This window comes from Dromiciops gliroides, chromosome 5 (genome assembly GCF_019393635.1).
Source record: "Dromiciops gliroides isolate mDroGli1 chromosome 5, mDroGli1.pri, whole genome shotgun sequence".
NCBI lineage: Eukaryota > Metazoa > Chordata > Mammalia > Microbiotheria > Microbiotheriidae > Dromiciops > Dromiciops gliroides.
The window spans coordinates 282,282,037-282,426,215 of NC_057865.1; positions in this window are offsets into that span (position 1 = coordinate 282,282,037).

The following is a 144,179-nucleotide window of genomic DNA, read 5'->3' on the forward strand; positions in this document are numbered from 1 at the left end:
AGCACCGGCCCTGGAGTCAGGAGTACCTGAGTTCAAATCCGGCCTCAGACACTTGACACTTAATAGCTGTGTGACCCTGGGCAAGTCACTTAACCCCAATTGCCTCACTAAAAAAAAAAAAAAAAAAAAAAAAAAAAAAAAAGACTCTACCTCTATCACTTGCTAGGTGACCTTGGGTGAGTTACTTTATTTCCTAAAGTTTCAGATTCTTAGACTCTGTAAAATGAGGGGGTTGGACTCAGGATCATAGGTAGCTAGCATTTATCTTGTGCTACATCACCTTATTTGATTTTCTTCCCTTGTTCAGTTGGTCATTTTCAGTTATGTCTGACTCTTCACGAGTCTTGACATCTTCTTGGCAAGGAGACGGGAATGGTTTGTCATTTCCTTCTCTGGCTCATTTTCCAGATGTGGAAACTGAGGCAAACAGGGTTTGGTGCTTTGCCCAGGGTCATACAACTAGTAAGTGTTGGAAGCAGGATTTGAACTCACAAAGATGAGTCTTCCTGATTCGAGACTCAACATTCTATCCATTCAACACCTAGAATTTGATTTTTCTAACAACCTTACTGGTAAGTACTATTGGTATGTAGGGGCTATAATTATCCCCATTTTACTGATAAAGAAACTAAAATTGAGAGAGGGTACAAGTCACAGTTAATTAAACATCCGAAGCAGGATTTGAACTTGGATGTTTCTGACTCCAAGTTCAAAGTTGGAAGGGATCTCAGAAGATATCTTGTCCATCTCATCTATTTTATGGATGAGGAAATTGAGACCCAAGGAGCTTAAGTGACAGCACAGTACAAGGCGCATGGTAAGTGCTTCACAAAAGCTTGTTGATTGACTGACTTGCCCCAGGTTACATTGGCAGGATTTGACCCTAGGACCTTGAGGACTGCCATCTTTTCTTCTAACTCCAGGTATGATGAGTATGATGCTGCTGCTGCTGCTGGTGATGAAGGTGGTGGTGGTGGTGGTGATGATGACAGGGAAGGCAAATGCCACTAACTTATTGGCTTTGAGCTGACCCAATGCTGGTGACTTGAGCTGGAAGAGTTGTTCAATGAAGACCATGTAACTATCTGTCTAGTGAACGGCAGCTCTTTGGAGGGGAATGAGGAAGAAAGAACAGGATGAATATTGGTCCAGGTTGAATAAAATGGAAGACCATTCAGCTCACTCTTAATTCAAAACAGCTGTCAATTGGCCTCGGCTTCTGATATAGCAGGCAGAATTCTTGGACACTGAGTTATTCTTAGAAGTATGTGCACAGACACTGGCAAGGTTTGCGGTAGACTGGCTCTTGCCAATCCCCTGTCAGGCCCCTGGGTCAGTGGATCCAAGAGCTATTGTTCTAACGTATGAAAAATAACTCAGTTTTTATTTTTAAATTACTAGCAAGGCAGGGGAAGGGGGCAGCTGGTGGGGGAAGGACATGGAAACTCTGCTTGTTTGCCTCCTTTTCCAGCTAACATAGGTTCAGAGCAGGAAGGGATCTTAGCGAACATTGAGTTTACTTGATATAGTTTGTGTGTAGCCATTTGCTTGGTATTTCCCTAGTCTGACTGAGTGCCTTGATAGTAGGAACTGTCTTTTATCTCTCTTTTTTTTTTTAACCCCCAGAACTTAGGGCATTTTCTGGCACTTAATAAATGTTTATTTACCAACTGCCTCATTTTACAGAGAAGGAAACGAAGAGGGGACATGATAGAATGTAAACTCCTCAAAGACAGGGACTGTTTTGTTTTTGACTGTCTCCCTATCACCTCTCACTGCCAGGTACATAGTAAATCTTTAATAAATGCTTATTAGAATAGAAGCTCCATGAGGGCAGTCACCATTTCATTTTTGTCTTTGTCTACCCAGAGCACATGGCAGCTGCTTAATAAATGCTTGTTGGAGGAAAGAAAGAGGGAAGGAAGGAAAGAGGGAAGGATGGAAGGAAGGAAAGAAGAAAGGAAGGGAGGGAGGGAGGAAGGAAGGAAAACTTCAATAGAATGTAAGGTTCTTGAGGGTAGGCAATATTTTATTTTTGTCTTTGTCCATTCAGTTCCTATCACAGTGCCTGGCACGTAATAAGTACTTAATAAATGCTTATGGGGGGGGAGGGGCAGCTAGGTGTCAAAGTGGATAAACCACCAGCCCTGGATCCATGAAGACCTGAGTTCAAATCCGGCCTCAGACACTTCACACTTACTAGCTGTGTGATCCTGGGCAAGTCACTTAACCCTCATTGCCCCGCAAAAAAAAAAAAAAAATGCTTATTGGGTAAATGAAAGAAGGAAAAAAGGAAGGAATGAAAGAATGATAACCACAATAGAATGTAAGCTTCTTGAGGCCAGGTGCTATTTCATTTTTATCTTTGTCTTTGTTGTCTTTGTTCAGTTGTTTTTCAGTTGTGTTCCACGCTTTGTGATACCATCTGGGGTGTTCTTGGCAAAGATGTTTGGAGTGGTTTGCCATTTCCTCCTCTAGCTCATTTTTCAAATGAGGAAACCGAGGCAAATAGTCTTTGCTAATCAATGCCTATCACAGTGTCTGGCACATAGTAGGCACTTAAATGCTCATTGGTTGGTTGATGCTCAAAGTCAGGTAGGCATTGAGTAATAGAGACTTGATTCAAACTCAGGTTCTTTCTTCAAATCCTTTGTTCTTTCATGAGAACATGGTGCCTTGTGAGAGAGGTTGATGGAGAAGAATCTCTCCTAGTTACTGAATGAGAAAATTAGAAAATCTCAGAGTTGGAAGAAACCATGGTAGCAAGTGGCCACCAAGTCTGACTCATCAGGAGTCTTCAGTGCCCATTCAAGCCAAAGCTTGAATTCATTGACTGACTGGGAAACAGAGGTAGCCCATTATGCTTGGCCTCATTCACAGAATCATGGATATCATAGCAGAAAGGGGCCTTAGAGATCCTCTTGCTCAGCCCCCTCATTTTACTAAAGGGGAAAATGAGGCCTAGGGAGGTAAAAGGTCACAAAGCTAATACATGATGGAATCAGGTTTTCTAGTTGTTAGTCCAGGCCCCTCCTCTATCCTCCCATACCACCCAAAGCCTCAGTTGCAAGTAAAATTATATATTCAACTGAGGGTGGATAAAGCACTGGCCCTGAAGTTGAGAGAACCTGAGTTCAAATCTCCTTTAGACACTTACTAGAGGTGTAACCCTGGGCGTGTCACTTAATCCCAATTACCCTTAAAAAAAAAAACATCCGGGACCATCTCCAGTAATGCTGATCTACATCTTGCCATTGGACCCAGATGACTCTGGAGGAGAGAGTGAGGCTGGTGACCTCGCACAGTCCTTCCTCACTTAAATCCAATTCACTGCAAGTCATGACATTATCTCCCGACGTCATGGTCTTCTTTGAGAATGAAGGACAAACAATATTCAACCGGAAAGGTCTTCTCTCTCTTCTTCCCTTTCATAGATAAACATAAAAGTGGAAGTTGCATTTTGAGTAGGATTTGATAGAAAGATCAAGCATCACAAAAACTTCAGTGGCTGCCCATTGGCGAAAATGCAAACTCCTTCATTCACCATTCAAGGTCCTCCAAAATTTGATTCCAACTTGTCTTTCTAGATTTATCTCCTCATGTATTCTACACTCCAACTCCTTGCCCCTCAAATATGCTTCACCTTGGTATCCTTACTCGAGCTATTGCTTCAGCCTGCTTTTTCTTCCCATCTACTTTTGACTTTTAGCATCCTACCCTTTCTGCAAGTCTAGTTCACATGCTACCTCCTCATTCATTTCAGTTCAATTTAACTCAATTCAATCAAATACCATTCAGCTCAACTAAATCCAAGAAACTTTTACTGAGTCCCTTTGCATACAAGGCACTGGGGATACAAAGACATCACCTTCTATCCCCTCTGTCCCTTAAGCTAGAAATGGTCTTAGGATCATAACTTTAGAGCTAGAGGGGACTCATTCATTTGATAGTTGAACAAATTAGACTCAGGGGCATTTACAAGCTGATAGATATTGGGGTAAAAGGGACCTAATTGACTGTTTGGTCACAGAAGCATACATTTAAAGGTAGAACAGATCTTAGAGGCCTTCTCATCCAAATCCCTCATTTACAAAGGAAGAAACTTAGGCACACAGAGATTCATAAAGTCAGTCAATTAACAAGCATTTATTAAGCTCCAACTATGTACAAGGTGCTGTGCTGGCATCTCAGAGTTAGAGCTGACAGGCGTTTTGAAGGTCATCTAGGCCAACCCCTTCATTATTTTACTCTCACTCTGGACTGCCAACAAGCCCTTGCCTGTGGTGTCTGGGGCAGCATGTGCTGATGTACTGACGTCATGAGACGTGCTGAGGCCCAGGCTTCATGCTGACGGGCTGACACCACTGGGCTCAAGCAACCACACATTCTTAGACAGTTTATGTCATGGAAACAAAAGGGGGAGTGGACCAGTCGATTTTTCCTGAACACACCGCAAAGAAAGCAGCAAAGGAAATGAATGTACAGTGAAGAAGGAATTGGGAGGTTGGGAAGTAGGCTTATTTATTTATCCATCCATCCATCCATCCATCCATCCATCCATATCTGTTCATTCTTGAATTTATTTTTCTATCTGTCCATTTTTTTATTCATTCATTCACTCATTTATTTGGTCATTCATTTATCTACTCATTTATTCATTCATTTATTTGTTTGTTTAGTTTGAAGACCCTTCAAATTCCAAGTTCGATAATGATTCTAGAGTTGAACAATTTTGCAAATCCCTACCATTCTCAAACATCTGTTAAATGACACTGTGCAAAGCTTTCCCATGTGGACAAGTACACGGGATAATGATAACCAATTCTCTCTCTCTCTCCTCCCTTTTCTTCCCTTTGTCCTGCTCTCCTTCCTTTTTAAAATTTTTCCCTTCCATTCTTCCTTCCTTTGATTCTTTCATCTTCACCTCTTCCACTTCCCCTTTTCTTCTTTTGGTCAGTGGTGATGATGATGGGGAGACTGTGGGGTGGGGAGGAGTTGAAGAGTTGGGACCAGTGCTAAGCCATACAGCAACTGGTTGCAGAGAAGCTGGTACAGTTCTTTGTCCCTCTTAGTTCTTCTTTCCATTTTCTTTGGCTATAGACACACATACACCAACATCTCTCTCCCACATTCTTTAACACTGGACAATTTCCAACTAAAAATGCTGGGAGAAATTCCCATCATGCCAAGGCACTAGGTAGTCTGCATTGGGTAGAATAAGCTGTGATATTGGGCTGGCAGAGTTCAAGAAATCAACTCAGAAAGTTAACATTCAATTTAAATACCGTTTTTGGTCAGATAAGATTCAAATCAACTAAGCATCTGATGTGTTCCAGTCACTGTATTAGTTGCTTGATAGAAAATAACAAAAATGACAGTCTCTGCCCTCAAGGAATGTGTGTCCTACCATGGGAAAGCCAAGAATAGATAGAAAAGTCAATGGAAAATATATTCAAATGGATCCAAGATTTCATAGATTTCCATGTTCCTTCCAATGATGAAGATAAGATAGCACCCTATCTAGGTCAGTCCACTCTTTCTGTTTGACTCAAACATATGTTGATAAGTTTATCATAAGAGTGTGCTAAATATGGACTTTCTGTCTCTCTGTCTGTCTCTGTCCCTCCTCTGTTTTTCTCTGTGTCTCTGTCTGTCTCTCCCTGTCTCTGTCCCTATATCTCTGCCTCTGTCTCTCTCACCAAAATTTGGGCACAGGGACTGTATTCATGATTTCATTTGTATAGGCGACTCACAGTTGAGAGACCTCTCTCTAGCAATGCAGATGGATACATTCTCTGAAACTCATAGTCTTGGAAAGTTGTGTAAAGCACTAAGAGTTCAAATGACTTGTCCAGAGTCAAACAGCCCACCTGTATCTGAGGTAGTATTTGAACCCAAGTTTTTCTGACTCCCTGGCTGGCTCCCTGTCCATTTTACTCCCCTGCATCTGCATCATCACACCTTGTGGCTCTTGGCTAAGTCAGAATTTCCCTGGGCTTCAGTTTCTCGTGTGTTGGATAGAGACAAGATGGTTTCTGAGGCATTTTCAAGGAAGGATACTGGGCACTTGAATTTAGTCTCAAAGGCACCTAGAAGGGCTCTAAGAGGCAGAGCTGAGGAGGGAGAGTATCCCAGGTATGGGAGACAAAGGCTAGAGCAAAGATGGGAGATGGAATGTCATTTGAGGGAAACATCAAGCAAGCTAGTTTGCCTCGCTTAGACAGTGGTGTGCTGGTAAATGTTTAACAAATGGCTGTCCAGGAAAAAAAAAAGTGCATGTGTGTGTATAAAATACTTTTAAGTTTAATTTACATTGTTAGCATTTTCTCCATCACTTTCTTAAGTCTAGAAATGATCAAGAAAACAATAAATCAAACCTTGATTTGTAGCATTTGCCAATTTCCAAGGTGTAAATGTTCACACTGAAATTTCACAATTGGCTTAGAAGCCAGTTTGAGCTGGCTCCAGCACACCCCCGACTTCCAGTTGGAGTCACTCTCTATGAGCCTGGAAAGCTTGGCTGGGCCCCAGTTGTGAAGGGCTTTAATAATCCAACAGAGGACCATGTATTTTATCTTAGAGGCATTAGGGGGCCACTTGACCTTCCAAGCAAGGGAGTGACCATCAGACCTGTGCTTTGTGAATATTAAGTTGGTAATTGTGTGGGAGATTGATCAGAGACTGGAGGCAGGAAGATCCATTAGAACAGATTGGACTAGGCGGTCTCTGAGGTTCCCTGTCTATCCTCTGTGATTATCCAACAAGTTCCAACTTGCACAGGTTGCTTCTTTAATCAAAAAAAGCTTAGGGAAAGAGAAACATCCTGATTCCTTTGGTTAGCTGTACCACTGGGTACCACGCTACTCACCAGGTAGCCCAGTAGTAGCCCTAGTGACAGGAGATGCATGTGTGGGGGGGAGGGGTCTATTCTTCTCTCGTCAGTCATACATGACATTCTTTTGGTGATGCTTACATCACTGGGGTCCTCACCCCACCACACACACCACTCTACCCCACCCTCAGGAGACCATCTCATGACATCGTCTCCCAGCCACTCCCCCACTCCAGCAAATGACACACCCTCCATTTTGCCCTTTTGATTAATGCCTTGGAAACCTCTTCTGTTTTGTAAAGGAAGAACTATTGCAACAATGTTTATGGCATTTCATGAACCATTTTATAGGGAGGGAAAGACCCCACAGACATCTGTACCACTGATACTTATTTTCCTAACACAACTTTCCCTAAAATAAAAGGGCAGGGCTAGGGGACGGCGATTCCCCTATAACTCTCCTGCAGCTGTGAGAAGGGTGGACCTGCCGAGATCCTGGGGTTTAGAACTGGGAGGAACCTCAGAAGTTATCTAGGTCAACCTCAGTATCCAGAAGATGAAACTGAGGCGAGAGAAGCTAAATGACCCACTCATGGTCACACAGCCATTAAATGTTTAAGTTCTTCCTGAGCCCAAATCCTGTCTTCTACCCACTACACTATAAAGTCCTCTGATTCTCACAATAACTGGCACTTATATAAGGCTTCAAGGCTTATAGAACATGATCTATATGTACATGATCTAACAACTCTGAGTTAGAGGGGTGTGTGTGTGTGTGTGTGTGTGTGTGTGTGTGTGTGCGCGCGCGTGAAACCAGATCTATGATTTCACTGGTCTTCAGTTAAAGTAAAATACAAGGATCTCCTTGGGCTGCAGATATACTCTGTTTTAAAACGTACTATTATTTCATTTAATTGTATTTTTCCTCATCTTGTTAATATTTCTCAGTTACATTATTATCATTATCATTATCATCATCATTATTTTGATGAGGCAATTGGGGTTAAGTGACTTGCCCAGGGTCACACAGCTAGCAATTGTTAAGTGCCTGAGGCCAGATTTGAACTCAGGTCCTCCTAAATCCAGGGCTAGTGCTCTATACATTGTGCCACCTAGCTGCCCCGCCCAGTTACATTTTAATGTGTCTCAAGCAGCACTTAAGAATGTGAGTGATGTGGGGGATGGGGACTGCAGACTTCCTGTTCAATACCTCTGGTGTGGGGCAGTCCCTAAACCTACGAAGACCAGAATCTTCTTGGCTGCTTAGAGTCTAGGAGAGTTGAAATCTCCTTCATGGGGATCCCAGAATCATGAGGTTTTACAGCTAGAGAAGATTTTGGAGATGAGGTTGACTGCTTTCTGTGTATTCAGCTGGACCCCTTTGCAAGGGAAGTGCTGGGGTGGAGCAAGGAGGATCAGCCAACACCTGCTTCGTAGATGAACCTTGTGCCTTTGAGCGGGTCCTGGAATGGAGTTGTGATGTTCTGGGGAATCTGATTTCCGCCGCCAGAATCTCTCTGTATGTGTGGTTCACACCAAGCTGGGTTAGAACAGGATTTTATTGTGCCTGACTTCTCACCTGTGATTTCCCCTGTCAGAGTTCGTGCTGACTCACTTGAAAACTTCTAGATGCTTGGTGAAAATGGCTGTAGAATGGTTTGTGGGTCCGAGCTGTAGAATAGTTCTGGAGTGAGGTCATCAGCCCCCAACCACAGCTGTGACCTTCTCACTGATGGACCACGTCTGATCCTTGTGTTCCCAGGGGAAAGGCACAAAGCTGAAGACTCAGTGACTTATCAATCGACTCATACTCCAACGTTCCTGCAAGCATGCTGCTGGCCTGGAAAAATTAAAGGAGATATTCTTGGACAAAGCAATCAAGGAACATGTTCATAGCCCCTAGGAACAGGGCAGGACTTTCTGCCAGCAGTGGGGTGATTGCTTCTCCCTTCTCGTGGAAAGACATCAATTACTCTCGAAGCCACTAAGAAAAGAGTCAGTTTCCTCTGCAGTTCTATAATTCAACAAACATTTCTTTTTATTTTTAAATAACTTTTTTGTTTTTAATCACCTATATTTTCCACTGTATTCTTCCCCATTTGTTGTTGTTCAATCATGCCCAGCTCTGTGTGACTCCAGTTGGAGTTTTCTTGGCAAAGATAGTAGAGTGGTTTGCATTTCCTTCTCCAGCTCATTTTACAGATGAGGAAACTGAAGCAAATGGGGCTAAGTGACTTGCCCAGGGTCACACAGCTAATAAGTGTCTGAGGTCAGATTTGAACTCAAGAAGATGAGTCTTCCTAACTCCAGACCTGGCACCCCATCCATCCTAGCTGCCCTTATCCTTCTTCCTGCTACCTCCTGATGAGCCTTCTCTTATGATAAAGAATTTTTTTAAAGGGAAGAATAAAAGCAACATATTGAAAAAGTTTAATGTTGCATATAGAGTTCTACACCCATATCCCCTACCTTTGCAAAGAAGTAGAGGGAGGAGCCTGCTTGCATCTCTTTCCTGGACAAGCTTGGTCCTTATAATGTCACAGCATTTAGTTTCAGTTGTTTGATGATGGCTGTTTCCAGTTCCTCAGTTGTAGTCCAGGTGTATATTGTCTTTTTGGTTCTGCCTGAGTCATTCTGCATCAGTTCATCCAAGTCTTCCTGTACTTCTCTGAATCATCATCCTTTCTTACAGCCCAGTAATGTTCCATTGTATTCATATTCCTCAACTTTTATAGCCTTCCCTATGCTCATCAATGACCATTTATTGAGCACCTATTGTATATCAGGCCCTGCTCTAAGTACTACAAAGACAAGAATGACAACAGCCCCTACATCTTAGAGGTGTGAGGGTGAGGTGGAGATAACATACACACAGAGAAATAAATACACAGTACAAGGCTAGGATCTGGTCCTGTGATTTCATCAGTGTAGGGAACTCCCAGGTGAAGGAACTCCTTCTGCCAATGCAAGTTGGAATCGTCTTTGTAATTTAGAATCTTAGAGAACTGCTTAGGGCATTTAGAGTTGAGGTGACTTGCCCAGGGACAGCCAGACAGCATGTGTCAGAGGCAATTCTTGAACCCCAGTCTTCTTGGTCCTGTGACCAGTTCTTGATTCAATACTTGATTCAATATATAAACAGTGGGTACAAAGTAAATGTAGAATTATTTGGGAGATGTGGAAGCTCTAATGCCTGGAGGGATGGGAAAATTATACCTGTTGAATCCTAAGGAGGTGACCTTGAAAAATGGATAGAATGTCAATGGGCTGAAGTACTGGGGTTGTGCATTCTGAGTACCTGAAATAATATCATGCAACGTGTTCAGTGCATGGCAAAGTAGACCAGTTTTAGGCAAACAATGTTTTTTGCTTGCTTCCAGTGACATGGATGGCTATTTCTCTTTGCGAGTATAGACCCAGCCTTGAAGGAGCAGGGCTCAGAAAGGATGCTGACTAAGGCCAAAAGCAAATTTGACCATGACCAACCGGGAGTTTTGAAGCCTAGTTATCTTGGAAAACTATCTTTTAAAATAAATTTTTATCGACATTTTTAAAATGCTATGGCTGTTGCCTACTTCCCATGGCCTGGTGGGTCTTCCCACTCTATCCTAGTTGACTATGTTCCAGAGGATCTTCCTGTGTAATTTTGAAAGTTACTTAATGAATGAGTGCTCTTAAGTGAAACTATCCCAGAGCTATGCAGACTCGGGGGCCCTGAAATTAAACTCCAAGCACAGCTGGAGCTCGGATGTCTGCACGGATATGAAAGTCCAAGGCGCAAATTCTTAGAAGCCCAGAGTAGCCAGCTTTCTGGATCACCGACCTGGCTTACTTGCAAATGGGACAGATATTGCAGACCAGTGACAGACCGGGTTTCATGTGGCTCTGTCCACCTTTCACAAGGCCCTTCCAATAAAGGGGATAGAGAAACCGGGATCAGAAGCACTCCTCTGAGAACAAGCCCCCTGCCCCTGATCTCTGGGAGAATTACCTTGACCCAGAGGTGACCTGATGAAATGGAATGATGAATCACTGCCCAGCCTCTGTTCTGCTCCTTGTCATTATTCTCCAGGCTCCATCCCTGGATCTCGCTCTCTTCCCCAGACCACCAGAGCAGCTGAGGGTTGTCTGAGCTCGGCAAAGGTGGGTCGGCCCCCTAAAGCACACACACGAAAACCACATGAAGGGATTCCTGGGCTGTGACAGGGGATGGATAAGGATCTGGGGCCCAGCAGGGAAGAACTTAAAAGACATAGGAATCCTGAAAGCTGTTAACTGGGGTTCTGGAAAAAAAAAAGAGATGGGGGGAGTGAGATTCCTATTTCTGTGGTTACTGTCAGGAAGCTGGGACTCTCTGGCAGAGATCAGGGGAGCTCCATTCCCTCAGACCCAGGGACTGGGAGGTGAAATTTCCACCCCAAGGAGGTCAGCTGCCAAAAGAAGGGGCCCAGAGACATAAGAATATTTATGGCAGCTCTTTTAGCAGGAGCAAAGATCCGGAAGCAAAGCAGATGACCATTGACTGGGGAATGGTTAAGCAAACTGTGGTAGCTGAATGCAATGCAATATTGCTGTGCTTTAAGAGAGAAAGGTAGGGGCAGCTAGGTGGCGCAGGGGATAGAGCACCAGCCCTGGATTCAGGAGGACCTGAGTTCAAATCCGGCCTCAGATACTTGACACTTACTAGCTGTGTGACCCTGGGCAAGTCACTTAACCCTCATTGCCCCGCCCCCCCAAAAAGAAAAAGATTTAGAGCCGGAAGGAATCTCAGAAGCCAGTCTCAGACTCTTATTAACTATATGACCCTGGACAAGTCACTTAACTTCTGATTGCCTCTGTTCCCTCAAATGTAAAATGGAGATAATAATAACATGTACCACCCAGAGTTGTGAAGATCAAATGAGATATTTGTAAAGAGCTTGGCAAAATACTTAGTATATAGGAGGTGCTTAATAAATGCTTGTTACCTTCTCAGAGTGGCCTACACTAAGGCCTACACAGGTGTAGGCAAAACTAAAAACCAACCAGTTGCTCTTCAGTTGGGCTTCTTCTCTCTCTCTGTATCTGGCCAAAACATGTTCAGAAATTCCTCTCACCTCTGCACACTTCAAATCTTACCAGATGGATATGTAATCTCATCAAAGGGAGGATTCCATTCCCTCCAACAGCGTGGATTGCGACCCTTCCTGCCCTCCATTCCTATGTGATTACTGGCCAGGTTTAGATCCAACCATCATACTGGGAATTGATGCATGTGGGCTCTCTACTGGTCAGCTCTTGTTCTCATTCCATAGGGAGACCATCCCTATTGCTGGTCCTACATCTTTCAGATGAAATCCTATACCCTGTTTTCCCCAGGAAGTTATTCTTCTAAAATCTATTGCAGCCTATTTGCAACCTTGCAGATACCCCTCAGCAATTTTTTTAAAGAAAAAAAAATGAGAGAAATGTTTCTGACACCTGGTTTTCTTCTTACCTGTAGGTAGAAGCTGTGCTATGAATGGAAGACCTTTTGGATATGGGGTCAGAGAGTCTTGGTTGAAATCTCAGCTTTTCTGCTTATGAGCTATGTAACCTTGGGCAAGTCAACTTACTTCTCTGAGAATGTTGGTAAAGGGGGACAACACTACATGTCACACCTACCCTGTGGGGACAAAATGAGATAATACGTGGAAAATGCTTGGCAAACTAAAAATCCTTATACAAATGTCATTATTATTATCACCTTATAACTTATTCTTTAAGCATCTGTGTGACTGCAGTTCCTTTGATCATCATTTTCCTCCCCTCAGAAGACTTTTCTCTTTCCCTCCTGCTGGTTTTCATTTTATCTTCATCAGCCCTGTTGTCTCTGAGACCCTTCATTAATTCTTCCTTCCCTGGACTCTTTCTGTGACTTGTGATCTCTCAGGTTCTTCTTCAGGCAGAGTAGTTAGTAAGATCTGGGCTGGAATCTTGCCTCCATCACTTACTAGCTATCTGACCCTGGGCAAGTCACTTAAAGCCCCTGGGCCTCAGTTTTCCTCATCTGTAAAATGTCGGATTTGCTAATTCTCAGGTCCCTTTCAGCCCTAAGTCTTATGATCCCCTTGGCCAATTATTTCTACTTCATCTAGTTTAGCTGTGTTTTTTTTTTCCTCCTTGAAACTTTCCCTTCAAAGATGTTACATTTTGGGGCAGCTAGGTGGCACAGTGGATAAAGCACCAGTCCTGGATTCAGGAGGACCTGAGTTCAAATATAACCTCAGACACTTAACACTCACTAGCTGTGTGACCCTGGGCAAGTTATTTAACCCCAATTGCCTCACCAAAAAAAAAAAAAAAAAGAGGTTACATTTCCTTCCTCCTCATTTAGCCAGCTGTTTCCTAGTATCAGAAGAGCATCTAGGATCCACTGGTTTCAAATCCCGCTTCTGACACATATTGGCTGTGTTAACTTGGAGAAGTAACTTGATCTCTCTAAGTTAATTCTCTAAGACAATACGTGGCAGAGATAGTAAAGACCTGAATTGGTCAAAATAGTGATGATGATTGAGAGATAGCATTTATATAGTGCTTTAAGTTTGCAAAACTCTTTGTTGGATGTTCATAATAATCTTGTGAGGTAGATGCTATTATTAGTCCCATTTTACTGATGAAGAAAATGGGGCTTAAAAGCCAACATGGGGGGGGCAATTAGGTGGCACAGTGGATAAAGTGCTGGCCCTGGATTCAGGAGAACCTGAGTTCAAATGCAGCCTCAGACACTTGACACTTACTAGCTGTGTGACCCTGGTCAAGTCTCTTAACCCTTATTGCCCCACAAAAAAAAGGCAACATGACTCGTCCAGGGTCCCACAGCTAGTAAATGTCTACATCAGGATTTGAACTCAGGTTTTCCTGACTCCAAGTTCAGCACTGTATTCACTTTATCCCCTAGCTGTCTCTAGTTGAAGGGATTCCTCATCTGAAAGTTCCCTATTTCTATAAAAACACAAGGTTCAGTCCCTGTCTCCAATCCCTCAGTGTATCATAGTAGGATGTATAATATCACAGTGTATACTGAATTGCCATATTTTCCATTCGATCCCACAAACATTTAAGAGGCACTTACTATGCCAGGTCTGTTCTGAGTGTTAGGGATTAAAAACAAATACTCCTCTCCTCTCAATAGTCTTCATCTTCACGAAACTTATATTCTATTAGATAGCAGGCTACCAAACAAGGAAAGACAAAATAATCCCAGTAGGGAGGGAATGCTAATACCCGGGAAAATAAGGAAAGGCTTCGTGTAAAAAGCGGTGACTGGGCAAGCCTTGGATTCCATATGATGGAGGTGAGAAGAGACTAAGGATTCTTTGAGGTGGAGGTGATTTCAGACATGGGACCCACCCGTACAAAGGAATACAGATGGGACATGAGATGTCATGTACGGAGAAGAGAAAGGAGAACAGTTGGCTTGGAACATAGAGCGTGTGCCTGGCACAAAGTGGTGCATATCGAATGCTTCTTGAGTGAATGAATGATTTAACGACTGATTGAACTGAGATACAAACTCGGATCTTTGTAGTCCAAAGATTATAAGCCCTGGAAATCATTGTCCCATTCCTTAAGGAGAGAGTCTCTGTGTGTCTCTCTATGTCTCTCTCTCTCTGCCTCTCTGCCCCCCTCTCCCCTTCCCCCTTCCCTCTCTCTTTCTCCCTCCCTCCTCTCTTTGTCTCTCTCAGTTTCCTTCTCCCTCCCTCTCTTCCCCTTTCTCCTCCCTCTTCTCTGTAGTACCAACAGTAGCATGAGACATCAAGTTTAGCTGCTGGTGAACATCATCTGTTCTATTTGTCATTCTCTAAAATGGACCCTGTTGGGTTACCTTGATAAGGAATACAAAAATGGATGAGGGAGGATGAAAGTCATTTGTCCCAAATCTGACCCAATGTCTTTGGCAAGACTAGGAATTCGAGTCACCTGACTCCTTCCTAATAGAAAAGCCATGTGGGAGAAAGAAAGACCATGTGGGTTGGAGCAAATCACTGGGACCTATGCTTTTTGGGGCGTCATCTTCATTGGACACATTGCACTCATGCTCAGCTGTCCACAGAGGTTACACAGTTGCTTCCAAAGACATTTCACAGCCATACAGAGATCTGCATTCTAGCTATGTGGGTATAGTTATCCTTGAGATGGTTTCCCTCTCAGTTCAGTTAGTGGACTTTGAGATGGGACACAGAGTAATTCTGTGCCCTTGTCTTACAGGTTTCTGTGAGTATGTTTCACAGTGCATATGCTTTCCACATGTTTTCCCCAGTCATGCATGTTCTCTACATATCTGCCCTTCCTGGCTTGTGTTGTGGGCAGGGTATGCCCCCTTTGTGAGTCTTTTCGGTCACTCAGTTTGCTAGGTGATTGGATTAGCTGTCTCTCTCATTGAACTCATGTGTCTTTTGGACTGAGACTGAACACATTGGTGATGGTGGGGCTTGACTTTTAAGAGGATACTGAACAAAGAAACTTGAACCTGGGTACCTTCCTGGGGATGCAATTATGAGGGTGGCCTCAGGTGCTATGTTATGACTTGAACAATATGCATTTCTCATCCACTTGGTTATCAATATGTGCATTACTAAGCCAGTCTCTTTTGAATAATTATGGAGCTCACTGAGGAAGCCCGGGAGGAGATAAGAACTCAGTGGAATAAGTAAAACCATAACTAGGAGCTTCTGGAGACCCTCACTATGTGTAGACAGTCCTTCTTCCACATAGATTTTCTGTAAAACCTTCATGACTGGTGAGTATACCCTAGTGTAGTAGATAAAAATGCTGGACTTGGAATTAGGAAGACCTGGGTTCAAATCCTGCCTCAGACATTTACTCATCACTTAAGTCATTTAACTTATTTGTTTTTTCATCTGTAAAATGAGGGGATTGGGCTCAATGAATTCCAAAGTCTCTTCTGGTTCTAAATCTATTATAGGATCCCTTGGCTTATCTCTCATCTTTAAGATCCTAGAGGGGCAGCTAGGTGGAGAAGTGGATAAAGCACCAGCACTGGATTCAGCAGGACCTGAGTTCAAATCCAGCCTCAGACACTTGACATTTGCTAGCTGTGTAATCCTAGGCACATCACTTAATCCTCATTGCCCCACCAAAAAAAACCCCCAAAAAACCCACCCTAGAGAGATAGAGAGACAGACAGAGACAGTGAAAGACAGAGAGAGCTGGAAAGGAGCTTAGAGGCTACCTAACCCAACCCTTTCATGTAAAGTCAGATCAGGTGACTGAGACCCAGAAAGGTTAGGTGATTCGCCCAAGGTCACGCAGGTGATTTGAGACACCTTGCCAAGTCTTTAACCCTGACTTTTGCTGGACCTCGCCGAACACTTTCTTGTGACCAGTCAAGGAAACAGGGTAGTCCTCAGATTCTTGGAGCCTCTCTCTCCATCCACTGTGTGACCAAAGATGCATTCTGCTATCAAGGATTGTTCTCCAAAGCTTGCCCTTTCCTTCTCATCTCTTCATCTGGAACCCCTTTGATGCATCCATAGTTGCTTCCAGGAAAGATTTCATGGAGATGAGAGAGATGGCCTATGATGTCTTTCCAGTCACCCTCCTTGGGGCAGCTGCCTCATTAGCCTCTCGGTTCTCTTGGAGTTTCTCTTTTTGGGGTTCCCTTGCTAATCAGTCCCCTGATGCCTTTAACATTGTGCCCCTTCTATTCTGGGCAAACCAGCCCTTTTGTCACCAGCCAAAATTAGCTCATTGTTTGAAAACTGGATCCTGTCCACCGGCTATATTATTGTAAAACCATGAGCTCATCGCTGGCCAGCCTGCCCATGACAATGGAAACACAGGCTGTGAATGTTCATTGTGCTTTGCCGATAGACCCTTGAATGGTACATTCACTAACTCAGCAGAGCTGAGGCGGGCTGGCTGGCTGGTGGCGCGTTCTTTGCTCCCAACCAAAGAGGCTGCTTTTCTTTCCTTCCTGCTGAGAATGCTGTATGTGGCTGACACTCCGGTAGCCCAGATGAGTCACAGCTGTAAAATCTGCCAAGCTCCAGCAGACAGGAAGGTGTTACAGAAATATACATTATTGTGATCGTCTCTCAGCCAGCCTCGCTCCTGCTAATTAGGCCACTTTTGCCGGCTCATTTGTGCCTTCATCAACACTTAGCCAGAGGGATCATCCATGGTCACAGACAACCTGCGACCACACTCTCGCCTCGGTTCCACAGAGAGGAGGCTTGGGAAGTATAAAGTCTGGGGGCTCTTTAACCTGGATGACACAACACCCTCAGTTTCCCTATTCGTTTGCACTCACAGTTGTCATTCTGTTGACACATTGAGCTTAAAGGGAACAAAAACACACCGGCCATAAATGCTTGATAATGGAAATAAAATCAATTGAAAAATAAATGTAAAAATATGGCATCTTCTTCTGTGACCTCTCATCCTATTTGTATATATATATTTGTATATATATTTATATATATTTTTATATATATATATTTTGTATATATATTTATATATCCTATTTATAGCCTGTTTGTTTGCTTTAACGGTCTGTCTGCTTCTGTTGGCTAAATTTTCTCTTGCTCACTTTGGTTCAGTATTTGTCTCTGGTGAGATCTTTTTGGATGCTGGCTCTGTCATGTGATGCATTAGCTACTCTTGATGACTGTGTCAATAAGAATTAGATTTGGGGCAACTAGGTGGCACAGACCTGAGTTCAAATTCGGCCTCAGACACTTGATACTTACTAGCTGTGTGACCCTGGGCAAGTCACTTAACCCCAATTGCCTCACACACACACACAAAAAGAAGTATATTTGCATACCATCTCTGACTTCATCAAAGTCATTTATGAAAATAATGGATGGAGACCCTGAGAGGGACCTTAGATATCATCTAATTCAACTGTCCCATTTTATAGATGAGGAAATTGAGGCTCAGAAAGATAACTTGGCTCAGGTCAAACGAGATATTAAGACAGTCTGAGGACTTACTCTTGTTCAGTCACTTCAGTCCCGTTTGTGACCCTATTTGGGGTTTTCTTGGCAAATACAGTTGGATTGGTTCCCCATTTCCTTCTCTAGCTCTCTTTCCAGATGTTGAAACTGAGGCAAATAGTGATTAAGTGACTTGCCCAGGGTCACACAACTAGTAATTGCCTGAGGTTAGATTTGAATTTAGGTCTTCCTAATCTCAGGCCCAATGCTCTATCCTCTGATCTACCACCCAGGCCCACAAGGGCTTATAGGATCATAGATTCAGAACAAGAAAGCACTGTAAGAGTCAGTTTCTTCATTTTATAGATGAGGAATTTAAAACCTAGGGAAGTGATTTTTCCAAGGTCACACAATTAGTCAGTGGAAGAGCTCAGAATTAATCCCAGGTCCTACAGCTCCAGTGTTCATTCTACCACATCTTGTCTTGAGGGATAATGTTTCAGAGCCACAGTGATCCAGATAATGACCTGGGTTCTCCATTTCATTGAAGGGAGTGGACCCCAACCAGAACTCCAGTCTTATTTCCTCCCTTACTTATTATTGTTTTTTGTAAACAACACATTACAAGCCAGATTCCGAGAAAGGACAGAGAAGTGCCCTGCTCCCCTGCATGTTCATTCCATTTCCACCTTGCCTTGCTGGGAAAAAAAAAATAGAAAGAGCTCAGGGTTGGTGGTCATCTAGCCTTTATGAGCTGTATGGTCCTGACCAGGTCATATAGATTCTCTGTGCCTCAGTTTCCTCATTTATAAAATGGGATCACTCATCCTTTAACTGCTTTTCTCACAGGAAAGTTCTCCATAAATCTATAACCCCAAAGTTATAGATTAATTGGGAGCTGTGACTGTTCTACCCTTATACAGTGCTTGGCACATAGTAGACTTCACTTTCCTCATCTACAAGATGGGTGGGCTGGACTAGAATATCTTCAAGGATTCTATAACCTCAAAAAGTTATTCATTCCCTTGTCTTCTGCCTTCCACCATGAGTTTAGAGCTGGAACTTAGAGCTTAGAGACCATTGGATCAGACCCCTTCATTTTACAGATGAAGAATGTAGGCACAAGGAGTTTAAGTGACTTGTCCAGGGCCACATAACTTGTAAATATCCGAGACAGGATTTGAATCCAGGTCTTCTCACATGGCTCTGTTTTCTCAGAATAGCCACAGCTCCCAAGAGTGGTTCTTTAAAGACTTTTGTCTGCTTCTCCCTTCCTCCCCTGCTGCCCGCTCCATTTCCTGACTTTGCTGGACACAGGAGCTCTGTAGGGTCACATGGGTGAGGGTAGGCCTAGCCCAGTGGAAGTTGAACACCCCTTGGAAGGCTCTGGAAGAAGCCTGACCTTGGGAGATTTCCAGGCCAATTTCTGCAGACTCCAGAGGATCAGATAACCCTGGGGTAAGCAATTAGAGGCTTACCCAGATGGAAACTCTGAACTGTGCAAGGTTTCTTGTTCATTCATCTGTATTTCCCTTTCCTCGGCATTATGTTCTCAGTTGGGTGGATTAACTGAATTCATTAAAAAAAACCCAAAACCTGTAACTATAATAATGGTGTGAATAATATCCTTCATACTAATCCCCATACTGCAAATACAGACTCAAAATATTTCTGAGAATTCCACAAATTAACTGTGTTGGAGCTGGAACAACAGAATGGCATTTTCACTAGATGGTGCTATGCCAGAGACTCATAAATTCCAAACGGCATGGAATGAGAAACATTCAAAACATAGAGACCCAGCTGAAGAAATCAAATACATATGGGCAAAAGGTATCTCAGTCCAAGACATCTCCACCGTCCTGTCAGCTACTGGACTTATCCTGAAGGACCCTCCAGTGAGTCTACGGGAGAGGGGCTGATGTCCCGATGCTCTTATTCAGACATTTTATCAATCTATGCAATAGTCTGTAGGATGTCAAATACAAAAGCACAACACACTCATAATAACTGGTGTTTATATAGGGCTTTAAGGTTTACAGAGGGTTTTGCCATTATTATCTCATTTGATCCTCACAACAACCCTGGGAGGCAGGTGCTATAATTATTCCCATTTTACAGATGAGAAAACTGAAAGAAAGAAGAATTGATTTGCCCAAAGTCATAATGCAAAGGACAAAGAGAAGAATGAATTGGGTAAGTCCTTAGATAAGTCACTTAATTTCTTTGTGCCTCAGTTTCCTTATCTGTAAGAATGAGGGACTGAGATTAGTTGGCTCTTGAGATTCCTTTCAGCCTTAGTTCTATGATCTTTTGAACCATCTGTGACTTCTCCCTTTTCTAGGGTGTGTTTGGGGAACATGGTAAAGGGAAATTAGGGAGGCCCCTTCTCCCTGCTATGCCACTCTTCCATTTGTGGCTACCATGATAGGATTCTGCCCACCACTGGGCCATTCTCGGTTGTACTATCTTCTCAATTTCTCCATGTCTTGGACTAGTGAAGGAATGAGTGCAAACTAACCTAACCCTCTATATCTCAACACCTCCAGATTTGGGTACATCCATCTGTCCCAACCATCTTGCCATATGCCCTGTTGCCCACATACTCCTCTTTTCACCCCTTGCTCTGGGAACAATAATTGAATCAGTACTACAAAAAAGGCATAGAAATCAGATGCCCAGACAAAAACTCTCCTCCCAGTCTATCTTGACTCTATTATGTGTTGTCTCCCTCTGTTAGAATGTAAGCTTCTTGAGGGCAGAGGCTCTCTCACTTGTGCCTTTGTGCATCTAGTTGCCAGGTATATAATAGCCACTGTATAAATGCCTTTAATTCAATCACTCATTTATCCATGGTTCACCCATCCATCCATCTATCCATCCACCCATCCATCCATCCATCCATCCATCCATCCATCCATCCATCCATCCATCCATCCATCCATCCATCCATCCATCCATCTATCCATCCATGGTCCAGCCTAGTAGAGATGAAAAGGCCATATAGGAAGCAGTTGGTTGTTTATTTACCTCTTCTAATAGAATCACTGCTTTGTTTCAGATTTTGGTATGGAAGGCCTGGCATCTAATAATGCCAAGATACATTTCTCCCCCTCCCAGCCATCCCCCAAAACACTGTCCAGTTGGTGAATCATCTTAGTGCTTAGCTCAGAGAGGTAACAGAGAACTGTCTTAGGGTGCGGAAGACCTGGATCAAAGTCCTAAATTCTGAACCATACTAGTTGTGTGACTTTGGATGAGTCACTTAACCGCTCAGCACCCCCAGACAATTCTCCAAGAGCACGAACCAATCTGCATGGTGTGGGGACCAATTTTTAATTGGGGAGTGCTAGCTAAGCAGCTCACCGCAATATTGGGGCAAGGAAGGAGACTGGCAGCCTCCCTCAAAACAGAACAAGATTTATTTTAACAAGAACGAACTTAAAAACACACACACACACACACACACACACACACACACACACTCAAACAGGGTCAGTAGGATTAAGGGAAAGGAAATAAAATGGGGAAAGGGAAATTATAATACCTGAAAAATACCACCACCCAGGAATCAGCTGAAAATACGCAGCAGAACACCTGTCCCCTAGAATGCCCAATTCTCCTCCCCCAAACCTAGAAACACCCCACACAGCCCCAGCCAATGGGATAGCTGCTCTGACAGTCACATGACTGCCCTCACTAGGCTTCCAATCATCATAATTTTGCCAGGTCCATGTAGGCTTTGGCGAGTGGTGATGACATGAGGTGCCAGAGCCCTGGCAATGGCTACAACCAGTGGGTGGAGCACCGTGCAGTTTGCGGAGCCCCAGGCCAGTGTGCACCAAATAACAATTAATTCTTTACAATGGGCAGAGGGAGTTTCCTTCCCTGGTCCAGACCAAAAACCCCAAAACTCAGTCCTAATCTATTCTAGTCAACAATTGTTAACTGCCTACTGTGTGCAATGTATCCCAGCCTGTGGGCCCAACCCAACCTGCCCCCTGCTTTTGTATGACTCTTTATTTAAAAATGTATGAACTATTCTTTCTTTGTTGTCAGGCTGGACAGAATGAGTGGATTGGAGTTTGCTGACCCCTGGATGAGATGCTCTTGAAGGAGACTTACAGGGCTGAATTCCTCTGTGTCTATTCTGAACAGGGCCTAATGCTTAGTGGGATCATAGCTCTGGAGTTGGAAGGAACCTTAAAGGTCAATTGCTCCAACCTCCTCATTTCATATATGGGGAAACTGAAGCTCAGAGAGGTCATAGAATCTTAGATTCAGAGGTCATTTGGGCCCATCCCTGCACACATCAGAGTGCCCCTTACCAAGGCCTTATTATATCTGCAAAGATCACTCACTCAATCAATCAATAAACATTTATTAAGCACCCACTATGTGCTGGGCACTAAAGCCTTAGATGGTGCCGGTGGTGTTTATGCTGGGTCTACACTGCTCTACTTGGAGCAGCAGTTTGAAGCAATTATCTGGATACATCCCCTCCCCTGCTCTATGTTTTGTTTTGGTTTGGTTTGAGGAATAGATTGTTCCAGTTCCTGAAAATATACTTTTCTCTCTGTGTCTATAGAAAGGTATGAAGATATAAGCCAAGACTCTGTGGAGTTATATTAATATGGGTCACTCAGAGAGGGGGATGGTGGTAATAGACATGAAAAGTTATAATATTATAATTTTAATCGTCGAAATTAATTGGTTAAATTGTAAATAGAAACTGATAATAATAATGATAATGGGTAATAATTACGTAGCACTTACTATGTGTCAGACACTGTACTTTATAATTATTATCTCATTTGATCCTCAAAATAACTCTGGGAGGCAGTGTACTTTTATGGTCTCCATTTTACAGATGAGGAAACTGAGGCAGACGGCGGGTTAAATGAGTTGCCCAGGGTCACACAGCTAGGAAATGTATAAGGCCACATTTGAACTCAGGTCTTCCTGACTCTAGGCCCAGTGCTTTGTCCACTGCCCTACCTAACTAAACAAATTGAGGAAGTTGTACTGTTGTACGATATTATTTTCTTTTTTTATTTGTTTGTTTTTCTGGGGCAATGAGGGTTAAGTGACTTGCCCGAGGTCACACGGCTAGTAAGTGTCAAGTGTCTGAGGTTGGATTTGAACTCAGGTCCTCCTGAATCAAGTCAGTGCTTTATCCACTGTTTCGCCTAGCTGCTCCTGTACAATATTATTTTCAATAAAACGTTTTATTTTGTTTTTTAAAATGGGGCGGGTGGACAATAGGATTATAAAACAACTGTCCCAGTTATGCTAGTCTACAGCACTTCTGGATCTGACATTCCCTGTTCTAAAGACCCTTCCTGCCAGGGTGGTATTGGGAAATGTTTAACAACCAGCTCTCTGAAAAGCAGTGGTAGGGAAGACAGGCTGTTCCCTTTAATCTGCATTATTATCACAACATTTTGCCCATCACTTAAATCTAGATCTTCAACAAAACAAAAAATCAAGTGGATTTATTTTATTTATTGCAGATTTCCGAGGTCATGATGAAAACTTAACTTCCTCCAGTTTGCCTAGACAGTCCCTGTTTGTTCTGAGATCTCTCCTCTGGGTCTGATAGCCCATGTTCTAAGGACCCTTCCAGATTCCACACAAGAAAACCATTTGGAAAAGCGGGATGGCTGCATTGTTCTAAGTCTGAGGAGCTGGGTTCGAGCCTCAGCTTGTGTTTGTGTGGCCTTGGGCAAGTCTCCTTCCCTCTCTAGGGCTGTTTCCTCACATGTGAAATGAGGTGACTGGACCCTTTCCCACTCTAAATCCAAGAACCCACCAACGGACTCTGAAATCCTTTTCCTGAGCCTCTACTTCCCAGCATGCTTTGTGGACTTGACCTAAAAGGGAACCCCCCAGGAGGGACGTGGGCTTTGAACCTCTTCCCCCAGGGGCCAGCCACCTAGCCAATACTCTGGCCCAGCCTGCTGGCGCCACCAGGTCCTTCCATAAAAACAGACAGGGAAGAATTAACGTGACAAACAGACAGGGCAGGGAAAGGCAGTTCGAGTCTTATCTCCCTCTTGGCTCCCTCTCTCCCAGGGAGGCTGTCCCTAGGCCCCTGCCCCCACGCCTGCTCCTGCTCCCCCAGACTGGCTCTCTCTCTCTCATTGCTCAGGGGCTTGTTACCAATAGTCCCTTTTGTTCCCCCTCCACCCAGGCCTTTTTAATGGCCCAGAGAGCCCTGTCATCCAGCGGGAGTGGGGAGGCCGGCCCCTGGACTGCAGGCTCTCTCATTAAAAAGTCCTGGTGGTAAGAGGCCCGCAGGCTGCGGCATTGGGTTCAGTTCATTAGACTGAGGGGGAGACGGCCAAGTTCATGGGCTGGGCCAGGCTTTAAGACCGACTGGGCTCTGGGACCTCTCCCTGGCCATAGGAGTATCTGGTGGCCAAGGGCTTCATTAGACTCAAGGGGGATCTTGATAATGATAGAGTCTCTTGGGTTTGGTAAGCTCATGAACTGGATGACAACCTTGTGAAGTAGACACTTTTATTTTAATTATTTTGGGGCGGATGGGATCTCCTATTTGAGAAATTCCCTCCACTCAAGCAGATCATCAATTCATCTGTAACTCATCTGTTCATGGGATCATAAATCTGGACTTGGAAGAGACTTCAGAGGCCATTGGGATCAACCCCCTCATTTTACAGGTGAGGAAACTGAGGCATAGAGAGAGCATGTGACAGAATCCTCATTCCAGAGCTGGAAGGAACCTCAGAGGTCACTGAGCCCAAACTCCCCTGATTTTACAGCTGAAGAAACTGAGGCCCAGACAGGGAAAGAGACTTCTCTAGGATTCTGGTCTTAGATAGCTGGTGGGTAGAAGGTGTAAAGAATCAATTGTTATTTGAGGTTTGTATGCCTCAGCGCGCACTGGCCTGGGGCTCCGCAAACCGCACGGTGCTCCACCCACTGGTTGTAGCCATTGCCAGGGCTCTGGCACCTCACGTCATCACTACTCGCCAAAGCCTACATGGGTCTGGCAAAATTATAATGATTGGAAGCCTAGTGAGGGCAGTCATGTGACCGTCAGAGCGGCCATCCCATTGGCTGGGGCTGTGTGGGGTGTTTCTAGGTTTGGGGGAAGAGAATTGGGCATTCTAGGGGACAGGTGTTCTGCTGCGTATTTTCAGCTGATTCCTGGGCGGTGGTATTTTTTCAGGTATTATAATTTCCCTTTCCCCATTTTATTTCCTTTCCCTTAATCCTACTGATCCTGTTTGTGTGTGTGTGTGTGTGTGTTTTTTAAGTTTGTTCTTGTTAAAATAAATCTTGTTCTGTTTTGAGGGAGGCTGCTGGTCTCCTTCCTTGCCCCAATATTGCGGCGAGCTGCTTAGCTAGGACTCCCCAATTAAAAATTGGTCCCCACAAAGGAGAAGCAACTCTGAGAAATTAGACGAGTCACCCATGAATACACAGCTAGTATTTTTAGAGGCAGGGATTGAGCTCTGGTGTTCCTAGGTATGAGACCAGCCCTTTATGCCATGCTATCTTCCCAAAACAGTTACTCTAGGGATTATCATCCCCATTTGACAGGTAAGAAGACTGAGGGTTAAAGCCACTGCTTGCTCATGCTCACTCACAATTGCGTATCTTTCCCTTCTATGTGATCAGATAGAAACTCCCCTGTTTGGCATTTAAAGTTCTTCACAGCCCGCTCTGCTAATCCCTCCCACGCTTCCTCTGATCTGGCCATGCTAGCCTTAATTACTGTTCCTAGAACACAACATCTCCCTGTCACTCTTAGTTCTGCCCCTCAGAGTCTTCCCCTTTCAAACCCTTCGTGCAAAGGCAGGCAGCATCATACTTCCCCTGCATCTTCCCCGAGCTAAACATCTTCAGCTTCTTCAATCAGTAAGACTCCTCGAGGACAGAAGCTATGTCACCGGCATTTGTATCTTCAGTGCCCGGGCATGATGCCCAGCCCGGTGCAGGTGCGTCCCACCTGCTAGTTGATTGACATGCTCATTGAATCAATTAAATCATTGCATCTCTTCTTGGACTGCTTAGGAGTAGAGCCCTGAGGGGCCTGTGAGAAGGTGTGAATGGGGGAGGGAGCATTTATGAATATATGGGAATGCCCATATAGTAAAGGGAGAGGGTTGAATGAAATGATCTCCAAGGTTTCTTACAGCTCTTAACTCTAGGATTCTGAATAAATAGGACTGCAATTTCAAGTCAATTCAATTCAACAAACACTTAGGAAATGCTGTTGTTCGGTCATTTTTTTTTTTCAGTCCTGTCTGACTCTTCATGACCCCATTTGGGGTTTTCTTGGCAGAGATACTGGAGTGGTTGGCCATTTCCTTCTCCAGCTCATTTGACAGATGAGGAAACTGAGGCAAACAGGGGTAAGTGGCTCACTCATCTAGGAAGTGTCTGAGGCTGGATTTGATCTCACAAAAAGGAATTTTCCTTATTTCAAGCCCAGTGCTCTATCCACTGTCCCACCTGGCTGGACTTATGAAATGCCAGGCAAAGATAAAAACAAAACAATCCCTGCTCTCAAGGAGCTTACATTTGATTTGGTGTCTTATTGTTTGTCTTTCTTCCCGAAGAGGACCATGACATGGGGTGATGTCATGACTTACAGTGAATTGGATTTAAGTGAGGGAGGGCTGTGCAAGGTCACCAACTTCACTCTCTTCTCCAGAACCATCTGGGTCCAGTGGCAAGACATAGATCAGGACAACTGGAGATGGTCTGGGATGTTTTTAAGGAAACTGGGGTTAAGTGACTTGCCCAGGGTCACACAGCTAGTAAGTGTCTAGGATGAAATTTGAATTTAGCTCCTCCCAACTTCAGTACCCGTGCTCTATCCACTGCATCACCTGGATACCCTTAGCTCTCACATAAATAACAGTGGGAAGAATTCCCTGGCCTTGCTGTGAAAGGGCTCTAGGTGGGATGGGTTCTCTCTTGCCTTGTAAGATTTTTCTCTTTAGAGGGCAGCTAGGTGGCACAGTGGATAAAGAACTGGCCCTGGATTCAGAAGGACCTGAGTTCAAATTCAGCCTCAAACACTTGACACTTACTAGCTGTGTGACCCTGGGCAAGTCACTTAACCCTCATTGCCCCACAAAACAAAACAAAAAAACCAAGATTTTTCTCTTCAGGGGTTCTTAACTTGGGCCCATGAAGTTGTTTTTTCTAACATTTCAATACTTGGTTTCCTTTGTGATTCTCTATATTTTATTTTACGCACTAAAAAGATGGTGATTTTGAGAAGGGGTCCCTAGGCTTCAGTTGATTGCCAAATCAAAGTTAAAATGCCAAAGTTGAAACTAAAAGTGGTCAATTTCTGGATTCTTGGAGCTGAGTTGGGTGACTCTCCAGATTCTACTCCCAGAAGGTGGGGCCTCCCGAACCCTCCAAAGTAGCTGTGGCCGCCGTACCTTCGTGCCTTGGCTCGTGCCCAGTCCCAGCCTCCTCCAGCCCTGTACCACACTCTAGACCACCAGGGTGTTTTCCCTGGAGTGTTTATTTGCAGGGGGAAAGAGGACTTCCAGAAATGCCAATGTTAAAAGCCTCAGGCAGAGAAAAGTATGTCTAAGAGACTTGTACCCAGCTGAGGCTGGAGAGCGGCCAAGCTTCTGAAACCATCCTAGCCAAGCCATAACTCTCCAGGGCTCTGGAACTCAACAGATGAGTCCGCCATGATCCTCTGGGGAAACGCTTCTTTTCATGCCTGAGATGAATAATAGATTCTAAGGTTGGAAAGGATTTTAGAAACAATCCCATCCAGGTGTTTTATTTTACAGAGAAGGAAACTGAGGCAAAGAAAATAGTGATGTGCCCAAGCTGGCATGTAAATGGGAGACTCCTAACAGACAGGCAGTTTGGGACAGTGCTGGATTGCTGAATTTGGAATGAAGGGACCTGGGGTTCGAATCCTGACTTTGCCATTTAATACCTATGTGACTTTTGACAAATATTTAACCTTTGGGGGATTCAGTGTCTTTATTTGTAAAATGAGGAGGTTGGACCAAATCACATCTAAGACTCATTCCAGTGCTACCCTGCCCCTCCCCTACTATTTTGTGGCTTTATCCAAAGGGCAGCTAGGTGGCATGCTGGGTATTGGGTCTGGAGTCAGGAAAACCCAATATAGCCCCAGACATTTGTGGCCTGGGAAAGTCATGTCACAGTGACCTGCCTCAACTGTAAAATGTGTGTAATAATAGCATCTACCTCTCAGGATTGTTATGAGAGTCAAATGAGATATAGCTATAAAGTGCTTAGCACAGTGCATGGAACATAGTAGGGCCTTAATTTTTGCTTGTTTCCTTCCTTCCTTCCTGTGTTATGCTCTCTTCAAATGGGAAAGTGCATGTATAGGGGTGGGGAGAGGGGGTCCTTGCTTCCCTTCCCTTTTTCTTAATCTTTAAGAGGGGAGGGTTGGATTCAGCCTCTAAGGCCCCTTCCAGTTATAACATCATAGGATCCTTGGTCCAAAGTTGTAGAGCAGTGTTCTTTCTCTGACCCCTCTCTTTCCCCCCTGCCTTTTCTCTTCTGGCTGCAGTTCCACACATGATAAGACTGAGACACATTTGCCTTGTCTCCCCTCTGCTACCAGCAGAGCCGACTGAATGTTATCACCATCAATCAGCCTCAGCTCACAGCCAAGAGCTAAGAGTACAGGAAGAAACCATTGTTTAACAACGGTCTGAATGCTTCTTACATTCCCATCCCTGTGGGAGCTGCTGTTGAGAAAGGGGAGGGGGGAAGCTTGTCATTGGGTTTTGGAAAGTGGGCTGGGTCTCTCTGCCTTTGGGACTGTATGCTGTCTGCTCCTGTGATGCTCTGTCCTGGGATGAGGTGGTGGGAAGTGCTGACCCTGGAGAGAAATCAGGAAATCAGAACTTTACATTTTGGGGGGGCAGGTATAAGTTTGAGCCTCAGTTTCTATATCTGTCAAATGATGGGTTTAGATTTAATGCCCTATAATAAGGTCTCTTCCAGCTCAGAGCGGTCTGATTCTATGATAGTTGTCCAATCTCTCTGAGCCTGTTTTCTCATCTGTAAAATTGGGCTGATAATAGTTTCACTGACTTCCTAATGAGATATTTTTATAGGATCATAGGATTTAAAAGTGGGAAGGATCTTAGAGACCATCCAATCCAAGGATCTGATGTTATTGTCCAGTCATTTTTCAATTGTGCCCCTATTCAGGGTTTTCTTGGCAGAGATACTGGAGTGGTTTGCCATTGCTTTCTCCACCTCATTTTCCAGATCAGGAAACTGAGGCAAACAGGGTGAAGTGACTTGCCCAGGGTCACACAGCTAGTGAGTGTCAGAGGCCAGATTTGAACTCAGGTCCTCCTGATTTCAGACCCGGTGGTCTAGGCACTGCATCACCCAGCTGCCCCCGATACATAGTAAGTCTGTAATCAACGCTTTGTGAGTGATTGGGATCGATGTTTATGAGTCCTCCCTTTCTAAGGGATGAGTGCATGTGTGCTTGGCACACCGAAAGACCAAGAAGCTTTCTTATTTATTGGCTGCAAGGGGGGCTGGGGTTGTATTCTGGTATCTGCCCCCCTGTTCCTTGCTAGATTGTAACCTCTCTAAGAATAGAGTCTACACAGGCAAACCCAGTGTCGTGTAAAGCGCATTGCTTTGCAGTAGGAAGACTTGGGTCTGAGTAGGTCTTTAAGGATGTTTATTAACTTCCTGAGTCATAGATGAGTTGCAGGCCTGTGGTCCCCACCCCGACTTCACTTACAGGGATACTTAGCAATACGATGTCATGGCAGATTATAAGTGGACAGGCTCAGAGGGATTGTTTCATTTACTTCTCCACTCCCGGTTTTACAGATGAGAAAACCAAGGCCACAGAGGTGGAGTGACTTGTCTACTGACACATACCTGGCATGGTTCAAACCTGGGTCTTCCTGAGTTTTCTGCCATATCACTCTTCTTCTCCTGGGAATGGATGAGATTATGAGCAAAACGTGTCAACCAGTGAAAGCTTTGGCAGACTTTCCAAAAGCTGACCCAAGCAAGCCTTGGCTCAAGACAGTTGAACAATGAGGAGTCATGAGTGATTTATGATGGGTTCTGCAAATCCTGTAAATGACCATAAAGATGAGTTCCCCCAAAAAAGAAGCTGAGGGTTAGGCTCAGTGTGGGGGAGTGGGTCATGGGGGGAAGACAAGGGTTGGAAGACTGCAGACAGACAGGAAGGCATTCGAGCTCCTTGTGGTCTGAAGATCCTGCTCTGACTGAGCAATTAGGAATGGGAATTCTATGCTTCTTCCATATTTGTAAATTTGCCTTAGACACATCAAGGCATGGAAAATCAGCATCTCTCATCCTATTTGCAACAGGGGCATAAGGCAAAACATTTGAAAATGCGATTCTTTTTGAGAGACCATTGTCCACCAATTTAAGATTAGGAGGCCATGATAGTGCTCTGGTACGGGTCAGGAGACCACAGTTCTAGTACTAGATTGATTGCCCACTGGCAAGCTGTGTGACTGAAGCAAGTGACTTCCTTTTCCTGGCCCCTCTAGGTGCCACATCTCTAAAGGGAAGGGAGAGGGGCAGAAGAAGAAGGGGAAGGGAAAGGAAAGGGGAAGGGACTAGATCACCTCTGACTTCTCTTCAGTCCTTTAATAGTTGGGGTGGTAATAAAAACGAAGGCACACTAAACTAAACTTTGTGATGCATGGTGGGACACCTTGTATAGGCTCATTTACCTTGCCAGTGGAAATGTGAGTCTTCATTCTCTAATGTGTCTTAATTAAAGAAAAATTATTTGTTTTTTTTAAGATGATGAGAAGATATGACTGAAGGGTTTAAAGATGAGACAATGGTGATGATGGTGATGTGGCTCAGTCAGAAATACTCCCTAAGACTTATCTACTAAGTCATCAATTGCTCTATGTCATACATCGTCATCGTCTTTGTCATCAATAACCTTCATTGCCACCATTGTTATCACCGCCAACACCATCATCAGCTCTATCACCACCATGATCACGACCATCAACATCCCCATCATCTCTCCTCCTCCTCTTCCTTCTCCTTTTGCTTTTGGTTAATCACGATGAAATTTCTTCCCTTCAACTTTCTTTTAGTGTATATGAAGTCATTAAATACATTTTGTTTTTTGCAAATTGTATTATGCCTTTTGTTTTTCTATCACCTGTTTCCCAATCCATCCTTTTCCTCAGAGATTCAGACTGTATTACAAAGAATAACAAAGAGGAAAAAAACTTTAGTAGAACTAAGCAATGTACCAGCTGAGTCTAATGTGATATCTAATGTTCTGCACCAAAGTCTGCCACCTGTCTTGGATCATTGTACTGCTGAGAAGAGCTAAGTCATTCAGAATTGATCACCGTACAGTGTTGCTGTTGCTGTGTACAGTGTTGTCCTGGTTCTGCCCACTTCACTTTGCATCAATTTGAATAAGTCTGGGCCTAGGTTTCTTTGAAGCCATCGTGCTTGTCATTTCTTGTAACACAATAGTATTCCATTGCAATCATGTACCACAGCTTATTAAGCCATTCCCCGATTGATGGCCATCCCGAAGTGATTAAGTCAAATTGAGGAAGTCCTGTATTATTCCAGGGCTTGATGCAATTATATTATTAGATATTATAGTTATATATCATAGACAATGCATGTATCATATGATAGATAAGTCATATATAGACTATAACAATGCATCATACAATGTATTATTATGTAATATATTACATTATTATGTAAGCATTATTATGTAATATATTGTTATGTAATTATGTTACATTATTATGTAACATTACATTATCTTATATATTATGTAATGTGTATAATGTATTATTGTGTAATATATTACGCAATATCATTATGTAATGTATACTAACATAACACCTGATGAATTCATTCAATACACTCAAAATGCTATTGAAAGGTGGCAAGGATAATGCTGGCTGGGGGAATAAAGGAAGACTTTCTGGAAAAAAAACCAAACACCAAAAAACCAGCCTGCCACCTCTACAGAGAAGGGAGGGAAATGCCTTCTTCTTTGGGACAAAGTTTGGTCATTTTAATTTTAAAACGATTGTCTCGGTTGTTTCAATTGCAGTATTTGTTCTTTCCAGTTACAGCGGTGTAATCACAGTATGTGGTGTTTTCCTGGCTCTGCTTGCAAGACTTCACATACTTTTTGCTTTAATTCATTTTCATCATCATCATTCCCTTTGTCTTGGTCACTTTCATTCTATTTGATTTTTCATCATTTTTCTATCATCTTAACCACCATCATCTATGGAAAGCATGAACGTAAACTTTACTGTAAATTTATACTAGGTGATTATTGAGGGGGAAGGAGAGAAAAGGGAAATGTAGCCTATATCGGACCAATATGATAATGCTATTCACCGGAATCATAAGTAAGAGCCTAGTTGAAGTGGGCGTGTGAAGGGGGTACCCAAAGACAATTTGTTCCGGCCAGTTATAGGTGCACTGGGACCCCTACAGAGTCTAGCCTAACCTCTGGGAGGGCTCAGAGGGGAAAACTAATGGCAAAGAGATCTGTGGGTACCATGATGGGCACCAGGGAGAGAGATTCTGGTGATGGAGTTTGTGAGGTTGCAGCCTGGTGTGGGGAGGAGGAAAGGGAATAGCCATGAGGTTGGCTATGGGAAAACCTTAGAACTCAGAGAGGAAGCACTCCATTAGATGTTAGCACCCTGGAGCAAAGCCCAGTTTGCTCAACCTTAGTTATGGCTCTGATTTGTCTATATCTCTTAAGTTTAAAGACTACTCACCAGTATTATCTCTTTTTGGCCTTATGGCAAGAAGATGTAGTGGAGAGGGATAAAGATACACCTGGGTTTAGGTTTTCTTTCTGACCCTTATTGGCTCTGTGACCCTGAGGAAGTGTTAACCATCTCTAGGCCCTGAACATTCTCTAAGACTAGAAGTTGCTGCATTGATCTGCCTTGGCAGAAGGAATTTTCACTTTAGGATCCAAAGATATCATAGGTCTGGGTGTGAAAGGAAGATCTAAACATCTTCAACACAATCTTTGGGAGGCCCAGAGAGTGACTTTCCTGAGGTCAGAGAGTTAGCAGCAGAGAGATTAGAATCCAGGTCCTGTTGAAATGCAAACACGCTGCCCATTCCTGGGCTCCTTTCCATTTGGGTGTGGGAAGCAACCACCCACTCCTGAGGCCAATGAGGCTGTCCTGTGACCCTCTTGGGGACCCCTGAGAAAAATAACCAAGAAGGAAAAAAACCCCACCTCGCCAGGAACTGCCCAGTGACACCTTTGATTGGGACTATGCAGCCCAGTCTTTGTCTCACTCATTAGCTGCCCCACCCTCTCCTCTGGCCTTTTCCGGGGGGGGCTTCCTGCCCAAGGCCATTGTCCCAAGCTTTCTGCTCCCCATGGATTAGACAAGAAGATAAACTATTGGCACCTTTTAAAAAAATACCCTTTTAGGAAAGCGCTAATGCGATTTTGCTTTCCTACTGTTTGCAGGGGACCTATTTTCTTCAAGACTGAGTATTGTACTAGAAACCTTAGGGTTCCTTTCCCTTCTCAAATCATCCTGTAGTGATTAGCTGTGTGGCTTGTCATAGCAGCTACTGGGTCAGCCTTAGAGCAAGAGGGAGCTGGCTCTTGTCTCTGACACTCAATGGCTGAATGACCCTGCACATGTCACTTGACTGACTCCTTAGCCCCCCACCCCCACCCCCGCCCCCCCAGGCACCTTAAGGCTATAAACTATAGAATACTGGGGATCTGAATTGGTAGAGTCCCCTTAATGGGAGTTCTATCCTACTGAATTCACAAATGCTGGATCAATTCATATTTACCCATTTATATGATGTATACCTTCTACAGAATGTAAACCTTTTGAAGGCAGGGACTATTTATTCTTTCTCATCTCTGTATCGTCTGCTCCTAGTACTATGCCTTACATCTAGTGGGATAATAGGATCATAGATTTAGAACTGGAAGAGACCTTAGAGATCATCTAATCCAAACTCCTCATTTTACATTTGAGGAAACTGAGAATGAGAAAGGTAGAGTAACAGAAAGTAATTAGAAGAGCTGGGATTTGAACCCAGGTCACATCTCATGCTCTATCAGCTATCTACTACATCGTTGGACCATTCTACTCCTTAATCACTTCTCTCGTTAACTCTGGGGACTCCCAGTCCTTAAAATTGGCATGAGGTAGATGCTTCAGGGATAAGAAAAGGGAGGTAGTGTTTATCCTGTATCTATAGCTTCCTTTATGGGTGCTGGCAACAGTCTTCCTCCTTTAGATTTTTTTTGTTTGTTTGGGGTTGTTTTTGCAGGGCAATGGGGGTTAAGTGACTTGCCCAGGGTCACACAGCTAGTAAGTGTCAAGTGTCTGAGACCGGATTTGAACTCAGGTCCTCCTGACTCCAGGGCCAGTGCTTTATCCACTGTGCCACCTAGCTGCCCCATCCTCCTTTAGATTGTAAACTCCTTGAGGGCAGGGACTCTTTTTGCCTCTTTTGTATCTCTAGCACTTAGCATGGTGTCTGGTACATAGTCAGTGATCAGTAAATGTTTGTTGAATTGAAAATTATTGAATTGGTATCATGCATAAAGTATCAGACAGAGTAAGAGAGACCTCAGTTCAAATCCTGCCCAAGTAGAAAATTTTCTAGCTATATGACCCTGGGCAAGTCACTTAACATCTATCAGCTTCAGTTTCTTCATCTGAAAAATGGGGACAATAAGATCACCTGTCTCGTAGCATTATTGAAAGGATCAAATAAAATAACATGTAAAGATGAACATACAAAAAAGAGAATACATGTAAAGTGATTCGCATGCCTTAAAACACAATCTGAATGGTAATCTCTCTGGTCTTCAGTTTCCTTATCTGTAAAACAAAGGAGTTGCATTAAATAACCTTCATGTTCCTTTTCAACTCCTGGAAGAGATTTAAAATTTACCAGTTAAAAGCAGCTCTGTGTACAATTAGCAATTTAGAGGTTGACCTGCCTGAAGTCTCTCAGTAAAGTTCTTGGTATTCTTTTTGTGGATTCCTGCCCCCCCCCCAAAAAACCCAACACCAAGCCCTTCTCCCTCCCTCCCCCAACCAATGCACCAAAAATAAAAGATTACCTGGGCAAAAATGCCAACAGAGCAATTAATCATAATGCTCACAATAACAAATCGGGGTCTTGGCACAGTGGGAGGAAGTTTGATAAAGAAAACATTACCTATGATGACTTTTAATTGGCAGCCAAAGCAACAGCATGAGGGTGCCAGTTCCCTGCACACTTCTCCATAATTCAAGGCCTCCTCCCCATCCGGAGTGGAAAGAGGACCCCTCCCCTCCAAGAATGCCATGCATCTTGCTTCCTTCAGGATCTCATTCAAATGTCACCTCCTTGAGCTTATCAGAGGATCACAGTATCTCACAGTTGGGAGGGATCTGAAAGGTCAACCAGTCTAATCTTCACTGGAAAAAAGAATTCCCGGGAGAGTATTCCTCCCCCTTCCCCTTTCCTCCCCCTCCCCAAGATCATCTAGCCAACCCTGAAAGACCTCCCCAGGTGCCTCAGGCAGCTCATTCTGCTTTGGGCTGGCTCTCATTGTAGGAATGCTTTTCTTTACTATAAATCTGTCTTTCTGCACTTAATAACCCTGTGTTATTGGGTGAGTCACTTAATAAAAAACTACATTTAATTTCTCTGGATCTCAGTTTCCTTATTTGTCTACAATAGGTGTTTCTACTTTCCTCTTGCTCTTTAATTATTAAAATTTTTTTTTATTTAAAGTTTTGAGTTCTAAATTCTATCCCCCCTTTTTCCCTCCCTTCTCCCCTCCCTGAGATAGCAAGCAAACTCACTCTCTTCTTTACCCCTTAAAATCTGGTTCCATCATTCCATGGAAACTACTCTCTCCAAAATTACTAATGACCAAATTCAATTCCCTTTGCATAGTCCTCCTTCTCCTTCACCTCTCTGCTGCCTTTGACACTATTGACCAGTCTCTTCTCTCCAAGTTTTTGGAATACTTCTTTCTCCTGGTTCTCTTTGTCTTGACCTATGTCTTACTGCTGGACTCTGTTAACCCTGGAGGAGAGTGAGCCAGATGACTTTGCACAGCCCTGCCTCACTTAAGTTCAATTTACTGGTAAGTCAAGAACATCATCCTCCTGATGTCCTTGGTCCTCTTTGAGAATAAAGGAGGCAGGCAGCTAGGTGGCATGGTGGATAGAGCACCGGCCCTGGATTCAGAAGGACCTGAGTTCAAATCTAGCCTCTGACACTTGACACTTACTAGCTGTGTGACCCTGGGCAAGTCACTTAACCCCAATTGCCTTACTAAAAAAAAAAAAAAGAGAGAGAGAGAATGAAGGAGGAACAACCACAACAACCACCAATACCACCTATTTGAAGGTTTCTTCTCTGTCTTCTTTGCTGGATCCTTTTCTAGATCACACCCTTTAGCCAAAAGTATCCCTCCAGGGTTCTGCCTTCCAATTTTACTTGGTGATCTCATCAGCTCCCAAGGATTTAATCTCAATGCTAATGATCCTCCAATCTATCCCCAATCTCTTCTGACCCCAAACTTGCATCTCCAACTGACTTTCAAAGATCTTGAACTAGATGCCCAGTTGACATCTTAAACTCAATATTTCTAAAACAGAACTTATTATGTTTCCCCCTAAACCTTCTCCCCTTCTACTTCCCTATTACTGTAAAGAACTTTATTGTTCAATCATTTCTTTTTTTTTTTTTTTTTTTTTTAGTGAGGCAATTGGGGTTAAGTGACTTGCCCAGGGTCACACAGCTAGTGTTAAGTGTCTGAGGCCGGATTTGAACTCAGGTACTCCTGACTCCAGGGCCGGTGCTCCATCCACTGCGCCACCTAGCTGCCCCTTCAATCATTTCAATCATGTTTGATGCTCCATTTAGCGTTTTCGTGGCAAAAGATACTGAAGCCATTTTCCATGTCCTTCGAGCAAATGACACAAAGTGACTTGTCCAGGGTCATACAGCTAGCAAGCATCTGAGGCTGAATTTGAACTCTGGTCTTTCTGACTCCAGGTCCCGAACTCTATCCACTGCACCACCTAGCTTTCCCCCTGTAGAGGGCACCATCCTCCCAGTCCTTCAGGCTCATGACCTAAGCATCATCCTGGACTCCTTGCTCTCTTTCACCATGCATATCCAAGCTATTGCCAAGGCTTGCACTTTTACCTTTGCAACATCTCTTGAATGCGGCCCCTTCTCTCCACTGACACTGTCCCTACCTTGGTGCAGACCTTCATCACCACCCACCTGGACTATTGCAGCTGCTGTTGCCGGGTCTGCCTGCCTGGAGTCTCCCCCTACTCCAATCCGTCCTGACAAGTACTCCTCCATACACTGGTCCGTACTGTGGACACCCTGTCTCTCAGCTCCAGGCATTTTCTCTGGCTGCCCTTTGTTCCTTGAAAACTCTCCCTGTCCCATTCCAACTGCTGACCTCCCTGGCTTCCTTAAGTCCCGTCTAAAATCCTACCTCCTACAAAAAACCTTCCCTACCCCCTCTTAATTCTAGTGCCCTTCCTGTTAATTATTTCCTATTTATCTGGTATATAGCCTATTTTAAATACATTTGCATGTTGTCTCCCCCATTAGATTGTAAGCGCCTTGAGGGCAGGGGCTGTCTTTTGTATCACTAGCACTTAGTATGGTACCTGTCACATAGTAGGTGCTTAATAAATGTTGACAAATTGCAAAATAAAAGGGTTGCACTGGATCAGGGATTCCTAACCTGGAGCCCATGAATTTTTTTTTTAAATAGTTGATGATTCTATTTTAATGTAATTGATTTCTTTTGTAATTCAACGAAGTTTATTTTACTGAAAAAACGTGGGTGTTCATAGATTTCACTAGACTGTGGAAGATGTCCTTAATACAAAAACCCCTGGATTAGGTGAAGGATACTGCTGTTAACAAGATGGATTTTTGCTTCAGGGAGAACTTTGAGGTCATTTAAAGTCAGTCAGTCGATCAATAAGCATTTATTGAACACCTACTGTGTGGCAGGCATATCATTAAGCACTGGGAATATAGAGAAAGGTAAAAACAATCCCTACCTACAAAGAGTTCACACTCTAATGGCAGAGACAGCTTGGTATGTTGTTGTTGAGTCATTTTTCAGTCGTGTCCGACTCTTCATGATCCCATTTGGGGTTTTCTTGGCAAAGACACTGGAGTGATTTGCTATAATACAGAGCAAATGGAAAGTAATCTTAGAGGGGAGGCACTAGCAGTGTGGGGAAGGGGGTTCTGGGAAAGTCCTCCTGCAGAAGGCGGGTTTTGAGTTGAATCGTGAAGGAAACAAGGGAAGGGGGAAGGCAGAGGTGAAGAGGGAGAACACAGTAGGCCTGGGGGTGGGACGAGGCAATGGGAACAGCCACTAAAAAGGAAAGGAGATGGAGGATGAACCAGTTTCTCAAATGTCATCCTTCCTAATTGTCGTCTTCCCTTTTAGTCCTCAGCCATTATAATGTTTAAATTAGACTTACATGTGAATGATTGCTTTCCCAGGCACTCGGGTAGGCAGACATTAGATGAGGGTGACTTATACCTGCCTGATCCTTAGTACTCTCATCTTTAAAATGGATACAGTCAACCCTGTTCTCCTTCCCTCCTGGGGCTGTCACAAGGATCAAATACAATGAATGATCTTTGTGAAAATGCTTTTGTAACCTCTTTTTAAATTTTTTTTTTTTTGCAGGGCAATTGGGGTTAAGTGACTTGCCCAGGGTCACACAGCTAGTAAGTGTCAAGTGTCTAAGGCCGAATTTGAACTCAGGTCCTCCTGAATCCAGGGCCGGTGCTTTATCCACTGCACCACCTAGCTGCCCCTTTTGTAACCTCTTAATGATGCATCGGTGTCAGCCATTCCATGGGACGCCTCTTGCAGAGACCCAATCTTCATGTGGCTTGCCAGGCAAACTCAGCGGAAGCCCTGTTGTGGGTGAGAGCCAGGACCTCCTCATCCTCCACAGCCCAGATGTAAGGAGTTGGGAGATGATCCCTCCTGGAAGGGATCAAGGCTTCTGGGGTGAAGAAGGAGCCAATTGCATTGTCTTGGATGGAGATGTTTCTCCTCCCTCCCAGCCCGTAGTCTATGACTGACAAGTAACAGCAGTCCACCAGACACAGAGTATGTTTCCCATTTGCCTGTCACTGCCTCTCCTGTTCACCTCGGCCACAGGAAGAACACCAGATGCCTGAGGAGAGGCTGGGGGAGTCCCCCCTCCAACCTCAGTCCTGCTGATGAATCCATGGGATTTGGAATAGCTGATGAAGGCAACAGATGCAAGCAGAGAACAAAGCAAGGAGGAAGAGGGCACGACAGGGTCAGAAATCGTGACTCAAATGAAGGGCTCCCCCCAAGAATGGCTGCTTGGGCCAGCCCCTTTTAGAGAAGCTGGAGCTGCAAGAGACGGTGAAGATCTCTGAGGGGCAATATCTTTGCAAGAACACCCCGCAAACGGGAAGTCCGAGGGCACCTCACTTTATAGGACAGGGAGGTTCCTGGGAAATCGCATTAGTCGAATTTTTATAAATCCCATCATAGCATTCTTTAGAACAATGGTTCATGTTTATAAGAGCTCTTTACGGTTTATAAAGCACATTCCTCATGGAAATCCTGCAGGCATCTTACAGATAATAATGTCATGTTTACATAGCACGTGGTGATTTTCATATAACAATTCTGTAAGGTAGGAAGTGCAAGAATTTTTTTTTTTGAATGTCCGGGTCTGTAATTGCACAGGTGCAGACCCCCTCCCCCCTCAATGCTGATTGGTGATCCATCCGTAACTTACAGTCTCAGAGCAGAGGTTCTTAACCTGGGATCTGTGAATTTTATAAAGAAAAATATTTGGATAGCCATACTTCAACAGAATTCATTTGTAATCCTATGTATTTTGGTTTATGCATTAAAGAAATGTGATTCTGAGGAGGGGTCCCTAGGCTTCACCAGACTGACCAAAGGCTTGAGATTAAGAACCTCTTTCATACAGAGTAATCGTGGGGCAGAGAGGGTGCTAAGTGGTTTGTCCATGCTCATATAGCTAGTTTTGTGTCAGAGGAAGTACTTGAACTCAGGGTTTTCTGATTGAAAGTTCAGCCTTCTCTCCACTATGTCACAGTGATCCTAGGATCATGTATTTGGAGCTAGAAGGGACCTCCTTAGAGATCATCAAGTCCCTTTCCTGGGTGCTACTTTCAAGACTGACAACTGCCAAATAGTGTGACCATTATTTTCTTTTTTCTTTTTTTTTTTTTTAAATGTATGAGGTATTTTATTTTTTCCATTACATGTAAAGATAGTTCTCAACTTTTGTTTATACATGCTTTACAATTTCAGATTTTTCTCCCTCCCACCCCTCCCTCCCCCCTCCCCTAGACAGCAGGTAATCTGATATAGGTTATATCTATATATCTCTATACATATACATATATATATATATATACACACACACATATATATATACACATAATAACATTAATCCTATTTCTGCATTAATCCTGTTACAAGAGAAAGAATCAGAGCAGTGATGCAAAACCTCAAAATATAAAGAAAAACATTATTTTCTTTTAAACATTTTTTTGTAAAATATCTGCCAATTACATGCAAATTTTTTAAACATTCATTTGTAAAAAAATTTTCATTCCAAATTCTCTTCCTCTTTCCCCTCCTTCCTGATTCATTGAAAAGGTAAGCAATATATTGACTATACATGTGGAAATCATGCAAAACACATATTAGCCATGTTGCAAAAGAAAATGCACAAAAAAGGCAACAAAAAAATTTAAAAGTATTCCTCAATCTGCATTCCGAATTCATCGGTTCTCTCTCTGAAGGTGGATAGCATTTTTCATCATGGGTCCTTTGGAATTGTCTTGGAGCATCATCTTCATCAGAGTAGCTAAGTCTTTCACAGCTGATTATCCTCCTTACAGTATTGCTGTTACTATAGACAATGTTCTCCTAGTTCTGCTCACTTCACTTCGAATCAGTTCATATAAGTCTTCCCAGGTTTTTCTGAAACCATCCTGCTTGTCATTTCTTATAGCACAAGCGTGACCACTATTTCACAAAAAGCTCTAGTCATGCTTCCTTTTACTTCCATCTCTCTGGTCATCTCTATAGTTTCTCTTTGTCTTCTTCCCCACCACTTTCCCAGCTCCCCTGCCCCAATTTTGGAACCATGAACCATGATTAAATCAATTCTGTCATTGTTCCTGGATGGGGAGTGTTAATCTGCTCACCATCCCTGTAACTCTCCTTTTTGTGTTGTTTGCTCCATTAGAATGTACACCTCTTTCCCACCCCCTTTTTTGTGTGAGGCAATTGGGGTTAAGTGACTTGCCCAGGGTCATACAGCTAGTAAGTGTTAAGTGTCTGAGGCTGGATTTGAACTCAGGTCTTCCTGACTCCAGTGCCAGTACTCTATCCACTATGCCACCTAGCTGCCCCAGAATGTAAGCCTCTTAAAGGGAGAAGCTGTTTTTGTTTTCTGTACAGTATACTCAGTGCTTAGTATAGTGTTTGACTCATTATAAATGCTTGATAGACACTTTTTCATCCATCCCTCCCTCCATCCATCCATCCCTCCCTCCATCCCTCTATCCATCCCTCCATCCATTTCTCCATCTCTCCATCCATCCCTCCCTCCCTTCCTCCCTCCAATCCATCCATCTGTCCATCCATCCATCCATTCATTGTTGGCTGACTGACATTAGGGGACATCCAGTGTGGCCTTCTACCCAATACTCAAAAGGAACAACGAATAGAAGGGGTAGATACTCAGATGTAGACTTGATATAAAGGGGAAACTTCCTAGTATTTCAAGCTGTGGCAAAGGGCTGTTTATGTCTCTTTTATTCTCTCTGGAATCTTTGAGAGAGGGCTAAATGGCTTCTTCTCGAGGATCTTGGGTTCATAGGGTCACAGAATCACAGTTTGTAAACTAGAATAAACCTTGACTTTGGGGGCTACCTAGTCTAATCCCCTTATTTTACAGATTAGTGAGCACAAGTGACACAAGGTGTAGTGATTTCTCCAAGGTCACACAGGTAATAAGTGTAAGAGTTGGGTTGTAGATGTAATTCTCTTACTCCACATGGACTAGAAGCCCTCTGAAATTCTATCTATATCCCATGGTTGTGGATGAAACTTCAAAGCAGCCTGACACAAAGAAGAGTACATTAGACTAAAAAGTCAAAAGGCATGAGTTCAAGTCCTGACTCGAACACTGAGTAACTGGATGACCTCAGGCTGCTTCTAAACCTCTCTGAGTCTGTTTCCTTACTTGTAGGATGGGGATACTGGGGCAGTGGTGGAAACCAGGTACAGTGGAAAGAATCTTGAACTTTGAGTCAGAAAAACCTCAGTTCTACTCCTGTTTCTGTTACTTGTCAGCCATGTGCTTTGGGGCAAGTCATTTACCATCCCTAGACCACAGTTTTGTCATCTGTAAAGTAAGGGGTGTTAACGGCTAAAATTCTAGCTAAACTGTCTAAACTATTTAATGAGTGGTCGCCAATAAATTATAAGCTTTAGCAAGAGTTAGGCTTTTAAGCATTTATTAAGGAGAATAAGAATTTGGTAAAGAGAAAGAGAAAGGCATAGATTCCTATCTATTAAAGGGAGAGCACATTTCTCGCTCCGCTCTCCGCCAGAGTCCAAAAGGAAGAGCGCGAGACTGAGCGCCAGTCTCTTCCTTCCTCCTCCCACTAGCCCGCGTCACTTCCTCCCAAAGAAAAGACTCCTGGTCTTGCCCTCAAAGACCTTCGCTTCATGGGCAGAACTCTTCTACAGTAAGTATCCAGCAGGTGCCGTCATTCCAATCGTTACAGGGGGGTGGACTAGATGATGGAGTCCCATGTCTAGAGATATAATCTCATGCTTTTATGTCCATTTATGAATTATGATTTATGATTAATTTGAATGAATTAACTTAATTTAATTAATTATGCTCTTATGAAAGGCTCTTACCTTTCAGCTCTGAGAAGCTCTGAATCCAACTCAGAAGCTCCTTTCCTCCCACTGGCTACCCTTCTCTCCATGGCCTGCTATCCCTGGTCTGCCATTTTTCCCTAGAAGGTGGGCCGCTCCCCAGCTCCAGCCTGTCTAGGGCGGTCGGGAGTGTTCACAGTGTTTCTCTTCCATCAACGGTTTCATGCTATCAGCTCCAGATGTCGATGGAGAATCCATCAAGTTAAGCCCAAAGAAGTCCCACCTGTCAAGGCAGGAGCTGCTTATCACCATCATTCTTCCTCGCGGAGCACAAACCAGGGGTTATCCATTTTCCTTGCTGACACCCCGAGGTTGTGAGCTCGGCCAGCCATGTACATGAAGCCTTCCTAATTGCATAGCGGTGCCCCATAAAAAGATTAGGCCTCATTATCCAGGAACCCATTTTGCATTTTTCTCCTTTGCTTAAAACGCACGACACTATCTCTCCCCCTGTCTATACATCGATTTCTCTGCTGTCAAAATGCCCTGGCCACATCCTGCCTTTTCTCAGGGCTGAAAATGTTCAAATTGGGTCAACTAAGAGGGGGGAAAAGTGATCGTTTCACCGGTTTCCCTCTCTTAGGAAAGATCTCTCGGCTTTTCTGTCTCTTTGCATCTCTCATTTTGAGTTCTAGCAAAACCTCTGCTAGCTAGATGCTATGGTTCTGGGTAATTTAATTTTCTGTCTTCTGTCTACCTCAAGGCCAAGAGGGAAAATAATTTTAGCCCTACTTGAAAATCTTTCTAAAATATGTTTGGGGGCAGCTAGATGGAGCAGTGGATAGAGCACCGGCCCTGGAGTCAGGAGTACCTGAGTTCAAATCCGGCCTCAGACACTTAACACTTACTAGCTGTGTGACCCTGGGCAAGTCACTTAAGCCCAATTGCCTCACTAAAAAAAAAAACACAAAAAAACCCCTAAAATATGTTTGGCTATTTTCCTGCCTCAATAATAATAGATAAAGTATTATACATATATATATGAATGTGATGTGTGTATGTGTATGTATCTATATATGTATATGCATACATAGTATGTTTGTGTATCCCACGTATTTGTAGTCATACCATACATATATGTGAATATAGAAATATATTCACACATATTAACACCTAAATATACGGATATGCATATACATCTATACAATATGTATATATACAATGTACATATAAAGATAGGACACACATAAATATACACATGATTATTTTAATGTGTATTAACACCCATAGTGTGCTTAATTAGCAATTGTGCATTTTATACATGAGTTTGTATATGCATACACATGCATACATGCGTGCACACACACACACACACACACACACACAGAGTCTAGAGTCAGGAAGACCTGAATTAAAATCTAGCTTCAGACATTTCCTAGCTGTGTGACCCTGGACAAGTCACTTACTCCTTTTTTGCCTCAGTTTCCTCATCTGTAAAATGAGCCAGAGAAGGACATGGAAAACCACTCCAGTATTTTTGCCAAGGAAGCCCCAAATGGGGTCACAAAGAGTCAGATGAGACTGATAAACAACAACAAGGAAAGCACTAGGACCACAAAGAAAGACAAAAGATGATCCCTGCCCTCCATGGTCTCATGGCCTAATGAGGGAGACAGCACGCAAACAACCACACACCAACAAAATATGGACAGGAGAAATTGGTGAAAATCAGCAGGAGGGAGGTGCCAACACTAAGAGGTATCAGGAAAGGCTTCCCCTGGGAGGTGGGACCTTAGCTGAGTCTTGAACGAAGCAGGAGGTAGGGAAACGGGGGAGAGATTTCCAGGCGTTTGGGACATAGAATCAGGTAACAGCCAGGAGGTAGGTGTCCCTGACTTGTAAAGTACATGGAGGAGAAAAGACAGGTGGGGGCAGCTAGGTGGCGCAGTGGATAAAGCTCTGGCCCTGGATTCAGGAGTACCTGAGTTCAAATACTGCCTCAGACACTTGATACTTACTAGCTGTGTGATCCTGGGCAAGTCACTTAACTCTCATTGCCCCACAAAAAACCAAAAAAAAGGGAGGGGCCAGGTTGTGGAAGGCTTGACAAACCAAACAGAGGATTTTTCTGTTTGATCCTGGAGGTGATAGGGAACCACTGGAGTAGAGGACTTGTGATTTAGGAAGATCACTGGAGGATGGAGTGGGGATCAATAGTCCAGGTGGGAGGAGATGAGGGCTTTACTTCAGGATGGTGGGAACGTCAGAAGAGAAAAGAGGGAGAAATGATAGATTTGGCAGAAGATTAAATGGAGCAACTATAGGTAGTGTGGTGGATAGAGCACTGGACCTGGACTCAGAAAGAACCCAAATGCAGCCTCAGTTACTTCCTGTGTGACCCTGGAAAAGTCACTTAACCTCTATTTGCCTCAGTTTCCCTATCTGTAACATGGAGATAAGAATAGCACCTACTTCCCAGGGTTGTCGTGAGGATGAAATGAGATAATTTTTGTAAAGTACATAGCATAATGCCTAGCACATAGTAGGCTCTAAATAAATGTTAGTTTGGGGCAGCTAGGTGGCACAGTGGATAGAGCACTGGCCCTGGAGTCAGGAGTACCTGAGTTCAAATCCGACCTCAGACACTTAACACTTACTAGCTGTGTGACCTTGGGCAAGTCACTTAATCCCAATTGCCTCACTAAAAAAAAATAAAATAAAATAAAAATAAATGTTAGTTTGTCTTCTTAAATAGTGAGATGAAGAAGCTGAGGCCAACAGGGTTAAGTGACTTGCCCAGGGTCACAGAGCTGGTTTCTGAGGCCAGATTTGAACTCAGGGAGATGAGTCTTACTGACTCTAAGCCCAGCACTCTATGCACCATGGCGCCAACTAGAGGAAACAGGGATGTTGAGCTGGAAGGTGACTTAATCATTCCTGTGCCTTATGAAGATAATTTTGGCAGCCAATTGGGGGATGCATCAGAGAAAGGGTAGACTGTGTGGGAGAGGAAGCAGTTTGTATAATAACAAAAAATGCCCAGGAGAGAGGTGATAATGAGACACTGAACTAGGCTGTGGTTGCAGGAGTGGAGAGAAGGGGACATGGACCAGCTATATTGCAGAGAGGTCTGTTTATTTCAAGACTAAGGTGAAAAATCCTTAACACAGAGGCTTGAGAGCTGGTTGGAAACAATGGAAGTCTTGGGTTCAGGTCCTGCCTGTCCCATGGCAAATACTGCAGAGTGGGGTGGGAGGGAGCCACACCCTCAGCAGGTGCCTATTTGCATTAATAGAGAGAGTTTACTGACTCAGGAATTCCCAATGACACCACTACACTAGTTCTTATCTCTGTCCTATAAGTGCTTAATAAATGTTTCTTGATTATTAGAGTAGAACTGATAAGAAATATGGTTATTCTGTAGTGTTTGGCCTTTTATTTCTTGGGATAAATAATCTAAATTCCTTTAACCTTTCCCCAGTAAACCTAAGAAATATAGTTGCTTGAATTTATCTCCATCATTAGAATATGAGTTATTTGAGGACAGGCAGGCCTATTTTTGCTTTTCATTGTATCCCCAGGTTTAATACAATGCCTAACATACAAGAGGCACTTAATAAATGCTTATTGATTGATTGACTCAAGAAGCCTGCTGGTGTGATTTGGAGATGACCTTATAGCTGACCCTCTCCTGAGTAATAGAGACTGTGGTCTCTGTTGTGGTGGGCCAAGAATATCCCTTGGATTAGGTAAACCCATTACATAGCCCTTTCCCAAAATTGGCTCTGACGAATTTTACGGAAGTCCTTGAAATGAAACCATGTGAGTCTGGGGCTTTTGAAAGGTCAAGGACTGTGTATATCACTCATTCTGGTACATTCTTTTGGCTGTGTCTGGGCTGCTGAGATGGTGGGAAGCAGCCAGGAGGAAAGATAGGGGCTACATCTGCTGGACACGCGTGTTATCTCGAGCTTGGCTTGCCATCTATCTGTACTTCAAAGATCTATGACGTTCATCTGTGTGGGTGCTCCCTCCACTTTGGAAGGTTTTGACTCTCCCCCTTGTCAGTCTTAGTTTCTGCAGCTGAAAAATTCATCCACCTGGGACTATTAGACTGATCCTTGGATAACACACAGGTGGTCTATTCCTCTTGGGCTTGGAAGCCTCTATTGTAGGTAGGTGAAATCTCCCAGAATGCAGAATCATGTGCATGAGACTGGGACCTGAGTGGACAGAAATTAGGAAGAGCTTAGCACATTGACCTAGAAAGACCAATGAGCATGGAGCATATTTCGAATAAAATCAACCTTTGTGTTAATAATGACCATCACTGATTGTTAAATGAGCAGGCGCTCTCTCTCTCTCTCTCTCTCTCTCTCTCTCTCTCTCTCTCTCTCTCTCTCTCTCTCTCTCTCTCTCTCTCTCTCTCTCTTTGTTGATAGACAATTCCTAAGCCAATAATTTGTTTACTGAACTGATGGCAGCTGTCTTCATTAGAAGTATTATCAGAACCAATACATGGGGTAATGGGAAAGATTGTGTTTTTGTCTGCTCTTAAGTCCCCAAGGCTATTTGTTTTTTAAATTATGTTTTCTGCATATGCTACCATCTTCTAAAGAAAAAAATTACACAACTAAGCCATCAGACTGAAAATGTACAATTGAATAACCAGTTGATTATTGATGGATATTAGAGTTCAGGGCTGCTGTCTCCAAAGTTGCCAATGGCCTCTTTAAATTTTATTTATTTATTTATTTATTTATTTATTTTTTAGTGGGGCAATTGGGGTTAAGTGACTTGCCCAGGGTCACACAGCTAGTAAGTGTTAAGTGTCTGAGTCCAGATTTGAACTCAGGTACTCCTGACTCCAAGGGCCCGTGCTCTATCCACTGGCCATCTAGCTGCCCTGCCAATGGCCTCTTAATGGACTTTTCTCCATTTCATCCCGCATAACTTCCCTGCAGCCTTTGACATAGTCAACCACCCTCTTCTGTTTAATACTCTTTTCTCTAGGGTTTTGCGACTTTACTGTCTCCTGATTCTACTCTGACTTGTCTGACCATCCTTCAGTTCAGCCTCCTTTGCTGGACATTCATACAGGTCTTACCTGCTAACCATACCTGTCCTCTAAGGCTTTCTGCCCTCTTTTCTCATCTTCTGGACTATTTCATTTATGATCTCACCAGCCTCCATGCATGCAATTATCATCTGTGCAGATGATGCTCAGATTTATTGACCAGCCCTAACTTCTCACTTGTCCTGCAGTCTCAAATCTCCAACTGTCTATTGGACATCTCAAGCTATATATCTCATTGACATCTTAAACTCAGTACGTCAAAAACCAAGTTCATTTTCCTCCCTCCAACCTACCCCGCCATTTCCAAACTTTCCTATTACTTTCTAGGCCACCACCATCTTTCCAGTCCCCCAAAGATCATAACTTAAGTGACATGCTTGACTCCTTACTCTCTGACCCCCCCATATTCAATCAATCACCTGTCATTTCTCCCTTTGCAACATCTCTTGAATATGACCTCTTCAATCAGCCAATCAGCATTTATTAAGCACCAACTATGTGCAGGCACTTCGCTTCTCTCCTCTGACACTGCTATCACCCTGGTGCAGACCCTCATCACCTCACACCTAGACTATTGCAATAGCCTGAGGATGTCAGTTGGTTGCAAGTTTGATTGTAAGTCCCCACTCCCCAATCCATCCTCCACTCACCTGTCAAATGAATCTTTTTTTTTCTAGTAATGTAATAAACATTTTTATTTATAGTTTGGGGTCCCAATTTTTGTCCCTCCTTTCCTCCCTCCCCTCTTCCCTCCCTGAGGCAGCAAGCAATCAGGTTATACATGTATGCTTATGTAAAACATGACCATATTTGTCATTTTGTACAAGAAAACTTGATTAAAAGAAAAAAAAGTGAAAGAAAGTGAAAGATAGCACGCTTCAGTCTGTGTTCCATCAATATCAGTTCTTTCTTTGGAGGTGGATAGGATGTTTCATCTATAGTCCTTTGGGACTGTCTTGGATCATTGTATTGTTGAGAAAAGTCAAGTCATTCACAGTTCTTCATCAAACAGTATTGCTGTCTCTGTGCATCATGATCTCTTGGTTCTGCTCTAAATAAATCTTATTAAAACTCATGTCTAACCATGTTATCCCTGCCAACATTCAATAACAAAATCTTTTCTTTGTTAAAGCTCTTCCTAGCTTTGGGGTGGGGGAGAGGAATGAGGACCAGCTGCTAGTGATAGTTCCATGGTAACAGATGATGGCATCAGTACAACCTATCTCCAGGTAAATCTGGCTACTTGGGTGAATGTTGATGGTGGCTTAGATCCCTAGCCTCTGAACTACAAGGGGATGTTTGGGGAATCAGAATCAGGGATAATGAAATGCACATAGTTCTTGGTCAGGGGGCCGAGATGCAAGGGGTGGGGGTGGGTAGTCAGTAATTATTCATGAAAACCCCCAAGCTGAAGGCAAGTTATTTATTTGGCTTTTAAACTTGAAAAGCCCCCTCCAGGTTAGTTCCCTGGGAGCCCAGAGCTAAAGCTGGTTCTTGTAGAAGCTGATTGGGAAGACATAGCTGACCTCTGTCTCCCCTCTCTCCTCCTGGTCCAGCCAGAAGGGGGCTTTAGCAGAAAGGTGCTCCTTTCCAAAAGACATTTATCATCATCTGAGGTTTCCTCCTGGTATCCTGAAACAAGCTCTGGCTTCAGGCAGCCTAAGCCTGTGGCATTCGTTCCAAAAGGGAAAAAGAAATCGAGAAATCTCTTCCTGATGGCCAAGGATGTATCATCATGATCGATTCGCTCTAGGCAGACCCAAGTGGGTGATAAGAAATGAAAGCCTTCTCGCCTACTGGTTTTAGTTAGCATGGGGAGGCCAAGTTGTACCCGGCCAGAACTCCATGCACCTGGAGCAAATTCGGTTCAGGGAAGGAGGCCAGAAGCGGAGTGGACAGTCCTACAGGGAGAGTGGGGTTTGGTGGCCAGAGAGAATCCATGATGCTCCAGGGTTCTTTATTTTGTACACAGTGCTATCTCTTCTAGTCCTGGCAACCAGCTGATGCTACCTTGGACACGTTATAAACTTCCCAGTGCCTCAGTTTCTCCATCTTTCAAATGATAGAAATAGACTAGACCTCTGAGCTTCTCTTTTGGCTCTAACATTCCATGATTTAAGTTCTCTCCCAGCTCTGACATTCTCTGATCTAAATTCTTTCCCAACTCCAACATTCTCTGTTCTAAGGTTCCTTCTAGCTGACATCCCATGTTTTAACGGCCCTCCCAGCTCTGACACTGCAGAGCATGAGGTGGGCTTTCTGGCTTGGATGATGGGAAACAGGAATGTTAGACGACCTTGCACAGGCTGATGGGTTTTCCCTTTTCAATAACACCTCATGATTTCTACACCTGTCCTGGAGGGAAGAAAACACCCTGCCCTCTTCTGCATTAACAGTGTGCCTGTGGTACCTTTGGCCTTCAAAGGACTCTGGGTATTTTCATTGCAATAACAGGAGAAGGGCACTTTAAGAAGTGCAGGGGGCGGGGCAGCTAAGTGGTGCAGTGGATAGAGCACTGGCCCTGCAGTCAGGAGTACCTGAGTTCAAATCCAGCCTCGGACACTTAACACTTACTAGCTGTGTGACCCTGGGCAAGTCACTTAACCCTAATTGCCTCACTAAAACCAAACAAACAAACAAACAAAAACAAGAAGTGCAGCAGGGCCTCTGGGTGTGAGGTCCCCACTTGCTACCATCCCTGAGGGAGGGCTACTGATGTCACAGGCAAATCTTGGCTTGTCCAAGATTCTGAACTAGGCATTGGCTCTTCCAATGGCACTTCACACTCCCTGGGATGCCAGGAAACCAAGCTGCCCCACTTAGGATCTCTGAGAGCACAGGCTGGCCTCTGTTTCCTCCTGAAGAAAACAGACTGTGCAGGCCCATTGAGACATGCTGGGGCAGGGGCAGGGGAGAGGGGGCAGGGGGACTACAGATGAGAATCCTTACCAGCTGTGCCCAGGGTTCAAGGAGCCAGGACTCCGGGGGAATGTTTCAGTCCCTGCTGGGTTTGCCCTTGGCCTCTGACCCCTGGCACAACCTTCCATCTCTTTCTTCAGACTACCTGGGAGAGCTGGGTGTCTGGCAGCCCAGGCGATGAGAAGCAGGGGGTCAAGCCACACTTCTCTGGTGATTCCAAAGGCTTAAAGCAAAAGTAGAAAGTGGAATTCTTCTCCCTCTCCTGAAAACAGTGTTCTAAGGGCTTTCTTCTGAATTATCTGAACACAGAAACAACTCACCTTTATCTTGCTGGCGCCTAATGAGTGCTTACTAAAAGATTATTGATTGATCTCAGCTACCTAGAACATAATTTTTAAAACTCGAAAGGAAGCAAAGGCCTCTGAATCAATTATTTTTATTGTTGTTGTTAATAATAATAATAACTAATATAAGTGTTTTACATGTATCATCTCACTTGATCATAAAACCCTGTGAAATTGATGCTAGAGTTATACCCATTTTATAGAAAGGGAAAGTTTATTTACCCAAGAGAGGCTAAGTGACTCACCTAGTATCACATAGCCAGCAAATATTTGAGGTAGAATTGGAATTCAAGACTTTCTGACTCCAAGGGCAGCACTAATAGCACTAAAGTCCTGCATTTTCTTTTTATAAGACTCCCAAGGTCCCTACACAGACCTCAAGTAACGCTCATTTTGCACAGAGGGCCAATAAGTTACTCTGTTTCCTAATAATACAAACAGGTTTGAAGGCATATGCTGTTGTAGTGTGTGTGTGGGGGGGGGGGCAGGGGGGTTGTTTTGTTTGTAACTTAGCCTGGAACTTATTAGACACTGAATAAGTCATTATTAGAGGAAGGAAGGAAGGAAGGAAGGAAGGAAGGAAGGAAGGAAGGAAGGAAGGAAGGAAGGAAGGAAGGAAGGAAGGAAGGAAGGAAGGAAGGAAGGAAGGAAGGAAGGAAGGAAGGAAAGAAGGAGACGATTAGGCACTGAATAAATGATTATTTTGGCAAATGAATGAAAGAAGGGAGAAGGAAGAAAAGAGGGATAGAAGAGAGGAGGAAAAGAATGAAGAAGAGGATGAAAGAAAAGGAGGGAAGGAGAAAGGAAGGTAAGGAGAAGAAACAAGAACAAGGAAGGAAGGACTAAAAGAGGAACAAGAAACAAGAACAAGGAAAGAAAGGAAGGAAGGAAAGGGGTAAGGGAAGAAAAAAGGAAGAAAGAAAAGAATCTATTAGGCACTGAGTAAATGACTATTTGGCAAAAAAAAAGGCAGGCAGGAAGGGAAGGGAAGGGAAGGGAAGGGAAGGGAAGGGAAGGAAGGAAGGAAGGAAAGAAGGAAGGAAGGAAGGAAGGAAGGAAGGAAGGAAGGAAGGAAGGAAGGAAGGAAGGAAGGAAGGAAGGAAGGAAGGAAGGAAGGAAGGAAGGAAGGAAGGAAGGAAGGAAGGAAGGAAGGAAGGAAGGAAGGAAGGAAGGAAGGAAGGAAAAACAAAGGAGGCTGCTTGTGGCTATTTTATATAAGGGTAAACAACTTAGCACAGAGATCACACCAAAGAGCCTCTGAGGGTGTCACTGTGTGACACCATGCATTCGGATTTTTCTAGGTGTTTAAGGGTTACAAAGGATTTTCCTGATAACAACCCTGGGAGGAATACTCCTAATGATGAGGAGTGAGGAAAGGTGAGGGCTGGCATTCAGACTTGCCATTTGATTGCTACAGATGAGGAAAGTCTTTACCAGTGCAGCTCTTCTCCTTCTCTACAACTTGTTGTCTGGGAGCCCTGAGAGATGAAGTCACTGGCTCAGGGTCACTCTCCCTATCCCTACCTACATGACAGGGGTTAGGACTTGAACCCAGGACTTCTTGGCTCTGAAGCCAGCTCTCTGTGCCTCTCCAATGTTGTTTCCCCCATTTTACAAGTGAGGCAACCAAGGCTGCAAGAGAATAGTGCAGTCAATTAATTGTGTGTGTCAAGGACTCATGACTTTTTTGACAGACATTGTTTCTTTCTCTTGAGTAGGTAGGTGACCATGGATAGGGCACTGGACTTTGAATCAGGAAGACTCAGCTTAATGAGTTCAAATGCAGTCTCTGACACTTATTAGCAGTGACCCTGGGCAAGCCATTTAACCCTGTTTGCCTCAGTTTCCTCACCTGTAAAATAAGCTGGAGTAGGAAATAGCAAACCACTCCAGCATCTCTGCAAATGGGGTCATAGAGAGTTGTACACTACTGAAAAATGACTTAGCAACATTTCTTTCTCTTGATCCTGACAATCATCCTGTCCCCTATTATACAGATTAGGAAAACAGAGGTTTAAGTAGGTTAAGCAATATGTCCAGGCTTGCACAATGAGTCAAGACTTGAACCCAGGGTCATAGATTTAGAGAGGAAAGAGACCTTTGGGACCATCTTGTTTTACACTTAGGAACTTGGGATCCCATGAACACTTGATGGAGGCAGCATGTGGTCTTCCTGGTGTGTGTCAATGTCACTACCAAGAATGGCACCATAACCTTTACTCCATACCATCTATGTTTGGTCTGGAGCCACAGCTGCCTCTTGCCTTTGATTTGGAGTGTCTGAGGATGGGGGAAAATATGACTAATGAAGATGCGGGTCACTTCCCTGAGGGAGCAGTTGAAGTAGGCCAGTTAACCCAGCTTTGGCTCAGATGGTTGTATAGAATGGTGTAATGGTCAAGAACTCTAACCTGGGAGCAGAATCCTGCTACTGAATCTTAGCATCCTCAGAAAACTTGAGATAGATGACTGTTGGCTGGTCATCTCTTACCAACAAGCAGAATGGCATAGTAATCTATTGGTCTATAAACTAATGCCAAAGAATGGTCGAGATCTTGCAAAGACCATGCATCCTGACCACCTCCTGCACATAGGAGATGCAGGTGGACTCCCCAGTGTACATGTTGGGGAATCAGGGCAGCTAGGTGGCACAGTGGTACTGGCCCTAGATTCAGGAGGACCGGAGTTCAAATCCGGATTCAGACACTTGACACTTACTAGCTGTGTGACCCTGGGAAAATCACTTAACCCTTATTGCCCCCTCCCCCCAAAAAAAGACAAGTTGGAGAATCAAGCCCTAAGCAGGAGCTGTCCAATACTTTCAGATAGACAGTGGGCTTAACCTTTTTGTGTCCTGGACCCCTTTATCAGTCAGGGTAGTAAAGCCTATGGAGTTCTTCTCAGAATAATGTTTTTAAATGTGTAAAATAAAACATATAGGATTACAAAGAAAACGAATTCTACTGAGATAGAATTTCCAATTTTTTAAAGTCTATGGATGCTAAGAACGCCTTCTCCAGAGGATGGTCCGTATGGGGAAGACCTTTATCAATAATAGGCTAAATTTGATTATCGCTTTTTGTGGGATGGGCAAATCCTTCCAAGACTGTCTCAGAGACTGACTAGACAAGAAGATGACGCTGAATGCAGAGTACATCTCTTTCCTCACCAACTTGCAAGCTGTGGAGGTCTCAAGAGGACAGAGACCTTTGACCCCTGAGGGACCCAGAGGAAATACCTCTGAGCCTGGGCCATTGAAGGGTCCAGAACTGGAACAACAGGACAGTGGGCCTGAGGTGCCATGAATGAATAAATGAATGAATGAAAAGGATTTATTAAGCACCTGATAGGTGCCAGGTACTCTGCTAAGCCCTGGGAATACCAAGAAAAAAAAAGAGAGAGAGAGAGAGAGTCCTTGCCCTCCTTGAGCTTACAATCTGATGGGGTCCTATAGTATTTCAGGGATTACAAAGGACTTACTCTCAGTTGATCCTCACAACAAGCTCAAAGGTAAATCTGATGATTATCTCCATTGTACAGATATCAAAGCTGAGACTGAGAGGACTTAAGTGACTTGTTGAAGTCACAAAATATTCAAACTCAAGATTTCCTGATTTCAAATTTAGTCATTCCTATGAATCCTGGCACTTTAAAATGAAATACTTTGTTGTTGTTGTTGTTGCTTAGTTGTGTCTGACTCTTTGTAGCCCAGCATGCCAGACCCTTCTATCCCCACTATCTCCCAAAGTCTGTCCAAGCTCACGGGCCAGGACACTGTTTATCCATCTCATCTTCCTCCATACCCTTCTCCTTTTACCATGCCTTCTTGAGAAGCTACAAACGAAAAACAAAAGGAAAGACAGCCCCCCAATCATCTCTTCCTCTACATCCCTGACCCCTGAGATACTTATTTCTGGTCTTGGTCTCCTTGAGAGAGAAGGTCATTTTTTCCCTTCAAGGTCCTGCAAAGCTGATTAAATGATTACATTCAGCTTCTCTCTCTGTTTGGTGCCTCCAGCCCCTGAGTTTGGGTTCTATTAGCCAGTTACAGATCTCAATCTGATAAGAGGAAAGGAATTAAAACAGAGAAAGAGCAGTCCTGGCTAACTGGCATTTCCAACTGGTTTTCCTTTGTAACCGGCCCAAGGAAATTTCATATGGGAGAGCCAGTGTTTGTATTCCCCATTCTGTCCTCTGAGTTTGTGTATGTGAGAGAGACCAGCAGGTACAGGCCTCTCCAAACATCATTCTCCCGGGCTAATTCTGTTGGCTTTCAGTTCTAAATGCATCTACATATTTAATGAAACCTGGGTGTCTGGTCCTGGAATAGGCCATAGTTTTCATTATATTTCACTTGGAGGTAAGCCGATGCGGGCTGAGCTCCAGTATTCATGGATGAAAGGTCATTTCCAGAAGGGGAAAATATTTGGTGATTGAATTTAATAAAGTTGAGTGTGAAAGTGGATTTTTCATAAAACACTTTTGACGAATTCTCCTCAAGGGCCAGACACCACAGCACTGGGGTGCAGGTGCATTGGTCTCAGGACGCAGTTTGTCTTTTTGTCTCCAGTCCTTCCTAGTGAATTATTGGGGAATTCACCAGGATTTTCTAATGAAGAAATAACTTGGCAGCTGGGTAGGGCTGTCAATATTGCTGAAGCCTTGAGTTTAAATCTGGTCTTGGGCACTCACTAGCTGTATGACCCTGGGCAAGTCACTTACCCTCTCTTTGTCTCAGTTTCCTCCATTGTAAAAATGCTATTAATAATAGTCCCTACCTCCCAAGGTTGTTAGGAGGATCAAATGAGATAATATTTGTAGGTGACTGGCACTTAATATATGTATGTTCCCTTTCCCTATAGCTTAATGGGAATGGGGAAAAGGAACACCAAAATTGATGTTTATTTTTAGTAATGCTTCCTATCAGGTTCTGTGATAGGAAATAATAAGGCAGGATTTGATGGTAGGCAAGGCCCTTGAATCTAAAACTCAACACAATGATGTTATTCCCATTTCTGAGCTTAGTCCTAATCCTTGTATAGAACAAGTTCTTATGTTGAATAAATGAAAGGCATTCTTTTGTATTCACATAACTGGGGAAGGAGAGGAGAGGAAAATGAGGAAAAGGACATGAACTCTGTATCAATCATTCAATCAACAAACCTTTATTAAGGGCCATAAATACAGAGGATGACAGTGGAATGAATGCTGCATTTGGAGCCAGGTGACCTGATTTCAAATCCCTTCTCTGCTCCTTACTCCTTGTGTGGCCTTGGGGAAGTCCCTGTATTTTTCTGGGCCTCAGTTTCTTCATGTGTAAAATGAGAGATTTGGACTAGCATACTTCTGAAGTTCTGTCCAGTTCTAGACCTATGACTCTATAATCTTTGTGGATGCCGGTGAAATAATGAGGTGTCAGAAAGAGGGTAGTAAGGTAGGTAGGTGACCACTTTCAAGTCACCACACCTAGATGTGCTACTATCCAGGGTCCTGAAAGAATGGGCCAGCGGGATTGTTAAACTACTATTAGTGTTGGCTAAAAAGTTGTAGCGAATGGAGATGATGTCATAGGATTGGAAGTGAAAAATGGTACAGTGGAAAGACCTCTGGCTTTGAAGTCAGAAGAGCTGAATTCACTACTGAAACTACCTATGTGACCTTGGGCGAGTCATTTGCCCTTGGGGACTCAGTTACTTCATCTGTAAATGGAAGGGGTTGTATCAGGTGACCTATAAGGACCCCTCTAGTTTTAGATCTATGATCCTTCAGGAGATGGCATTTGAGTATAGCTTTAAAAGATGCTAAGGGTTCTCTGAGACAGAGTTGAGAAGGAATAATTTTCAAAGCATGGGAACCTGTAGATGGGCCATGGGATCCTGTGTATGGAGAATCATGAGGCCAGTTTGCTTAGAACATAGAGTGTGTGCCTGGCACAAAGTGGTGCATAGTAAATGCTTCTTGAATGAATGAGCTGGAACATAGTCTCATGTCTTTGGACTTATAATCTAAAGACTACAGATCCTGGAAACCATCAGCTCATTCCTTAAGGAGCTGACAGTCTAGATGGAGAAGGCTTGTAGACCACATATCAAGCACCATTAGTTCGTGGGAATTAAATGAGAAAAAGCAGTAGTCCTAGGGATGGATTATTTCTGATTCAAAAGATAGACAAGGAGAAAGAGAAGGAAGGATAAGAGGAATATGAAGGATAAGAGGAATGTAGAAAAGAGGAAGGCGGTGAGACTTGCATTTCTTATAATTGAGCTATGTGAGAAGAATATCTAAATGCAAAGAAATGGATGAGAGCCAGGCCATTAGAAGAGTCTCATTCTTATCTGATATAGATAAAGGAGGATCAAAAACACTCATGAACACCCATGAATGTCAGACTCAACAGGGAGCAGAGTGATAAGAGAAAGGATAATGCCTAAGAGGAGATAGTCATCCACAAAACAAACTTCCTAATTTGTAGGGAAGTGGGTTTTAAAATGAGGGGAAAGAGAAAAGCAACTGGCTTCCTTTGGTTACCTCCTTGAAAACTGGTGAAATCACTGAGCAAATTGTGGCCACTGAATGTAATAGAATGTTATTGTTCTATAAGAAATGAGACCATTTCAGAGACTCCTGGGTAGTTTGAACTGAGGCAGAGTGAAGTAAGTTGAACCAGGAGAACAGTTCATGCAAGGACAGTGTAAGAAAGAAAACACATTAAGAAAAGCAACTTCGAAAGACTTAAGAATGCTAATCAGTGCAATGTCCAGTCATGTTCTTGGAGGGCCTGTGATGCTTCTCCCCTCTAGAGAGAGAAATAATGGACACTAGGCACAGGAAGAGACAAACATTTGTGACCATGGACACTGGGTGGGTTTATTTTGCTTCTCTGTTCATTTGCTGCAAGAGTTTTTTCCCCCTTTCTTCCCTGAATCTTTAATTAGGGGAAGATGGAAGGCGATTAGCAATAGTGATACCAAAAACAAAAGTGTCATTAAAACATTTTTTTTAAAATGCACAGGAAAGGACAGAAGGGGGTTCAGAAGGATAAGCAAGACAGTTTTGAAAGTAACATGTGGAAAGCCTTCATTCTTCTCTGGCTTCCACTCCTTCCTCTCTGGGCTTTTCCAACCCTACTACAGCAGCCTTTTTATCCTCGACATTTCACTCTGCCCCTGTGGACTCCTCTTCACCCTAGAAGTTCACTTCACTACTGGAAATTCACTTTGCCCCTTTATCCCCTCCATCCCCCATCCCACCCTTTCCTTTTTTATGTTCTGTCTTCCTCAGTCATTTTCAGTCATATCTGACTCTGTGACCCCCATTTGGGGTTTTCTTGGCAGAGATACTGGAGTGGTTTGCCACTTCCTTCTCCAGCTCATATAACAGATAAGGAAACTGAGGCAAACAAGTTGAAGTGACTTACCCAGGGTCACACAGCTAGTAAGTATCTGAGGTCACATTTGAACTCAGATCTTCTGGACTCCAGGCCTGGAACTCTATCCACTGTGCCATCTAATGGCTCTGCTACCTTCCTACATTAGAATATAAATACTTTGAGGGCAGGATTTGTCTTTCTTTCTGCTTATATTCCCAAGCTTAGCACATTGCCTGGCATATTAAACACTTAATAAGTGCTTGCGGACTCTATCTATCTATCTATCTATCTATCTATCTATCTATCTATCTATCTATCTATCTATCTATCTATCTATCTATCCATCTATCTATCTATCTATCTATCTTTCTATCTACACACACATATATATCAATATTGATATCAGTATAAAAATAGCAATACAAAAGGTAAATTCAGAGTTTCCTCTTGTGTTCTGCTACATTATGGAAATGCTCTTTTTTATGTTTAAGTTCAGAATGAAAAATATTCAAAAAAGAGTGGTTGAAAAGAAGTAAAATTATTCCAAGTTTTGCATTTCCTTCAATGTGAGGGAGAGCTGGGGCCATCTAACAAAAGGGCTAGGGGGGACAATCTGTTCGGAATAACCACACCTCAAGGGACTGCACATTCCTATTGAAATTAAATTGATACCCGTGGGGAAAGCAGTCTTATTTTAGTTTGGAAGATAAAAATCAGCTCCCTCTGAGGCAAGGCTGACCTGGACTGATTCACCTGGAAGAATAACCTCCAAGAGATCTCCATTCTAAACAGATGTTCTCGTTGATGCAACTGACTTTTTCTGTTTTAATGTGAACCTTCCCTGCTGCTGAATAACAATTAATAATAATAATAATAACTTAGCTACAGTGCACAAATCTCTTTTGAGCCTCACAATAATCCTGTGAGATGGATACTAGTGTTATTCCCACTTTTACAATGAAGAAAAATTGAGGCTGAAAGAGGTTATTAAGTGACTTGTCCAGGGTCACACAGCTAGCGTTGGGGGCAGGATCTGATCACAAATCTTCCCTGCTTTATACCTCTCTCTTTGTCTATTATGCCATCCTGGAATATAGGAAACATTGCAGTGTTCAGTTCTTCACTCATTCATTCAATAAATGGATGCTAAATGCTTACTATGTGCAAGGTACTGGACTATATACCAAGGTCACAGAGATGGAAAACAACCTTAGCTTCTGCCCTTGAGGAGACAGCATGGTGCAATGGGGAAAGCACCAACTCTGTAGTCAGAAGCCCTGGATTCAAATCTTACCTGTGTGACCTTAGGCAGGATGTTACCTTTGGGGACCTCAGTTTTCTCATCTATAATTTGACAGAGCTGGACTAGATGGAGTGAGATCCCTTCCCATTCTAAATCTATGATTCTCTGATCCTAAGTCACTTAACGTAGGGCTTCAGTCACCAATTTCTGGGTCTCAGTTTCCTCATCCGTCAAATGAGGTGGTTGTACAAGATGGCCACCAGGGTGCCTTCCAGCCCTAGATCTGTGATTCTACCTGTGTGACCCTGGGCAAGTCACTTAACCCCAACTGCCTCACCAAAGAGAGAGAGAAAGAGAGAGAGAGAGAGAGAGAGAGAGAGAGAGAGAGAGAGAGAGAGAGAGAGAGAGAGATCAATGTACATCCAAACAGATAAGGTATAAATAATGTCTGAGGGACAAAAGGGAGAAGAGAGATCCAGACTAAGAAAGTATTCTCAAAAAAATTGTGATCATTTGGAGGATGGAGGTGGTGGTAAGTGGGATCAGGGCAGGCTTCCCAGAGGAGTTGGACCCTTAGCTGGATCTTGATAGAAGAGAGAGATTTCATAGAGTGCCATATAACTGTTTGTCTTACCCAGCAGACCATGAAGTCCTTAGGGACAGTGACAATGTCTTATGTTTTTTTGAATGTTCCCCATAACGTCTAGTGTTGTTGTTGCTGTGTTCTGGACCGTGACAATGGAGAGGTGATGTCATGGCTTGAAGTGAATTAGATTTAAGTGAGGAAGGGCTGTGAAAGATCACCAGTCTCACTCTCTCCTCCAGAGTTATCTGGGTCCAGTGGCAAGATATACATCAGGATGACTGGAGATTGCCCCAGTGCCTAGTGTATCCTGCTTCTGACACCAGGTAGATGACCACAAGCAAGATATTTCCATTTTTTGAGCCTAGAATTTCTTTTCCATAAAAGGGGAGAGTAATAGCAATAATACCAACCTTACAGGGTTGTGATCCTCAGGAAATAATTCTTTTTGGATTGGATTGGATTTAAATAGTTTTGCTTTGAAAAAAAAATGAATGTCAAAAATTGTTTTTACGTGCAATTGAGAAAAAATAAAATATGATTTTAAAAAAACCTGGGAAGACCTATATGAACTGATTCAAAGCCTTTAAAGTGCTATGTTGGCTCAGACTTGCCATATCATTGGCATGGGAATTCCAGGTATGTAAACTCCCTTCACAAATGTAGATTGGCAGCTAGTCTGTAACTTATACTCAGGTTCCTAGGGGACTGAGAGACAGTTACTCGCCTAAGGTCATTTTTCATATGTGTGGAATACAAGGAATTTGAGGGTAGTGACTTTTGTATTTAAATCCCTAGGCCCCAGCAGAGCGCCTGCCTATGTACACCCCACCCACATCTTTTTAAAAATCTAGACCCAAGATTTCAGCATTGCTTTTCTTTTTTTCAATAACACATGTGAAATCAATGTGAAGTCATGCAAAGAGTATTTTTCTATTAACCATGTTGCAAGAAAAATCAAGAAAAATAAAGTTTTAAAAAGTATGCTTTGGAGGCAGCTAGGTGGCACAGTGGATAAAGCACTGGCCCTGGATTCAGGAGGACCTGAGTTCAAATCTGGCCTCAGACACTTGACACTTACTAGCTGTGTGACCCTGGGCAAATCACTTAACCTTCATTGCCCAGCCCCGGCCCCCCCCCCCCCCAAGTATGCTTCAATCTATACTCAGAGTTCATCAGTTCCCTCTCTGAAGGTAGATAGCATTTTTCTTCAGAAATCCTTCTGAATTGTCATGAATCATTGTCTTGACCAGAGTATCTAAGTCTTTCACAGATGATGATCATTATAATTTTGCTGTTATTGTGTACAATGTTCTCCTGGTTCTGCTCATTTCACTTTGCATCAGTTCATATAAGTATTCCCAGGCTTTAAAAAATACATTTTTCCAAATTGCATGTAAAAACAAGTTTATTATTCATTTTAAATGTTGAGTTTCAGATTTTCTCTCTCCTTCCCCTTCTATCTCCGTGAGATGGTAAGCAATTTCATATGTTATGCATGTACAATCATGTAAAACATATATCTATCTCAGTCATGTTGTGAGAAAAAAAACACAGACCAAAAAATCCCCACAAAACTCATGAAAAAATAAGGTGAAAAAAAGTATTCTTCAATCTGAATTCAGACTCCATCAGCTCTTTCTCTGGAAGTGGATGGCTTTTTTCATCATGAGTCTTTGGAATTAGCTTGGATCATTATATAGCTGAGAAAAGCTAAGTCATTCACAGTTGATCATTGTACAATATTGCTGTTACTGTGTACAAAGTTCTACTGGCTCTGATCACTTTACTCTGCATCAGTTCATGTAAGTTTTCCAGGTTTTTCTGAGAGCATCCTGCTCATCATTTCTTATAGCACAATATTATTCAATCATAATCATATACTACAACTTGTTTGGTCATTTCCCAGTTGATGAACCTCCCCTTAATGTCTAATTCTTTGCTGTCACAAAAAAAAGTACTATACATATTTTTGTGCAAATATGTCTCCCCCACTCCTTTTTTAATTTCTATGGTATACAGACTTAGTAGTAATATTGCTGGGTCAAAGGGCTTCCCAAGCATTCTGGAAACCATCTCCCTCATCATTTTTATAGCACAATAGTGTTCCATCACAATTATATACCACAACTTGTTCAGTCATTCCTTAATGATGGGCATCCCTTCCATTTCTAGTTCTTTGCCACCAATCAAAAAAAATAATCAGCATTGCCTTTCAATTTGCTCTATAAATACTGATCCTCTTCTTCATGTTTCTCTGCATTTTTCATATTCATCCACATCAGAAACATGGGAAGACCTTCTTCTTCCTCCTCTTCCTCTTATTATTCCTTTTTTTCTCCTCTTCCTTCTCCTCTCCCTTTACTTTCTCTTCTCCTTTTCTTCCTCTTTCTGCTCCTCCTTTTTCTCTCCATCTCATCATTATCCTTGTTTTCTTCATCCTCCTTGTCCTCTTCCTCCTTCTTCCTTGGTGATTGATCTGGGAAGATGGAGTCAGGTTGACCCATAAAATCCCTGATTAAAAATAAAGGGACTGGGGCAGCTAGGTGGCACAGTGGATAAAGCACCAGCCCTGGAGTCAGGAGTACCTGAGTTCAAATCCGACCTCAGACACTTAACACTTACTAGCTGTGTGACCCTGGGAAAGTCAATTAACCCCAATTGCCTCACTCAAAATAATAATAATAATAATAATAATAATAATAAATAAAGGGACTGGGGGTGTGTGGCTAGGTGGCGCAGTGGATAAAGAACCAGCCCTGGATTCAGGAGTACCTGAGTTCAAATCTGGCCTCAGACATTTGACACTTACTAGCTGTGTGACCCTGGACAAGTCACTTAAACCCCATTGCCCTGCCAAAAAAAAGGGCGGGGGGGTATTAAAAATAAATAAATAAATGAATGAATGAATGAATGAATGAATAAATGAATAAATGAATAAATAAATAAATAAAGGCACTGAATGAAGAATTTAAAAGCAATGCACAGGACAGACCAGAAGGTCCAGACAAGCAAGACAGCTTTGGAACTTAAGTATTAAATTGAAATCTAGGGGGCATCTGGGTGATGCGGTGGATAAAGCACTGGCCCTGTATTCAGGAGGACCTGAGTTCAAATATGACCTCAGATACTTGACATGTACTAGCTCTGTGACCCTGGGCAAGTCACTTAACCCTCATTGCCCTGCAAGAAAAAGAAAGAAAGAAAGAATTAAGAAAGAAGGAAAAGAAAAGAAATTGAAATCTACTTTAGAAATTATACAAAATATAAATTTACAATTTTAGATACAATTGTTTTTTTCTCTTTGTATATGGAAATGTTATGGTTTGTTGGTGCTTGTCTAGTTCAGAATGTATATATATATATATATATATATATATACACACACACACACACATATATATATGTATATGTGTATGCATGCACATGAGCACACACACACACACACACACACACACACACACACACAGATCAAACAAAACCAGACCAGATTCTAAAAAAAGAAAATTATGTTTCTTGTGATCCCTTTTAACCCCTGTTTCCTTCTTTCTCAATACATGTATATATCTCCTTAATTTTTGTGTGAAAGCTGAGGCAAACCTGGAATTGCTACAGGGGGAATAAAAAGCAGTGAGAGAGAAGAGGAGGAGGAGGAGGAAGAGGAGGAGGAATATACAAATTGCTCTTAAAGGACAATAGACCAGGCCATGAGACCCCAGCTCCAAAATCAAAGTTCTGCAAACATAATAGAGTTTATTGGTTTGGGCAGGATTTCAAAAATCCCTCAATTTCCCTGTAGATATTTTTAAGTCTCCTACCTCAGAGCCTGGGAGTCTGGGGGTTTTAAGTGGAAAGGCTGTCATTGTTTGGGGAACCAAATTTAGTCTTACAGGATGGAGATAATGGTTAAGATGTTATTTTTATGCTGGGCATGTCCCAGGAATGTCATTACCTCAAAATGTCACCCCCACCCCCAACTTCTCTGACTCCACTGATCCTGGAGGAAAATGTGTATGTATTTATGTATGTATATTTTTACACATTTACGAGTGTGCATACATATATACCTACTCAAATCTATAAATACATAAACACATCATATATACACATTGCATAATACATACACATCTCTATACACATCTAACTTGTACACATTTCTATTGATACACACATGTCTATAGGCATATATATGTGTTTGTACATATAGGAATGTCTATTCATACATGTGCACTTCAGTATATACACACACCTATACATGTGTGTCTATTAACATTAACATGTGTCCACCTGGATATACATGCATGCGCAATCTATGTGTGCATATGTACATTTGTGGACACAGGTTTACATATATTTATATGACTGGTATTTTGGATAAACCTGCAAGGCACTGGCACCTACTAGTTGTTCGATGGGGGTGTCAAACATGCTTTGTTACAAAAGAAGGGCCAACCATCCGAAGCTCAGAACCTGCCGTGAAAGGATTGAGACAGTCAGGCTTGATCAGAGATGACAGCACATTCTGTTTCCATTAGGCAGGAGGCTGCTCTCTCCCTAACAGACTGGTTCTGTGCCCTACCACCCCTCCACTCTGCAGGCCGGGATATATTCTTTCATTCGAGGCCCTGGGGCTGGCTTGGGAAGCAAGGTTCTGATTACTAGGGGGCAGCCCACCTTGTGTTTTGGTTCCCCTGCTCATTCTCAGTCTGGTGCCAGGCCTTGGGATGAAGGCCAAAGCCGAAGGGAGTCAGACTGATTGTTTCCTAGAACCCAGAGCAAATCTGACTCCCTTCTTTTGCCTGGGCGGAAGGACCAACCATCTGGTTCAGATGGTGCGGGGAGGCTGGCTGTACTTGTAGGAATGGGGAGTGGGGGTGGGGGGGAGGGGCTGGCTTTGTGAAATTGGCGGGAGAGGAATGGGAGAAGGGAAACAAAGAGAAAGAATGCTGGGGACAGAAAAACAACAAGCTATGACAACAGACTATGTGGAGTGAGTTGACACTGGGATGGATCCATCCTCATTACTTTGTGAAAGTACCTTGTAGAGACTATGACAGCTTGACCCTACTGACCATCTCATTCCTGACTCAATTTCTATAATACTACTTCTTCCTAGTTATTATCCTACAGTATTTTCCAAATTCCTCTTCCTTAATCATCTTTTGCCGTATACCCCTTAAATGTGGGTGTCCTTCAAAACTCTCCCTTCCCTTCCCTTCCCTTCCCTTCCCTTCCCTTCCCTTCCCTTCCCTTCCCTTCCCTTCCCTTCCCTTCCCTTCCCTTCCCTTCCCTTCCCTTCCCTTCCCTTCCCTTCCCTTCCCTTCCCTTCCCTTCCCTTCCCTTCCCTTCCCTTCCCTTCCCTTCCCTGCCCTTCCCTGCCCTGCCCTGCCCTGCCCTGCCCTGCCCTGCCCTGCCCTGCCCTGCCCTGCCCTGCCCTGCCCTGCCCTGCCCTGCCCTGCTCTTCACCTGCCCTGCCCTGCCCTGCCCTGCCCTGCTCTTCACCTGCCCTTCCCTGCCCTTCACCTGCCCTTCCCTCTTTCCTTCCTGAGCCTCTGTGACAGTGGCAAGGAGCTTGGTTCTAGAAAGATACACAAAGTTTTTCCCCATCCCCTCCTCCCACCACTTCCCCAGTTCAAAGTAACAAGGACTTATCTCTGCTGGCTTTTTCAATATACTCTACTTTCCATGTTCCAAGGAGCAGAGAATAGGCTTGTAGTCTTTCCAAGTGACTGACCAAACTATGGATATATGGAAGTTTCACATCTAAATTTTGCCTTAATACCTAGTCTATTAAGGACATGGTTCTTTGTTAAGTTATATGAACCGGTGCTTAGGTGTAGCATTAACAGAAGTAATTGCGGAAATCAACAAGGGAAGGAAATTTAAACTATTCATTAAAAAAAAAAATCAGTATCTTCTGGCTGGGGGCTCATATCTAAGAGAGAGATTGAATTTATTTGTGTTATTGCAACCCTAGGGGTTGCTATGTTATGCTCACCATCTGATAAGGCGATTTTAAAAGGTTCCAAATTGGTAGTAGTTTTGCTCTTAGAGGTATAATTTTTTGTTTGTTTTGTTTTGTTTTTGCAGGGCAATGAGGGTTAAGTGACTTGCCCAGGGTCACATGGCTAGTAAGTGTCAAGTGTCTGAGGTCATATTTGAACTCAAGTCCTTCTGAATCCGGGGCAGGTCCTTTATCCACTGCCCCACCTAGCTGCCCCAGAGGTATAATTATAAAATACATGAATGGCTCATGATTATACTTCCAGTTACAGAGAGAAAACCCTCTAACAATTTTAGAATTCCAATTCTGAACATCCCGCTTTGAGGATCCCAAAGCCATCCCATAATGTCATGCCATGAACAAAGGGAAACAAGGAAATATGACATAAGGGTCAGTAGCAAATGTTAATGAGAAATAAGATTAGGTCAGACGTGGTCTTTTCAAAAATTCCTTTTCTAATTTATTATTTATTTTTAAATTAAGTTCCAAATTCTCTCTCTCCCTCCCAGTTCTCCCCTACCCACTGAGAAGGAAAGCAAAATGTTATCAATTATACATGTGAAATCTTGCAAAAATATATTTCCATATTAGCTGTATCATTAAAAAAAAGAAAAGAAAAAAGAAAGCCAAGAAAATTATACTTTACTTTGTTTGCTTCATCAGTTCTCTCTCTAGAGGTAGATAATATTTTTTTCATTATGAGTCCTTTGAAATTGTCTTGGATCACCTCTCCCTCACCCTTTCCCTTCTTCAGGCACGGTTCTCATTCCATCCTGGCCATGTGGCAAAGAGATAATAATGTCACCTACTTCACTCACCCAGCTATGGCAGTGACTCCTGACTTGCTATAATCCCAGGCATTCCCCCCGGGGAATAAAGTCCCTTGTTCTGGGAAGTTCTTATGTAACTTTTTCTGTCAGGCATTGGACTGAATGTTTTGTGAGGGACCCTCAGTCACCCAAGCCCCCAGGAGCCATATTTCATGCCATTGTGAGAAAAGAGGAAGCTAAATGAAAATCAGGACCAGAGGGTAGACTTCCTGCTCCCCTATACCTGCAAGCACTAGTAGTCCTCTTGACCTTTGGCCCAGAACTGCAGATGGGCAATAGAGCTGCTGATCTGTGCCAGCTATTTCCAGTGCCAGCAAAGGGTCCCCTGCAATCTCTTTCTGACTAGTTGTCTGATCCCCTTACCATCTCTGGGCTGAGAGCTCCCAAGGCTGCTGCTGTCACAGCACCTTTAAGGTCCACCACTGGTACTCCCACCAGGCTCCAGTCCTGTGCCCACTCGGGTGTCATAGATCTCTCCTGTTAACCTCCTAAATTGTCTCAGGCTAGAAGAATGTCTTCCTCTGACCTTGAGTTGGCTCTGCCACTCCATGATTTGATTTGAGGCATTATATTCAATTTGTTTAGAGGGAAACCCAGATGTGGTCTTTAAAAAAATAAAAAGACAATGTTGGAAAGGATACCATTTATACTCAAGTGAAGCAAAGGAAAGGGGAGGTGGTCAGGACTGCTTGCTCCCCGAAGTCTGGCTTTTTGAAAAGTACTCCAGCAGGGGCAGCTAGGTGGTGCAGTGGATAAAGCACTAGCCTTGGATTCAGGAGGACCTGAGTTCAAATCTGGCCTCAGACACTTGACACTTACCAGCTATGTGATCCTGGGCAAGCCACTTAACCCTTGTTGCTCTGCAAAAAAAAAAAAAAAAAGTACTCCAGCCATCTGAGTAAACACCCATGAGTTACAACACAGTCTTGTACTTCTCTGCTTACCCCTTTTGCCTTTACCTCTTTGAGTCACCATTGGAGCCCTGAGTCTGAGCAGGGAGAACTAGATTGCTGCCCCCATCCAACTATTGCATTGCTACTCCATGTGTCCCCTCCTTATAGTCTTTTCCTTTTTTTCTCAGACTTTTCTCCTGGTTCTTCTCTGGGCTCTAAGGAAGAAACTCTATCTTCCAATCCTGATTTTCATTTATCTTCTTCTCTGCCTACCCAAAGATGAAATATGTCTCCCCAGGGTCTTGGGTGACCTAGGGCCACTTGCAAACTGGCTAGACCAAGTTCTGGCAGAAAGAATTATATAACGATTTCCCAGAACAGAGGGACTATATTCCCCAGGGAGTGCTTCTGGGATTACATCTAGTCAGGAGTCATTGCCATAACTGGGTGAGTGAAGTGGGTGACATTATTATCCCTTTGCCACATGGCCAGGATGGAATGAAACAATGCCCGAGGAAGGGAGGGGGTGACAGAGAGGTGGGAGAGAGATCCTTGCCCTGAGAATAGAACTCCACCAGGCCTTTCTTCCCTTGGAATAATGTTATATACATCTACACTTTATATAAGTATTTTTGTTTTTTGTTTTGTTTTGCGGGGCAATGAGGGTTAAGTGACTTGCCCAGGGTCACACAGCTAGTAAGTATCAAGTATCTGAGGCCAAATTTGAACTCAGGTCCTCCTGAATCCAGGGCCAGTGCTTTAGCCACTGTGCCACCTAGCTGCCCCCTATATAAATACTTTTAACTCATTCTAGAAATGCCCTCCTAATTGTTGCTGCCCATAGTTATCCCATTTCTCATTTCTGTGTTTATGTACAGATTGTCTCACATGCCTAGAATGCTCCCTCTTATTACATCCACCTCCTAGAATCCTTAATTCTGTCAGGCTCAGTTCAAGCTCAGCTCAGCTCAGTTTAGTTCCTGCACAAGGCCTTTCTCTTTCTTTCTTTCTTTCTTTCACACAGGGCAGTGAGGGTTAAGTGAATTGCCCAGGGTCACACAGCTAGTAAGTGTCAAGTGTCTGAGGCAGGATTTGAACTCAGGTCCTCCTGAATTCATGGCCAGTGCTTTATCCACTGCACCACCTAGCTGCCCCTACACAAGACCTTTCTTAATCCTCCCATTTATTAATAGTCTCCATGAATTCCAGGAAGTTATTTTACATTGTTTTGGGTTTTTTTTGTTTTTGGAGGCAGTGGGTACTTTCCCAGAGTCACACAGCTAATAAGTGTCTGAGACTAGATTTGAGCTCAAGTCTTCCTGACTCCAGGGTGGGTGATCTATCTACTTCACTATCTAGCTGCTCCACTTTGCATTTATTTTTAAATATTCTGTATTGCAGTAGATAGAGCACCAGCCCTGGATTCAGGAGGACCTGAGTTCAAATCCAGCCTCAGACACTCAACACTTACTAGCTGTGTTACCCTGGGCAAGTCACTTAACTCCAATTGCGTCACCAAAAAAAAAAATCTGTATTGAAGGGAAAATGTTAATAATGCAGATTAACTTTTAAAATGTGTCCTGCATTCATTTTTTTTCCCACCAAAAAGTTGATTGTTAAACATTTACCAGCACACCCTGTTGAGTGTAATTCACCTTTTTAGTTCCATTCTCAGCAGGCATTGTCTGAGCATTTGTTGTTTTCCCTAATGGAATATAACCTCCTTCAAGGCAGGAACTGTTTCATTTTTGTCTTCCTAGCCCAGCCACTAGTGCAGAAAGTGGAACATAAAAGAGGCTTAGTCAAATGTTAGTGATGAAGATAATATAATAGAAGCAACTCTATATACTGATGGAACTCACCTGGCTAACAGGGAGTTTTCTTTCCCCCAAGGCTTCTGAGTCTATGCCTGTTGGGGATGGAACTAAAAAGGTGAATTACACTCAAGGGTGTGCTGGTAAATGTTTAACAATCAGCTTTTTGGTGGGAAAAAAAAATGAATGCAGGACACATTTTAAAATTTAATCTTCATTATTAACATTTTCCCTTCATTTTCTTAAACCTAGTTCATCAACAGAACAACATACCAAGTCCTAATTTGTAGTGTTTGCCAATATCCAGAATGTAAATGAAAATTAAACAAGTGGTTCCCATGAGTTGGCTTCAGCACAGCCATTGTTAACACTGGAAAAAGAACAGAGGAGTAGTTTATAGAAGACCTGAGTTTTAGTCCTGCTTCTACCTACTGATAACCATGCATGGTTTGGGGCCAATCAGGTAGCCTTCCTGGGACCCAGTTTCCTCATGGGTAAATTGAGGACACTGGACTAAGCAATCTCTAAAGTCCCTTCAAATATAAACTTGGATGAGTGTAAATGGGTTTTTTCCGATATGAAACAGTCCAGTAAATTTCCATTTCACACAGAGGTTGGGATCCTAAAGCTGAAAGGGATTAGTTAGCAGAAGTCCCTCATTTTAGAAATGAATAAAATTGAGGACAAGAGTAGGCCAATGCCCTGAGCAATGTCATAGAGCTAAGTCAGACTGACCTGGAATGTGAAGATGGGTGTTTGTATTTCCTGACCAGCACTCATTTAACAATATGGAAACCATTCATTAAATGCATTTTGATCCAGCTCTGATTGCATTGGTGCAGCCAGTCAAAAAGTCAGCAAGCTTTTTAATAAGCTCCGTCAGTGTGTTAAGTATTATGCTAGCACCAGGAATACAAATAAAGATATCCCTCCACCCCCAACACACACACACATACAAAATAGTCCCACACAAAATAGAATCTCAGTCTAGTGAAGTGTAGGGATATCGGTGTGTTGGAGTCACCTCATACTATCCACACGAGTCACTGGTTAAATTTTTGGTCTGAGCAGTTATACCTTGGAAATCAATCAATGTTCAAAGTTCAGGATTTGATTTATTATCTTATTGTTTATACTTAAGAAAGTAATGGAGAAAATATTAAAAATGCAGATTAAACTTTAAAATGTGTCATGTAGGTTTTTTTTTCATTTTTTTTTTTTCAGAGCTGCTTGTTAAACATTTTCTGGCATACCCCATATGACATCATCAACATCATCATAGCAGTTGTATAATGCCTTAAGGTTTGAAAAGCACTTTACCAATATTATCTCATGGAATCCTCACAGAAACCCTGAGAGGTAGGTGCTAGTATTAAGTGACTTACCCAGGGTCACACAGCCTCACATGTGAGAGGCGGATCTTGAACCCAGGTGGATTTGACTTAAGAGCCAGCTCTCCATGATGACCCCATACAGCTTCTCAGATCCTTACTTTGACACTCACTAGCTGTGTGACCCTGGCGAAGTCTTTTCTCTCTGACATGTTGTTTCCTGATCTGTAAAATAAAAATCAGACAAGATGACCTCTTAGATACTACTTCTAAACACCATGTTTGAGAAGTCTTGCCCTCAAAGAATAATCTCTAGGGAAATTAAGAATTGTGCATGGGGCTGCTAGGTAAAGCACTGGTCCTGGATTCAGGAGGACCTGAGTTCAAATCCAGACTCAGACACTTGACACTTACTAGCTGTGTGACCCTGGGCAAGTCACTTAACCCCAATTGCCCCGCCAAAAAAAAAAAAAAAGAATTGTGCATAAATACTATAATTATAAAACAAAACAGAAAGAAATGAATTTAGTTTGTAAAGAGGTGAATTTAGGCTTTGAGTAAGAAAAAAAATCCTAATGATTATAGTTGTTTGAGAGGAGTGGGTTTCTTGGGAATGTGGTGGCCACCCCCTCCCTGGATGTCTCCAGGTAGAGTCTGGGTGACCCAATGGAGGGGAAGTATTGGAGATGGGATGTCTTTGTCAAGTATGAACTGGATTAGATGTATGCTAAGGTCCCTTCCAAGCATGAGATTCTGTGACTCTGCACAAACGCAAGCAAGGTACCCCAGTTGGAATGCAATAAGCAGTCTACTGGACTTTCAGCTTAAACTCCTAAAGCAGAATTAAACTCAGCCCTGGAAAAAGGCACAGTGTATTGGAATTTGGTGACTATATTGTGGATCAAGGAAATCACTCCCTTCAGCATGCTGTTATGAAAAGTGTAGCATAATAATAACAATTAAAATCAGATTCAATAACAATTGGAATCATATGAAGGGGTGAAAGGTATGCAGAGTCCCTCTAGCTTGGAAGTTCTTAGCTTTTTTGTGACCTCTTGGAAGTCTATGGACCCCTTGTCTCAGAATAATGCTTTTACATGGATAAAATAAAACGCAGAGGATTACAAAGGAAACCAATTCTATTGCAATACCATTACCAAAATATTAAATAAAACAAGTTCATGAGGGGCAGCTAGGTGGTGCAGTGGATAGAGCACTGGCCCTGGATTCAGAAGGACCTAAGTTCAAATCTGGCCTCAGACACTTGACACTTACTAGTTGTGTGACCCTGGGCAAGTCACTTAACCCTCAATGCCTTGCAAAAACAAAACAAAACAAACAAACAAACAAAAAACAAGTTCACGGACTCCAGGTTAAGAAGCCTTCCTCTAGGGGCAGCTAGGTGGCACAGTGGATAGAGCACTGGCCCTGGATTCAGGAAGACCTGAGTTCAAATCTGGCCTCAGACACTTGACACTAGCTGTGTGACCCTGGGCAAGTCACTTAACCCTCATTGCCCTACAAAAAAAAAAAAGAAAGAAAAAAGAAGCCTTCCTCTAAGTCCAAACCCCATCATTCTACAGAGGGGGTTGTTATTCCCAAAGTTAAACATACTAAGAAGTGTCAGAGGCAGAATTTGAAACCAGGTCTTCTTGGCTCCAGGTCCAGGAATCTAGGCATTGCATTATATTGTCTCCTTGGCATTTTTAGGGTTTTTCATGTTTTCCTCACAATTTATATGGAGCAGAGAGTACAGACTTTTTTACCTTCGTCTTTAATATTTGAGAGTGAATGCCCACGGTCACGTAGTGAGAGTTAGGATGAGAAAGTCAAGCCCTTAGCCCTTCTGAGGTTCAGTTTTCTCATCTGGAAAATAGGGGAGGAGTTGGAGGGGTAGCTGTCTGGGCCTCAGTTTCCCTATCTGTAAAAACAAGGGCTTAGATTTTCTCTAAACTCCTTTATAGCTTCAATGCTCTGTGTTCATTCCATCTTCTGAAGGATGCCAGGTTAATTACTGGAAGCACCAGACACTAAAGAAAACCTCAACTATGGGCTGACTTTTGGGTAATGAGTTCCCCTAGATCAGCCTATTCTCCTAATTTGGGCAAATAGATGAGGTACATGCAATTAAAACAGCAAAAATAACAAGCCTTGGGCCAAGTTCTACCCTCATTTAACCAAGCGTGACTCCCTGGGTTGATTTCCAGAGGGGGAGTGGCGGATGTGTCTAACCCAGGGTGGAATTTGGCGTGATGTGCGAAATGTTTCTGGTTTCCTAATGATGTCAGTATACTTTTTTGGGAAGACTGTGAAAGTGCTGAGCTTAGGGTATTCACCTTCTTGGTGAAACCGCTGGGGCCGAGCCAGTGTCAACCAGTGCTATAAAGTTGAGAATATTTCAGGCAGGCCAAGCGGTTTAGGGCAAGAGTCTACTAAATTAGTCTCCCGGGAATGGCTATGACCTTACCGTCTGCCTGATAGCTCTGTCTAGAATGGAAAATACCAGCATTCTTATCACCTGGCTCTGAGACGATGAACCTGTTCGGAGGTTTCCTTGCCAGATTTGTGGATCCCAGGGCCTACTTATGTGAGAGAAATCAACATGGCAGCTGTAGGCAAGTCAGAGATCTAGGGGGCCCTGAGAGAGCCTGCCACCTCTCAGTCATCAAAACGATAGAAGCACCTATTTAAGTAGAATTAACATTTCGGTCCAAGTTTCCATAAATTGCCCTCAAGTTGGTGTTTGATTGTGGCTTTGGAAACCTGATCTTTAATTCACTTTAAAGGTGTGTATCAGATTGTTTACTATCTTAGGGAGGGAGGAAGAAATGGAGGAAGGGATAGAATTTGAAACTCAAAACTTTGGAAAAAAACCCAATGAATGTTAAAAATTGTTTTTACATGTAATTGGAGGGGGGAATAAAATATTGGGTTTTGTTTTTGTTTTTTTAAAAGCTAAAGGTGGGGGCAGCTAGGTGGTTCAATGGATAAAGTGCCAGCCTTGGATTCAGGAGGACCTGAGTTCAAATCGGGCCTCAGACACTTGACGCGTTCTAGCCGTGTGACCCTGGGCAAGTCACTTAACCCTCATTGCCCTGCAAAGAAGAAAAAATGCTAAAGGTGAATGGTTAAGTGATGTTTGGGGCAGCTGGGTGCTACAATGCATAGGTCCTGGAGTCCGGAAGAATCGTCTTCCTGAGTTCAAATCTGGCCTCAGACATTTATTAGCTGTGTGACCCTGGGCAAGTCACTTCATCCTGTTTTCCTCAGTTTCCTCCTCAATCAAATGAGCTGAAGAAGGAAATGGCAAACCCCTCCAAATGGGGTCACAAAGAATTGGACAGAATCAAATAACAAAAAGTGATGTTTATTATTATTTTAAATAGCCAGGTTCCATTTCATTCTGCTCTACTACAGTCAAGTTGCCTAATTTCAGTCGAGTTCAATTCAACTCAAGCCAACAAACTCAATTCACTTCCACTCAATTCACTTCACTTCATCTCAATTCTATTTAATGCAGCTCATTTAAATGAAAATCAACTCAACCTAATTTAATTCAGTTCAACTCAACTCAATTCAGTTTAATTCAATTCACAGACTGTCACAGTTGGAAGGAACCTCAGACACCATCCAGTCCAACTCTTTCCTGACCAAAAAACCCCCCCTACAATATCCCCCAGGTATTCACGTGGATTGACTTTAAAGACCTCCAATGAGGGAGAACATAGCGCCCATTTTACTTTTAGACAGCTCTAATTGTTAGGAAGTTTGGGGGCACATTGTTCCTAAAATGACCTCTCTTGTGATATCCACCAGCACCCCCAATTCTCTCTGAGGCCAAGTGGAACAGACTTAATGCCTCTTTCATGTGATAGATGTAGAACAAGCTGAAGGCAGCTCTTGTGGCTTCACAAATTTTTTCTTCTCCAGGATAAACACGACCTGTTCTTCCAACTGATCCTCATAGGCCATGTTTTGAGTGGTACCACGCTTGACAAATGTTTTGGATGCTCTCCAGATTTTCATGATCCTTCCCAAAATATGCCCCCCCCCCCCAAGCTCAACAGAAGATTCAAGATGTGGTCTGGCTAGGGCAGAGTGAAATGGGACTACCAGTTCCCTTGTTCAGGGCACCATCATTCTCTGAATGCAGCCTAAGCTTGTGTTAACTGTCCTGGTCGCCATCTTGCAATGTGGACCTTTATTCTCCAGTTGCTTCCCCAGATATTGTCTGGTTTATCCATGGCCACTCATTTCCTGAAACTGAGCACAATATTCCACAAATTGTTGGCCCAGGGAAGAAAACAAATGAATTCTCACTGGACTAGTGCTACACTAACACAATTCCTTCCTTAATATGACCTAAGGGTACACTAGCTTTTTTTTTTTTTAACATGTCATACCACGCTGTTGACTCATATGAAACTTATAGTTCACTAAAAACCCCAGATAGTAAACAATAAATTTCTATCCAACCATATCTCTATCTTATGAAGCTGACTTACTAACCATGAGCTAAGACTTTACATTTATCCCAATTAAATTGCATTGTATTAGGTCCAACCCAAAATTCTAGCCAGATGCAATCGTTTTGTCTTCAAACTTTATTGACATATCAGCTTTCCCTAACAGCTTTGTGCCACCAGCAGACCTGAGAAGGATGCCATCTGTGTAAATATATGAGCCCTACACTAAGTACCAGTTATGGTCAGGGCATCCTACACGACAAGGGGACATTTTTGTTTTTTGTTTTTGGAAACCCAAAGAAAACTTTAAAGTAGATGGTAGAAAGGACACTGAATTGATAGTCAAGAGCCCTGGTTTTTAATCTCAGCTCTGCTATTAACCACCCATGTGACAACGGGCAATTCACATTTCTTCTATGCATCTCTATTTCCAAACTTGTAAAAAATATAGTAATATGTAAACTTCTTGAGGACAGGGACTGGTTCATGTTGTATCTTAAGGTCCTAGTACAGTGCCCAGTACATGGTAGTTAGTTACTTTAAAAACAAACTTGGTTGAATGAATGAATGAATAAATGAATGAACAAATGAGCGAGTGAGTGAATGAGTGAGTGAATGAATGAATGAATAAATGAATGAACAAATGAATGAGTGAGTGAATGAATGAATGAAATTGTGGGCTGGATAGAATATAAACTCCTTGAAGGCAGGGACTATTTTATTTTTGTCTTTGTATCTCTAGGGCCTAGACCAGAGCCCTGAGCTTCGGGAGTGCTAAATAATTTTTTGTTGAATGTTAAGGAGTTGCAGTTGATAAACTTTAAGATCTCTGGAGTGCTAAAATCTTACCATTCTGTGAATCCAATCCAATTGCCAGCCTTTATCACTTGATCACTTTATCACCTGCCCTGTGCCTTGGAATGTTCTCACACACTTTCCTCCACTGGGAAGGGAAGAAGTTGAGTTAGAGCATCTCTAAGGTCCCTTTCAGTGATTCCCATTCTAATGTTCTATCATTCTATAACTTATAACTCATCTGGCTCTGAGGGTGACTAAACACTTTCCCCAAAACAATCCTGGGGGTATAAAACAGGACTAACTCCATTTTCCAGATAAGGAAATTAGGATTCTATTTGTTGATCCAGAAAAAGCTGGAGAGGTTAGTGGCTTAATTGAGAAAACATTGACCTTTAGAGTCCCAGGGTCTAGACTTGGTCCTATTAACTAGCTTAGTTGTATGTGTGAGTCCTCTGACCTCTTAAAACCTCCTAAGAGTCTCTCTGCATTTGAAGAATCGTGTAAATCAAAAGCTCAAGAAGGTCAAAGTGCTGAAATTGCTTATCAATGTGAGGGATTCTACTGGAAGGCAGGCTAAATAAATAAACAAACAGCAAAAAATAAATATTTAAATAAATAACTAAATAGATAAATAAATAAATAAGGAGAAAATCCTACCTCCAATCAGCCCTGCTCTTAAGGGGAAAGCAGAACCCTTTTCCCTCAATATAGATAAAAATCTCAAAAATGACTGTAGGAATCCATTTCATCTAACTCAAGGAGACAGCCTCAGGGTGAGTCCCCACAGCTAATGGCCACTTACTGAGCTATTTTGGACAAGAGCTTTTAAAAGAAATGTACTTTAAAAAATTTTTATAAATCTCTTCCGAAGAAGGACCACACACACCTCCGTTGCCCTCTGAGTACAAGTTACAACATCAGCTCCCATCTCTATAGCCCTTTATGGCTTGCAAAGTGTTCTCTAGACTACAACCACGTGAAGAAGGGAGGGCAAGCATCATTATGGCATTTTTTGCAGATGAGAAAACAAATTTGAGAGAGGAGGGACTTCAGTTCAATTTAATAAACATTTGTTAGAGGACTAATCTGTGCTAGGTAGTAGGATAGGTTCTGGGGATTAAAAAAAAAAAAGACTCCCCGCCCTCAGGGATTCTACTGATCAGGTTAGAGCAAGACAATTTGAGTGGGTCACATCTCACCTGACTTTGGAACAAGATAAAGAATCTGAAAAGTGGATGAGATTAGGGCTTGGCCTGGAGTCTTCCTGAGTTCAAATCTGACCTCAAACGTTTAGTAGCAATGACAATGGGCAAGTCATTTAACCCGCTTGCCTCAGTTTCCTCATCTGTAAAATAAGTTGGAAAAGGAAATGGAGAAAAACTCCATTGCTAAGAAAACCCCAAATAGCGTCATGAAGAGTTAGATGAAATATCAACCTCCCATAGGAATGGGGAAACTGAGGTTTATAGAATAAATGAATATATGAAGGAATTAAAAAATGAATGAAAAGTATTTATTAAGCACTTATGAATAAAAAAAATGAGGCAGTCTCTACCCGCAAGGAGGTCACATTCTAATTGGGAGAGAGAACCTATATAAGAGATTTATTTACAGGACAGATTGGAAAGGCTTGAGGATCTTTAGAGTGCTGTTATAGGCAGCTGGGTGGCCCAGTGGATAGAGCACTGATCTTGGAGTCAGGAAGACCTGAGTTCAAGTCTGGCCTTAGACACTTACTTGCTGTGTGACTCTGGTCAAGTGATTTAACATCTGTTTGCCTCAGTCTCCTCATCTGTAAAATGGGGATAATAACAGACTCTACCTCCCAGGGTAGTTGTGAGAATCAATTGAGATAATATTTATATAAAATGCTTAGTACAGTCCCTGGCATATAGTAAGTACTATATAAATGCTACATGAAGTGACTTGCCTAAGCAGAGCTAGGATTCAGAGCAAGGTACTCTGATTGTGAATACAATAATCTTTCCACAGATGAAATTCTTTAGAAGTAGTTGTATGTCCTCTGTCATCTATGGGTATCCAACTATGGTCAATGCCTCTAGGAGCCATGATTCCATCAGTGGGGCTACTCCCCATTCTGACAACACTAGAACTCCTCTCCACCTTAATGCTGGGTGATTCAACACATTGTAACCAACCTAGTGGTTAGCCTTCCTGAGCTTGGCAAGGCTGGTCCTTAAATAATAGATATGGAGTCACTCACTAGACCAGACCCTTATGTGAAGATTCTCCACAATGGTGATGTCCACCTGGGCTTAAGTTCTGCTGGTGTAACCTTTGGAAACCCATGGTTATTAACAAGCCATGATGAGGCAGTAGAGGAGGACTTCAGTGAAGTTGGCTATGAAGTAATTAAAAATGAACCACCCCAGGATTATAGGGAAGCAAGTATGAGCCCTTGTTGCTGGTGAAATGGCAAGTCTATAGACTGGCAGTATGTAATAAAAGTTACTGCCTGCCCCTACTCCCAAATAGCCTTTGTCCTCAAGATTCCATTGTTGGAGCTATACTCTTAAAGTATTGTCAAGGACAACAGCAAAATGGGAGCTATTTGTTCAAATCTGTTCATTGAAGCATTATTTGTGATTGGAAAAAGAAAAACAAGACAGGAAGCAAGCTAAATTTCCAATAGTAGGGAAATGGGTAAATTGTGATATATAATAAACTCAAAGTTGATATCTAACCTAAATATTAAAGATCATTACATTGACCAAAAAATTAGAAAATAAGCAGATCAGGTATATTGCACAGTGAGGTGTAAGGGGCTAAAATGCTAGCTATACTGTCTAAAATATCTAATGAGTGGTCACCAATAAATTATAAGCTTTAGCAAGAGTTTAGACTTTTAAGCATTTATTAAGGAGAATAAGAATTTGGTGAAGAGAGAGAAAGAGGCCTAGATTTAGCTGTCTATCTCAGGGAGTCAGCATCTCCTGCTCTGCTCCCCTCTGAGGTCCTCTCAAAAGAGCTCAAGAGAGCAAGCCTCGCCCCTTCTTCGTCCCACAAACCTCCTGTGAAACTGGGAACATCCCCCCCCCCACACACACACACAGCTCCAAGCTAATTGGCTGGTAGTTTTGATAGACAGTACCCACGAGCAAACATAGCTTCCTGATGACAAGGAAATTACCTTCTAAGCCACATGGCTTGCCCTCAGATGCCTTTTCCTCATGGTGGAGCTTTCCTACAGTAACTCTCCAGCAGGTAGCATCACTCCAATTGTTACAGCACTGAACTAAACAAGGGATAGAGGTTATGATGAAAGATAAAATAGACCATTTTTATTATATGAAAAAATTTAAAATTTTAAAGCCTTTGCATGAACAAAATCAATGCAACTAAAATAAGAGGGAAAGCTGTTAAATGGGAAACTTCTTTATATAAAACATCTCTCATAATTAATCAATAAGCATTCATTAAGCACCAAGCATGTACCAGGTACTATTTTAGGCACAGGGGATACAAATACAAAGAATGAAGCAATCCCTATTTCTTATCTAACATTCCAGATATGTAGATAAATAACAGAAATGTATAAGGTCAAGTCATTTCCAAATGGATGTGATCGAAGGATTGTAAACTATCAACAACAATATGAAAATTTGCTCCAAAACATTACCAACATGGAAAATACAAATAACTCTGAGGTTTTACCTCATATCCAGAAAATTGATGATGACAGAATACGAGGATAGTATCTGTTGGAGAGATTGTGGAAAGATAGGAACACATATGGTATTGGTGGGGCTGAGCATTAGTCCAACCATTCTGGAAAGCAATTTGGAATTATGTTAAGAAAGTGACTAAAATGTCCCAATCCTTTGACTTAGAGATCTCCCTTCTAGGCAAATATACCAATGAAGTCAAAGATAGAAAGCAAAGTTTAATGTATACCAAAATATGTACAACAATAATTTTTGTGGTAGTAAATAACTGGAAGTAAAGCAGATGATCATCAAATGAGGAATGGCCAAACTGGTTCATGAATGTAATGGAATATCACTATGCTGTAAGAAATGGCAAATGTGTGGAATACAGAGAATCAGGGCAAGACTTATTAACTAATAATGCAAGATGAACTAAGCAGAAATAGGGAAACAATAAACCCAGTGATTACAACAATACAAAAAGAAAGAACAAAAATAAGTGAAATTCAATGGTGGATAATAATTTTTTTTTTTTGGTGAGGCGATTGGGGTTAAGTGACTTGCCCAGGGTCACACAGCTAGTAAGTGTTAAGTGTCTGAGGCCAGATTTGAACTCAGGTCCTCCTGACTCCAGGGCCCGTGCTCTATCCACTGCGCCACCTAGCTGCCCAATCATACTTTTTAAAAAGTCATTTTCAGTCATGTCTAACTCTCCAAGATCCCATTTGGGGTTTTCTTGTCAGAGATATTGGAGTGGTTTGCCATTTCCTTCTCCAGCTCATTTGCCAGATGATGAAACTGAGGCAAAAGGGATTAAGTGACTTGCCCAGAGTCACACAGCTAGTAAGTGTCTGAGGCCTGACTTGGACTCAGGAAGACTCATCTTCCTGACTTTAGGCCCAGCAATTTATCTACCATGCCACCTTGCTGCCCACCATCTTAGTAAATGCCTTTGCTAAAAGCTAATGAAGTCTATTGATTGATTGTGAAAGGGAAGGACACTAGTTGGGACTTGCTACTACAATGGTAAGAGTAAATATGCTCAGGATTACCCTTAGAACTCTGGGAGGGGTTGCTCCTCATGGACCTAATCCATGACTTCAAGTGTACTTTTGGAGAGGAGCCCATGAAGGGTGCTGTAAACAAAATATGTACATCCCTGTGAAGTAGCCAGTGTATTAGAGCCAGCTCATTCAGGCTTGCAAACAGGATATTAAATTTTCAGTGTGACTATTTACATCTCGGAAATCAGCAAATGCTTCAAATTGGGGCTTGATTTATTGTTTTATTGATTGTAGACTTAAGAAAGTGACAGAGAAGATGTTAATGATGGAGATTAATCTTGAAAATGTGTCATATATATACATCATTTTTCTGGAGCAGCAGCTGGACATTTACCAGAACATCCATTATACCACAATGCAATTAAGACGGAGAAGTCTAAAGATTAAAGAGAAATGTAGAAAGGTCTATGTGAAGTAATACAAAGTGAAAAGGTATAACTAAGAGAAGGAAGCACATACTACTACTACTACTAAATAATTATAATAATATATAATAATAAGTGAGAGACAAAATGAACAAAGAGTTCTGATAGCGTCTCAGAGGTAGAGAATGAAATAATGTCCCGATACTTCATATTTTAGGATGAACTTAAATGTAAATAGTCATTAGGAAAGATTGTACTCATTGATGTTCAATATTAAGTTCTTAATAAAATATTTTTCCATGGGTCAGCAAGAAAATATTGGCTACCTTCCCTGGTATCCATATATTACCCAGAAACTTCAGACTTGATGAACTCTTTATTAAGAATTACACATTTCTCAGCAGTCACTTTTATTTGCTGCATTTGTTTGGTTTTCTAATATTAGGGAAGAATAATGTGAAGTAGACTTCATTATGGTAAAAGCTTCATGAAGGAAGTGAGTCTCCAGTGACTCCTTCAAGGCTAAACTTAAAGAAAAATCCCTTAATAATCAGAACTATCTCCAAATGGAAATTGTCAGTCATCGGAATATTGTAATTTCCTGCCACTACAAAGGTCATTTGTCTGTAGAGGGGACTTCGGTTAAGATTTTTATTGAGGGGGCAGCTAGATGGCGCAGTGGTTAAGCACCGGCCCTGGATTCAGGAGTACCTGAGTTCAAATCCGGCCTCAGACACTTGACACTTACTAGCTGTGTGACCCTGGGCAAGTCACTTTACCCCCCATTGCCTGCAAAAAAAAAAAAAAAAAAAAGATTTTTATTGAACTCACTGTTTATGACCTGAATGACCTGGGACAAGTAATTTAACCTCCCTGGGCATCAGCTTCCCCACCTGTAAAATGAAAGGGTTGGACTCAATGGAGTCCAAGATTCCTTCTAGCTCCAGTTCTGTGATCTTTTGACATCTGAAGTCTCTTTCAACTCGAAGAGGTTGTTATTAGGTGTTGTAGGATATTGACCAGACGGAAAGGGGATGAGCAGAAGCTGGTAAAGTGAAGGTAGTTTTGGGTAGCATTAAGAGACATATGGTGGGGGCAGCTAGGTGGCACAGTGGATAGAGCACCGGCCCTAGAGTCAGGAGGACCTGAGTTCGAATCTGGCCTCAGACACTTGACACTTACTAGCTGTGTGACCTTAGGCAAGTCACTTAACCCTCATTGCTCAACCAAAAACCAAAAAACAAAACAAGAGACATGTGGTGTCCAGGATGAGGAGGACTGGTGGCACTGAAGTATTCTAATTTGGTCAGACCATAGTTGGAGTCTAGTGCTCATTTCTGGGCATCATATATTAGGAGGGACACTGACAAACTAGCATGGGTCCAGAGGACAACAATGCTGAAGGTTAAGAAGGGGTTGGAAGTCCTGTCTTGCAAGGATTGGGCCAAGGATGTAGGAATACTTAGCTTGGAGAAGGAAAAAAACACACACACAGAGGGAGAGTGACAATTATCTTTGAGTATTTGTTAGGCTTGTTTCCTTTAGTCCCAAAGGGCAACATTAGGGCCATTGGATGGATGTTGCTGAAATGCTGAGTTTGGCTTCATGTAAGGGGGAAAGACCTTTCTAAAAATTAGAGGTGTCCCAAAGTAATATGGGCTTCCTCATAATTCTCCATCACTGGATGTCTTCAAATGAAGGCTAGATAACCACTTGAAACAGACATTGTAGTTGAGAGGATTCTAGTTCTTCATCCCTCTGCTTCAAAAAAAATTAACTTGTATTTGTTTTGTATCTTCCTACCTACCTACATACCCATCTGTCTATTCATCCATCCATCCATCCATCCATCCATCCATCCATCCATCCATCCATCCATCCATCCATCCATCCATCCATCCATTCATGCATCCATGCATCCATTTATCTACCTTTCTATCTACATAATGTCTCTGATATAAGCTTCTTGAAGGCAGGAACACTGTTTCACTTTTGTCTTTTTATCCCAACACCTACCATCATGTTTGCCATATGTGTGCTGATGCTTGTTGACCAAACAACTGATTGATTATATGAATGGACTATACATCCCAGTTCTGAGATTCTATGATTCTGTGATGATCAAATCAGGACAGGTGTGACTATGAGTTTTGGGGAAAGAGGTGTGTGTATGTGTGTGTGTGTGTGTGTGTGTGTGTGTGTGTGTGTGTGTGTGTGTGTTTTGGGGGCAGGGGCTGTTGTTGTGGTTTCCTGAGAGGGGGATGGAGCAGCTAATTTTCCCTAATTCTTTTCCCACTGGGTCTTCTATACCACCTTTTCATTGATAAGCAACGATATCATTGGATTGTAGAGATGGAGAAAAAGAGATCTAAAGGACCATCTCACTCAACCCTCTCACTTTATAAGTGAGGAAATTGAAGCTCAGGGTTAGGTGAAGTGATTTGCCCAAGGTCACACAGGTAGGAAGAATCAGAGGTAGAATTTGAACCTAGGTTCAAATTTACTCCAAGCATCAGCCCTTTATACTCTGTTCCATCCTTGCTGGGAAGATAGAGGGATTCAAGCTTTCCCCCACATACCAAAGGTGGGTTGTGGATCTATTTTGGTAAGGTTAAAGTGACTTCATGAAATTGTAAGTCTTTGGGGGATGGAGGAGGCAAAGGAAGGAGAAAGTTTCACTTTCTTCTTTCTCCGAAACAATGGGATATTTTTGTTGTTTGTTGTTGTTGTTGTTGTTGTTGGGGAGCTATAAGCAAAATGTCCGGAAAGGAAGGGGAAATGTGCTTCCCGTAAAAATAAGAAAAGGGGGGGGGGCATGGGAGAGACAGGAAGGAAGTCATGAGGATGTCGTGAGGACGACTTGGATGTACATCTCTGCCTGGAAAAAATACTTTAAAAACAACACAAAAATGTGACTGAGTAATTCATTTGGCACGAACCTTAGGGGAACCTCCAGACTTTTCTCAGGTTTCAAGATTGACTCATAGACTGCCAGAGATAGAAAGGAAGGGGATCCCTTCGTCTGATCCACTTTACAAATAACAAAACTGAGGCTCAGGGAGGCCAAGCCCACACAGCCAATAACAGCTGCATGTTCCTTATGTCCGACACAGACAGGAAGGCGGGAATGGACTCCCTTTCCCCTAGTCAAAGACTTACATCCAAACACCACCTCATGTGATCCTCAGGAATTTTTTTTTTAATCATCTCTGAGCCTCAGTTTCCAAATCTTTAAAATGGGTCCAGTACTGCTTACATTTATCTACCTAATGGGTGATTGTCATCCATGTCCTTCTCTATCAAGATTTCCTCCCATTCTGTTGGAGGCCTCTCTCTCTCTCTGTGGGCCTCAGGTCTGCCCTTGGGTTGTCCTCTCTCTGTTGTCAGCTTTTTGTTGTGATTGTTATTGTTTTATGAAACTTTTCTGTTGTTGTTGTTGTTTGTTTTTTTGTGGGGCAATGAGGGTTAAGTGACTTGCCCAGGATCACACAGCTAGTAAGTGTCAAGTGCCTGAGGCTGGATTTGAACTCAGGTCCTCCTGAATCCAGGGCTGGTGCTTTATCCACTGAGCCACCTAGCTGCCCCCGTTATTGTCTTTTGGTCTAGCCTTGTTATTTTATTAGTACCGTGAGCATCCAGGGTGGGAATTCTCTACACTGATGCCTATCTCATCAGTAACTGACCCATCTGTAATGTAGAATTTTGGAAAGGTGTTGGAACACCAAGAGATTAAGGGACTCATCTAGCATCACACAACAGAATCACAGGCAGAATTTGAACTCACATTTTCCTGATGTCAAGGCTGATTCTCTGTCCAACACCCTGTATTGTCTCTCCAGGGATCACAGGATCAAAAATGTAGAGCCGCCAGGGGCCTCAAGATGTCATCTGGTCCAATCCTTTCATTTTACAGATGGGGAAACTGAGTCACAGTGAAGTGAAGTGACCTGATGTAAAGTCACAGAGCCTAGCAAGAGTAACAGAGCTGAGATCTGAACCCAGATCTTCCAACTTCAAATGTACAGTTCTTTTCACTCTACAATCATGCCTTACTTTCACCCTATTACTCCTTGTTTTGCCCTCTGGGGCCAGGTAGTAGAAGGCATCCCTAGGGTGTAGCAGAAAGTGAACTGACTCTGAAGGCAGAGGACCTGGATTCAAATGCTGTGTGACCGTGGCTGAGTCACTTAACCTCCCTTGGTCTCAGTTTTTCCATCTGTAAAATGAGAAGATTGCACTGGATAGCCTCTGAGGGCCCTCCCAGCTCCCTGACCATGACCTTCCATCCTTGAAGTCCTATTGTTGTTTTCACTACTCCTTTTCTGTCCCTTCAGGACAGAGATGAAGTCTTCATTTTCTTTCCTCTTCCACAGAATTTTCTTGCATAACTGGAAGGAACAGCAGAGAGGCAGCATGATATAGAGGGGAAAGAATGAAGTGTTGAAGTTCAGGACATGTGGATTCATATCCACCGGGAGGCTGCATCACTTGCCCAAGGTCACACGGGGAGGATTGTGGGTTTGAGGACAGCTCCGCTCCCTTTGGGCTGGGCTTCTCCAGCACAGAAAACAGTCAGTCTTCCACAGAGACTGCCAGGCCACGTGAGCTCTTCCAGGAGATACATTCAGTGTCCCAGGCTGAAACCAAACTCTCCCTCCCGCCACGTGCCTGCTCATAACCCCTCCTCTCCACCCCCTCCTTCATTCCCTGGCCACACAGTAGCTCACACCTACTTTCCATTCCTCCATGGTCCAAACCACAGATCCAGGTGTACAACTGGGGTGAGTCATATTTGGCTCTGCTTCTGAACACGAGGGGGAGGGGAGAACAGAACCCCCACCCCCCAGCTTTCGGGATGCTGCTCCATCCTTGGAGCATCCCATCGGGGACCAATTCCAAGGTCAAGTTGTCTGCTCCATGAAAGACCTGCATGTAGAAGGCCCTTCAGAGAGTTCATTATCTTCTCTCCAATCCCAGCCCCCTCCAAGACGCTCTTGGCCTGTCGCTGTCTGCATGTTTTTTTTAATACCTAAAAATACAAGGTTAGTTTCCAGAATTTTACCAAGAGTTGAATTATTTCTGTTTAGGAGATGCTGAATGGATTTCTTTTTTCTATATCATGTTTCCTTCTAGGTTTTTATTAAGTCAATTTCTTGTCATAGATATAGAGTTGGGAGGGAAATCTAGCCCAACCTTCTCATTTTACATATGGGGAAACTGAGGCCCAGGGAAGGGAAGTGACTTGCCTAAGGGCACACAAGTGGTAAGGACAGAGGCAGGGTTCAGACCCAAGACTTCTAACTCTGGTGCCTCAGCTCTTTCCATCATCCCACACTTATTTCTTCCTGAGGACCAGTTGAGGTTGCTGCTCACTGGGAGTACCCTGAGGACCCAATGGAGGAAGACGAGAGTGACCTCACCTTTTGTTGATGGCCCCTTTTTGATGATGCTTCACCCCATACTTAGCTTGGCTGAAGTAATTTACCGAGTGTGCTGGGCCCTGGGCATGCATGCCAGGGCAGCTTCAGGCCCTTTGAAGAAGCTGAGCTCATAGCTTCTCCTGATGCCTGAGAATTTGCTGCACATGACAAGAGCTGAGACAGAGAAAGCTTTGTGCATCTCAGTTGGAGGCCCCAAGGTGGGATCCTGAGGTTTGGGGAGCTTATCCTTTTGCATTTACTGGTAGAGAAAGCTGAGATTTAAAAAAAACACACACAGGATGAGATGACTTCCCTGACCCTAAGGTATGTCTGTTTAAAAGTAAAACTTGGGGCAGCTAGGCGGTACAGTGGATAAAGCCCTGGATTCAGGAGGACCTGAGTTCAAATTTGACCTCAGACACTTGATACTAGCTGTGTGACCCTGGGCAAGTCACTTAACCCTCATTGCCCCACCAAAAAAAAAAAAAAAGTAAAGCTTTAACTCCCTACACCTTTTCTATATAACCACTAACTAGGGCCTTCTCCCCCACCTCATTATTTTGTAGTCACTTATAAATATACCTAACTATGTACATGTTATCTCTTCCTATAGAATGTAATCTGTTTGGGGGCAGATGTTTTATTTTTATCTACAATATCTGGAACCATGCCTGACACTTAAAAACCAACCAAACAAACAAAAAACTTGACTTTAACCACATAGGGAAATTTTGGGGTAAGGAAACTCCCCTTTACTAATAGAGGCCTAGGCATGGAGGGATCAAGTGACTTGCCCAGGGTCGCACAACTAATATGTGTATAGATAAGACTTGAAAGGATAGCTAGGAGTCAGGAAGCCCTGAGTTCAAATCTTGCCTCAGAGATTTATTAGCTGTGAGACCCTGGGCAAGTCACTTAACCCTGTTTGCTTCAGTTTCCTCATCTGTAAGATGAGCTGGAGAAAGAAATGGCAAACCTCTCCAGTATCTCTGCCAAGAAAACTCCAAATGGGGTTGGGGAGAGTCATTCGTGACTGAAGGACAAGACTTGAACCCAGATCCTCCTAGTTTTGAGGTTAGTTTTCTATGTACACTATACTATCTCTTAAGGAGTGATGGGATAAACACAAAGGCTAGACAATCTCTTTTACTGGATTTGATACTCGGGTGGCATATGGTCCCTGGGACTCCACCTTTAGAGATCTATTACTTTACTGTATACAAAGGGGGATAAGCGATCAATAAAATTTATTAAGAGCCCACTATGTGCTAGGTGTACTGTGCTAAGTGCGGGGGGTACAAACATAGGCAAAAGACAGTCCCTGCTATCAAGATGCTTACAATCTAATGGAGGAGACAACATGTAAACAGTTATATACAAAGAGAACTCCATACAGGATACATAGAAAATAATTAACATTGAGAGGAAAGGTGCTGAAATGAAGAGGGGCTGGGAAAGGCTTCCCGGAAGAGGTGGGATTTTAGTCAAGACCTAAAGGAAAACCAGGCAGGTCAGTAGTCAGCGCAGAGGAGGGAGAGTGTTCCAGGCACGGGGGACAATCAAATGGGAACTACATTAAGCAGGAGGCACTATAGTGTCATGGTTAGAGAGGAAGCCAGGAAGACTGGGGTTCAAGTCCCTCTCTGACACAGACCTGTGGGCAAGTCTCTAAGACTTGGAGGGAAAACAGTGACTTTAATTGATAGAGAGAATTCTCTGTATCAGTGAAATGAAGACAGCTCCAGTCCTTATCACTTTAGTGTGAATGAGTCAGGACCATTTTCTTCTACACCTCAATGATTACATTTTCTCTCTCACTCTTACCAACAGCAGTTACAGGAGGGCTGTGGGAATTTTTTCATCCCTTCCTCTCATGATTAAAAAAAAACACTATTGGATCCATAATTTTATTGTTAGATGGTACACTATCTATTAAAGCACTGGACACTTGCTGGGCAATTCTCCATCTCAGAGTGTTGCCAAGGACTCTGAGAGATTAAGATATTTGCCCAGAATCATCCAGATCATCCAGGCAGGACATAGAAAACTTAGAATGTGTGTGTGTGTGTGTGTGTACATACACTTGTTAAATTTCCCATTAGATAGTAAGCTCCTTGAGGGCAGGGACTGTCTTTTGTTTTGCATTCCTGGTGCTGAGTGAAGTGCCTGGCACATAGTAGGTGCTTTACAGATGTTAATATTTTGTTGTCTCCTTCATTGGATAATAAGCTTCTTGAAGGCAAGGACTATCTTTTGCCTCTTTTTTTGTATTCCTCAGTGCTGCATGCAGTGCCTAGAGTTTAATAAATGTTGGTGGATTAATGGCATTGAACCCTGTTCTTCCTGCCCCTATCAGCAGCTCACCATCCACAATGCCTGTTAAATATTTATTTATTGTTCCAGGAGGCAAATAGTTTGGCCACAGGAATTTCTACCACACAGCTGCAAGACAACAGACAGCTCAGTCACAGAACAAAGAATACTAAAAACCACAGAGAACGTTGGGCTTGAAATAGATTGCAGAGATGGAGTCCAAAATTTCATCTTGCAAGTAAAGACTTGCAGGGACTAAAGGAAAGGCAAGAGGAAAAGGACAGGATGGGATAGGAGACAGAGCAAGAGATGTGGAGTCCGGGGACCCAGGTTCAAATCCTGTCTCTGACACTTCCTGTATGTGACCGCTGACTCCAAAGTGAGTGACCTTTCTACTATACAGAGCAAACTTAGAAATGACTTCAGGGGCCAGATAGTCTAAACTCTTCATTTTAAAGACTAGGAAATTTGAAGCTCAGGGAAATTAAGTGACTTTTCCAAGGTCACATGGGTAGTAAACATCAGGGTAGGATTTGAATCCAGCTCCATGGACCTCAGTGCCATTCTTCTTTCCACTGTACTCGAAGGCAAGAAAACCTAGGTTCAAATTCTGTCTCAGATACTAGCTGTCTGACTATGGGCCAGTCAAGCTGAGCCTCAGTACCCTCACCTGGACGCTAGATCTTTATAATAGTGCCTCCTTCTTAGGGTTGTGTGGGGATCAAACCATGTATGTAAATCACGTGCATGAGACCATGTGAGTAACATACAAGATCATGCATGTAAATCACCAGGATGCCATGTGTGTGGATTTCAATGTGATATACATATAAGTTGCATGTATGGAATATTCTGTGGGCCTCAGGTGGCAAAAAGGCCCCTCTGCCAAATTTATGAACCAATATTTTCTCTACCCTCCCCCTCTAATAGGATTATTTCTTGTTCTTTTCTTCTTAACTAAAAATTAATGCTGAAATTGGGGAAGGTGTTACCCCCACAGCCCCACTGTGGTCAGTCATTTTCTCTCTGTCTCACTTTTACTTGCTTCATAGGTTCTAGCAAGCTTTGTTCTGTTTTGTGTCAAAAATAACAAGATTCAACTGTGCCCATTTCTCAGCATCTTTCTGATCAAATATCTCCCTGCTCTTGCTCCTGCCCCACCCCCGCCTTCTTCTAGAGTCCTTTAGCCTGGCCTGGTCCCAGACACATTATCTTGATTCCCAGCATGCCTTGAGATGCAATCATATATTAAATTACCATACATTACCCAGGAACCCCAGGGCTCTCCTACTTACTGTGGATTTACAGTACTTCAGACTTTTTCTAAAAGCCAGCCTCTCTTTTGATGTATTTTTTAATGAAAATATCACATATCTAATATAAAGCACAGACATATCCACTGCCCACGTTCTTTTAATTAAAAGGGTCTCTGCTGACAGTTAACACCAAGGCTTTTAGGCTGTGCTTATTATTGATTTATGCGGTGCATACTTATGGAAAATTAGGGAATAAATCACTGCTGACATTGATTTGCTTACCAGCTATCCAATAAATGAGGATAATTAATTGCTGGCCTGCTACCTGTCTCTGTAATTGCAAGGCATTTGCAGGGTTCATGGGCCTCTCCACACTGGTATCATTTTACAAGCCTGTACTTCATTGAGAAGGATTAAGGGCATAAAGTAACAACAATGTCTTAGGTCTTACGGGAGCTGAAGTGATCAATACATTTGATGCTATGTGAGTTGGGAAAGAGGAATTTTAAATACTGCACCAAGGCAGGGATGCTGGAGGCTCTCTAGGGGTGGAAATTTCTGCATGATTAATATGGCTTAGGAACTTGGCCTCAGGGCACCAAAGTGGAGAAGGTACTTACAGTATGCACAGGCCTTTCCCCATCTGGAAACAACTTCAGCTTAGACCTGGCTGGGTCAGAGAGATGGGCTGATGGGCAGTGATGGACATGGAAAAAAGACATCAATAAAACATTTCTTTTCTTTTTTTTTTTGGAGGGGGAGGCATTGAGGGTTAAGTGCCTTGCCCAGGGTCACACAGCTAGTAAGTGTCAAGTGTCTGAGGCTGGATTTGACCTCAGGTCCTCCTGCACCCAAGAAGGGTGCTTTATCCACTGCACCACCTAGCTGCCCTCAATAAAACATTTCTAAAAGGTGCACAGAGCAAAGGGTAGGGAGGCAAAGAAAGGATACAGATAGAGCAAATCATTATTACATTGTTAATTTACATAAATGTATATATATAGTGATACATATATATGTATGTATACATATTATATCACTATATGTGACAAATTCGTTGTTGTTTTTGTTTGTTTGTTTTTTGCGGGGAAATGAGGGTTAAGTGACTTGCCCAGGGTCACACAGCTAGTAAGTGTCAAGTGTCTGAGGTCGAATTTAAACTCAGGTCCTCCTGAATCCAGGGCTGGTGCTTTTATCCATTGTGCCACCTAGCTGCCCCCAAATTCATTGTTTCTTGGAAGGTCTGCCTTGTTCTTTTTTGCATATTGAAATGGTTATAATATTTACAACTTTTCATGATTATAGAATTCATACCTTTTTGAAAATTCAAAACTTTAAAAAATGGATTTAAAAATTAATAGCTCTTAGAGGGTCATTGAATTTGGACTTAGAAGACCTGAATTTGGAACCTAGCCTTGCTACCTCCTCCCTGTTTAATCTTGGGCCCCAACATCTTTAACTATAAAATAAAATGATGGATTAGATGACCTTTGAGGTCTCTTCCAGCTCCAGGTCTAGGATCCTATCATCACCCTCCATCACCTCAGTTTCCTCATCTGTAAAATGGGAGGGTTGGACTAGATGGTCCCTTCCAGCTTTAGATTTATGATCTGATGGTTTTAGGACTTGTCAAAGGTCCCTCCGGTCATGAAGCCAGAATCAGGACCTGGATCCTTGGACTAACACTCTAGCACCCTAACGCTGATGCGAAGGCATGTGTGGCCCAGTCTACCCAGGGAGCATTTTGTCAAGCTTGCCCTGAGCTGCCAAAATGGCCAGTTATGGCTTCAAAGGGCTTCGGTTGATGGTCTATGTTTGCAGAAAGCAGGTAACTAAGTCAACGTCTGCTCTCTCAGCCTCCCAGCAGCGTTTGAATTTACAATTCAAGTCACTTGCTCACATGATTAAGAGCTGAAAGATCCTTTATCTTCAAAATGCAATGATAAACCCCTCCTAGGTAGCAACTTTCCCATATGTCTTGCCTGTTTCCCCCTCAGCCTCTAAGAGTGCTGGGCACTGGCTTAGCATAGACCTCAGATTCAGAGGCAGTAGGTAGAATGAAGTCCTGGGTTTTAATTCTGCTCTGGTGCAATATCAGGGAGGGTGTCACACTTCCTGGATCACATTTTCCTCAGCTGTGAAATTGAGGAGGTTGGACCAGGTAGCCTCTGAAGTTCCTTTGATGTCTAGATCTCTATGATCCTGCCTGTGTGACCTTGGAGTAGTCTCTTCATCTCTAAAGACCCATCTTCTGCAGGAAGCCTTTCCCAATGCCCCAAGTGCTGGAGCCTTCCTTCTGAAATCCCCCCCCCCAAATCAGCCCCCCCCCCCCCAGTGTATCCTGTTTATATCTCATTTACACATAGTTGTTTGCAGGTTGTTCTTCTCTGCCCCCTCCCCCCCATTAGACTGTGAGCTCCTTGAGAACAGGGACTAGATTTTTGCCTTTCTTTGAATTCCCAGTGGTGAACAGAGTGCCTGCCTCTCAGTCTGTTTCCTCATTTCTAAGATAAGGGACTAAGCCTGGATGGTCCCCAAGGTCCCTTTAAGTTTGACATCTTTGATCTTATGCCATTTGGAATTCCTTATTCAGCTGTAGATGCCACATCTGAGGAAGGAAATTATAAGTTGGAGGGGGTACAGAGGCGGGGTGATTAGGATGGTCAACAGCTTATGATTATAAAATGTATATAAGGATCAGATGAAAGAACTGAGAAAATTTAGCCTGGAGAAGAGAAAGGAGACTTAGGGGTGCACACAATAACTGTCTTCTAGTATTTGAAGGTTGGGGGTGTGGAGCAGGGATTGCATTTAATGGGTGGGAGCTGCAGAGAAACAAATGTAGGCATAATAGAAGGGAGGGAAATTCCTAACAAAACTATCCAGAAGGGAACAACAATGGTGATGATGGTGGTGGTGGTGATGGTGGTGATGGTGGTGGTGGTGATGGTGGTGATGGTGGTGGTAGTGGTGATGGTGGTGATGGTGATGGTGATGGTGGTGGTGGTGGTGGTGGTGGTGGTGATGATGGTGGTGGTGGTGGTGGTGATGGTGATGGTGGTGGTGGTGGTGGTGGTGGTGGTGATGATGGTGGTGGTGGTGGTGATGGTGGTGATGGTGATGGTGGTGGTGGTGGTGGTGGTGGTGGTGATGATGGTGGTGGTGGTGGTGGTGGTGGTGGTGGTGGTGGTGGTGATGATGGTGGTAGTGGTGGTGGTGGTGGTGGTGGTGATGGTGGTGATGGTGGTGGTGGTGGTGGTGGTGGTGGTGGTGGTGGTGGTGATGATGGTGGTGGTGGTGGTGGTGGTGGTGATGGTGGTGATGGTGGTGGTGGTGATGGTGATGGTGATGGTGATGGTGGTGGTGGTGGTGGTGGTGATGGTGATGGTGGTGGTGGTGGTGGTGGTGGTGGTGGTGGTGATGATGGTGGTGGTGGTGGTGGTGATGGTGGTGGTGGTGATGATGGTGGTGGTGGTGGTGGTGATGCCGATGATGACATTGATGATAAATTGCAACAGCAAAGGTAAAAACATTCACATGCCACTTCCAGGTTTTCAAAGTATTTTACATAGATTGTTTTCATCAAGCCACACACTAATCCCTAGAGGTAGGCACTATGATGATTATTATTCCCATTTTACAGATAAGGAATCTGAAGCACAGAGATAAGAAGTGACCTGCCCAGAGTCATACAGCTAGGCAATGTCTGAGGCTGTATTTGAACACAGTTCTTTCTGACTCCAGCTCCAGCATTCTGTCTGCTATGTTACCTGGTGGTTTTGTGAAGTAGTGCATTGTCCCTCACTGAAAGCATCCAATCAAAGGCTAGATGAAGGGATGTTGTTATGGCTTAGGCAGGATTTGGAAGACCATTCTAGCTCTAAGGCTATGATTCTGTAAGAATCTGTAGTCACTACTGTGTTAGGAAAGACTAAAAAGGTTAGTCTGAAAAATCTGGAAAGATATTTGACATATTTTACATTAAAAGTGTTGGATAAGGGGCAGCTAGGTGGCGCAGTGGATAGAGCACCAGCCCTGGAGTCAGGAGTACCTGAGTTCAAATCTGACCTCAGACACTTAACACTTACTAGCTGTGTGACCCTGGGCAAGTCACTTAACCCCAATTGCCTTACTAAAAAAAAAAAAGTGTTGGATAAAGTAATGAATGATTGAATCATAGTAGTAGTAGTAGTAATGGTGGTGGTGGTGGTGGTGGTGGTGGTGGTAGTAGTAGTAGTGCTAGAGGTAGTGGTAGGGGTAATGGTGGTGGTGGTGGTAGTAGTAGTAGTGGTGGTGGTAGTAGTAGTAGTAGTAGTGCTAGAGGTAGTGGTAGGGGTAATGGTGGTGGTGGTGGTGGTAGTAGTAGTAGTAGTAGTAGTAGTGCTAGAGGTAGTGGTAGGGGTAATGGTGGTGGTGGTGGTAGTAGTAGTAGTAGTGCTAGAGGTAGTGGTGGGGTAATGGTGGTGGTGGTGGTAGTGGTAGTGGTGGTGGTGGTAGTAGTAGTAGTAGTGCTAGAGGTAGTGGTAGGGGTAATGGTGGTGGTGGTGGTAGTGGTGGTGGTGGTGGTAGTGGTAGTGGTGGTGGTGGTAGTGGTAGTGGTGGTGGTGGTAGTAGTAGTAGTAGTGCTAGAGGTAGTGGTAGGGGTAATGGTGGTGGTGGTAGTAGTAGTAGTAGTGCTAGAGGTAGTGGTAGGGGTAATGGTGGTGGTGGTGGTAGTAGTAGTAGTAGTAGTGATAGTAGTAGTGCTAGAGGTAGTGGTAGGGGTAATGGTGGTGGTGGTGGTAGTAGTAGTAGTAGTAGTAGTGCTAGAGGTAGTGGTAGGCGTAATGGTGGTGGTGGTGGTAGTAGTAGTAGTAGTAGTAGTAGTAGTAGTAGTAGTAGTAGTAGTAGTGGTGGTGGTAGTAGTAGTAGTGGTGGTGGTAGTAGTAGTAGTAGTAGTATCTTCTTTCTCCTTGGGTAGCAGGATGGTGCAGTGCTGGACCTGGGATCAGAAGACCTGAGTCCAAATCCAACTTTAGACATTTACTAGCTGTGTGACCTTGTTTGCCTCAGTTTCCTCATCTATAAAATGGGCCAGGAGAAGGAATGGCAAAACACTCCAGTGTCTTTACCAAGAAAACTCCAAATGGGGTCAGATTTGACTGAAATGACTAAATAGTAACAAAAATGTTTTTTGCTTTCTTTCTTTTTGCATCTTATATCCCTATCTGTCTCTTGATCCTACCTTGCCATGTATGATTTGGACCTAACTCTGTCACCCCCCTCCCCATGATGACTTACCCCCATCCTCTTTCTCTGTTCCTACTCCCAAGACACCACCAGGCTGTACAGAAGGAAATCGTGAAACTAGGTTCACAATAAGTTCATACTATTTAACCTCAAGTGGGCCCTTGTGGCTGCATAACAATCCTTTTATTCACTTCTGATTTATCACTCTCCTCCACAAGGATGTTCCAAATCTTCTCCTCTTTCCTCAAGCCCCCAACTCCACCCTCAACCCCTTTCTCTCAACACATGAGCTCATTTCTTGCTTTACTGAAAAGATTGAGGCCATCTGTCATGGGGTCTTTCCTCTCCCCGCTTCCCCATCTCCAAATCTCTCTACATCATCAGCCATTCTCTTCCCCTTCTCTCTGTCTCAGAGGGTGAGGTAGTCCATTGTTTTGCTGAGCTGACCATTCCATTTGTGCTGCTGATCCTGTCCCTTCCCATTCTCTCTGAGACCTTGTTCCATTGATACTGTTGTCTGTTGACTTTTTTACCCTTAATCCTATAATCATATTCACATCCCCATCCTTAAAAACAAACCAAAAAGCCCCCTTTCCCCCTTGTCCTCCAATATGTCACCACTTCCCCTATATTCATAAATTAACTTGAATTTACCTAGAACATACTTACATATTTCTCCATTAATTCCCCAGCTATCAATAATCAAGCATTTGTTAAATTTCTATGTATATGCAGGTCCTAGTAAAATATTCCCTGTCCTCAAGGAACTTACATTCTGGTGAGGGAGGCAACATGAACCCAGAAGAGGTACTTTGGGGAGGGATTGTGCTAGCAGGTGGTGGGGGATCAAGAAAGGCTTCATGTAGAAAATGACGTTGGAAATGGCTCACAGTGGGTGCTTAATAAAGGTCAGCTATATGGCACAGTGGGTAGAGTCAAGAAGACTCATCTTCCTGAGTTCAAATCTGGCCTCAGACACTATCTCAGTGACCCTGGGTAAGTCATTTCATCCTGTCTGCCTCAGTTTCCTCATCTGTAAAATGAGCTGGAGAAGGAAATGGCAAACCCCTCTAGTATCTTTGCCAACAAAACCCCAAATGGCATCAGGGAGGGTCAGACACTGATCGAAAAGGACTAAACAAGAACAGCAGGTACATAATATATGATTGGGGATCAAATGGTTCCACACCATTGGCTATTATCCTATATTTTTACTCCCTTTTCATTGCTAAATTTCTAGAAAGAATACCCCACACCTACTTACTTCCCCATCACCCACTCCCTTCTAAATCCCCAGACAGTGTCTGACTTCTGGCTTCCTCAGTCCAATGAAATGACTCCAAGTTCATCACAAATCCCTAAATCAACAAATCCTTTGGCTTTCTCAGTGCTACTTCAGGCACATTGGCCCCTCTGCAGCATTTTCCATTGTTAATAACTCTCCTTGATCCTCCCGTTTTGCCTTGGGTTCTATCACACTGATCTCCTCTGTTTCTCCTCCAGTTTGTCTGATCATTCCTTCTTGGTATCTTTTTGTTGGTCTCCCTTCCTCCTCCCACCCCCTAAGTGTCCTTCAAAATTCTGTCCTGAACCATCTTCTCTTTTGCCTCTGCCTTCTCTCCTTTGGTGATGTCATCCACTCCCACGACTTCCACTATTGTGTCTATTCAGAGGATACCCACACAGAGATTTCATTCCTAATCTGCCCCCCCACCTCCATGAGGATTTCCTGTTGGTACTTCCAACTCAACATGTCCAAAACCCAATCACTTATCACTCCCTTCTTCCAGAACATCTCCTTCTTTCGATCAATCACCAAACTTCTATTTGTGTTTACCATGCCCTAGGCACTGAGGATAGAAAGAAGAGTCAAAAATAGCCCTTGCCCTCAAGGAACTTACATTTGAACAGCTATAATGGCACCATCATCCTCCCTGTCTCAAGAACCTAAATATTCAGTTATCTTTGACTCTTCCTTCTCCTTCATCCACAACATGCAAATCCCTCCAATCTTACTTCTCAATTCTTTTATCTTGTCTGTTATTTCCTCTCCACTCAGGTTGTTATCACCAGAGTTCAGGCCCTAATCACTTTCCAGGGGTGGTTGTCTTAGCTTCCTAATAACTCTACCAACATCTACCAGGAGTTTTCGATGTAGGTCTATAAATCTGACTATTGGCTTTTTGTTGGTGGTGGTTTTGTTTGTTTGTTTTTGCATAGGGCAATGAGGGTTAAGTGACTTGCCCAGGGTCACACAGTTAGTAAGTGTCAAGTGTCTGAGGTCAGATTTGAACTCAGGTCCTCCTGAATCCAGGGCCAGTGCTTTATCCACTGGGCCACCTAGTTGCCCTGACTATTGTTTTAAAAATATTTTGATAATTATATTTCCATAGAAAATTTGAATATAAGTTCCTTGCAGGTAGGGACTAGCTTTATGTTTTTATTTTTATTTCCCATGCTCAGCACAGAGCCTGGCACATAGTAGGTGTGTTAGTTACTCACTTATCATAGAACTGGTTTCCTTTGTAATCCTCTGAATTTTATTTTATGCATTTACAAACATTATGCTGAAGGTTTTATCAAAGGAGTCCATGACACATGAAAAGATTAAGAATTCCTGCTCTATTCTCTCTCTTATCTAGTCCTACCTTTGCACCACTGGTTAAATAATTTTCCTAAAGCCCAGCTCTGACCACATCACTTCCCCCCCACCCCACACATACCCCACACCCCGTAAGACAACTTTCAGTGGTTCTTCATTGCTAATCAGACACTACTTACCCTCGCATTTCAGGACATCTGGTTCTGTCTTCTCAGATTTATCTCACTCTTCTTCCCATTAGGCACTGGTTGTTCTGGTCAAGGCCATTATTGATGTTTCCCTTACCAAGTCCTGTGCACTTCTCCCTCCATGCCTGAAAAATACTGCTTGGGCATCAGCACCTCTTTGGAAGCAAAGTGGTGGCTGTGAGGTCACGAATTTCTGTTCAGACAACCTGGGTTCAAATCCTGTCTCTGCTGTGTATGACCTTGGGCAAGTTACTTTACCCCTTGGGCCTCAGTTTCCCAAGTATTAAAATCAGTGAAGTGGGACTAGATGACCCAGTCCAACTGTAAATCATTATTTTATCATCACTGACTCTGAGAAGTCCTTCTTTTCCTTGAAAGCCTATTTCAAGAGCCATCTCCTATAGGAAGTCTTCCTTGATCACCACAAAAGGGAGAGAATTGTTCATCTCCATCCTATTGCCTCTGTGGGAGAGATCCCTGAGACATATGTTAAGTTCCTGGAGGCAAGGGACTATTTTGTTGTTGTTCAGTCATTTCAGTCATGTCTGACTCTTCGTGACCCCATTTGGTGTTTTCTTGGCAAAGATAATGGAGTCGTTTGCCATTTCCTCCTGTTGCTCATTTTATAGAAGAGGAAACTGAGGCAAGCAGGGTAAGTAACTTGCCCAGTGTGGTAAGATTATTGGAATTTGTTCCGGGACCCCAATATTATGGTGAGCCACTCAATTAACTCTCCATATATTAAATTTGGTCCTCACACCAGGATCTGTGACACAGCTAGTAAATGTCTGAGGCTGGATTTGAACTCAGGTCCTCCTGACTCCAGGATGGTGCTCTTGCACACCCAACTACAGTTTATATCATTTTACATATTTGTACCTTACTGAAAATGGCAAACTCCCTTGAAAGATGGTACTTGTATGTACATTTGTATTCTAGTGCCCAAACACAGTCCAACATCCATTAGATGCTCAATAAGTGTTTCTTAAATGGAATTTCACTGGATCACTTGAATTCTAGAATGTTCATTTCCCTTTGGAAGGGGTGACCAATGTGTTCTGGTTAAGCTCCTCCAAATCCAAGGTCACATGTTTGCATTTATTTTGTATTCTGTTGGTAATTACTGATCTCTACTCATGTAGTCTCTCAGAACGTAAGCTTTCCAAGGGCAGGACCTGCTTCATTCCTGTCTGTGTGCCCACCGTGCCCATCACATAAATGGATCTTCAATTGAAGCGAGAGTCCTCCTTCCCAGCTCCCTGCCTCGCTCCCCAGTTTGGGCTCTTGGGTCTTAGCTGTGCTTGTAGCTGTTTAAATGCCTTCTAAGGCATGTGGAGAGAACAGCTCAATGACAAGCAGATGCCCCTAACCACTGTCAGGTCTCGTCTCTATTTTTAATTTCTTTAAGCTGGGACCTGGCATCCTCAGAATTCAGAGGATCCAAGGACACAGGCAGCCCTGGTGAGGAACATATCATCTTGACAGAGCAGTGCTGGATTTTAGGCATTTTTCCCCAGCCTACATGGGTGAACCCACGGCAGTTCAAATGAGAGCCAGATTGCTTTGAACCATCCGAGGGCTGGGACTGGCTTGGAGCAATCAACTTCCAGAGAATTTGAATGGGAACTCTGGCCAGCTCTGGCCTGAATGGGCTAGAAGAGGCTGCCAAATGATGTATCATCAGCTAAACACAACAACAACAACAACAACAACAACACAAGTCCTATGTTCTGTGGCCTCGTTCTCCCAAGTGTAGAACAAGTAAATGGAGTTCAGGCAGCTAGGTGGCACAGTGGATAAAGCACCGGCCCTGGATTCAGGAGGACCTGAGTTCAAATCTAATCTCAGACATTTAATACTTACTAGCTGTGTGACTCTGGGCAAGTCACTTAACCCTTATTGACCTACAAAAAAGAAAAAAAAGAAAATGGAGTTCAGTGGTGTCCAAAGAATGGAAAACACAGGGGCCCAGCTGTCTCATTCATGCAGAGTATAATTCCCAAACCAAGAAACATGCAGCGCATTTGGGGACTTGTCTCAGCAACTGAGAGAGGAGAACCGTCCATTGTCAGAGCTGCAAGGGAACTGGGGTGTCACTGAATCCCATCCTTCATGGTTGGGATGAGGAAATGGGGGTCTGGAGACAGGAAGTCACTTACAGGCAGCCAGGTGTCAGAGTGGACAGAGCACTGGTTCACATGAGGTGAACCTCGTGTCTTTTGTCTAAGACTTGACCTTGCTAAGTTCAAAGAGATTCCTTCTATGGATTGTCTACAGCAACTTCCAAATACCATCTACTAAGCTGGGTCCTAGAGACATTCTTAGGCATACATATGGACGTACGTATGGAGTATGTACGCGTATATGTATACATGCATATATTAATGTATGCATGTATGTATGCACATACATACCAGTGTGTGCATACATAATGTGCACATACACATATGTGCGTGCATGTGTGCATGCATACATTTCAGGCTAGAAGAGACCTCAGGCACCAGCTAGTCCAACTATCTCAATTTATACATGGGGAAACTGAGGCCTAGAGAGATCAAGTGACTTTCCTGAGGTCACACATAGATTAAGTATCAAAGTCAGCTTTTCAGCCCCCTGTCCTCTGACCTGGGGGTCAATGCTCTTTCTTCCTTAATGTCAACCATGAGGATAGATAGAAAGAGAAAGAGGGAGAGATGCACACATGTATAGAACATAATATATTTTATATATATATATATATATATTATTTATGTATAGGTGGTATATAAATATATGAGTATAATGTCTCCTTATAGTCTTTGAGGCAAAACCTAAAATCCTTAAAAGTCTGAGGGCTAGGGAGGGAAGGAACAAGATGGGACCTCAGCTGTCTCCTGTTTGAATCAAATCTGAACCTTCCTTCAAGTCTGGAGAAGTACAGCTGATGACATCTGCCTGACCCTCTGGGAAATCAGAGAAGGGTGTGTTCTTCCTTCCTCCCCCACTTAATTCCTTCCTCCTTCCCTCCCTCCCATCTTTTGGGCCCCTGACAGTTCCCAGTGGCTTCCTTCCAGCAGGACCAAACCCTCTCTTTATCACCAATCCCACCCTTTGTATTATTCCCTGTTTCCAGGTTCCCAGCATCCTTTGGGCTGAGTGCCTAGAGGATAGATGGGGATTTTTCCTCCCCCAGGGTGAAGAGAGCATTCTCAAAGGTTCAACCTGATGTAATGGAGGAACTCCACGCTCACTTACTGTGGAGTTTCTGATGAAAATTTAGGATATCATTTTTTTTAAATTTTTTTTTTTTTTTAGTGAGGCAATTGGGGTTAAGTGACTTGCCCAGGGTCACACAACTGAGGCCGCATTTGAACTCAGGTAATCCTGACTCCAGGGCCGGTGCTCTATCCACTGCGCCATCTAGCTGCCTCTGGATATCATTTCTTAAGACTATTCTCCTTATGGGAACTACTTCCTTAAGAGTTCAAAATGTTTTGGTTTTTTTTTTTTGGGTGGGGGGGGAGCGGGGTATAGGAATCTAGCCCTTGGATCTTCAGTGTTCATAGGAGAACAGATCTCATGAAAGACCACCTAGTCTCCCCACCCCCATTCTACAGATGAAGAAACTGAGACCCAAAGAGTCAAAGAGACTTGCCTAAGATCACAAAAGTGGTGAGCCTGAGAAGTAGGATTTGAATCCAAATCCTCATGACCCTCTTTCCACTGTACCACTCCATTACTCACTACCTAGAAAGTAATCTCTGTTATTTCTTCTGCTCTGTGCTCTTGGCACCCTCTGAATTCACCACCCCTCTGGGGCAACTAGGTGGTACAGTGGATAAAGCACCGGCCTTGGATTCAGGAGGACCTGAGTTCAAATTTGACCTCAGACACTTGACACTTAACTATCTGTGTGACCCTGGGCAAGTCACTTAATCCCCATCGCCCTACCAAAAAAAAAACCCCCCAAAACCCCCCCATAAATTAACCACTGCTGTGGAAAGCCTGGATGTCCCCTGGATGTAGGAATGACTCTGAGGCAGGGACTGTTGCCTAAATCTCTACCCCTTCTTGTCTATGCAGTCAACAAAACCAATCAACCGCTTTCCTTTGTGCATAATCTTGGTCTAAGTACTTCAGGGAGACTTTAAGAACTGATAAAGCTGGACTATCTCTCAGAAAGCCCCAGTCCTCATCCCCAGGTCTTCCTGACCCCCCAAGCCTTGTGTTTTCTCCACTAAGCCATGCTAGAGAAGCAGACAAGTTACCCTGTCATAAATTTTACTTGATCACAACTCACATATAATGGTGGAGAGCATGCCCCTTCTGGCTTCTTTAAAACAAAACTAAGGGGGCAGCTAGGTAGCACAGTGGATAAAGCACTGGCTCTGGATTCAGGAGGACCCGAGTTCAAATCTGACCTCAGACACTTGACACTTACTAGCTGTGTGACCCTGAGCAAGTCATTTAACCCCAACTGCCTCACCAAAACAAAACAACAACCCCGCCCTCAAAAGGCTAAGATTTATATCCATTCTCCCAAAAGTCTTGGTGCATTTGGAAGCTAGTGAAGTCAAACTGCACCAAGACTTTTCTGACAACCTGAGTAGCTCTCCAGTGTTTGCTGGGACTTGCCTTACATTGGCTGATTTGTCTCATAGTAACCCTGTGAAGTAGCTACAACAGGCATCCCTACCCTTCGTTTTATAGATGAGGAAACTGAAACACGTGTAAATAGAATGACTTCTCTACAGGCACTCAACTTGTGTCAGAGGAGGGATTCAGACCCAGGTCTCTTGGAAACCAGATGCAACATTTTGCCTACTCCCTCCACGAGATGAGGGTTGTGGCTCTGTAGTCCACAAGGTAGACTCTGGACAGTCTTACGTTATTCTGTGACATCAAGGCAAAGCAGGTGGGCTTCCTCCTGGCTCCTTCCTCACCTCTGTTCCCCCTGCCAATGTGTACCTTCTATTTCTGCCTTCTAGAGTTTCCTTCTTAGCCTGGAGTACGCAGACTACACTATACCCAGATTTCAAGGGGTCCATGAACTTGGTTTTTAAAAAATATATATCTTATTAACTTATTTTTATGTAATAGCTAGCATTTATATAACTCTGCCAAGTTTGCAAATCACTTGACAAACATCACGTTTTATCCTCATATCACAACTCTGAAAGGCAGGTACTCCCATTTTACAGATGAGGAAACTGAAGCTGAGAGGTTAAGAATTACACAGCAAGTAAGTGTCCAAGACTAGATTTGAACTCACTTCTTCCCGAATCCAGGTCCAATACTCTATAATTGGCTTCCTTTATGTAATCTTATGTATTTCATTTTATGCATTTAAAAACATGATTCTGAGGTATCCCTAGGTTCCCCCAGATTGCCAAAGGATCTATAACACAAAAAAGTTTGCGACCTCTGTTCTAGACTTTGCATGAAGAGCATTTTACTTCCATATCAACAGGGGAAAATATCAGAGGGGCATGGGTACATGCAATATGGTTTGAACTCTGGGATAATTCAATTTCACTCAGCAAGAATTTGTGTAAGCCAAGTCCCTCACTGAGACAGCTGCCTTCCATATTTATCACGTGTCTGCTGTGTTCAGGCACTCAGGCAGGCATCGGTGATACAAAGACCAAAATTAGGGGGCAGCTAGATGATACAACAAATAGAGGACTGGCCCTAGAGTCAGGAGGACCTGAGTTCAAATCCAGCCTCAGAAACTTCCTAGTTGTGTGACTCTGTAAGTGCCCCCCAAATTAAATGAAAAAAAGACCAAAATGAAACAGTTCCTGCCCTCAAGGACCTTACATTCTTTTGAGGGTGGGTGGGAAAAATGTCTACACAGACCAGGAAATATGATGAAATATCAAGAAGAGTTAGCTCCTGAGTTGAACCTTGACAAATAAAAAGGATTTCAGCAAGTTGAGATGTGGAGGAAGGGGGTTTCAGGCATAGACTTCAACCCTCTTCCTCACCCCCTTCCAATGTAGGGGCAGTCCTGGCTTCTCTCTTGATGGCCAGTCTCTTTGGAGTATCTACTAAAGAAGAGTAAATTTATACTTAGTAAATATTTTGTACTGATTCAATAAAATATAAGCTCCCAGCTTCTGACATATCATCATTTGTTGTTGTTCATTTGTTTCATTTGTGTCTGACTCTTCTGTGTGTGTGTGTGTGTGTGTGTGTGTGTGTGTGTGTGTGTGACTCTTCCTGACCCCATCTGGAGTTTTCTTGGCAAAGATACTGGAGTGCTTTGCCATTTCCTTTTCTAGCTCATTTTACAGATGAGGGAACTGAGGCAAACAGAGTAAAGTGACTTGGCCAGGCTGTATTTGAACTCAGGACACAATGTCTGAAGTTGTATTTGAACTCAGAAAGGTGAGTCTTCCTGACTCCAGGCTTGGTGTTCTATCCACTGTGCCACCTAGATACCCTTCTATCATCATCACAGTTAACATTTATTTGGCACTTACTATGTACCAGTAAGAGTGCATAGTACAGTGCTAAGCACTTTGCAATTATTATCTCATTTGATCCTCACAACAACCCTGAGAGATAGAGGCTATTATCCCCATCTTACAGATGAGGAAACTGAGGCAAAGGGAGGTTAAGTGACTTGTCCAGAACTATAAGTCAATTAGCATTTATTAAGCGTATACCTACAATGTGACAGGCACTGTGGATTGAAGGGAGGGAAGGTGGAAGTGCTAAGAATCTAAGTATCTTGGAGCCAGGAACAATTTATTTTTGTATTTGCAGCTCCAGCTCTTAGCGCAGTACCTGGCACATAGAGGAGGCTTAATGATTCTTGCGTAATTGATTGAATCACTTAACTGTATAATCAGGGTACAGATCATCGATTTGAGTTGATATATATCCATTGTCTGTTGCCCATATGTTGTCCTCATGAGAAACAAGCAGGGATTTGGACTTGAACCTTTTCAAAGATTTCAAATATCTGACCAAAGAGTTCCCATATGTTTCCAAACATCCTTGATTTATATGGTTTGGGGACTTTGGTTGTTATTGATGGTGGTGGCAGTTGTCTTTTCCATGGAACCCAGTAGGGAAACAGCTTGGGATGGAATGAAAACATCTATTTTCCAAACGTAAACAGAGAGCACTTGAAAGGAAACTGAATAAATTGTGTGAAAGAAACCAGGAGAAATGAAAAGGGGCATACTGAGCAAAAGACATGGCCCCTCCTCCCCAGTCCCCAAAGAGCATATTCATAGGAAGGAGGCTGAAGGCTGGGATAGGGATCATAGGATCATTAGGGCTGGAAGGGGCCTCAGAGGCCATGTAGTTCAACCCCCCCCCCATTTATAAATGAGAAAACTACTAGGCTGTTGCTTCTTCTCACACGTCTATGTGCACCCCCCTGTTTATAGGGGTAGTCTTATGAGTAGGCCAATACTGGTGTGTTATGATCGAAGGGACTCCAGGATGGTCATTTCCCCCAATTTATGACCCTTTGTGCCCACTGTGAACTACGTCACTTCCCCCAATTTATGAGCCTTTCCAAATGCCTTCTGCCCACTGTGAACTAAACAGATTCCCAGGAATGATGCTCCTAGTCTCTGATAGCTAGGTGAGGACCCCCTAAGGGTTTCTTGAATCTCTTTTGTGTCCCTTAGCAGTCAGTCTAGTGAAACCCATGGACCCTTTCTCAGAATCCTGTTTTTAAATGCATAAAATAAAATACTATGATTACAAAGGAAACTAGTTACAATGAAACACAGAATCCATGTTTTTTAAACAATTTCATGGACCCTAGGTCAAGAACCTCTGCTAGATGGTGTGATGAATATGGATTTAAATGTTTCCCTCCCCTTAGGTTAGAATGAAAGAATGTTAGTGAGAAAGCCATCTTCAGATCATAAAGGTCTACCCCCTGATTTTATGACTCAGGGACCAGTGTGACTTGCTTAATATTGTTCAGTTAACTAGAGACCTGGAACTAGAACCTGGGTTCCTGGCCAAAAGCCAAGAACTTTTCTTGCTAGGTCACATGGGGGAAATTCATAGAGAGGAAAGAGGTTGCTTGTCCATCTCTCTGGCTGGTCAGTCTCTGTTAATGCTACCAGTCACAGGCAGTCTTTGTTTCAAAGGCAGCTTGGCAAAGGTCATCTCAGCCAACAGGCTGGTTGCCATGGGAATGGCAAACTCTTCGTGACTATCTGTGTTGTCTCAAGTAGAATGTAAGATGCCTAATAATAATAATGATAATTAGCATTTATATAGCACTTTAGTGTTTGTGAAACACTTTATAAATATTACCTCATTAGATCCCCATAACAACCCTGAGAGAGAGTTGCTATAATTATTCCCATTTTACAGATGAGGAACATGAGGCAGACTGAAGCTAAGGGACTTGGGGAAGTGGGGGGGGGAGGGGTAAGTCACAAAGCCAGCAGATTTCTGAAGTGGAATTTGAACTCAGGTTTTTCTAATTCCGATGTGCCCCAGGGCACAGAGAGGCAGAGTCTCCAGGTCAGTTCATAAGAAAGGTGGGACACTTCTCCCTGACTCAGAGGTAGCTCTCCATCCACTCTGCCAAGCTGTCTCTCATGATAATAATTAGAGAAAGCACTGAGAGAGGTATTTAAGGTTTATAAGGTACCTAACCCCATTATCTCATTTTGTTCCCCCACCCACCCAAACCTCAGTCTGGGCACCTAGGTGGTGACAGTGCATAGAGTGTTAGACCAGTCTTGTCAGGAAGACTCATTTTCCTGAATTCAAATACAGCCTCAGACAGTTGCTAGCTGTGTGACCCTGGGCAGGTCACTTAACCTCTTTTGTCTCAGTTTCCTCATCTGTAAAATGAGCTGGAAAAGGAAATGGCAAACCACTCTACTATCTTTGCCAAGAAAACCCCACATGGGGTCATGAAAAGCCAGACATGACTGAAAACAACTGAACGACAACAGTAGCAGCCTAACAATAGCATTATTACCCTTTTACTAGCAAGTGGGAATTAAACCCAGGTCCCTCTTGATTCCAGATCCAGGGCTCGTGACTCAAAGAATCAGCTCTAGGCTGGATCTAACCTTGGCTTCATCATTACTTGTCCCTCTAACTCAGGGGTTGGGGTGAGGTTCAGGTGACTGTATGTAATGGGAAAAGGCTCTGATGCAGGGGATCCAACTTTACACTGATATTCCGTAATACTTTGCACAGAATAAGCACTGAATAGGCTTTCTCATTCATTTATTCAGTCATTCACTAAGCACTTTATAAATAAAATCTCATTTGATCCTCAAAACAACTCTGTGAAGGAGGTACTATTAGCATCACAGGATGGCAGGATCATACATTTAGAGTTGGAAGGGTTGGAGTACAACTTTTACAGACTTGGAAACTGAGACCCAGAGAGGTTAAAGTCACACAGGTAGTAAGTGGAAGAGGTGGGATTTATACCTTGGTTCTCTAAAAATTAGGTCTTAAAAATTTGAGGAGTGCTGGGCTTAGACTCAGAAAGACTTGGGTTCTAGACATACTAGCTGTGTGACCTCAGGCAAATCACTCAACCTCTCTACCATAGCTTCCTCACAAGCAAAATGGGGATCAGTCAGTCAGTCAATAAACTTTTATTTTGCTTAATATATGCCAGGTACTATGTTAAGTGCTAGGGATACAAAGAGAGGTAAAAGATAGTCCCTGCCCTCAAGGAGTTTACAATCTAATGGATTGTAAGTACAATACTACTGCTAGGTTTATATCCCAAAGACACACCCCCAAAGAGAAAAAGACCTATTTGTACAAAAATATCTATAGCAGCTCTTTTTGTGGTGGCTAAAAATTGGAAACCAAAGGGATGCCCATCAATTGGGGAATAGCTAAACAAGCCGTGTTATATGGTAGTAATGGGATATTATTGTGCTATAAGAAATGACAAACAGAATGATTTTACAAGGGCTTGGAAAGACTTATTTGAACTGATATAGAGTGAAGTGAGCAGAACCAGGAGAATGAAGAATTGTAAATGACTTAGCTATTCTCAGCAATAAAGTAATCCGAGACAATCCCAAAGGACTAATGATGAAGCATATTATCTGCCTCCAGAGAAAGAAGTGATGTTGATTGAACATAGACTGAAGCATGCAGTTTTTTACTTTCTTTTTTTTTTTCTTTTATCCGAGTCTTCTTATACAAAATGACTAATATGGTAATGTTTTACATAATTGCACATGTATAATCTATATTTGATTGCTTACCTCCTCAGGGAGGAAGGATGACAGGGAGGGAAAGAGAAGTAGAATTTGGAACTCAAAACTTTAAATAAAAATGTGTATTAAAAAATAAATGTAGGGGGGCGGCTAGGTGGTGCAGTGGATAAAGCACCAGCCCTGGAGTCAGGAGTACCTGAGTTCAAATCCGGTCTCAGACACTTGACACTTACTAGCTGTGTGACCCTGGGCAAGTCACTTAACCCCCATTGCCCTGCAAAAAAAAAAAAATTTAAAAAATTAAAAAATAAATGTAGGGGCAGCTAGGTGGTGCAGAGGATAGAGTACCAGCCCTGGATTCAGGAAGACCTAAGTTCAAATCCGGCCTTAGACGCTGTGTGACCCTGGGCAAGTCACTTAACCCTAATTGTCTCACCAAAAATTTTTTTTAAATGTAGTATTGTTACTTCCAGGGCTAATATGGGGCTCAAATGACAATACAGGATATGTCACAATTTAGTTTAGTTTTAAACTTTAATAGCTTAAAACCATTATAACATATTATAGGGGCAGCTAGGTGGTACAGTGGATAGAGTGCTGGGCCTGGAGTCAGGAAGACGTCTTTGTGAGTTCAAATCTGGCCTCCGACTTTCGAGCTGTGTGACCCTGGGCAAGTCACTTAAAGCCTGTTTTCCTCAGTTCCTCATCTGTAAGATGAGCTGGAGAAGGAAATGGCAATCCACTCCAGTATCTTTGCCAAGAAAACCCCAAATGTGGGTCATGAAGAGTCTGACATGACTGAAAAGACTGAACAACAACAATGAAGAAACTATTATATGTAATATAATATATGCATTTAATATTAATTATATGATATAATAGGAATATATAATATATGCAATATATAATACAAAGTAATGTATAAGTATATTATACGTGTATAGTATATAATAAAATTTGTTGTGGCTATTATTGCACAACTAAATATTACACATGATTTGCATGTGGTATAATGCAAATGTAACATATATTTTATTATGCCATGATTTATATTAAATGTACATGTATTAGTGTATTATATAGAGACATATACTATGTATATATATCAATATGTCAACTGTTTCCATTGTAACCAACTCTTCCTAGAGTTTCTTTCACACACAGAATTAAGGTTTCTTGAACATAATGTAGACATTAATGTACATAAGAGATAAAAATGAATGGGTGGAAGGCACTCCCTTCCCCCCCCCTCCCCCACTCCCGCCACTTCGGCTGAACTTGGCTCCCACTCCCTCAGTGTACATGAGGGATCTTAAAAGGCTTGGGCAGGGAAGAGGGGCCTGGAGTTGTTTGGATACCTGGAAAAATGTTTGCCCTTTACTCGGGTGGTTTCAGATGTTTTCTAATTCCCTCCTAATCCCATCCCTCCATTGCCCCGAGGACTTTTCCATTTGGATTTCATTCTCCAGCTTCTTTCCCCTCTTCTCCCCCAGCAGCCCTATCTGTCTACTTGACAGGCAAACACCTGCTGCCAAGAGAAATAATCCCCCTGCATGCTGGGTGTTACCATCGAGAACAGGGTGTGGTGGAAGAAGGGAAGGGCTTCCTGCCAAGACCCCAGCTTTCTCTCCTTGTGAGAAGGCGGCTGCTGAGGGCCAGGGTGGGGATGAGGGGCAGATGGGAGAGGGAGGACTTGCCCGGTGGGCAGGCACTCGGAGGCATCTGCCCAAGAAGCAGGAAAGGGAAGATGCAGAGGGTGACAGGAAATTGTGAGAAGAGTAGCCAATAGGAAAGGGAGAAAGGAAGGGATCGATAGAATGACGGGAGGGATGGGGGCACTATGGGAAGGGGAAGGAATCAACATCATTTAAGCTCTTCGGGATCCAGCTGAACATTTCCATCAAGTAATACGCGCTAGAGAAATTTAAGTCCCTTCAGAAGTAGCGTGTTGTAGTAGATGCAACAGAGTCAGGACGATGTGGGTTCAAATCCTGCCTCAGATACTTACTACTTATGTGACCTTGGGCAAATCAATGAACTTCTATGCACTTCAGTTTCCTTATCTGTAGAATGGGACAGAACTAGATGCCTTCTGAAACAGCATTCTGCATATATTAGGTGCTTAGAACATATTTACTGAATGGATTGACAGAAGGCTCTATTCTTTCCTTAGAAGAAAGGGACTGGCCAGTTTGAAAATATAAGTACAAGCGAAAATAAGTAATTGCATCCCTTGAAGTCCTAAACCTTCCCCTGTGCCCCACAAAAAGGGATCTGATTTTATGTTCTCCATCAAACATGTTCATTGAAAAGACATGATTTCGGTCAAGCTTTCTTGTGTAGTAAGTTAATTTAAGATAAAAATATAACTTAATTACAAATGTATAAATATGGGAACTGCTATTTACGGGGAAGAGGAGAGCCCATTACTATAGAAAAGCTAACTAGATGGTATATTTATTTTCCCCACAATCGTCTGAACTGGTTTCAAGTGAGCCAACTTCTAAGGGTCTTACATGTAAACGATATATTTAAGGCATCCTAGGCGAGACTTGCATTCCAGAGACTTATGGTTGGGAGATGTGGGTGCATGTCTGTACATAGGTTTCAGAAACATAAAGGAATCTGGTGACCCCCTGCCACCTTTTTCCCCCTTTGGCCTGAAACCTTATACTCAGTTTGGCTCCTAAAAAGGAAAATGATATTCCATAGCTCAATTCCAAAGCCATCATTTTTTCCACTTTACATTCCTTTAAGAGAAGACTCCCAAGGAGGATTGCTTTATGTTCCGGGGTGGGGCCAGGAGGTGAGATGTGCTGACTGTACTATGGATTGACCCTGAAACCTGCCTGGGGAGGGAGCAATGATTTCTCATCTTATGTTTCTCTGCATCTGTGAAGCAGAGAGCCTTTGATCTCTTCATTCATTCACTCATTCATGTTGGAAGAACACGGTACCGTGGAAAGCACACTTGGTTTTGGAGTCAGAAGAGCCGGGTTCAAGACCCAGCTTTTCTATATATTGACTGTGTGACATTAGTCTCTTTATGCTTCAGCAAGTAGTGAGTTTCCTATCATTGAACGTCTTTAAGTAGAGTTAGTAGACTCTTGGTTTAGGATGAATTAGAAAGATTCCTACCCTTTCCTTTTCCCTTTCCATTCTTCTCTCTCTCTCTCTCTCTCTCTCTCTCTCTCTCTCTCTCTCTCTCTCTCTCTCCCTCTCTCTCTCTCTGATTTTTAAAAATTCATGTTTGCATTAATGACACAATTGTTTCCTCTCCCATCCCACCCCTAAGACCACCCTCTTTTGTGACCAAGAATAGCAAGAAAAGCGGGGAAAAAAAGCTCAGGCAGAAACCATGTCTAACGATGTATGTAATAGTCTATCCTAGCAATCCCCTGACTGCTGTGAAGGAAGAATCATGTTTTGGTTTTATTACCTCTTCTCTAGTACCTTCAATTGTTTGACAGTCAGTAAATAAATGTACTTTTAATACCTACTGTGTACCAGACACTGTGCAAAGCACTGGGGAAACAAATATGAAAAAGAAAGTCTCTGCCCTCAAGGAACTTATGATCTAATGGGCAAAGACAACACATAAAGGAAGCTGAAAGTCGGGGTAGGAGAGGAGAAGAAGGTACCCAGCTTGGGGGCATGTTGGGAAATTCCAAAAGAGTGCAACCAGGTGGGAAATGAAGCTGCCTCAACTTCCTTTGAATTTTAACCTTTTCATTTGCATTGCTTTAGTCATTGCACATATTGTTCTTTGGTTCTGCTGAGTTATCTCTGCACACAAATTCTTACCAAGATTCTCTGAATCTTTCATATTCATAATTTCTTCCTGCATATTCTATCCTCTACTTTTCCTTCTAGTCATCCCTTATAAGAGAATTTGTAAAAGAGTAAGAAAAGGGAAAAAATCAGTAAGATTGATCAATATTCCATCCCTATGGCCTCTGACCTGTGCAAAGGAGCTGTGTTGGGGGGAGGGGGGAAGTGTCATCTAATCTCTCTTCTTTGGGGCAAAGCTCATTCTTTATAATTTTGTAGCAATCATTTAAATCACTTTGTTGTATTTATTCTTATCATTTACATCATTGTAGTGATTGTGTACATTATTTTCCTGGTTCTGCTTCCTTTACTCTGCATCAGTTCTCATGCTTCTCTGTATCCATTGTTTCTTATCGCACTGTAAGATTCCATAACATTCATGCACCACACTCAGTTTAGCCATTCCCCACTGGATAGATATATACTTTGTTTCCACTTCTTTGCTACCTTAAACGTGGCATTCTAAATATTGTGGTGATTATGGAACCTTTCTGTTGATAATCTCCTTTAAGTATGTGCCTAACCACATAGGAAGAATGAAGAAGGGAATCACAGGCTGGCCATTTCTCAGTCTCACTTGATATTTCTTGGAAAGCTTGGTTGAGGTTCTCCAAAGGAAAAGACAATGATCTTTTTCCAGGATACTAATTTCTGGTATTAGAAACATAAGCCAGACCCACCACAGTTGGAATTAAAGGCATAGACTAATAGGATAAGAGAAATTAGGAGGAAGTAGTAGAATTTCTGGGTCAAAGGACACAATCATTTTAGCCACCTTAATTGAGTAATCTCCAATTGCTTTCCAGAAGGGGTGTACCAATTCACATTTCCTCTAACAATGCAGTAATACCCCTGTCTTTCTACAACTCCTCCAACAATTACTGTTTTCTACTCTTCTTCTTTTCCTCCTCCATCATCATCATCATCTTCTTCCTCTTCATCACCATCTTCTTCCTCTTCCTCTTCCTCTTCTGGGTTTGTAGCTTATATTACCTCTTTTTTTTTTTTTTTTTTTTTTTTTTTTTTTTTTTTTTTTAGTGTGGCAATTGGGGTTAAGTGACTTGCCCAGGGTCACACAGCTAGTAAGTGTTAAGTGTCTGAGGCCGGATTTGAACTCAGGTACTCCTGACTCCAGGGCCGGTGCTCTATCCACTGTGCCACCTAGCTGCCCCTTATATTACCTCTTAATGGTGATGACGATGATGAGCATCAGAACAAACTCCAGTCCACAGTATACAAAGTACTTTCTTCATGAATGCCCTCAGTGAGATTGGAATTGCAAGTGTAAATCATAGGATAATAAATTTATGGAAAGGACTATCCCAAACCTTCACTTTTAGTCAGATATCCAGCTAGTGAACATTTAAGTGCCTACTATGTGCTAGACACAGTGCTAAGCATTGGGGATACAAGAAAAGGCAAAAGACGGTCCCTGCCCTTGAGGGGCTCACAGTCTAGTGAAGGAGACTACATGACAACAACTATGTACAAATAAAATATGGAGTGGCAAAGCTGGGGAGAATTAAAAGAGGGAAGTCACTAACATTAAGGGGGAGCCAGGAAAGGCTTCTTTTACATATGAGAAAACTGAGATCCAAGGTCACACAGCTACTAAGGACCAGAGAAAGGAGATTCAATCCAGGTCCTCTCACTCCAAATACAAGGACCACTTTTTCAATATGGCCATATCTCTAATATTGCCAGTTCCTTACTTCACAGATGAAGAAACAGTCTCAAAGAGTTGAGAGTGGCACAGACAAACATCTGAGTGACTGAGCCAAGACCCAAACCCAGGTCTATGAGGCCAGTGCTATAACTGCTGGGGCCACATTGCCTCTTAAGCATCAACAAATCCTACCTCAGAACCCAGGTCTAATTCTCCATCTAGTGTTCACCCTGCTACATTTCCATTGTCTGAAGTGTTCCTTTAATCCAGTACCAATTCACCCCCAGGGAAGCCCCCACAGAAAGAATCCCTCAGCACTAAGAGTGTAAGCCTTTTTATCTACAAATTACAGGGGAAGAAATGACTGGCAATGGGAAGAGAAGAAACGTGGATTCGTTTTCTTGTAGCAAGTACATACTAGATTTAAGTTTATCAAAAGGGAAGTAAATGAAAGTGATGTTGGATTGTGGAGCAGGTGGAGTTCCTCTGTTCTTAGGACCACAAACACAAGAGCTCAAAGGATAAGAAGAGTAGCTTTAGCCTTGGAAGGTTCCTTCAAGGCCAGTAAGGGACCTTCTGGTCCCATCATTGTATGAATCGAGAAACCAGAGACCAGACAGGGGTCTAAGGACCATTGGATGCTAGATCTGGAGAACTGGGAGTGACCTCAGTGGCTATGGAGCCCAATCCTCTCATTTACCTGGAATCTGGAGAATCACACGGGTAATATCAGTTAGTCTTGTGCAAGTCTTTCCATTTACATATGAGGAAACTGAGACCCCACAATGTGATGTGTCTTGGAGGGTGACAAAAATCCAGGTTTCCAGGCCCTTGGTCCAGTGTTTGAAATCTACTGAACCACATGGCCTCTTTCATCTCTTTTTTTTTTTTTTGGCGGGGCAATGAGGGTTAAGTGACTTGCCCAGGGTCACATAGCTAGTGTCAAGTGTCTGAGGTCAGATTTGAACTCAGGGTCCTCCTGAATCCAGGGCCAGTGCTTTATCCACTACGACACCTAGCTGCCCCCTCTTTCATCTCTTTTGAGGAATTGAAATTGTGTCCCAAAGATCAATGAAGAGATGTAGTGGGACATAAATAGGCCAGAGTACATGATGAAGGATGAATCTTAGGCATTAAGCATCAGGACAGACTCAGAGGATAATAGACCTGAAGCCAAAAGAGACCTGAGAGGTCACTGAGTCCAACTCCCTCATTTTAGAGGAGACAGGGAATGAGGCCTGCAGAAGTTAGTGACTTTCTCAAGGTCACACACAGAGCAATGAGAAGAGACTGTTTTTGAAGTGGGTTTTCTAACATCCAATCTAGTCCTCTTTACATTTTACCAGGAAGCCTCTACAAACTTTTTTCTTTCTTTCTTTCTTTCTTTCTTTCTTTCTTTCTTTCTTTCTTTCTTTCTTTCTTTCTTTCTTTCTTTCTTTCTTTCTTTCTTTCTTTCTTTCCTTCCTTCCTTCCTTCCTTCCTTCCTTCCTTCCTTCCTTCCTTCCTTCCTTCCTTCCTTCCTTCCTTCCTTCCTTCCTTCTTTCTTTCTTTCTTTCTTTCTTTCTTTCTTTCTTTCCTTCCTTCTTTGTTTCTTTGTTTCTTTGTTTCTTTGTTTCTTTGTTTCTTTCTTTCTTTGTTTCTTTCCTTCTTTCTTTCCTTCTTTCTTCATTCTTTCCTTCCCTCATTCTATCCTTTTCTTTCCTCCGTTCCCTCATTCTATCCCTCCCTTCTTAGTTCCTCCCTCCCTCTCTCCCTCCTTCCTCCCTTCCTCTTCCCTTCTCTCCTTCCTCCCTCCTTCCTTCTTTTCTTCCCTCTCTCCTTCCCTCCCTTTCTCTCTCCTTTCCTTTCCTCCTTCCTCCTTTTATTTAAGCAATTTGCCCAGAGTCACACAAAGAATGTGTGCTAAAGCTGAGATGAAAACCCAGGTCTCTTGATGCCCACCTATGCCAGCGACCTTTCCATTCTATCAGGCCACCCCTCTGAACCTGCGGTTTCTTTGCCAGCATCAGCTTTATTAGACTAGGACTGGAGCCCAGAGTGAACAGAATCCTTTGTGAGCCACATCAAATGACCCAGGAAGGACGTGTATGTCATTGCCTTCAAAATAACCTGGCAATGTCACCCAAGCCCACAACAGGCCTTTTATGCTTTACCCTCTAAAGGAACTGGGCAGACGCTTGGAATGTGAGGCCAGACCAGATCCACTTTCCTCCCAATCGACAAGATGGCGGCTCATCTACTCAGTCCATCATCAGCCTTGTTGTCAGGCCCAGAATGTCCGTGGCACCACAGGTACCCAGAGCTTTGTCTGGTGCAGCAGTTGGGTTTAAGGGATGCTACTAGCCCAGTAGCTAGTCCTCAGATGGGGAGTTGGGGGAAGAGACTGGAAGCCCTGGAATGCAGCTTTGATCCACATCTTTCACTGCCCACTAAAACAACTTGGGACTGGCAAAGCACTTGAAGCAGTGTCACCCGATCCTGCTGCTGATCCCCACCCCCTTCTCTTTCAAATGGCCAAATAACTTTACAGTGAGGCCATTCCCCTAGCTCTGAGGAGGCCACAGTGGCTAATTTGCTGTCATTCCTTAGCAGGGTCATGGCCTCTAGGAGTGGATGTCATGACAAGGTAACAAGAGGTCCCTCCAGCCCTGCAGGGGACAGCTCCACCTCCCCCCCTCCCATAACTCTTCCCCCCATGTTCTTTCCCAGGTGGGACACTGGGCACGTGTGAAATAGAATTTCTCTTTCTTTCCGTTCATGGTTTTCATCATGGGCCTGTCATGCTGAGAGGCCTCAGAGAAGGGGATAGGGTAGCATGATGACCAATTAGAATTTTATACTGAAGCAGGCTAAGGAGAAGGGTGAGGAGAGGAATAAGAGGAAAGAAGGGGACATAAGGGGGAAGGAGGGTGCAACAGAAATGGCCACAGTAGGATCTGACTCTATTATAGCAACTGAAATCATTGGCCATCAGAAACTAAATGAATCCACCAATGCCGGTAATTAAGCTGGCAAACCTTGGTCTAGACACTTCATCTTTCTGAACCTCAGTTTCTTCATCTGAAAAATGAGAGGGTTGTACTGAAGGGCCTTTGAAGTCCCTTCTAGCTCCAAGATCCATGATTGTTTGCTTGAGGGTCTTGAATGAAGGGGTCTTGTCCATGGGCCTCCTTTTGATCAATGTTATTTTTATGACATAGACACCCTGTAACTAAACCCAATTTTTCTGAGGCTTGTGCCTGGGAGAGCAGCAAAAAGATAATGTGGCCTCAGGAATGATGTCAGCCTGGGAGGCCTGGAGGGAAGTCAGGAGGCCTGGGAGACAAATAGCCCATGTGTGGGTTGGGGGAGGGGGCACCGACCCACCTGCTCTGCCAAATTTCCCAGGGTTCCCTGTGAGTTCTCTCCTTTTCCTACCACGGAGTTTCCTCTTCATTTCCTCTTTTAAAGTCATACTGGAGCAGTGCAGTTTCTTCCCCAAGCTGGGGTCAAGGTCTGCTGGAGGGCACTCCCCAGAATAAAGAAGAGCAGGGGTCAGGGCTGGTTCTTATACCATCCCTCCCTCTCTTGTGCCCTTAGCCTCTTCCCCTGATACATGAGCCCTCCCAACACAAACACACACACACACACACACACACACACACCATCCAGAAGTTAAGAGAAGATCCTAGATCTAGAAGGGACCTCAGAGACCATCTAATCCATCCTCCCTCACTTTACAGATGAGGAAACCGAGGACCAGAGAGGTTATTAAGTGACTTACCCAAGGTCTCACAACTAGTAAGTAGCCTTTGGTTCCCTAGGGCCCTTTGAACCTCAAAATGTTTATTCCTCCCGGAGGTTTAATTGGAATATAAAGTTGACCTCTGCAGGAATCAGCCCGGGACATAGATCACAGGCAGGAAATATGGGAAGCATTTGAGTATTTGAGAAGGTTGTTCATTTTCTTGCCTTCTCTCCCCTCCCCCCACCCTGCTCCTCTGACAGCTTTGCTTTCCAATAATTAAGAGCTGATTCTGGTTTTCTTCTCTCACACTTCAGTTTACAGGCTGGGTATGAAGGGCAAGCTCCCAGCACAGTCTGCCCTTATTTCTCTCTATGAAATTGTGAAATCTCTCTTCTTTGCAAAGTTGACCAGCCCTTGGTGCCTTTTTAAAAAATGTGATAAAGGGGAAGAGAGGTTAGCAGGCACCGAACAAACAAAATTCTTTTACTTTTATGATGCTCTTTGGTCCCTCCCACCTCCACCCCATCCCAGGCTCCAAGTTCTTGTAAGTTAGTTGTATCCAGCGGCTAGGAAGCAGCCCAGAGGAAGGCAATACCCCATGGAGGTGGGAAGTTGGGTAGCATAACAAACGTGGGGTAATTTGTTTCATGCAATATGTTTAGCAATGTCTGTAATCAGATGAGAAGGCAGACATTTAGTGAAGAGTTAGGAGGGGCAGCTAGGTGACACAGTGGATAGAGCACTGGCCCTGAGTTTAGGAGGACCTGAGTTCAAATCTTACCTCAGACACTTAACACTTAGCTGTGTGACCCTCAGCAAGTCACTTAACCATAATTGCCTCATCAAAAAAAAGTTAGGGAGAGCACCAATGCATATGGGAAGGCAAAGTAGAAGAGTTGGGCTGGGGCTCCCAAGAGTTTCAGCTTTTTAATTCCCTGGTTCTTGAAGGCTCACAGTCTTCACCTTAGGGTTGAACAAGCACAGAAGGGTTTTGGCATTTACTTTTCATCCTTGTTTTCTTTAGCATGTATCAGAGAGGCAGAGAGGTAAAGGTAGAGAGAGACAGAGGTAAACATATTTGGAGACAGGAAGAGGGAGAGGGAGACAAAGGTACACAGAAATGAAAGGAGGAAGAGGAAAGAGAAAGAGAGAGGAGAGAGTGAAAAGGGAAGAAAAAGGAGGAAGGATGGAAAGAATGATGAAGAGATGAGAGAGAAGATGAGTAGAGGAAAGTAGAAGAGACAGAAGAGAGAGAAATGGGGAAAGAGAGAAGGGGGTAAGTCAAACAAGAGAACCAATATGGAGAAAGAAGTAAAGAGGAGAGAGACTGAGAGACAGAGGCCAGAGGAAGGGGAGGTGGAGAGAGACAGAAAGAGACAGAGAGACAGAGGAGGGAAGGAAGGAATAACAAAAAGGAAGTTTGTTCTCTTAAAACACAGACTTGATGTTGGCCTAACATACACCTAAAATTCAAACTCCATATAGTCTTGCTTGTGGATTTCATTATTTCACTTCATGTTATTTTCCTGGTGATGGCAGGACTTGATATTCATTACAGGGATTCCACCCTTACTTAGCACTTGGAGGTCTGGCTTAGTTCTATTAATGATTACTGTTTTTATTTAGCACCTGGAAGTCCCTTCAGAACTTGGGGGGGAAGATTTCTAAAACATTTACCTTCATACATCTCCTACTTCTATGCATTTGTATATGTGGTCCTGCTTGTCCAGGATGCATTCATCTCCAATAGAGAAAATTCCTAGTTTCTTTTTTCCTTCCTTCCTTTCTTTTCTTTCTTTCTTTCTTTTTTTTGTTTTGTGGGGCAATGAGGGTTAAGTGACTTGCCCAGGGTCACACAGCTAGTAAGTGTCAAGTGTCTGAGACTGGATTTGAACTCAGGTCCTCTTGAATCCAGGGCTGGTGCTTTATCCACTGAGTTACCTAGCTTCCCCCCCTTCCCCCCCCCCCCATTTCTTTTAAAGCACAGCTCAGGGGCTCTTTCCTGCCTTTCTGATCCCCACCTTAACACCACCACTCCCCCTCCTCTTCATCCCCAAGTTACTGGCACTGTCTTCTCTTGAAATCATTTGTTATTAATTTCTATGTTATTTTGTATCTGCTTAGCTGTGTGCTTGGTGTATCGTTGCTTGTCACCAGAAGAACACAGACTCCCTGAGGGCAAGAAATGTTTTTTCTCTCTCTGTCTCTCTCTCTCCCTCCCTCCCTCTCTCCCTTCCTTCCTTTCTTGCTCTTTCTCTTTCCTCTCCCTTTTCCTTCCTCTCTTTCTTTCTCTCCTTAGTTTCCTCATCTGTAAAATGGGGAAGGGGGCTGGATTAGATGATTTGTGATGTGGCTTCCAACTTTAGACCTGTTTTTTCTCTTAACCTTTTTTGCATGTCATGTTCCCTTTTCAGAGTCTGGTGAAGCCTGAAGCTCTGAATGTTTTAAAACATACAAAACATAATCTATAGAGTTAAGAAAGGAAACCAGTTATATTGAAATAGTTATATATATATGTATATATACACACATATACATATGTGTGTGTTTGTTTTTAAAACCAAGTTCATGGATCCCAAGTTAAAGAAGTCCTACTCTAAAGCCATATCAGACTACGTTCTCCTTCCTCTCCTCCTTCACAAACTCTAGGAAGAAGTGATCATTTTGTCCCATAATTCCAAGTATTTCCACTATGGTAACCAGTTTTCCTCTCTTAGTAACAATCAGTTCCAGAGTAGCATTTCTCCTTACTTCTTCCACCTTTTGTATAATGAAATTGTCACTAAGACAAGTCAAGAAACGTCTCTATTTCCAGAAGAGAGAATATTCCAACAAATTTCTGGATATTTGAAATTCCCTGTCATTAGTATATCATGCCTCTATTCAAGGATCAATATCCTTTCCCCAAATTCTTCATCCCTCTTTTTCTCTAGGTAGTCTATATTATATTTCGATGGCAAAATCACTTTTGTTTCTCCCTCCATTGTCCTTTACCTAAGTACCCTCCATCATGCCTCCCTCTCTGAAAATTGGATTTACTCACATGAGTATGCCTTCTTAAAATACAATGCTATTCATTCTCTTTTGCCAGACTTGTTTCTTTTGAATAACATAATCCATCCAAAGTTTTAGTCTAGTCATGGGTTTTGCCTCACTCATAGAGATAACTATGAAGTCACATTTGACTCCTTGTGACAGGACTTCTAATTCTCCTTTATTGTTAGCTAAACTCTGTGCAGTTATATATAGCCATGTGAAACTACAGGTTGTATAAAAACACTGGTCCTTTCTTGGGTTTTCTATTTTGTAAATTTTTAGGGATCTCACTTGCTGTTCTTCATAGGTGTTCTTTGTGTCTATTCTTTTTGTTTGTTTGTTTGTTTTTGCGGAGCAATGAGGGTTAAGTTACTTGCCCAGGGTTACACAGCTAGTAAGTGTCAAGTGTTTGAGGCCAGATTTGAACTCAGGTCCTCTAGAATCCAGGGCCGATGCTTAATCCACTGCACCACCTAGCTGCCCCCTTTGTGTCTATTCTTTATAGTTTCTAACGTGGAGGATATATATAATGTATATATGTATGTATATATATATGCATATAGATGTGTGTATAGATATGTTTATATATACATATTTATTTATACAGAGACACATATAGATAGATAGGTAGATAGATGGATATATGCAATCTTTTCTTTCCCCCCCATCCTTTTTTTAAAAAAAATTTCAAACTCATTTGATTAGATTTTGTACAACACCTGTTAAATGTATTCTGAGAAGGCTTTGTTAGGTGTACTTCATCCCCGGTCAGGGATTTGTTACCTCCATATTGTAAGCCATGATCCAGAAAAACAAATCCCATTCTCAGACACCAACTCCTTGGCCAGCTCTTCCCTTTCCTTCAATGAGTAACCATAAGGAAAACATTACCTATATTCCTGTGATATGCAATTTCTTGTCCTTCATAAGTTTCCTTCTGGCAGTGTCATTTGTATCTGCATGAATCACCAAAAGTGGGTAGCCATTATATATTTTGATAAGTCTTAAAGGGTTTTTTGTTATGTCTTCAATATATTTCATAAGAAGATAATAGACCTTGCTATTGTTGTCATCGGGTCAACAAATAGCTAATTTACAGGACTGTGACACATTCATTTCCTTTTTCCCAGCTTTGCTTCCATTTTCAGTCAGTCAATAAGTGTTTATTAAGTGCCTATTATGTTCCAGGCATTGTGCTAAACACAGGGGATACAAATATGAAAAAAGACAGCCCCTGTCCTCAAGGAGCTTACAATCTGATAGAGAAGACAACACAAAAAAAGGAAACTGAAAAGCAGGGGTAGTGTGGAAAGGAAGATACTTGGTGTAGGAATGGAGTACAAAAATGAGAGAAGTCCCAAAACAGTGTATCCAGATGAGAAATGAGATGTCTTGGGTTGAGTTCCATCTTTAAATGAAGGCTTTGGAGTTCATGGCTCTACCCTCCAATCAAAAGACAAGAGGGAGGTAATAGGTGGAATACCAAGGTTGATGGGGTGGATCTTGCTGATCAGGTTTTCCTAATAGTGAACTTGTTGGGTAATGGTGGAAAAGGAAGAGAAATCCCAGAACAGTGCAGCCAGGTGAGGGACGAGTACACTTCTTTCAAAAATATTAGTTGTTTGGTGAGCTTCCTGTGCTTCTACATCAATGTACCTATTGGGTATCACTGGACACACTTGAACAGGGAATCTCTAACTATTACAATATTTCTCTTCCTCTAACCCTCACTGAATCATTTCTCATGTGATAGCTTCTGGGTCTCTACTATTTTCTTCTTTGGAGGACACATAGCTTCCTCCATCTCTTTAGAAAGAACCTCACATCTGTTTTCAAACTCTAAGCATTCCCATTCCCATTCCCATCGCTTTCCCTTTCTTCTCTATGTAATGGTTTTCTACTTGTCAGCATCCCTGCAGAGGATTAAGTATTCCCTCTTTCACCTCAGATCTCTTTTCTCCCATTAAAGCCTGGGGTCTGTTTCCTTTAGGGATGTGGCTATTCTCCCTCACAACTTGGAGGGTGGAGAGGCACTACTTTGAGTCCTTGCACCTTCTTATCAATGAGGGAGATCAATCCACAGTTGCCATTCAGCTGTGGCTGAAACATAAGTATCTCATTCAGTGCAAATCATGGCACCATTTTGTTTACTCTCCACTATCAGATCTACCATCAATGTTTATCTGGCCATTTTGAAGGTCAACACAACAGTAGAGCACACACCCACTGACTGGAGGAACAAACTCTCAAGTTATGCACACACTCATATCTGTGAGTCCCTACTGGGCCCCAGCATCTTGCCTGGACCCATCCCCCTTTCACTCTTAACATGTCAATGCCTCAAAGTCACAAAGATTTTTTGGCCAGTCAGTGATACTTAAGTAAAAGTAATCATTTTCCTGTAATGGAATACTGGTGTGCTGTAAGAAATGAGGAGCAGGCAGATTTCAGACACACCTGGAAGGAATTACATGAACTGATGCTGAGTGAAGTGAGCAGAACCAGGAGACCATTATACACAGTAACAGGAAGATTTTAAGATGGTCAACTGTGATAGCTTTGGCTCTTTTCTGCAGTACAATGATCCAAGACAGTTCCAAAGGACTCATGATAGAAAATATTCTTCATATACAGAAAAAAGAACTGTGGATTCTGAGTGCAGATTGAACATACTGTTTCTACTTTTTGGTTGTTGGGGTTTTTTTTTTTTGAGGTTTTTTCCCTTGTGTTCTGGTTCTTCTTTCACAACATGTCTAATGCAGAAATATGTTTAATGTGACTGTACATATATAACCTATATCAGATTGCTTGCTGTCTTGGGGAGGGGGAAGGGAGGGAGAAAATTTTGGAACTAGAAATCTTATAAAAACAAATGTTGAAAACTATCTCTACATGTAACTAGAAAATAATAAAATACTTTTATGATTAAAAAAAGTAATCATATCCCTCCTTTTTTAATGTACCTTAGCAGACTGCCACTTCAATACTTTTAAAATGGTGGTAAAAATTATTTTATAATAACTCATATCTATGTAATAGCCTAGGTTGACAAAGTACTTTCCCTATAATAACTCTATAAGATAGAAAAGTCTGTTTTCTTTCTTTCTTTCTTTTTTGGTGAGGCAATTGGGGTTAAGTGACTTGCCCAAGGTCACACAGATAGTAAGTGTCAAGTGTCTAAGGCTAGATTTGAACTCAGGTCCTCCTGATTCTAGGACTGGTGCTCTGTCCACTGCACTACCTAGCTGCCCCTGAAAAGTCTGTTTTCAATACAGTATTTTAATACTTTACACTTACTAGCTATGTGACACTGGGAAAGTCATTTGACAGTTTGCCTCAGTTTGAGCCAGAGAAGTAAATGGCAAACCATTCCAGAAAACCTTGGTAAACAAATGAGGTTACAATGAGTCACACATGACTGAAAATGATTGAACAACAAAAAAATTGAACAAAATTTTAATATTTCAATATTATTACAAAGAAAGAAACTGAGACACTGAAAGGTTACATGATTTGTCCATGGTCACATAGCTTAGAAGAGCCAATATTCAAAGTCTCCTCACTCCAAGAACAGTGGTTCACACTCCTCTCCCTTCCCCGCAATATACCACAAAACTTCCCAGGAAGCAGCCACACCTGGTCTCTTCTTTTGAGCCAGCTCTGGGTTGCCCTGGTTACCATCCTAACAACTCTATAGGGTTTGAGAGGTGGATTCATTTTTCCATTATACCTTCATTCCTTAGCACTTAGGTCTATGGGACTGGACACAACACTATTCCCAGTTCTCGAAACTGATGAAGGGGATTTAAAGTTGGCACGATCCTGGGCATTACAGAATTTTGAAGATCCCATGAGAGGGCAAGGTCATTCTTAGGGGAAGGAGAATTGTGACTGTTGCCCTGGGTCTCATGCATCAAGGGTCTCTGAATTGTTGGTCCTGGGCAGAGTGACTTAAAGAGACAGCTAGAAGATGAAAAGGTAATAGCTTTGCAACCTAATGTTTAAGAAAAGACCCAAGAGTCATATATCAATCCATAATCAATCCATAAGCCCACTACCATCACTATCACCAAGGTGTAGTGAGTAGCACTTCCCATGCCCGCTTCCATTACCCCCTCTCCATTTCATTTCTGTGAGTCCTTTTCCCATTGATAATAAATGTTCATATTTCTATATCACTTTAAGATTTGGAGATCCCTTTCCCCACTACAACCCTACAGGGATTATTATCACTCCCATTTTATAGATGATTGAACTGAGGATCAAAAAAATGAAATGATATACACATGGTCACACAGAGCATTAAGGTTTAGAGCAAAGATTCAAACCCAGGTTTCCCAACTCCAAGTACAATATTATATCCCTTAATATACCATGGTATTGGGGGATAGGTCATGCCATGTACCAGGAGGACCTGAGTTAAATCCAACTGCAGACACCTACTAGCTATGTGACCCTGGGCTACTCACTTAACCCCATTGGCCTCAGTTTTCTCATCTGTAAAATGAGCTGGAGAAGGAAATGGCAAACCAGTCTAGCATCTTTGCCAAGAAAATCCCAAATAGCATCAGAGAGTGTTGGACACAACTGAAAAATGACTAAACTAAATGGTGTCATTTTAACCTGATCTTATCTGAATAGACATATTGGAAAGGTCAGTCAGGAAAAGAGATCCTAAGGAAGATTCCATCCACGAGAACCACAGAGAGGTAACATGACTGGGGGACACAAGTCTATCATACTTTCTACTCATCTATACCCACTCTGGGAGAAGTGGCCTGAAGCAGTTTTGTATCATGGAGAGAGCCTTGGCTTTAGCATCAGAGGACCTGGCTTCAAATCTGAGCTTTGTCATTTACTCCCTGGACAGCTTTAGGCAAATCAGTTTCCTTCTGTGGCCCTCAGGTATACAATGAGGGGAGCCATATTTTGTGGTCTCTGTAATCACCTCCAGTTCTCGATGGATGGTTCTCTGATCTATAGCACCCAACTCAGAAGCTTTGGATTTTCCAATCTGCCTTTGCCCTGACCCCTACCCCCACACACACCCCTCCACTCCATAGTGTCATAGAAGGAAAACAGTCATGGCTGGGAGTCAGTTGCTCACCAGAGGATTTCAAGAGACTCACTGCTGACAACTCTGGGAGACACGGCGAATTGGCACCCTCTGGTCCAGTCGGAGCCAAATTGCAATTAGGGGCCCAGCACATGAGGTCAGCAATAACAACTTGCAACTATGGTGTGGCCCAGGGTAAAACCCAGGTAGGATGAGGCAGAGGTTTTATGTCCTAATCCTAATTGACCATCATCACCCTAAAGAGGAATAATTGAGAACCATTCCTTGGGAAAGGATGTCAGTGAGGTAATGTGAAGGGAACAGATTGACTCAGTCCACTTACTAATAGGATCGGCATCTGGGAGCACTCCTAGGTGGTTAGTGTCTCAGACAGATGAACCGAGGACGGATTGCCCCCAGATTCTATGGGGAGCTCAAGCTAAAAAGAATCTGAAAAGCTTTGAAAAGAATAATGCTGATACTTAATCTCAGGGAAGTGGCCACCATGGGCCAGATCCCATGCTGAACACTTCAAAGACCCAGGCTAATATTTCAGCGTCTTAAATCCCAGGGAGATAAGATAAGTCATTGTAAGTGGACATGAATTCATATTATAAATTACCCTGCCCTTCCCCATGGGTGCTGTTGGTTTCAATATGTGTGGCTCACCTTTTCCCTTAACTAGAGCAGAAGAATTTCAGTGGAAACTATTTGATTCTCTTGGGCTTTCATTTTCATTCACTCATGCATTTATCTTCCTTGCTTTCATTCTTTCCTTATTTCATTTGTTTGTTCAATTGCTTGTTTGTTGATTTATTGAACAAATATTTGGGAGGTTTGTGATATGGTAGAAAGAATGCTGAATTTGGAGCTGGAAGAGTTAGGCTCTGATACCGTGATATCTCAGGGAAGTGAGCCCTCTTCAGTCTCACCTCCTCTGGAGGCAGGATGGTGTAATGGAATGAATAGACATTTGCAGCAGCGGGGGCAGCTAGATAGGACAGTGGACAGAGTGCTGGGCCAGGACTGGAGTCAGGAAGACTCATCCTCTGAGTTCAAAGCCGGTCTCAGACACTTGCTAGCTGTGTGACCCTGGAAAAGTCACTTTACCCTGTTTGCCTCCATTTCCTCATCTGTAAAATGAGCTAGAGATGAAATGGCAAACTGCTCCAGTATCTGTGCCAAGAAAACCCCAAATGGGGTCACAGAAAGTCAGACATGACTAAACAACAATGAGGCAATTTGGAGTCAGAGAACCTGAGTTTGAGTCCCAGTCTTCCCACTTACTACATGTATGACCTTGGGTGAGTTCCCTCTCCTCCCTGGGCCTGTTTCCTCACCTGTCAAATGAGACAAATGGACCGCATGGCCTCTGAGGCCCCCTCTAGTTCTAGATCATGATTTTATGGTCTATGAGGCCCAGTTTCCTCATTTTAAAAATGACGTGATAAGACTAGATGACTTCTAAGGTCCCTTTCACCTCTAAATTTCTGATCTTGTTGAATACCTATTATTTCTTTTCTTTTTTTTTTTTAGAATCTATTGTATTGTTTGTTTTTTTATCACCTAGATTTCCCACTGTATCTCCATCCCTCTTCCCTCCCAGAGAGTCATCCCTTATAACAAAGGATTTTTTTTAAAGAGGAAGAGCACATGGAACATAATCTAATGTTATGTACAACATTCCAGTCTCATGGACCCTGGGAGGCTGCATTCCAACACATATAAGAGAGAAGTGACCCCAGAAGGTGCTTTGGTCTGAGGAGTCACTGGGATGCTTGACAGTCAGTTTACAAGTCATTACCAATGACAATGGTAGCATTGATTTAATTATTGTGAAAGAAAGAAGTGTCAAGTGGAATCAAGAGGGAGTGGTCCATGCATAGTTCTAGAGGTGAGGTAAATTGATGACTGACACATTGTGATCACTGTTGGTGGGAGAAGCCAAGCCAAAGAAATCCAAGACTGAAGTCTATTGTGGGAGTGTTCACTCAGCTAGATTCTCAATGAATTTGGGCCACTCAAGAAGACCAGATCAGCATCGATTTCTGCACGATTTTGGTATCAATGGTTTGCATGGATCCTCTGGATTTGTAGAACTGAAGAGTTGTAAAAAGTCTCTCATTCCTGAAATGTGTGAAATTCCCTGGCTGGGACACCCCACCAAACTGCTGGCCGAGCTGGTCAGAGTGGATAGAAGCCTTCAGCATCTCCCACCATTATGATCATAGGAGATCTTTGTGATATCTTGGACATTTCTCTGCTATCTTCAAAGTTTCCTCTGGGATTGTGTCTCCATATCCCATTTTCCAGCATCAAAAATGTGTGTAAAGAGGTTAAGGCAGACTTGTTTTCATTGTATCTCACTGTCTTTTTCTCTGAGGTGGGATGGCATTATTGATAGCTAGTCTCAGAGTCAAGATGATTCAAGTTCAAGTCTTGTCCTACATACAGCAGCATGATTCTGGATAATCACAGCTTTTCAGTGCCTCAAACCATTCTCTTTGACTATAAACCTCAGAGAAGGTACCAATATGCATTGGCACAGAGAGGTCCTTACTTGGAACTCTCAACAGTGATGTTGATATCACAGGTTCTAGCTCTGCCTCACCCCAAAAGAAAAAGAAAAAAATCTTCCTTCCAGTTCCATAATACTTTTGATCAATTCATTCAGATATTCCCATGTTTCTCAGAATTACTCAAATTCACCATTTCTGACTATCCAGCAACATTATATTCCATTCATACAATACAGCTTATTCATCCATTCCACAAGCAATGCACTCCTATCTTGTCTCCGGTTTTTTGCTACCAACAAAAAGTGAAGCTATGAATGTTTGGGTTTACAATGGGCCATTCTTTCTATTTTTTACTCCCTTGAAGCATATGTTCAGGAGTCCAATTACTGGGTTAGAAGTCAGTCTGTTCTTTTTTTTTTTTTTAATTGTTTTTCAGAATGGCTGAACCAATCCACAGTTTCACAAACAGGGTATTTATAAGTGTCTGTGTTGGGACAGGTAGGTGGCAGTAGATAGAAGGCTGGGCCTGTAATCAGGAAGATCTAAGTTCAAATCCAGCATCAGACACTTGCTGTCTGTGTGACCTTGGGTAAGTCACTTCACCCTTTTTGCCTCAGTTTCCTCATCTGTAAAATGAGCTGGAGAAAGAAATGCCAAACTACTCCAGTATCTTTGCCAAGAAAACCCCAAATGGAGCCACAGAGAGTCAGACACAACTGAAATGATTCAAAAACAACAAAAGTGTCTGTTTTCCTACAGTCCCTCTAACACCGACTGTTTCTGTTTATTTTTGTCACCTGTACCTACTGGCAATCCCTTCATTTTGCAAATGGGACAGGTGAACTCCTGAGAGATCAATCTTAATTATTTTAAAACAAAACATGCAACATCTGAAGCCCAAACTGGAATTAGTTATTATTACAATAGCTGGAAACAGTTTAGGTAATAGCTTAACAGTGGATAAAGTCAAAACACACCATATGCTGCTCATGTTATTGAAGGGAAGCCTGAAATATTTAAATGGAATTCTCTTTAACTCGATGTGGGCATTAACTTTCAACATTGAAGCAGGTGATTGCCTGCTAGGCAAGAGAGCTCAAAGGGCCACTTACAAGCAAAGTCTTAATCAGCCAGTAATAGAATGCAGAACAAAAAATACATAGTAAGAAAATAAAATCAAAATGCCACCTTCATCTAAGTAGGGACTCTCAGTGTCTCTTTCGATGGGCTGGGGAATAGCATTTGTTTCCCTTCACGCTTTTCCATAGGCTATTCCTTTACTCTTTAAGCCACAGGATGGTAGATCATGGAGACATTTTCATATTTTCAAAGACCTCAGAGTGAGAGTTCAGCTTTGGTGTATATGCTAATCATCTCTCTTGGACTCTGCCACCAGAGTGTCTTTCAGTAAATAACATGAGGGATGGCCTAGTTATTGCCAACAAATGGGACCAATTTCACCCATAGGCTGAACATATATATACCCAAAGTTGAAAGGTGACAGAAGGCATCTTCCAATCCAATGTTTCCAACCCAAACTATACTATGGGCCAGTAAAATTTAATTATGAATTCAACAAGTATTCATAAAATGTGGCAGAGTGAACAGACATCATGGTATTAGAGCCAGAAAGCCCTGGGTTCGAATTATGCTTACATACTTACTAGCTTTGTGATCCTGGGCCAGTCACTTACAACTCTCTCAATATCTCTTTCCTCATCTGTAAAATGGGGGTAATGATAGCACCTACCTCTCAAGGGTGTTGTGAGGATCAAATGAGATAATATATGTAAAATATTTTGTGAACCTTAATCAGTATGCAAATATTAACTGTGGGGGCAGCTAGGTAGCACAGTGGAAAGAGCACCAGCCCTGGATTCAGGAGGACCTGAGTTCAAATTTGGCCTCAGACACTTGACACTTACTAGCTGTGTGACCCTGGGCAAGTCACTTAACCCTCATTGCCCCGCAAAAAAAAAAAAATATTAACTGTGGGAGAAAGGCTTGCCACAGCTCATTCTCTAGTAGCTTCTTAGTTTAAGGAAATTATTCTAGAAAATCAAGTGCTAAGCATGGTTGTTTATAGCTCCCAAAGGATTGTAAATGCTGCAAACAACCTCTAAATCTGGTGCCCTGAAGTAATGCTCACTGCTGGACCCCCTAATTACATGTATGGTGGAAAAGACTTCAGAAAAGTAGTTTAAAAAGTAATTTGAGGGGCAGCTAGGTGGCGCAGTGGATAGAGCACCGGCCCTGGATTCAGGAGTACCTGAGTTCAAATCCGGCCTCAGACACTTAATACTTACTAGCTGTGTGACCCTGGGCAAGTCACTTAACCCCAACTGCCTCACTAAAAAAAAAAAAAAAAAAAAAAGAATTAAAAAGTAATTTGATCCAAAATCTTCTCAAATGATTGGGGGGGGGCGGGGCAATGAGGGTTAAGTGACTTGCCCAGGGTCACACAGCTAGTAAGTGCCAAGTGTCTGAGGCCAGATTTGAACTCAGGTCCTCCTGAATCCAGGGCTGGTGCACTATCCACTGTGCCACCTAGCTGCCCCCTAAATGATTTTTAAACTTAATTCATTTTCAAATTCATAATATTTTGTCTTCGAATTGTCAAAAAGGCAGTTTTTCTGTTTCCTCGTGTTCACTTAAGAAAGCAGCTGTTTGACTGCAACAATTTGGTCTTAACAGATGCTCCTCCTATGATCCAGGACAATGAACCCAATGGTTAAATCAATTGACTTCATATAACTATGGACAAAACTTAATCTTGTTTTGTTGTCCAGCAGACAAATACATTTTGTTTTATGATTAATGTCAAGCATAGGTATGGGGAAGAAAAGAAGTCTGAGTTTGTGGGTGTGTGAAGGGGAAGATGAGGTGGGGGAGGGAAGGTCCTACTGAGGAGTCCACCTCCCCAGCTGAGCTGACACCACCACAGTTTCCAGAGACTTGGAGAGTAACTTGTTTCTGCACCTACCTTGTGTGGGATACGAAGTCTCAATCATGTTATGGGGAGCTAAGCTCTGCCCCTCCTATTGCAAAACAGAGAATGTCAGAGCTGGGAGGGGCCTTAGAACAGGGAATGTCAGAGCTGGAAGGGGCCTTGGAACTCATCTTGTCCAGCACCTTTACTTTTAGAAATTAGGAAACTGTGACCCAGAGAATGGAAAGTGATTTGAGCTCCTCGAGGGCAGGGACTGTCTTTTGCCTTTTTTTGTCTTCCCAGTACTTAGCCTAGTGCCTAGCACATAGTAGGTGCTTAATAAATATTTATTGAATGGATTTGTTCAACATAACCACAAAGTATCAGAGCTGGAACCAGAGCTCAGGTTTCTTCCTGTTGCATCTCATAGCGCCAAGTAAGTTGAGATCGAAGAAAGGAGTTCTGTAATTCCCAAGCAATGGCGCTTACCAAGCTATAATGGAGAACCCATTTGCTTCAGAGCCAGAGGACCTGAGTTCTAATCTCACCTCTGACATTTACTTTGTATGTGACTTTGGGCAAGTTGTTTAATCTTCGTGGACTTCAGTTTCCTCCTCTGTAAAAGGGGGTGGGGGTGTGCATTGAATTGGATGGTTTCTTCTTTGAGGGTTCATCTCCACAGCTAGACTTATGATCCTATGATATTTCAACATATATGTATATGTATGTATATGTATATATACTCAAGTAAATACATTATATATAAATATACTATATATTATATGCATGCATGTAGATAGATAGATAGATGAATGGATGGATGGATGGATGGATGGGGAGTTGAGCATGTACCTTGGAGGGGATGGAAGGAAACAAGCATTTATTAAGCACCTACTATGTGCTAGGCACTGTGCCAAGCACTTTACAACTATCTCATTTAATATTTCATAACAACCCTGGGAGGTAGGTGCTATTATCCCTGTTATAGACGAGGAAACAGGTTGAGTGATTTGTCAAGGGTCACACAGCTAGTCAGTGTCTGTGGCTGGATTTGAATCCGGATCTTCCCAACTCCAGGTCCAGTGCTCTGTCCACTGTGGTGCCCCCTAGCTGCCAAAGAGTATGGAAATTGCAGTCAGAAAAACGTGAATCTGGAGAGTCATTTTCATGATTTGTTTTATGACCCAGGTTGGAGGGGGAAGGAGGAGAATAAATTCAATCTCTCTGAGCCTCAGATTCCTCTTCTGTAAAATGAGAATAATTATCCCTGCACAGACCAACTCATAAAGTATATGTGTATGCACGTGTGTGTGCACACGTGTGTGTGTGTGTGTGTGTGTATGTAATAGATGAAATTAATCAGGTGTGAAAATGCTTTGCAATAATAAAGATTGAGGCAGCTAGTTTGTACAGTGGGTAAGAACTCTGGACTTGAAGTCAGGAGGACCTGAGTTCAAATCCAGCCTCTGATACTTATGAAGTCATAAAGGATTATTCCGCACTCCCCCCCCCATTTTACAGATGAGAAAATTGGGGCACAGAGAAATTAAGTGACCTACCCACTGTCAGATACTTAGCCTCTGCCTGTCTCATTGTACCCCTCTATAAATGAAGATCATAATAGCCCCTATCTCCCAGGGTTGAGGGGAAGATAAAAGGAGATTACCTATGTAAAGTACTTTGCCAACTCTATCTAAGTGCTAGTTCTTGTTATAAAGTTCTCTATAAATGCAAGGACTATGAACCTCAGTACCTCTATGCACTTACCATACATCGTGTCATTTGATCTTCATACTAGCTCTGGAAGGTAGGTGTAATTATTTCTGTTCCCGGTTTTATAGATGAGCAAATAGAACCTCAGAGAAGAGTTTAAGTGATTTGCCCAAGGTCACACAGCTGGTAAGTGTCTGAGGCTGGATTTGAACTCAGATCTTCCAGGAGGTAAATGTCAGATGAGATTCAAATCCCAATCTCTCTGCATTCTAGGCTAGGGCTGTAGCTAATACATTGGTCTTGCTGTCTCTTGCTGAAATTGCTCTAAAGCTAGGTGTGGCTCTCTGGTGGGCTCCATGCCAGGGAGACCCCAGTGGGTTGCAAGTTAAATGATTTAAATGGCTTTTTACCAAGAGACAGGCTTTCTCCTCGGGCTGCCTAATGTTCCCACTTGTCTGCAGCCAGTTCAGGGCTAGAGGAGCCCCACAAAGAATTCATTCATCATTGATGGACTTCATTATGCATGGCTTACCCAAGCCAGGGCTTTCTAGGAACTGGGAAATGTAGCACAAATAAATCCAGGGCTTTTTAGAAACCTGGGACACACAGGGCTGAATTCAGTGGCAAGAAGCCGGGCATTTATCTGAACAAGGGCCTGGCAGCTGTTACCGATTGTTCAAGGAGAAGCCCTTCAGTGTCTCGGGGAGGAGGGGGGGGGGCAGGGATGGTCGATGGCGGATGCCAAGGATTACACCCAGGAGACTATTCTTAGTCTGGAGCTGGTTTCCTTTGCCCTAACTCCTTTCCACCTGCATGTCTCATGCCCTGTCCCAGGCCCCCTTCAGGAATTACTGAACTGGGGGAGGCAGTATGGGCCAACGAACAGGAGACTCCTTCTGGAGGCAGAGGACATAGCTACCTTCCGTTGTCACCTCTCCAGACTTGAGCAATCGATCAATAAGCATGGATTAGGCACCCACTATATTCCAGGCATTATGCTTCACCTGTCTGGATCTCAAGTTGCTCACCTGTAAAAACGAAGGGGCTGGATTAGGTCACCCTGAGGTCCCTCCCATCTCTAAATCTGTACGCCAGTGATGCTTTGTATGCCTGCATGTTCTTGGCAAAGTGGGCCTCTAGAGAACTCAGTTTCCTCACCTGTAAAATAAGGACTTTGGACTAAATAGCTTCTGAAGACCCTTTCAGCTCCGGATTGTAGATTTACAGCTGGAAGGGACCTTAGACACTGCTGATAAATGTTTAGTTACTGGCTCCCCTAAGGGGGAAAAGATGCTCAACACATTTTTAAGAACTTAATCTTCATTATTAACATTTTCTCCATCATTTAAGCCTAGACGATTAACAAAATAATAAATCAAGCCCTGATCTATGAACCTCTGCTGATTTCTGAGGTGTGAATGTTGAAAAAAAAAATTACCCAGTGTGAGCTAAGTCTAGCAGACCCCTGGAAAGGAGATCAATGATTTAGATAAGGGGCGCCCTCCAGCCATGGCAACCAGGTTAAGACAGTCTTGGTCATTCTTCCAGTCCTTTTTGGAGGAATGACTTGCCCAGGGTCACACAGCTAATAAGTATCAGAGAAGAGACTCAAACCCAAGTCTTTCTGAACTCTAAGTGTGTGCGGTAGCAGCTATATTGGACTAGCTATCTCTTGTCTGTGCTACTCTATACAATACAGACTCATTTTGCTTCTATCTATCTATCTATCTATCTATCTATCTATCTATCTATCTATCTATCTATCTATCTATCTATCTGCCCGTCCATCTATCTACTTGTCTTTCTGTCTATCTACCTGTCTTTCTGCCTGCCTACCTACCTGTCTTTCTGTCTATCTTTCTATCTATCTATCTATCTATCTATCTATCTATCTATCTATCTATCTATCTATCTATCTATCCATCTGTTCATACATCTAGCTGTCTTTCTTTCTATCTATCTATCCATCCATCCATCCATCCATTTATCTTTCTATCTACCTGTCTTTCTGTCTATCTCTCCATCCATCCATCCATCTACCTGTCTTTCTTTCTTTCTATCTATCCATCCTCCTGTCTTTCTGTCTATCTACCTGTCTTTCTCTCTATCCATCCACCTGTCTTTCTACCTGTCTTTCAGTCTATCTACCTGTCTTTCTTTCTTTCTTTCTTTCTTTCTTTCTTTCTTTCTTTCTTTCTTTCTTTCTTTCTTTCTTCCTTCCTTCCTTCCTTCCTTTCTTTCTTTCTATCTATCTATCTATCCATTCATCTATCCATCCACCTGTCTTTCTATCTGTCTATGTACCTGTCTTTCTATCTATCTATCCATCTATCCACCTGTCTTTCTGTCTATCTGTCTGTCTCTATCTATCTGTCTATATCTATATTTATATTTATCTTTCTATTTGGATATATGTTTATGTATTTAAATAGAAAGATAGAGATAGATAGATAGATAGATAGATAGATAGATAGATAGATAGATAGATAGATAGATAGATACTGGCATATCTATAAGAAATTGGTTTTGAAGGTCAGGAGAGCCAATTGCCACAGGTCTGGAAGCTAGAGTCCACATGAACAATGGCTTACACTGTCCTATTCTTCACTCTACCCTAATTATCAGGCAGGCAAGCAAGAGAACAAGGATTTATTAAGTCATTAGTATGTTCCAGGAACTATGCTGTGCTGTGGAAACAGATATAAGCAACAAGACAGACGGTCCTTGTCTTCAAGGAGATTACATTCTAATTAGGGAAGACAAGACAAGACGCAAAGTGTGGGGTGGAGAAGAGAAGGAAGATGTCCACACAGGGTTATGGTATTAAAGTCAGAGAAAGCCAGAAGCACAGCCAAGCAGCAGTTTGCTGGCCTGGACCTCTCCCCAAAATGGATCCAGGAGGAACCAGGATCTGCAGGACTCCTCTTCACCCTTGTAGAGATCGGAAGCACAACAAAAAATGCTCAATCACATTCATGACTCATTCTCTTCTCCCTGTAGATTTTCCCCCAAATAAGAGGCAACTCTTTGGAGGTCCCAACCGGTAACAAAAGAGGAAATGAGGCAAGGCATCCCAGAGAGAACCAAATCTACATCCCCCCCCACCCCGGCTCTGGATCTCTCTATCTGCTGAGGCTTCACTGTGAGCCATAAACACGAGCTGACAGAGTGGGTCGATCTGTTTGCCATTTCAGTTAATCCAAATCAAGATAGCATTCTACAGACACCACCTGGTTTGTGAGGCTCCAACATTCATCTGTCTGGTCCCATCATAATCAGTTACAAAGACAGGACTGAATTCTTTTATCACGCCTTTCTCAGGAGGGAGAAGGGAGTATCTATTGTTTATTGTACTTTATGGGTAGAGTTGATAGTTGAATCTTAGCAGGATTTCTCTTACCCATTAAGAATCAGCTTTCTAGTTCATTCCAAGGATAGCTACATCAATCTTTTTGTTGCCGTTGTCATTTTGGGTCAATCTTATGAAAATTTGTGGAACAGGTGAAGTGTGTCTTCATTATCTCTCTACCTCCTTTTTTTCTTGCTTCTGCCTTCCCCAAGAACCCAGGGCTTTTGAACTCTGAGGCCATCCCCCACTCCTCCATCACACAAACACAATTGCAGAGACTTTTGTGTTAGAAGGAAAGGGCAATGGGAATGTCCCAAACTTGGAGTAAAGAGATATGAGGTTTTTAATCTACTCTCTGACACTGTGTGACTTCCTTTAACCACTTTGGGCATCAATTTCCTAATTTGTAAAATGAAGATAACAGTACCTGCTTCAGAGTGTGTTTGTGAGTATCAAACAACACCCCACATTTATATAGTGCTTTACATAAATACTCTCATTTGGTCCCCACTACCACCCTGTGAGGCAGGTAGTACAATTATTTTAATCTCCATTTTGCAAACAAGGAAGCCGAGAATCTGAGAGGTTTTTCCCACTGTCATACAGGTAATAAGTATTCAAACCCAGATTTGCTGATTTCAATTCTAGTACCCCAAATGCTTTGAAAGCATTTTATAAACCTTTAATATCAGCTATTAGAATTTCTATGATCCCAACTTGTCATCAAATAATCCCCATCCCTTTTCAGCTCCTGCTCCCTCACTAAGCCTCAGTAAAATGTATAAAATGGGGGGGGTGCGCTAGATGATCTATCTCTAGTAGACAACCTTCTAACTGCTATTTTCTTTGGTTTTTCCATTTAAGAGCAACTGCAACAAAGTATTTGGCATTAAGGTGTTAATAACTGAAAATGGTTTACTTATCGTGTCACCCTATTTGAGCAATACTGCATTTAAACCTGGGAGTCATGTGGATTGTGCAGGTCCTGAGAGAAAACTCTCTAGTGATCTTGTCTTCCCTTTTTCAAGGAGCCACAACTTTAGGACAGCATTATAAGTCTGGAGGACTTTATAGATCCCTGGGAGAAGTGGGACTCGCTTGAAGAAAGCTTTTACTTGACTGCTACAGTGTGAGAGATTTTGTCATGCAGAGGGGCTTTAAATAGAAGACACTAGTACATGTCTTGAGAACTTTTGAGGCCCTTGGGGAAAGTAGGGGCCCATATGAGGTAAAAGGAAAGTTATTGGGGGCAGCTAAGTGGCTCAGTGGATAAAGCACTGGCCCTGGATTCAGGAGGACCTGAGTTCAAATCTGGCCTCAGACACTTGACACTTAATAGCTATGTGACCCTGGGCAAGTCAATTAACCCTCATTTCCCTGCCAAAAAATTTTTTTCCCTTTAATTTAATTTATTGTTTTGTTACATTTTAAGTTCTGAGTTGTCTACTTCCTTCCCAACTCAGCATTAGAGATGGCTAACATTACACACACACACACACACACACACACACAGAACCATACCATACATACTTCTGTATATCAGTTCTTTCTTTCCTTTTTAAAATTTTTTTATTTATTTAGAATTTTTCCCAAATTACATGGAAAAACAAAGTTTAACATCGTTTTAAAACTTTGTGTTCCAAATTCTCTTCCTTCCTCCTTCCCCCTCACCTCCCTTAAGAACTCAAGCAATTCAATATAAGTTATACATGTGTAGTCATGCAAAACATTTCCACATTAGTCAGGTTGTGAAAGAAAACAGACAAAAAAAACTTTAGAAAAAGGAGCTAACAAAAAAAATTATGCTTCAATCTGTATTCATATATCTTCAGTTCTTTCTCTGTAGATGGACATAGATCAATTCTTTCTCTGGAGGTGGGTAGTATCTTCTTCCATCATAGATTCTTTGTAGTTGATTTGAATATTATTGTTTCTCAGAATAGCTTCGTCATTCACAGTTACTCTTTGAACAATCTTGCTGTTACTGTGTACAATGTTTTCTTGGTTCTACTCATTTCACTCTGAATTATTTCAAGTCTTTCCATGTTTTCCTAAAATCAATCTGGTCTTCAAGTCCTTTCCATTTTTGTGGGTTTTTAAAAGTTGCTTTATTGTATTTTTAAATTTTATTTATTTATTCGTTCATCTATTTATCTATCCATTCATTCATTTGTTTGTTTATTTGTGTAGTGAGGCAATGAGGGTTAAGTGACTTGCCCAGGTTCACATAGCTTGTAAGTGCCAAGTGTCTGAGGTCAGATTTGAACTCAGGTCCTCCTGAATCCAGTGCTCTATCCACTGTGCCATCTTGCTGCCCCAAAGTTGCTTTAAATAAAGCCTTGCTTATTTAAAAATTTTGGTGCCTTGTCCTTAAGTCCTCAATGAGATATCAAAATAAGGTCAATGGTATCAGAAATATTCCTAAAATTGCTCCAAGTGGGCAAGACTTAAGTGCCCAGGGTGTGTTGGAGTTAGCTTGAACCAGCTAGCAGAATCAATTGTTGAATTTTCAATGTGAACACTTTGGAAATTAGCAGATGCTTGCAAAGTAGGGCTTGATTTAGTGTTTTGTTGATTGTCTGGACTTAAGAAAATATTAATAATTCAGATTAACCTTAAGCGTGTCCTGGTTTTTGGAAAAGCAGTTATTAAACATTTACCAGCCCACCCTTGACTAGGTATAAAACTGCCTCTGTCTTATTAGGCAGGAAAAGATTTGCCAGAGCCACGCACTAAAACATTTTTAAAGTGTATGTACTTTGAGAAATGTGGCTGCATTTCAATGCAAGTCAATTTAACAAACATTGATTAAGGGCCTGCTACATGTAAGGGTCTGTGCCAGATTCTGGGGGTGGAAAGAGAGAACAACTAAACAATTGTTGTCACCAAGGAGTTTATATTCTCCTTGGCTGGGGGGGGGGGGGTTGACTACAACATATATACAGACAAGTAAATGGAAGGTAATTTGAGAAGAAGAAAACTCTGAACTGGGACATCAAGAAATGTTGCCTGAGCTCCAAATGGAAGATGGATTGGAGAAAGAAGAGACTGAAAATGGGAGAAACTTTTTAGAATGCCATTATAATGCACATAAAGTAATTCAGACCCAGAGTGGTAGCTGTTCAAAGGAAGAGAAGATGATTTTGAAAGAAGGGGAGTGGACAATTGTGGGCAACTACCTTGATTGGGGGTTGGGGAAGGGAGAGGGAGGAATCAAGGATGATTTTGAATTTATGAACCTGGATGACTGACTAGGAAGATGTCGGTATCCTCACCACATACAGGCAAGTTTCAAGAAGGCATGGATTGAGGGTGGAGTGAGGTGATGCAGTGGATAGAGCACCAGCCCTGGATTCAAGAGGACCTGAGTTCAAATCTGGCCTCAGATACTTGACACTTACTAGCTGTGTGACCCTGGGCAAGTCATGTAACCCTCATTCCTCCCCCCCAAAAAAGAAGGCATGGATTGGGAGACCTGTGGGAGACAATAAGTTCCATTTTTGGCATGTTGCATTTAAGGTCTTGGCAGGACAGCCTGGTGGGGATGTACAGTGGGCCACCTGCCAGGCAGGATGGAGTTCAGGAGAGAGATTAGGGTGAGAAATAGACATTTGGGTGTGATCTGCACAAAGATGGTCATCGAACCAATGAAAGCTGATGAGACCACCAAGGGCAAGCTGTAGAAAGAGAAGATCAGAAGGCTGAGGACAAGCCTTCAGAGACATCCATGGTTAAGGAGTGAGAGACGGAGTCCTCCCACATGTGGAAAAACAGGCATCCTCTGTTCTCAGCAGCAACTACAAAAGCCCCACTCCAGGGCTTTTCAATGTTCTTCCCATGAGATTCCAGCATCCCCTCTTTAATTCAAAAGCTCAATCTTCTTCCCTTGGCCCTTCCCCCATCCCCGCCCTCATCCCTCTCATTTCCTCTGTCACCTCTTCTCTAGCCTACCCAGGTGCACTCCCTCCCTCACCCCTTTGTTCCCTGTCACTGCCTCTATTGACGTCTCCTCTCCTGTGTACACCCTCTTCCTGAAAGAGGTCAGGAAGGCAACCATCTCAGCTTTTCATTTCTCTTCTCAAAATGCATTTGTTCTGGGGAGCATCCATGACTGTAATCTGGGGCTCAGAGAGATGAAAGGAAGCCAGATAAAGTCAGGTGCCAATTATCGCCTACCAGTTCCCTTTTATGCGTGTCCTTTTGTGGTCTGTCTTAGAGAGGCAGTGTGGTACAATGGATAGAGCATTGAAGCTGGCTTCAAATCCCACCCCTGAGAATCCATCTGTACTGTGAGGGGGCAGGACTATATAGCCTCTGAGGTCCTTTTCAGCTCCAGATTTGGACCCTATAGCCAGCTCATTTAATTTCCCTGGGCCCATTTTCTCACTTGTAAAATGGGGAAGGTTGGACCAGATGGCCTCTGGAGTTCCTTCCAGCTCTCTCTGTGCCTCAGTTTCCCCATATGTAAAATGAGGAAAGTTGGACGATATGGCCTCTGGGGTCCCTTCCAGTTGAATGATTCTGATCCTATGACCCTTGCACAAACCCCTCTCCCTGGGCCTCACTTCCCTTATCTGTAAAATAAGGGAATTGGACTCAGTGGTCTCTGAAGTCTCTTTGAGTACTGGGAGTATGACAATCTTAAATTTCAGGAGCTATTATCAATACCCTCTTTCTTTAGGGGTTTATTTCATATATATTATACTCCTTGAAGGGAAAATTTTGTTCATCTGCATTTGGAATTTGGTTTTTTGTTTGTTTTTGCAGGGCAATGAGGGTTAAGTGACTTGCCCAGGGTCACACAGCTAGTTAAGTGTCAAGTGTCTGAGGCTGGATTTGAACTCAGGTCTTCCTGAATCCAAGGCCAGTGCTTTATACACTGTGCCACTTAGATGCCCCCTGCATTTAGAATCTGGAAAGAGAAACAGATCAAGTTCTTTGGCTAATAAGCAACTCTAAGGTGTCCCAGTGATAAACTAGAATGAGTAGGGATAAACCACAGGGTAGAGGTGTCCTACAATTATAACCATTTTGTTGTTCAATCATTTAGGTTGTATCTGACTCTCCATGACCCTCTCTGGGGTTTTCTTGGTAAAGATACTGGAGTGGTTTGCCATTTCCTTCTCCAGCTCATTTGACAGATGAGGAAACTGAGGCAAACAGGGATAAGTGACTTGCCCAGGGTCACACAGCTAGTATGTGTCCAAGGCCAGATTTGAACTCAGGAAGATGAATCTTCCTGACTCCAGGACTCTAATTACTCTACTCTGCTATACCATTTAGCTGCCAATGATTTTTCCATATCAAAAGCAGCATCTTTTTTAAAAAAATTAATTTTTAATCAATAGACATGATTTTTCTCTCCCTCCCCCTTGTCCTCCATTCAAAAGAAAAAAAAAAAGAAAAACAAAACCCCTATAACACACATGCATAGTCTAGCAAAACAAATTCTTACATTGGTCACGTCCAAAAATGTGTGTCACATTCAGCATCTCTGTCAAGAAGTGAATAGATGACTGCAATATTAGTCTTCTGGAATCATGATTGGCCATGAAAGCATCATCTTTTCATTAGAATTTAGTGATTAGATTCAAGGAGATGCATAGAACTCCACTAGCTACTGGAACTCCAAGTTGATGAGTTTCCTAACTTTCATGGGGATCAATCAACAGCATTTATTAAATGATTATTATGTGTCAAGCACAATGTTAGGAGCTGGAGAATAGTGGGATTGGATGCTTCCCCTACAAATGAACCCTGGAAAGGCCCAGACCCCTGCCTAGCAAAAAGTCTTATCTGACATAGCATCAACCTATGCATACCATGCACCCATGGGGACCTTTCCTGCCACCATATCAAACCCAGGTCTAGGAGGGCTGGCGCCAAGATGGGATGGGAAAAAATGCAACAGTTGGCTCCAGCATTCTGTCCCAGACAGAATGGTGTAGCTATGGTGCCCAGGGAGAGCTGGTGGCATGGGAGGCTCTTTAGAACTGCAGCATTCTGGGACTAGTGAGTTAAAGCAGTCCTGTGCCAATTAAAAAGCCTGACTGAGGGGAGTTGGGAAGAGGAGGAGAGAAGACAGCAAAGCAAACAGATATCCTGTTAAGACAGCCACTCTGAGATCAAGAAGTTCTCTCTGGGAGTATAAGCTGTCCCAAGATCTCTGTGCATTTGTTTTTCTGTTGTTGGAAAAGTGTACTGACTGGTTTCTGAGGATCTGGATTCAAATCCTGCTTCTGACCTTGGGCAAGTCATTTTTAATACCTGATCTTCAGTTTCCTCACCTGTAAAACAAAAGGGTTGTACTAGATAGGCCCAGATGACATTCTATCCAAAGTCAGACTCATTTTCTATCCAGGGAGTTCAAGGGATACATGGAAGGTGAAAAGGAGAATATTTCATTTGGGAATAGTTTGATTCCTGGGGAGGTAGTTGGGGGGAGCAGGAAGTAATCTACAGTCCTACATAGCTTAGTTATGTAACACATCAATGATCTGGGTCTAGAACAAGTCTCAAAGGTTATCTAGTCCAATCTCTTCATTTTAGATGTAAAGTGAAACCTGACCTCTAACCTCTAACCCTAAAATATCACGGATAGCAGGCGACAGAGTCAGTATTCAAATCTAAGACCCTGACCTCCAAATCCAGTGGTTTGTTTTTTTTATATTTTTGTAACAGGGACAGCTAGGTGGCACAGTGCACAGTGGATCAAGCACCGGCCCTGGATTCAGGAAGACCTGAGTTCAAATCCAGCCTCAGCACTTACACTTACTACCTGTGTGACTCTGGGCAAGTCATTTAACCCCCGTTGCCCCCCCCCCCAATCTTTGTACCAAATTTCCTTGCTTGATAATGCAGGGGACAGGGATTTTTTTTTAGTTTTCTCACTTCTTAAGGCTATAATAATTATTGCCCATAGTCCCATAATGTATGAAAGTTATGAAACACTTTACAAACATTATCTCTTAATTTTGCTAGCAGACATGGAAGATGAGTGTTTTTAATCTCTGTTTTACGGACATAGAAAGGTGAAATTATTTGGCTTGCTCAGTTAGAACAAAGATACCCTAAAACCTCAGTGGCCACCAATCTATGATTCCTTACTGTCTTTCATCCTGCCCCTGATTGCTTCATGAGTCAACAAATAAACATTCATTAATAACAGTTCACATACCTATAGGAGTTTTCATCTTTGCAAATCCCTGTACAGACATTTCTTGCTTGATCCTCACAACGACCCTGGAAGGTAGGTACTATTATAATTGTATAGATAAGGAAACTGAGGCTGAGAAGGGATATGTGAGGCTGGTTTGCTATCCACTAGGTCAAGCTGCCCCTTCTCACTGGTGAATCTATCACGCAGTAACATAACATCACAATAGAAGGTTGAGAGCTTACTGCCACCCGGGACTTGTAGATCAGATAAATGAGTATTCCCTGAGATCCCCTAGAGGCATTTATGGACTATTGGAATCTTTGAGCTGGAACAAGACTGGAGCCATGTCTGGGAGTCTGCAAGAGTGAACTAAGAAGAAGTACCTACAAGGGTTAAGCAGCAGTACCTGCCACCACAGGGAGAGTCCCGAGTTTTAGCTAGGGCTGGAAAGAATAAGTAGGACAGGGATGACAGGTTAAAGGAGAAACTGAAAAAAGAGTTAAATTG